The sequence below is a fragment of the Lepidothrix coronata genome, unplaced genomic scaffold (assembly GCF_001604755.1).
Source record: "Lepidothrix coronata isolate B3197 unplaced genomic scaffold, Lepidothrix_coronata-1.0 Scaffold42, whole genome shotgun sequence".
In the NCBI taxonomy this organism is placed as follows: Eukaryota; Metazoa; Chordata; class Aves; order Passeriformes; family Pipridae; genus Lepidothrix; species Lepidothrix coronata.
In genome coordinates, this window is record NW_016690222.1 from 4,628,873 (window position 1) to 4,773,051 (window position 144,179).

Below are 144,179 nucleotides of genomic sequence, written 5' to 3' on the forward strand. Positions count from 1 at the left end.
ACAACTTTCTACAGTAAACTTTACTCATGAGACAACACACTGAAAATGTTCTTTGCAAACCAGCAGCATATCACATTGATCAGATCTTTCCAATTTATTATTCAGAAAAATCAATTAGAACAAACCTACAAGGCACAATATGTGTCTTCAATGTTATGTAGTTAAATCTTTAATTGTGGAAGGCACTTTCTGCTGCGTAATAGACCAAAGCAATAGAAATGGGCAGGTAATTGTAAAAATAAATTACCAATCTTCACACTGAAATAAATGTGATAAATATTAGTCACTTCCAAATTATGCAATGTTTGAATGTTTGTAATTAGTTTCCCTTATGTAAATTTCTTTCTTTTTGATTATTTACTGGAATCCTACAGGCAGACACTGAGCACCATGCTTGAACACTGGTAGGCTGGGGATAAGCTTTAAAGAAAGTACAATCATACTAAAAGTGAAACTCCAAAAGTTTTATTAGGATTTCAACAGACATTGCAAAAAAATATTGCATAATGATTGAAAACATAATATTTTAAACAAAGTAGCAATGTGGTATCAAGTAAAAGAAAGACTGGAACAGCTGTCTATATATGCTGTATGGAAGATGTACCACGAAAGGGATACAACATTTTTAAAATTCAAGGGCAAATGTGAACAAGTCACATTTTGATAGACTGACTATACACCATAAATGTTTTACAAACTGCATAGCAGTGTAAAAAAAAAAAAAAAGGTTTTATCCTAACTATACTGTATTCCTGCATTTCGAGCAGTTTACAAGGCAGAGATGTTGTTTACAACAATGATATTTTAATAGCTCTGGATTCTCATTAAAAAATTAACTAATTTAACAAAAAAGCCTGTATCTACATTTGAAAATAAAAGTGCATGTACTGAGAAATAGTGTTATTTCTTAAGAAGAGTACTTAAAAAGTTCATTTGATTAGATCAACAACTGATGATACTTTAGATGCAGTTCTGCACTGTGCTACAAGCGAGGTTCTACCAACACTAACTGAACACCCTCTTTTCCATAAGTGACCAAGACATATGTCTGCCTACTGTACTTATCAGGGTTCTGGGTAGTTACAAAGAATTCAAGTACCAAAACCACCACATTGCTCACTAAAAAATACCAGTAACCCCCAGACAGATGTTTTAAAGTAGATTTAGCCATAAACACAAACATTATATCATTAACATTCAGGATCCTTCCAGTCACACAACTACTTTTAAAATACTGGAGAGCAGCAGCAAGGAGCCATTAGAGCTAAAAGAACAAGAACTGATGAAAGTCTGTCTCCTGCCTTGTACTGAAGAATTTGTGAGTAATGAACATTTCAATGCATTCACAGAACTAGACCAGGGGTGTAAAATCCCTACCTAAAACCCAGTTGGTATAGTCAGCTCTGTACATCAATCTAGATTCTCGTTTCCAGATAACTGGGGTAACAGCTAAGAATTACTGCAAATGTTGCTAACTTCTGTAGATGATTTACTCCTTTCTTCTCTTCAAACAAAAGGAAGATAAGTTGTTGGAACAAGAACATGTAGTTTGAAGATCCAGGCAGAACTTCTATTTGAGCTGTTATGATTTCAACTCATGGCACTGAAGAACTAGATTTATTTTTTTTTCTGGGCACCTGTAGCACTCTGAATAGAAAAAGGCAGTAAATGTTTAGCTGGACTGAACCCAGAATGGGAAATGCACAGATACCAAAGTTGTGAACTGCAGCCAGACTAGCCATAAACAAGTGTCCAGTACAGAAATTACAAGTAATAAATTTAGCCATTTTTGTAAACATCTCCTCCTTACTAATCTCTTATTTTTTTCCTATAATGGAAATACGTACTGTATTTCATTGTTCCAAGCTCTGGTCTGTTTCTGTTTTAGCTTTGTGGCACAGTTGCTAAGTGCAACAGGCTAGAGACACCAACATTATTACAAACAAGTTGGAAAGTCAATTCAAGTTATTACAGTTATGCTATACCAGGCCATTTTTCATAGCATGTATTCTATGTTCATAAATGCTTTGTAAGATCTTTTCTTATGGAAGACTGGAAGCAAATTGGAGTTGTTTAAAAAATGTGGTTGAACATACATTTCTGATATGCCTTATGCAATTAACAAATCATGTCTCATCTTATGAAGATGATACATTTGCTATACATACCAGTAATTTAAAATGCTGCTTAAAAAAGCAGCATTTTTATAGACAAATTAACAGAAAAGGAGACAATACATCTCACAATACCATAGAACAAGTAAAGCCCTTTCATTAGCTGCATTATAAATTCATAACTGTTCATCACATACTTAGAATTTCTGACTGCTCAAGCAATTTAACCCTCAGCCAACTGCAGGACAAGGAAAAATATTTTGAACATTTGATATCAATGTCATTGTAGGTGCAAGAGTAAAAACTAGTATTCCATGTTTTTAGCTCTTAAAGTTTTGCTCCCAGAAGTAAAATAACTGTTAAGAGTTCAGAAAAAAAATAGCAATTGTTGACATGTCAAAACAAAGTTGTGCTAAAAATTAAGCTGCTGTAAATCTAAGTTCACTTAGATCATTCCTAAAAAAAACCTTTTTTTAAAAAAAGCTGATCCTAGATCACCTGTTAACTAGGAAGAGCACTAGAACACCGATTTAATGAGAAAAGATGTGCTTAAAAGCTGTGTTTGAGACATCTATTATAAAGTTTTGAATTCTTCCTTATCTTTCAAATATTTGGATTATAATTTGTTAAAAAAAAAATAGACCAGATACAGAAAGGACATTTGGACAGGATTTTCTCTCACTACAATTCAGTGTTTCCTATCTAAATGTGCATATCATTTAGAGGCTATTTTTGAAATATTATCAGTCATCAGCAATATGGGCACCAGTGAATCAGAAAACACATCTTAGGATTCTGTTCTTAAATTATATAAGTTAGATAAAACTACCCTGTCCAGCAAGTTCCGAATTTTTCAAACGTTAAGGCAACTTTCATTACTTTCCAGCTAAACAGTATTATAAAAAATAAATGTCACTTCAAACCTTATATACACAGTGACAGAGAAGATTTAGCTAGAAAGTATCTTTAGTACATTAATAAAGTGTCATGTAATATTACCGAGGTTATATCAGGTGCTTGAGTGTATGTGCAATTGGAGTGGTTGCAATACTTAAAGTACTGGTTTCAAAACAGAGCGCAGTGAACGTCCTTCTTTAGTGAGTTCTCGTGTTACACACATACATGGCAGCGGAACAGCCTCCTCTCTTCTCTCTACAGCATTATAGCTACATTTCTTCAAGTGGTCAGCCATGCTTACGATGTCAGCAAACTTCCACTCTTTCACAGTACAGAAGGCTGTACTGAAGCGCCAAACCTAGAAAATAAGTTGCACTTAGGCTCAAAATGTTTTAAGATACCTGAACTCAGAGCAGAAAATTAAATACTTGTGCTATGAAACTTTCAGGCAATGTTGTGCATCTACTATAAATCATAATAAAAAACAACATAGCAAAAATATACAATGCTAAAATCTGTATGGTCAGTCCCAGGCTGACTCAGATTCCAAGACAACTCTGAACTGGGAAGAAACACAGGCAGTATTTTTTGCATCTACAAAATAGATGCAATCAGAAGTTAAATGACAAAGCATTGCAACACCAGTCATAATGATTTGGTTCTGAAATTATCAACTTCTGGAATTTCAAATAAGTGCTAGAGAAGCTCTTGGGGAGGATGGTGAAAACTGTACTACACAAAGGTCATCCAAAGGTTTTAAATTATTTCACTATTTAAGGCACTCAATATCATGGCAATAGATAGGATTTCAACAGGTTAGAAAAAATAATTGCTGTAAACACTATAAAGGCAAGAAAAGCAAACTCTGTAGCAGCTTTCCTACTTCTGTGGAATACTGATATCAAAGAAAATCATGAAGTAATCTTTTAATATTTTAAAATACTGGAAAAAACAGAAGTTAATTTACTTACATCCAGTGAAAACTAGACAGACTACTTCAACTTCTACTTCCAACTGTGAAGAAGATTGAGCCAACCTGCTAGCAATTTTCACTTGTTCTAGACAACAATCTCTTTCTTGAAGGGTTATTATACCAAAAGCAAGTAGTATCAGAGATAATGTTAAGAGTAAAAGCAGAGACAGGACCAATTTAATACTTTCCCTTTCACCTTCAAAATAAAAAAAAAACCCCTCACTTACCTTTTCTTTTACCTGCCAAGAACTTCCATCTGGGTACCTTTTCTTCTCCCACAGCAATATCACCATTCCACGTGCTTGAAGTAAGCTTCCACACACATCTCTCATTAAACGTGACACTCTTGAAAGCTGACATAAACTAAAGCCATCTAGAAAACTAGCAATATGCTGCAGCACCTCAAAAGGTAGGCTACTCAGATGGTCATTGTGCAGTCCAATTAAGCAGCTTTTTGCTGGTTCCACTAATACTGTGGATATACAAGGCTGAACTCCAAATGACCGTAAGTGGCGGTCATGAATAATTTTTGCCCCTTGTGTTGAAGGACAAAACCTTCGTTGAGAATATGTACACCCATAATATGCCAAAGGACACCTCTGCTCCATCCAGCCGTTAAGGCCAGCATGAATGTCTCCATGCACATTCTTAAAATGCGATGAAAATTCATTCCTTCTAAACAACTGTCCACAAACGAATGTAAACATTGAACGCTGTTTTGTTTGGTATCTAGCCACGTATTCCAACACCAAATCCAGTCCAAGGGTCTGGAATGGACTTGGATTTGAGAGCTGTGGGTTGGCATGATCACATGCAGAAGCTGAAGCTATTTCCCCCACCATTGTATTTGTGGCCAATATCGCAGATGGGAGAGAAAATGTCTGGGTCCCAAAGTCAACGTGAAACGCATCAACAGCACGACTTTCGGATATCCCCCTACCTCCGGGAGAGTCTCCTAGGCAAAACAACAGAGCTGCAGTGATTAGATCAATCCCCTGAAGACCCATAGGATCTTCTGTTACCTCCAAATCTGATGTATCGACAGCTTTGTCTTCTTTTGGTGTTGACCAATAGTGGTTAACAAGAAATCTGTATGATCGATGCCGCAAAAGTGAAAATGCATCTATGTTTCTCAATCTTTCTTGCTCCACTTGTTTCTCTAATATTTCTTCTTCATTAGCATTATGGGGAAGTAGTACATGATTAATATTGCCATTAACTAAGTGATCAGCTGATATTACTTCTTCTTTAAGTTGTGCTGTTACAGGGAAGGAGCTGCAAGACTGTAATGCTTCATCATCGTGAGATGCAGTACATTCACCATTTGCTACACTGGACGGTTTTGAATTAGATGCGCTAAGATCTTCATTCTGGTCCAACACCTTTGAACATTCATTTTCTACATGAAAGCCATTACACAAAAGTGGGGAGTTACTGAGGTTTAGATTTAAGTCATGATTTTGCACTACATCATAACAAATATCACTAGAACCATTTTGCTCCATTTGTGAATTTTGACTCAAGCTATCAAAGTTAATTCCCCCAACTGCTCCTACATTATCTTCATCTGGATATTCATGGTCAGACTTTTTATCCTGAATAATGCCACTAGAAGCTTGTTCTTTAATCTCAGTATCTTCTTTCCTTTCATGTGGTGAAATGCAGATGTTTGAACTTAACATATTAATGTCCCGTGTAGCAGTGTTCAGAATATCCAGAGCAGCAGCTAAACTCCTCGTTGTTTCAACAGTAGCTTGATAAAGTGCACCATAGGACTCTTCATCTACAGGCATCAAACCATTTGTATGCACTGTATCTGGGGCACTTGATTTGACAGATTTTTGCTCTCTGGATTCTGGTATTTGTTCACCTGCTTTTGACATCATAGTTGCTACTTTAAGGGATTCTAATAGCATGCGCTGGTCTTGAAGGGCTAAAGCCATATCTAGCTGCTCCACTTCATCAACATCTTTACTCAGGTTTTCATAAGATTTTCGGTCAGCGTAACTGACTGGCCATCTATTCCACTCCATGGTACAACATACCACACTTGCAGGACAAACTTCTAGATGATCAGCAATTTTATTTCGGGCTACTATGAAGGGACATCCAAAGCCACTATTCAAACAAGGCACTCTTTCAAGTGGACATAACATGCGATGTTCCTCAGCTTTACAGGAGTGAAAAACTGCACCACAAACCAAGGGGCAGCCAATCAAATCACAGGAAATGCCCGGCTCTGGTCTGGTCATACAACGACGGCTGACACAGTTCACACAGTGTATATGTTGCTGATGTTCCTCCATGATTGTAAATCCAATTCTGAGTAAAGAGAAAGGAGACAACAGCAGAGAATATTTACTCAATATTGTTAATATTTACTGACTATTATTTGCAATTTTGCATCCTTGGTCAGTAGCCATTTTAGGAAAACAAGTATGTAAGATCTTATTTCAAAGAAATGGTGCTTAAAAGTTTATCTGAAAATTAAAAATACACATTTGCATCAGAATCCAAAACATGGTCTATACATTTATTTACCAGCTCTACTATATGCAACTTAGGGAAAAATGTTGTATAATCCTTCCCTCTGGAATAGCCCTTTTTCCTTGCCCATTGCAAATAGATTATTCAATGAAAAACAAAGCATGATCATTGACTATATAGCCTACTACCTAAAATCATAAACCATACAACTGTACAGAGACAAAATAAAGGAAGCCAGATTCATCCTCATCTCCAGTTCTCTAAATTAAACAGAGGCAACATATTCCCCATATTCTGCCTGGCTACCACCTAAGATGCTGACACCCTCTTCATGCAGTTCTGTTTAACACACTCTGCAGCCTTCAGTGAGTATCTCAATTCCCTGTTGTGTCCCATTCTCGCCTTCAACTCCATGCACCTGACAGACTGCAGTCCTTTACAACAGCTCTTCACTCTTTTTCTTCATCTATAGCTTATAGCTCCTCCCTTATTTTTTATAGTAGTTGTTGTACAAGGGTAGCAATTACACTACACAGTTACACTGCACATTAAATAAGTCCTTTTATTTCATTGAAAACTTTTACATAAAACTTTAGTAGCCAACATGGTCCTACCTATACGTCCAGTTCAACCCACAAAATGTAAATTTTTAATGCATCCTACGGCAGTCCTGATTACAATACCAGCAGTTCAAAGTATAAGGGTATCACAATAACACTACATAAAAAGGCTAAACAACAATAAAAATGCAAATACATATACATCAATTGTGTAATCTATAATAACACACTGACACAAACAAAAAATTCAATTCTTTGTTGTGGCATGGAAAGAAAGGAAAAACGAAAAATGAAAGAAAGGAAAACAAAAGAAAGGAGAAAGGAAGGCAAAAGGGAGAAAGGAAGGCAAAAGGGAGAAAGGAAGGCAAAAGGGAGAAAGGAAGGCAAAAGGGAGAAAGGAAGGCAAAAGGGAGAAAGGAAAGAGAAAACTTTGCATCTTTGTACAATACTTTGAGAAACTCTGGAACAACTCATTTGCTGGAGTGCAGGCCCACACGAGTGATCAAGCTCTTCTCTATGCTCCAACAAACTCCCTCTCAGTAGTGATACCAGTAGGGATTAAAGTTCAGAAATATCAGAGAATGATTTCTGCAGAGCAGAATCTCAAAATACTGTTTCAAAAATCCATTGCTCAGTTTCATCTCTTCCTTACTCCCCCACCCTCTAGTAATTTTCTTGAGAAATAAAATGCTCAAATACTTTAAGATTGATAGAAATAGTTCCTTATTCTGCTAGCTAACAAATGCTCTCATGCATTGTCTTCAGACTGAATACTTCTATTTTAATGCATTAAGGCTTCTTACATTAAAATTACTCTAAACTGAAAAAATAAAACTGCTTAGTATTATTCCTTCTGTTCAAACTGATGGTAAAAAGAAACAAGTGCCTTTTAGACACTCCACTTTAAATAAAGCATTTAAATAGAAATCTATGTGACACTTCACTCACTTCTATTCTTTTATAATGCTTTGAAATTCATGCCAACTTTAAGTAGCAATCAGTCCTCACCCCCCATCCGTCGTAATTTGGATGACTTAAATATTTTAGCCACCCACTCTCCTGAACACTTCTAACAAAGAAGCATATGTGCTACACTTAGCAGGCAAAACACAGCTGAATTTCCCCCACTATACCTTAGCATTTATATACTGAGTAACAAGTGAGTTTCAAATAAATTGTCAAGTGCATCAGTCACTGGATTCAGTGACTGACTGACTTGCTAAACATTTTCGCAAACCTTTCTGGCACACAACCTGCTTTCAACATGCAAATTAAGTCAGATAGCATCTACTACAAAAGCTGAAACACGTTTAATAAAGAATGAAAAAGAGAAAATTATTTAACTTCTCTGAAGATATTTTTAGTTCTTCCAGCAAAGCCCTCTCTACCTTAATTCTTGCCAAATACAGCAGCCTATTGCTAGACTAAAGAAAATGTCAGAACTTTGCATCAGTACTGAAACCACACTGTAGCCTTCTTCAAGTCCACAGGTGAGCAGAGATCAAAATTAAGCTCTCAGGTTATGTGTGTATTTTAAAGTGCATAAGACAAAATGAAAACAGCATTGAAAAAGACAATTGCTAATTTATAATGCAGGAACCCCTAGAGACCCCAGCCCTTGTTTCATGTATGTAAACAGTCTTGCTCCCTTAAAGCAACAGCCTGGTAGTAGTAAAGCTTAATTTAATCAATTAGCCACAATTATGATTTAAAATAAAAAATTAAAAAATATATATTGTTTACATACTTTGCAAAAAGCTCTGCACCCTGCTCACAGAAGTGAGCCACTTGCAGAGGAGTGGGCAGGTGTGTTAGGTAGCACACACACTGCTGCAAAACCAGCACTATTCTACTGCTTCTAGGCCAAAGCTGGCCCACATGCAGCAGCTCAGAACCCAGTCAAACTGAGCTCCTATTTGCCTGCACCATTTCTGTAGACGTACCCTAAATTAGTCAACTACCATTAAATACTATCTTTAAATAGCCTATGTGAGCTTACACAGAACATTCTATTAAGACAGTAAAACATCCTCTTCCCCAGCACACTATCTTGGTTTTTTACAAGTCAGATTGTAAAACCCGAGTTGCAGGATGATACTGGCTTTTCTCAGGCTCCTGGACTCCTTCACACAAAAGCTAATATTCCTCAAAACTTAATGATTTCATACAAGCAAATGACAAGTGAAGTGTGCAAAAAGGAAACAAAATCTGGTGAAAACATGATGTATCAGTAACAGACGGGATATGGAAGCCAAAGCAGACACTAAAATATCAAGTCTTATCAATAGGTAGATGCTAACTTGTTCTATAACAGATGCTTCAGGTTGTTTTTATAAAGAGGCGGTTACAGACACAAATCAATTAAGTAGCTGAAGTGAACTATTCCCTCAGTTTCCATAAATAAGAATTTTACTGGTCACTAGGAAGTTTTATGTTGGTTGCCATTTATCTTAAAATTCAAATCCTTTGGTTCCTTATCTAAATACATAATTTAGAATCTCTTCAGACATCAGTAGACCATCAGCAGAACATTCACTAAAATTCTGTGTTCTGCTTATAAGCATTAACTCCACAGCACCTGGCGTAAAACTTCAATTTAGTCAGAATGTCACATTTTACTTAGAGGTTACTACAAAGTCTCTTTAAATGTCCTTTTATGCATTGGGCTTCACACTCAACAGCTGTTTTGGGCAGTCATGAGTTCCTGGACTGCTTAAACTAGTTAAGGCTTCTGATATAATTCAATTATCAAATTGCAAATTAAGTCCAAAGGCAAAAAAAAAAAAAACAACCCTATCAAACTGGTGAAGTAAATGGATAAGACCTCAAGAATTAGCACATTCATTAATCAGCAAATGGACATGACTCACTATTTTGTAAACTAACTTTGTGAACCACAGAACTTAGCACCTCTTTGATTCATAGATTAAGAGCATCCACATATGAATAATTTTCCTTTAAATAACCATAACCAATATATCATTAGTACTACACAGAGAACAAGAACCACCCTCTTCCCAAATACTGCCTTGTAAAGGAAAAAACTGTTGGGTAAAGGGGAGATAAAGAAAATTCTTGCTGGAGGTAACAAAGTCCTTTCATTTTCTCTAACAAAGCAAACTGAAAGGGCTAACAAAGAATGTAATTGCTGACCTAAAGAAAAATATGTTATTAAAACATGTACCAATAGTATTTACAGTGTCTATATCCCACTGTGTTCCTTGTCACAATATGGTGAGAAGACAGTGTCAGATCAATGACTACAGCAAGGAGGAACAGCTGTCCTTTTCTAATAGTGTAGTGTCAGCAACTAACTTCAGTTCAGTTCAGTGTGCTTAAGTACACACACTTGACTGTTACTAGCAGAGAAACCTAAAAATACATCCCGTTCCAGTGAGGTGACCACTGCTGTCAGAATTTGTGCAATCACTTGATGTTATTGTACATACTATACAGTCAGCTGACCAAATCAGCCGGAACATGCTTTGAAAATCTGTCATAATTAAAAGGATTAAAATTCCAGCTGCTACTGCCACATGATTTTCAGTTGCTGTTATAACACAAACATTAAAATAGCATAATAAAAGTTTCAGACACTACACAGTGCTTCAGCTGCAAGAGCTCTCACTTTCTTCTACACCACAAGAGCTGTACTCAGTATTATCAAACCCAAAGCCTGCTTGCATACTCTCCCCTACGTGAATTCTTCGGTGCCAATAAGGCAGGAAATCACACAACCATTATTGCTTTTGGAACCCTCCATTACTCAGCCACCTTTTATTCACCAACCTATAAAGCTCAGCTACCTATGAGACTCTTCTATCAAATTCAAGTAAATAGGCAAACAGGTTCTTAAATTACTGGTTCAAGGAAGTAGAAGCATAGAGACACATAAGCTGTACTACAAGTTTAAACTCCCAGAAGCATCCAAATCCACCCACAAGCAAATATATGCAAACCATGCTAAAAAGTTCCCTTTTCTTCTGGACACTGTAGAAGAGACTGCCGTACTTCTGAATCTTCCATCTTTTACCCAGGTTTCTCTCAGGAACTTCTCTTTCAGATGCCCAACTTCGACCTTACGAGATACTAATTGCCGCTCCTACCCCGGAGTTCATCAAGACAACCCTGATTTCTGTTACAAGTAGGGAGATCAGGGAAGTTAAAACTGTATTCAAAACAGTTGGACAGATGAGTGTTCACTGGATTCTCATACATAAATTCATCCCCAACAAAGAGGAGAGCATCTTCCCTGGCTGGTAGTGACTGCATATATTGAACATATTAGAATGAGTCTACATTACCTTTTTGTTAAACACTGAAAACATGAGAAGCTCCAATTACTAAAGCCCAAAATACTATATAAATAAGATGCTACTTGAACCATTATGATCGTAGTCTACACTCTAATTTATTACACCAAAGAGGCAGAAGAAGTTCATGCTCAAAACATGGCTTCTTATTGCAAGGAAAAAAATTCAGGGGGACACATACTTCTGGAAAGATGCAAGTTTTATCAGTGGTCTAGAATTGACAGAATATATACTAACTGCTTTTTTAAGCATAAATTAAAGTTACCTATCCCCCTCACAAACAAACCAGACCAAAACAAAAAGAAACCTCTAATTACAGCAAAAATAGTAACCATTAGAATTATAGGGAAATGCAACCTTTTTTATATCAATCTTATAAAGAAGAGCTTTTCTATGTCTGTCTATTTCTGCCCCAAATATCCTACTCTAGGAACCAAAATCTATTTTGCATTCTTTTGAGTAGCACTTCAGGAGTTCCTTTCTTCCTAGTGGCAAACCATCTTCCTACCATTCATAGATTTCGATTTCAGTGAGGTTATTTCCTCAAAAATCATTGCAGAAAAAAAAAAAGGTAGAATTGAAGGGGAAAATGACCCAAAGCAAAACACTGATTTGACTGAAGTGGACTTTCCACAGATGCCCTATGTGTCTGGCTTTGTTCCATTTTAGAATAGAAGCTCTGATGAAATGACAGAACACTCTCTTCTATCCCTGTTAAACTCAGTGAGTGTTAAAAATCAAAACCAAAACTACTAGGCTTTTCCTTTGAGTATTTTTGTGACAGATCTGCCATGCATTCTTGCTTCCTTGACACATTCCCCAGAGAGGAAACCCCAAGGCTTCAATGTGTCTTTGGCCATACACTGACACAGGACAACTGCATGAGGAGCAGCTATGCTTGCTGCATGGCTCAGGCACAGAAGCACTCTACCTTTTGAGATGGTGACAGGGCAGAATCAGCCAGAGAGTCAGTAGATTTCATGTGTAAAGCACTTCTGAACTTGAGCACAGTGTGACTCCTCAATTGCTGCAGACTCTGAAAGAAATGAGATCAGAAGTAAGATTTCATTTCAGGTGTAGAAATTGCTTTCCATATGTACAATCCCCTTGAAAGGTCATGTGCTTACACTACCTGGAGCTACAAATGCTGAAATTTTTTGCAGCCTTTATAGAAATATAAACAAGTTTTTAACAGACCTCCCAGGGGCAACCTAAGTTCTGTCATTTTAGCTTACTGATAGCTGTTAGTCACCTCATTACATTTAAGGCTATAAGAAATTATTCAAAGTTATTATTCTGACCTACCACACTTAATTCATTGCTCTGACCACTTCAGGAAAAAAACCAAACTCGAATGAAAGATTACAACAGCTGGAGAACTAAAATAAATAAATAAATAAATTTAAAGTTTGATTTTTTTACAAACTGCATTTTAGTCTAGTTATAATTCGTCCATCTTCAGTCTTCAAGTGAGAACTTATTAAGCAGTTGCTTACTATTAAAAAGCTTTTTACTGTAATAAGCTGCTTCTTCCTTGTGTTCATACCCAAGGATTATCACTAAAACTTAACAGAGATGGAACTGAGGTGATATGCCCAAAGGAACAACGATATTCTTATCCCCCAATTTCCTTCAGGAAAACAGGAAAGAAAACAAGCCATTTCTCAGAAATCAGAAACAGTACTACTGTAAAAAATAATGCATTCTGTATTGCAGGAGGTAGTTTTAACCACCCAAAACAAAAAATAAATTCTTCTTATGTAATATTTTAATTCATACATGCTGCCAAAGAATTCCTGACCTCTGCACATTTACAGAAATTGGGCCAAGAATGTCATTAATACACTGTTTCAGGTCTTTCTTCACAAGTTTAACCAGTTCCTATAGCAAAATAAGAAAAGAACTTTAAAGTAAATGGACCATGAATGCAACTTCTCTCCAACATACCAGACTGAAATGCAGATGTCATGTATTCTGTACATATAAAGTTATTTTTTCTATTAAAAATACATCCTTGTTAGTAGACAATGGCCTGACCAATATACAGCAACATAGACAGTACACAAAACAATTTAACAGACATCCATACACACATACCTCATCAGATTACACTAAAGTAGAAATGAGGGAGTTTGTCCCAAAATATTTTGAAAAATTCAAAATAGAAGAAGATTATGAGAACAAGAGAGACTGTTTTAACAACTTTAACCTATTCTATTTTTGGGTATTTCACTTTCTTATCAAATGAAAGACATTTTTTGCAGCAACTGTTAGGCTTTTCCCCCTTCCAAGCTACTTGGTTTTAAACACAAGAGAAACGGTAAAAAAATAGATAGTTTAAAAAAAACCCCACTACTGTCTAAACAAAACCTCACCTATCTCAAATAGTTGATGACAGAAAGCTGGGAATATATTTCATAATGAGCATGTTATACCAGCTCTTTCAATATGTTTCTAACATAAATGAAGAACTGGAAAACACAAACATCTTCACTACAAGTTTGTGCAGGGTTTTAGGACGTACAGTGAGTCATCAATTTATCTCTAATATAATTTAGACTGCATTTTCCAAATGCCAACAAGCTTGATGCTATTTCTTTTTCCCCAAAGACTCCAGCTGAACGTTCCTATCCAAACACATTCCTTATCTGATGACAATAGTGACTCAGCCAAAACAAAGTTTTGTAAAAGCATTACAGCTATGTCAGTAAAGCACACTCACATAAAGATCCTATTTGCAATGAATCTATCACTTCAACAAATTTCTCTGTCAAATAGGACTTTCGGAAAACTGCAATTTCTACTAGAGATGCTTCTAAATTGACAAATAAAAGCCCGAACTTCAACAAACAAAACACCACCCACCTTCCAGCATCTCCATAACCAAGTCTGAACCAGGTATCACAATCGGCCTGAACCACTACCTAAAGTTTTGTATGAAGAGCTGTAACTACACCACTTAAAACTTTACCTCACCATGCCTCTCGTTCTCATGACTTAAGTTTAAACCTATCATGCTTTCATCATGATTTCACATTAAGAGCTTAGATTAACATTGGGCATTTGGTAAGAAACAGCACAGTCTACTCAATTAGATGTTCTGCTGACTGTAAGGGTTTGCAGGGTACTGTAGTTTCAAGTAGCATTAACAGATTACAACAAAATTACAAGACATCAAGTGTCACCTCAGAAACTATGAAAAACGGTAGCCTGCAAAGTACATCAGAATCTAGAACTCCCCTGCCATTTTAACTCCCTTGGCCTGTTTCAGAGCAGTTTATATTACGAGATTTTTCAGCCTTTTTCCTTCATTCAATATTGAGACTAGATACTGGTCAGACACTTAGGACAGCTTACACAGATTTCTCTGTGACCTTCAATAATTTGAGGTCTTCTACTTCTTTATTTGAGGTCTGTTCAGGAATACTTAGCACCCCTTATACAATCTAACCATCTCACCAACAGATACATCATCTTTATTCTTATTATGCAGATAAGAAAACTGAAGGGAAATTGCCACCAGCATAATGATGAAAAATGATTCCCTGCTCCCATCTCTGTACCACTGGATCTCATTGCTAGGGGCAAAGAGCCTTTGACTCAGTTGAGACAGAGCTCACCAAAGAAACAGATCTATTGATATGAGGGAATTTTTGCTATTTTAGTTCAATTGGACTGAATACAAAGCATAGGTTTTTCACAGACCTGAAATCTACAGCAGCTAAAGGAACTCACTTGAAGACTGAGAGCCATATGCTTGCTTCTTCAGAAAGTTGTAGTCTACAAGAGACTCTCTTCAGGACCTAAAAACCTGGCTGTCCAAAAACATGCAGAACTCTTGTCCAGAAAGCTTCCAACCAGATATTGCTTGTTAAACTCAGCACTTATTTTGCCCATTAGACTTCTAACATCAAAGTAAAAGGCAAGGGAAATATAATCCAAATTTAAGAAGCTAATTGAATAAACGCAGAATTTAGTGCAGAAGAGTAAAAACACTGCTTTTGCATAACTTTTGCCCATTCTGCTGGGATTCTCCTGTTCTCTAACACCTTCTAACTTTGGAAGAAAACAAGGCAAGAGACCCAACAAAAAGTCTCAGCTTGCAATACAACCCCCATTCACCCTTTTAATCTACTTCTTCTCTGGATGAAATTTGACTGCTATGCAGAAATTACGCACAGATATTTACATGCATACAGAGTTGGACACAGGTAAAGTTACCAGTGTATTTTTCAGTCTTCCAGTACTCAACTTGCTTACCAAGCAAAGTTCTTCTAATAATATGTTTTGGACTTCTGGGAGAGGGGTACAGAGGGGAAGATCATAAATAAGCATAACTAACATTCTCATCAAAAGAGATGCATGAACCTTAACCATCCAAATCACAGCACAAGTTAAGGTGTATGACATCAATATGCAGCAGAAGGCAGCAGCTGACCAGGGAAAGGACTTAACCATCAAGTACTACACGCCAATTCTACAGAAAGCAGAGGAAGGCATCTTGCCTTAAGTACTAGCACAAGCAAGGTGATGCTGTTACTACATGAGCACAGGCCTCGGTTTGGACCAGTATGGTAACACACACTTATTTTGGCATATTAACAACACGGGAAACAAGGATTATGTAAAGCTCCTCAGCCAAATCCGAGTAGAGCTTTATAGAACAAAAGAAAGCCGTCTCTCCAGCCCACGGGTTGTTTCCCGTAAGAATTCTAAAGACCTGCTGCAAACAACAGCGGCGCTAGAACTTTTGGAAGTGAGGCCACACAACTGTTCCAACACGCGAGCCGTTCAACAAGCTGCTGTCATCTCCCTGTGTGCTTCTGATTGCCGATCCGTGGGGTTACGGGAGTGCAACCACGTAACGTTCTTTACCTTCATAAAGGAGGGAAACAAAGGTTCCACTGCACGTCAACAACAGCCGTAAAAAAAAAGGAATTTGGAGAAGAGTCAAAACACCACCTCCTGCATGGTCTGAGCACACCTACTCGAAATAACACGAACACGGGGCATTAGAGAAGATTTTCAGGAATACCTCTAGATCATCTGCTCTCTTCCCCTCTCCTTCCACGCAGAAAGGAGCCTCTCCGACTGCGGTCTCCACAGCACCAAGCAGCCCCCGGCCCTATCCCCTCCCCACGTGCTATCGCGACACCCCGACAGCGCTGGCAGCACTGGGGTCATAATAAGCAGCAGCAGCAGCGCTCGGTCCGACGCCGCCGCCCGTGAGCCCGGAGTGGGGCCGGCAAAGGGGCGGGGCGGCCGCGGCCACCCTACATGGCCCGGCCCGGCCCGGCCCCGGCGCTCCGGCCCGCGGGGATCGGGGGGCGGGCGGGGCGGAGGGGACCCGGCGAAGCCGCACACCGAGCCACCCGCGGCCCGCCCCGGCCGGAGCTGTCAGCGGCGGCGAGGGGCCGCCCCGGGCGCTCGAGCCCCCGCCGGGCCGCCATTTGTTTACGGCCCGGCTGCCGGGCAGCGGGGCGCGGCCCCGGGGGGGCGCAGGCCCCGGCTCGCCCCGCCGGACAGCAGCAGCAGCAGCGGCGGCTCACCCGTCCCCGTCGCTCGGCAGGCAGGCAGGAGGGCGCGGGAGCCTGCGCTGCGCCTCGCCCTTTTCCCCTGCGGGGCTCTGGCCGCCGCCGCCGCACTCTGTTCCCGTCGCTCCGCCTCTGCCGGCCCGGCTCGCTCTGCCCGCACCGCCGCGGGGCTCCCGGCGCGGCCCCGCTCCGGCCGCGCCCCCGCCGGCCGCGCGCGCGCGCGGCACAGCCAAGGCCAGCGGGTGCGCGGGGCGGGGCGGGGCCGGCGGGGGCGGGGCCGGGATGGGACTGGGCCGGAGTGCCCGGATGGCGCGTGTGGCCTCCGTGGCCCCTGCGCGTGCGCGGTAGCGGCGGCCGCCGCCGGGCTGTGGGGTTGCGTGGGCTGCGAGGGGGAGCGGTGGCTTCGGGGCTCCCTGGCGAGCCCTGCCCTTCCGGTCCGGGAGCCAGCGTGCCCTGGCCCTGGGGTTACCGCCTTTGCAGCTTTCCTGGGCCTCGGGGCTGCCGCTGCGGGCGGTGGTGTGGGCGGAGGGCTCAGCGAGCGCAGCTGCCGCGTCGGGTCCGAACGGACCCTCTCGGCTCGCCGGGCGCACCGGTGGGCACTGGGGCACTGTGACGACCCACCCTTGAAGCGAAGGGAAGCACCTAAGATTACTAAATGCGCGTTGGTCGAGACGAACGACAAAAGTCAGAGGGTCCGCAATCAATCAGGAAGTTTTATTAGTAAATTGTACGTTTGCCATGGAAATTGGTATATTAGTCCCTGACCTACTATATAAGGCACACGACACTGAGTTTCAGATAAAGTGGTAGGGAGAAAGGAAAGGGAAGAAAAAGGGGGGAAGGGAGACAAGGAGATCACCAGTCCTGGTTCCAGGGTCAGTCCAGCTGAGGGGATGCACCACTGCAATCTATCCTGTGACTTAAGTCGGCTTTTCTGGGCCTCTGCAAGCGCTGGGTCTTGCTAAAGCCCCCACCACATCAGCAACACCTTTCCAGCCAGCCAGCTCAGAACATGCCTTTTGGTGTTACTGGCAGTGCCTGTCTAACACCTTTCTGGGTGCATATTGGGCTTACACCCCACAACTTTATTCCCAGAAGCTTGGACTTGGTCCCAGAAGTGCAGTGTGTTGAGCCTTCCTTTGCAGGTCTTGCCCTTCAGTCCATGGAAACCTGCCCTTGTAACTAGGTAGGAATCACACAGGGTGTACAGCTGTAAGTGTCCTTATTCCTGATACACTTCATATTTTAAGGGGATACAGTGTGTCTTACAGTCCTGAGAAGAAAAGCAGTTTTACTTAGACCATACCCTTTTTTTTTTCAGAAGGAACATAATAAATGGAGACATATTTTGTGGCTGCAGAAGATACAGCTTGGGGAGATTAGTTTGTTAATTCACAAGAAAAGGTATTCTTCCTTTAAATTTCTAGGAAAACCTTGTTTTCTGCACCTAGTTTCTGAAGACCTTCTTTCCCTACCATCTGTGTAGATTTCTGTTTGAGAGAGGTTGTACATGTTTAAGATCAAGCTAAATAGATCCTCAATCTCTCAGCACCTAACCCGAGTTTGCTGGGGAGTAAGTAAAAGATGTGACTGTTACACGTTTGAACATTTAGCATCTTAGAAAATTCTTACCTTTTCTTACAAACAAGAGAGCATGAAGGACATAAGCCATCATTTTCACATTAGGTACGTAAGATAAAGCATAAGATGACCTTAATATTGAGGCATCATTGCCAGCACTTCCTATAATAAGCACTCTCAGGTTTGCCCCACCCTTATACTACAGCCTTGATCTTCCTTGATCCTGAGGACAGGCCCTTTTTATCCTTCATAGGTTTGATTATAGGATCAGGATATAATAATCGAGCCAAGTGAGTTCCAGAAGATGGTAGGGATTGGCACCATGACTCAGAGAAGCCAAGCAAAATCATTTCATCTGCTCAGCAGGCAATTATATAAATTACTGGGCAGAATCTGTGTAGACAGTCGTGGTTTTTGCAACTGCCTCGTACTGGCAGTGGGGCAGGTGGAGTTTACTGTGCTGCTTATTCTCACCACAGTGGAGTACACTTGCTGGCTGGCTGAGATCACTCTTCTGTAGAGGTATTAATTACACAGGGTGTTGCAGTGCTTCTGTCACTGACTGTGTTCTGGAATTGAGCTTCTACGACTGAAGCTGGGCTTTTTATTGCTTCTTTTGAGTGAGAAGAACGAATTTCTGTGGCTTGGACTTCCTTTCTCATACCTCAGCTGAGACTTCTCTGATCATGCAGTCATTCAGGGAACAATCTGCTGCTTCTCTAATGCTTTAGTGCATATACTTGTTTATGGTCCCACAGCTATTCCCTGGTGTCCCACCAGACAGTCATCATCATTCCCATGAACTGCTATTTAAGGTAATCAGGCAAGTTGTAATCACACAATTTGGCTTAGTACCATTGACCTACAAGCCAGAAGGTCTTTGAGGATTCAGTGGGTGAACAAGTGGAGAGGTTATTTTCTGCTGGCTTAAATCCAAAATGACTGAAACTTCATTCTGGCTATTCATAAATGGAAAATGAGTATCCATTTCTGGTCCAGTGTTGTTCCGTACATGACACTGTCACTGAAGTCAACAGAAGAGTGAAGTGTATATTGATTCTTGAGGTGGTATAACTGGTGTCTTTCCCCTGTACCAAATACCAAGGCAGTTGCTGAGGTGTGCGAACAATCTTCTGTAAGCCAGTAACTGTGAAATAAAACACATTTATTTCTAAGGTTGTGGAAAGTGCAATTTGTTTGCTGTCAGTGAATGTGAATTATTTAAGCACTTTCTAGTTTCAAATTCTAGCAATCACAGTCTTTTTTCCCCGATGGGTATTTTTGTCTGGAAATTCTTTCTACGTGGAGACATAGAGGGGGAAAAAAATTACTAATGTTTCCAAAATGCATTTGCAAGTAGATTGACTAATGCGTGAGTGTTCGTATTTAGCAGTGTGTAAAAATAAACAGCTGAGATCTGCCCACAAAGCCACATATGCAATCTGCACTGCAGGATGTTTCCAAACAACAGAGACCTCAAAAAAAGTTTTTTGCAACTCCTAAGTTTGTTTTCAACCTAGGACCATCAAGAGATCTGATACTTACCTTAATGCTTTTATGGTTATACCTTTTCAAGCAAAGTCTCTCCTCTTTAACGAGGTACTTCTTCTGTCATTTAAAAAAAAACCAGTAAATAGCCTAGAGACTTGAAGTAGCATAATAATCAGATTCTCTGATAGTAGTAACATTTGATATTTTAGAACATCTTGAACATGGATTATAAAAGAAGCTGCTAGATAAGATCATGAATTTGGGCATTTTGTGTTGTTTCTTCATGTTCTACCTTTAACATTAGAAGGTTTTTTTGGTAGGAAAATCTACCCTATGAGGTCAGATATCTCAGTGTCAGCATAATGGCACACCTACCTAGTTACAACCACTAAAGCTGAGGTGGGTGGTTGCCACATATGTTTTGTGGGAATTCTTGGTACTCTGATTCAGATACGGGGATGTAAATACCTTCAGAATCACAGAATGGTTGGGGTTGGAAAGGACCCCTGCACACCCTCTAGTCCAACCCCCTGCCAAAGCAGGTTAACGCAGAGCAAGTTACACAGGATTGCATCCAGGCAGGTTCTGAATATCTCCAGAGAAGAAGATTCCACAACCTAAAAAAGCAAATAAAATTTTAATCCTGCCAAATTGGACTCCCTTGGTTGGTTATAGACCTAGGAGGAAGAGTGTGATTGTTACAGGAGCTGAGCATCACAGTAATGATCTTCTGAACAAAAGATACCCAGAATGCTTGAGTGCCATACACATGTGCAGGATACAATTTTCTGGGATACAATGCTGCCTCTTCAACTCGGGAGTTGCCTTCATGGGGAGGAGTCTGTTTCCAGCCCTGTGGGTCTCATCTGTGCTTTCACAGAGGCTTCATTCTCCACGATCCAGCTGAGAGGATGGATCAGTCTCTAGCCTGAAGGGAAGATGCTCTACCATGTGGTTGCATCTTCCATTACCGGTGGCAGCTAGGCTAGACACCACTTTAGGACTGGATTCTTCCAAAAGTTGCCTAAGTTTTGTAATAGCACAGTCATAGGTAACCTGATGGAGCTGTGTCTGATTTGCAGTAGTAGAGGGAGGGAAGAGCTGAGCCCTCTGACACCACATTTGAGAGGAGCTGTGTGACTGGCTGGGTTTTACATGGCAGTACAAGGAAACCTCTCTGAGCTCACAGAAAGTTTGACTTGGAAGCTTCGGTGCTCAGGAGGATCATTGTACCTCCTGGGCTTAGTATCACAAAACTGGGTTTTAGTGAAGATGACGTTCCACATTAAACAAAATAACAATGACGTAACACCTTTATTGGATTTCATTCTTTTTGGCACTAACAAGTTCTTTGTATAGCAAAACTTCAGCAATTTTTATCTTTTAATATTATTATTTCTTCCATATGTTTGGACATATTCTTACTAGACAACCTTTGCATACTCTGTGACCTTTCTGGTTTTGGTGATTGCAAGCTACATAATTTGTTTTAGAAATAAAGATGCTATTTGAGAGCTATTGTACTTTAAAAGTAAAAAGCTAGCCAGCATTGACACAGATGATTGATTCAGAAGACTTAGTCAGCCACTAGTGCTTTTAATTTCTTTTCATTTTTCCTTTACAAAACTGAATTGGTGGTGTGATGAATGTCACTTTAGTGTTTTATCTGAGGGGGAAAGGAGCTGAAGGTCAAGTCATAGAATATGAAATGTTTGAACTTGGGAGTGCCATGCAGGGCTGCAGCGGGAAGCAAGGATCAAAATATCATATCTACACTACTGCCTGCTGCACAACACTGTAGCTTATTTCTGGCTTTGGCTGTATCATGATAGGCGAGAAGGAAAGTCAGGACTAACAGGAATGCACTTGGAGCTGGTTGATCCCCTGGTAAACTATCAACTATATCTGCCTCAAAACTTCTAGTTATAGTTTTTATCAACGCTTACTGACAGGAAGACATAGTAGCTCCCAGCCATTAGGACTGATCAGGGAGCTGTATATTCATTAGTCATATGGGAGCATCTGGTTGGGCTGTGAACACTTGTGCTAATCCAAAAGAGTACACTGGCAAGGAAATCAAGCCACATCATGACATGTGCATGAGTACATTTAAGTTTTTTTGGATTGAGGAGACTTCAGCTTTAATCTCAGGCAGTGATAAGAATTCAAAGCAGTGTCACATTTTTTACTTTAAAAACATGCTGGTGATTTGTTCTAGGCTACATGGAACTTTCTTGTTTCTGGTGAACCACTTTATGAATCACTTAGTTGCAGCTACTTCCCTGTTGATTGTTAGCTTTTGCTTAATGGGACCATAAGAGACCATGTGTGGGGAATGGAGTCAAATCTTTTATTGCTGGTCATTCTGCAATAATTAATACAAATCTGATTAAAGAAGGGGAAATTATCAGGACTGTACACACTTCTCTAAAATAAAAAGTCAATTAATGCTTGCTTAGAAACAAAAGCTCAACAAGTAGAGGAAGGAACATCTCTACCAGCTCTATGAGGCCCTGTATATGAGCTATCTTCTTTCAAGAGAGGGCTCTGACACCTATATATACAAACCAATACATCATGTACACCAAAGACACAAGACAACTTGTCCTGCAGCCAAAGCAGGACTATCTGCTACTTAGAGGACTTGTTGTGGAACACTAACGAACACTAACGTTTTTTGCAGAGAGGCTTGTTAGAAGTCATTTGAGGTCAAGTGGCCTGAACCTGCAGGCAAAGACCTGGAGCTACAGACAGCCCAGGGTAGCTTCCACAAGTGTAGCTCTACCAGAGTTCATTTTCTACTGCTGCAGGTCAACACAGTTCTTGGAAAAGTTGTGGGGTTTTTTTTGCAAGAGTATCACTCACAAACGGATATTAGCAGTCTGTCTGACAATTAACTCCTGATCACATGTGATTTTAGTCTTTCAAGGGATACACTCAGCAACAAGAACAATGAATGTAAGTTAGTGGGGTTTAAACTTGGACAATTTACTCTTATACCATGGGGGTTTTTGTCAATTCTCCCAGTTGTACTTATGTTTCAGAGCTGTTACTGGCAATGCTGGTCACATCCAAAATGGGAAAAGTTATTTGTACATATTAGTGTGAAACACTAGAATGGTAAAAGACATACTAGAAGACATGTTAGGAATTGATTCAGGTTTGAAAGATGCACTTTTATTTAGTGAGCTTGAAAGATTTCTGTTTCTCAGTCCCTAGTGTTTGCTTATATGACAAGAAGAAATATTCATATTTGCTTATTTAAACTTATATTTCTGTCTAATATATATATAGAGTAATATATCTTTACATATAATATCTTTATATATTATAATTCTATGGTATATAGAATTATATAGATTTTCCATATATTATATAGAAAGAGAACTATTTTCTTGTCAGAGCTTACTCTCATATAGAACAAATTTCCATATAAGCCAGAAAGGCTGAATAAAGTTTTGACGACTTGCAGATGCAAAGACAAGCAACTAAGGTGGCTGTTTCAAAGAATGGCTAATACACTGTTGCCTCATGGCAACATTGACAGATGTATCAAAAGCAGAAAAATCAGAGGCAGTTTTGGCATGACAATGAAAGACAGAGAGCTATCAATGTGATCCTGAAGAGAAGAAGTCTAGTAGGAAGAGGATTTAACCAGAAGAGCAATATTACAGTGAATGCTCAGATTAAGAAGGATATGGGTAAAATGATGCACTTTTTACTTTTAAGCTACTTGTAAAATTTGCCTTTTATATTAATGTCCTTGTTTCCACTCTTTTTCTTTTTTTTTTTCTGAGCAGGCTGATTCAACCAAGACTCACTGCAAAGAGAAGATAGGTTATTCCTTCATATTAATTGCTTGTGCCTTTAGTGACAGGTCAAATCTGGCATCCTGCACACTCCCTTTTTCCAAGGACAAAGCCTTCCCTCTCTCCAAGCCCTATATATAGACATCAAGTTCTTGCGAATGATGCTGGGGAACTCCAGTGAGCAACACTAGTGAATCTCTCAGCATCTTGGTTGGAATGGAGAAGGGGATTCCCCAAGTGCTCAATCATCTGGGGAAAGATCTTGATATGTGTGTCATTGTCTTGATTCAGTTCTGCAGAAATAGTGAATTCCAAAAGCAAGACTGAGAATTAAAGAAGAACTTTCACCATTCATAATAAAACAGATCAGGATTCAGAAATTCTACCCCTTTCACACCCTTGCGACATACCCAGAACTGAACATCCAGGTCAGCTGCAGAGACTAAAATAAAACCTTGCTTCACTGATTGGGCTCTCAGCCCATAACTCCCTCCAGTCACAGCTGTGCATGGAAGTTACTAGGACTATAGCTATCTCTTCTCCTTCAGAAACACGTGCTGGAGGTTTGTGAATGTCCCAGTTAAAGATATTTTGCAATACCAAAGAAAGAGGTCTGCATGAGGAGTCAATAGGTAGGACTTTATTTGTAGCCGTTAAAATTTTCTTATGGCAGTCCAATTTGTTGCCTAGAAGCAAGGGACTGAATCTTCTCTGGTTTATGGACCTGAGACATCGTAAGCGCTAACAATTTGCTGTATGATAGGCTAAGAACTCACTGTTGCTTTGTTCCAAAACCTAAAAAATCTGTGTGGCAAAAATATGCCTTACTCCAGAAAGGGAAAATGGAGTGAACTATGGCAAATAGGTGGTGGTGTTATTAGGCTGCACATTTTCAAGAAGATCTAAGGTCAGCAATGCATTTTTAAGGCTTTCTTATCCTCCTGCATCAGTTTTATTCATATGGAGTAGTAAATATAACACAGCTATAATTTATAATAATACACACAAAAGGAAATTCCAGTTCCTTTAAGACAAGCACAACAGATAACCCCCTGTGATCAAATCAAGACCTACTCTGCAGATACATCCTGAGGTGTCTTTGTTTCTCATATTAGCAATGGTCAGTATGGAATATGCCCTGCCCCTTATGGTGCCATGATCTTTTTTTCCTCAGCATTAGATGAGGCCAGGTTAGGTCCTGTTCGGAAAAATAAAATAAATCAGATGCAATGGTATATGACTTACTTATATGCCCTTCAGAAGTATTTTATGAATATGATGACATCAGGTTGCAAAGGTCTTGAATCACAAGGTAAACTAACCACTGATTTAGTAGGACCACATGTTGCTAAAGTTTTTGGGTTTTATCTTTTTAAGGAAGTCCATGCTGTTGTGTGGGCAACTTACATAACAAGGTCTGAGGCAATAACTGACATTTATACTTGGAAGCAGAAGTAAATCCTAGTACTGTTTTTCTCAGACTTTGTTTGTTGCATGCATTGGCAATCTTGTGACTTTCAGACCTAGCATCTGGTTTGGAGTCCATTTCCAAAATGTCACAGTGCCTTCTGCTTTGATTTCTTCTCTTGTTTAATGTCAATGTGGTGACTTTCAGATATATCTTTAAAGAAACAAACTGGTTCATAAAACCTTGTTGTCATGAGGCAGCTGCCATTAATGACTAAACCTTTACCACCTGAAACCTATCAAGTAGATATTGTATTTGTGTCATAAGTATGGAGAATATGATATAATACTTTCTCCCCTGATCTACAAAGTATTTCCCCTCTGGACTTTGAATAATAAATCTTCTTGCTATTATCATAGTGCTGTAGGATACCACAGCATAAAAGAATCTGTTTTTCTGGATGAAATATTATAGTGCTCCCATTAGAGAACTCCTATTTCAAGATCCCATAATTCATTAGCTGAATGCTTGTAAGTGTCACCTAGTTATAACTCCTCCAGGAGCAAGTAATACTGTGTGCTTTCTGGTGCTACATTACATTCTCTGATCAGAGAGAGACAGATTCTTTGCTGTTTGTTTTCCTTTGGGACTACAACTTTGTCATTTAAGCTGTAAACTACCATCAGTACAGAACTTTTTTTTTCTATGCACATCACTGTACAGGCTGCTCTAGAAATAATATAAAGTATTGGTCCAAACAATATAGATAAAACACACATTGATTTTGATGGAATTTTTGCCTCTTTAATAATGGCTAAATAATTGGCTATCTAGCTGTAAGAGTAAGACTAAAATAAAATCCTTTCCTGATTGCTCTTTAGTTTCATTTCTGCTAAGTCATTGCACAGGCTCACTGCCTTGTAAATGGGGGATGCTAAAACCCCATGGTTGAATACTTTGCTCTGGGCTAAGCATCAACTAAATTATGGCAGTTGGGATTCAGGAACTTCCATGTAAGAAATCTGCTCTCTTGGTCCAGCAGTAACATAACTACCTCTTTATCCTCACATCACACATGCAAAACTTAGGGGCTTGCAAACAGCTGCTGTGACAAATCTGAATTTTGCAGTGCAGAAAAATGCGATTGTAAGAGACACAAATCTGAACACCTGGATCCTAAACATTGCCTCAGCTCCTTCTCCATTTATCAGTGTAGAGAGGCTTTCATCCTTCGCAACTTGTGGGAAACTATATAAAATAAAAGCTATGATGCAGTTAGCTTCATAGATCACTAAACTTTTAGACTGTGGAAGTGGTTCAACGTTGAAGGCATGAAGACATTGAACAGATTTCACTAAACAGCAGGAACTGGTGACTAGACTTGATATTTGTGCATCCCACAAAATAATCAAATTTTGAACTGAAGGAAATAAAACGAGATTGAGAAAAGCAGAGGTGAGTGAGAATTTGCTAAATTTTAATAATAAAGTGGTTACTTATTAAGAAGACTCTGTAGAAAAAGATACTAACTCCACTAATTCACTATTAGAAGTGCCAATTCCCACTTCATTTTCAAATAATTTTAAATTTTCACATTCCTTTTAAAATATTTATAATTTTTCCAGACTTGCCAGAGGATAGAAAAAATGAAGGACTGCAAGGAAAAGTGATTATCTTTTGTCTGTTCTTTCTTATGTGAGAGTTAGAATAAAATTGAAAACCAAACCCACAAAATTCCTGGGGCAGGGTCACAAAATCTTTTAAAAAACAGGGAGGCATCTAAATAAATGCCAGCTCAGCCTCAGATAGAGGCAGGTGTACCTTTGTAAAGCCTGATGTGGAGGAATCGAAAGGAATGAACTTCTAGTGCTGTTGGTAGAAAGAATAGCCTAAGATAAATTAAGAAGTGGGGTAATAAATTAAGACACTGAGATGGGGAATAGCCAGATAAAAGATGTTTAGGGGAGGTGGCCTCTGTGGTGCAGCGTCCTTCTAACAGTATTGGCTGTCATGCTGGATGTCATACAATTACTTGTCTCAGGTGTGTTATTACATTTCTTGCCTCCCCTTCCCCACGCCTGTTGTTTGCCTGGTGTTCAGAGATCTCCCGCAGGACCCTGGCCCTCCCCTCAAGGCTGGGCAGCCAAGGGGGCTGCCACAGGGACTGGAGCAGATCATCTCCCTGGTGTCATTCCTGAGGCTGCTGTGCTGCTGAGGCATGAACAAAGACCTCAGAAGTATTTTAATGCTTGTTCACTTCTTAAAGTGAAGTGTTGAGTTCATTTCATCTGCAATCAGTCTTTGTGTCTGACTTGTTGCAAATACTTGACAATACTGATTCCTACTGGGAGGTGTAGATCCAGCACCCTATAAACTGGATACTCTGGACACATTACAGATTTTATGATATCTTCCATATTCAAAAAAAAAAAAGCATCTTTTCTATAGTGGAGAATTGGATCACAAAGTAAGTAAGCTGCAACTCCAGGGAACATGGTGCCATTCTGAATCAAAATGGTTTGGATTTGAGTTTTTAATGAGATATGGAAACAGAGAGTGTACTTGGAGAGGGGCAGGGAAGAGTGACTCTGTTATTGTAAATATATTTGCCTCAAAGAACAAGTTTTTTACTATCTGAAATCTTCAGTATCTCTTATTTCTTTTTATTTATTTCAAGCCTTTGCATGTGTTAGCTTTTCTGCAGACTGTAAAATTTAAAACTGTCCCTTAAAGTGAAATCTGTGATGATCATTTTATTGGAAGATTAAACTTGAGATTGCAAGACGGATCACCCTAAAATTACTGTCATGCCTGTTTCTGGATTAATTCCAGAAGCATTTGAGTGCTGCCACCAAAAATTACATGAAGGGTTATGCACATCCAGCTGCAAACCCTGAGGGAAAGGGCATACATTGTAAATAAATCTGTTGGTGGGGGCAGCTTCTGCTAACTTACCTATTTGAGTCATAGTCAGTAACCTACTTCTGCACAGTGGCCCAAATTCAAACACACTGCTATGTGAAATACTTGCTTCTCTTTGTAACGCAGAGCTCTCAGCTGAGCTGGTAAACCAGCAGAGATGAGAATTTGGTAAGGAAGACATGATGAGCAGCTGGGAGATAGCAGTTTAGCAATATCTTAACCTGGATCAAGAGCAGCTGATAGTTTGTCAGACGGCAGCCCACGTCCTTGTCTCTGCAATCTGCAGCACCAGATATTGCTCATCCCTGGCTTGTCATTCCACTCATTACCAGCAGATAACACATTAGCTTGGTGTTTCCACTCAAATTATCGTGAATGAAAAGGTAATATATTTAAATTATTGTCAGTCTTCATTTAGGTAATTCATAGAGATGAACTGCAAACTCCTTGCAGAAGTATGTTTTTTGTTCAGGTTTATGGAGGTATCACAATGCAAATCTGCATTTACTTAACATTGTTAGTTTTCTTTCCTGCCTGCACTAGCTAGTGACTATTTTAATGCTTTCTTGAATTCTGGAGTAAAATTACATGGGAACTTATAGCAATATAAAAATATGTATGGCTTCAAGGGCAGATTGTATGTATTGTTCAGCTAATGATGTTGCAATAGAGCTGGTCAATATAGAGAATTTATTCTCTGTGGAAGATTTCTACTTTGACTTTCCTTTTGTCCTGAATTGAAAGGAAAAGTTAATTTTTTTGTTCCCCAAGAAGCAAGTCAAGAAAATATTATTTGAAAGTTTCAAACAGCTCTTTTTCAAGTATTTCATCTCATAAAGTAAGGACATTTGTTTGGAATAGCTTCAGCCTCATTCATAGCCTATTAATTCCAAATGAAATACACTGAATTTCCTCAAAGCATTGATCCTTTCCATTATTTTCTTATAAAAATAAGAAAGAATATAATTTTTATAATATAATATAATTTCTTATAATTATGTAATTTCATATAATGTAATTTCTCATATTATTATATTAGTCAATATATTCCTGTGGAAAAATATTCAATTTCACTGCATATTTTCTCTAATAAAAATATGCTGTTCCGAAAAATTTCAGTGAACTCTAGATTCAGAATAATGTTGAATGTGCGATATAGGAATAAAATACTTTCTTCTGTAAAGGAGTACTGGACAGCATGGGAAGGCTCTTTTGTTGGTGTAGACCAGCAATTTTCAATGGGAATTGTTAAATGTCCTGGAACCTGAAGGGAATAGATATAATTTTGTGATGATTATAAAGACTTAGCTCGAAAAATAAAGCCATACTGTTTGTGCCTTCACCTAACTGATGCTTGTGACAAACTAAGAAGTGAGGATAGTTATTGCTGGGTGAAAATTTTTGTAGTATTAATATATAATATATATATATATATATATGTGTGATAGCTCTTTGTAATAAATTCCCTTCAAATTCAATGTGGAAGGAGGCTGAACCTAACACATTTCAGTTAAGCAACTAGTTTTGTCTAAAAGTGAGAAAGGACTTTGCTGAAATATTTTTCCAACATTTTTTCCGACAGTTATAACACAAGAAGTGCCAACTCTCACATTTAAAATAATATTCTTTTTAGAAATTTAAATGTCACTGAAAGTTAGAAATGGTTTAATAAAGTGAAACTAACTAAAATGTTTTCATTTGAAGAAGATTTTTGTTTAGTTTTTTGTTGGTTTTCTTTGTTTGGTTGTTGTTGTTGTTTTCCAGTGGTTTCATCTTACACTGAGAAAAGGAAATCCACCAAAATGAATTGACGTTTTAAAGCTGAATGCCACAGGTACTGTGGCTGGAGACAGGTTGCTGGGCACAGAAAAGCCATGGGAGTGTGGGGGCAATGTTGGCAACCCATATCCAGGGAGAGTAGATGAGTGGACCAAAGAAAATACACAATGAGAAAGTAACAGGTATAGACATAGGAGAGCAAAACTGAGGTCTTCTCTGTTGGGAACATCTCTTTCTCAAAAGCAGGAAAGCCAGGCAGAAAGCTGCAGAGACAAGAGAAAAGACAATTAAGGAGAAAATGGACCACAAAAGTAGTGAAGATACTGTTTGGCCTGACTCTGCTACTGACTCACTGCAGCCAGGATGCCTTCTCCATTGGTCAGCTGTGGCAGGTTTGTCAGATGAGGCTCCTGTGTTTCTCAAGCCTCCCATTCTCTGTGATCTCCTCCCTTTACCAAAAGCCATGAATTATGTACCAGCTAGGTGAGGATACAACCTTTCTAGTGGTATCCTTTGTGTGTAACACCTCTTAAATGCATTTTTCTTGTGAGTTGTTTACTCTTCATCTTGATTTTCATCTGACTGCCCCCATCATTATGGGGACACAACAAAGGGTGGCTTAAAATCTGATGCAAGCTGCATCACTCCATCACTCATTATGCCAATCTAAAGCGTGATCTAACTGTGTAATGGATCTTTCCTATGAAAAGAGAAAACTGTAGGAACCAAATGAATAGGGAAGCAGGAACAGGAGTTGAGAGAAGGACCTGGGGCTGACATCTCAGGGTAGTCATAGTGGTGGTCGTCACTGCAACAGAAAGAGTACAGAACTCCATGATAAAACTTTGTGAGTCATATTCTTCTCTTCTATCTCACTGCCATTTCAGCTTTCTGGCCTCTCAGGAAACATGGTTGTCATTGTCCTTCAAAAGTTTTTTATCTAACTCACTCTTAATGAGCATATTTATATAAAAAACCCCTGTGCCTAACTGAAATTATTCCTTTGTTACATCATTAAGTTTCTTCCCTTGATTAAATATTGATGTTTACTGAGTATCAGTGAGAGCTCTCTTTTGTTCCCAGTTGGACTTAATGATCTTAAAGGTCTTTTCCAACTTAAATGATTCCATGATTCTGTGATTGTGAAGCATAAAAACATGGTGGTGGTAGTTTTTTTTGGCATCGGTGTCTGTCTGCCAACCTTTGTCTCAGAAGTATCTGGAAAAAAAAATAATTATTGTGGTGGATTGACCCTGACTGGACACTAGGTGCCCAACAAAGCCACTCCATCACTCCCTTCCTCAGCTGAACAGGTGAGAGAAAATATAACAAAAGGTTCATGGGTTCAGATAAGAACAGGGAGAGATCACTCACTAATTACCATCACAGGAAAAACAAACTCAACTTGGGGGAAATTAATTGAATTTATTACCAATCAAAATCAGAGTAGGATAATGAGAAATAAAACCAAATCTTCAAGTCACCTTTCTCCCACCCCTCCCTTCTTTCCATGTTCAACTTCACTTCCGATTTCTCTACCTCGTCCTCATCAGTGGTGCAGGGAGATGTGGAGTGGGGTTTATGGTCAGTTCATCACGTTATCTCTGCTGCTCTTTCCTCCTCATGGTAAGGACTCCTCACACTCTTCCCCTACTTCAGTGTGAGATCACTCCCATGAGAGATAGTCCTCCACAAACTTCTCCAAGTCCTTCCCATGGGCTGCAGTTCTTCACAAACCGTTCCAGTGTGGGCTCCTATCTCTCTCCACAGGGCCACTGAAGAGCCACAAGCCACAAGCACAGGCTTCCTGTGGGGTCATGGCCTCCTTTGGACATCCACCTGCTCTGGCATGGGGCTCCTCTGTGGGCTGCAGGTGGATCTCTGCTCCGCTGTGGACCTCCGTGGGGCAGCCTGCCTCACCATGGTCTGCACGGGGAACCTGTTACGGCACCTGGAGCACCTCCTCCCTCTCTTTCTTCACTGACCTTGGGGTCTGCAGAGATGTTCCTCTCACATATTTGTATCCCTCTCTGCAGGTGCTGCTTGGCAGCAGGGTTTTTTCCCTCTTTCTTAAATACATGATCCCAGAGGTGCTGCTACTGTCACCGATGGGTTTGGCCTTGGCCGATGGTGGATCTGTCCTGGAGCTGGCTGGTATTGGATCTAGCAGGGGAAGCTTCTAGCACCTTCTCACAGAAGCCACCACTGTAGCCCCGCCCCAAACTAAAATCCAGTATAAGCATATAACACACCAAATTTATTTTAACAAAAATGCTGTCCTTCAGAGTTAAAATGCTATAACCTGGGTGTTCATACACCCTCAAACTTGCACTAAGACAAATTCCTATCTTCTGTATTTAAAATAATTGTTCTGTGAATGATTCAGATCAACCACATTGTTACAGTCAGACAGTCCATGAACAGTTGGCATGACTGAAAAATCACTGCTTTACAGCTATCCATATTTTGGTGCTTTCAATTTTGAATTGCCTTCTTGTGTCTTTGAAGAGTTTCTTATTTTAAGAAAGAAAACTACTGCTTTTAAAATCACATGAGCCAGCATATTTTCTAAACTATGATGGTGCCAGACACAATGTGCTTCCGATGCCACCATTAGCCAGATGATAGATGAAAGCAAGTTCAGCAAAGCCAGAAACTAAAACTCAAAAACTACTCAGGTTACTAGGACACAGGCATATTAACTGCAGCATGAGCTGAGTGCTCTGCTGAATTGGGACCTGTGGCATGAAAGGCTATGCTGAACTTTTCACAGAAATACTGAAGTTGGCTCAGATCTGCCCACACTGTCAGATCAAACATGGTACAGCCAGTGTATCCTGCTGCCCCTGTATCACTGCTCTGTTCAGGCACTCTAAGGTGGTTGGGTTCAATGTTTCCAAAGCCCTTGGTCCATGCAAGCACATGTATGCTCCACATTGTTGGCACAGGATAGGTGTGACACCACGTTGTACATGGGCTGACAGTGTGTTCATCCTCATTCAGTGGCCATTAGCCCAGTGCATGACCCAGAAATTCCCCACTCAAAACCATGGGGCACTAGATTCCCACAGAAAGGACAAGTCCTGTGAGTCTTCTCCCCACCCAGAGGAGAAGCTGTTTGTAGGTGTTCGTCACAATCCCTGTGGCAAACGAAGGCATTAGCTCAAGAGCTTTCTGACTGCGAGACTTTGATCTACAGGATGCCAGTAAGTGTACTGAAAATATGCAGGGCTTTTTGGCCTGGAGAGAGGCCACAACTGAAGCTAAACCCTCACTGCAGTTTGGCATCATATGTATGTAAATTAATGATGAGATCTTACAGTTTGAAGCAGACCAAAGCAAATTCTGCCAGCCTTATTCTTTATTACAGAGGCCATGTGAAAAGGCACTCTTTTAAGGCAAGGAACACCCCTAGACTGGTTCTCTTAGCAGATCTTAAAACAGAACATTTTATTAGCTCCACTTAGGAGGAAAAATAGCATTACCTGATGTCAACACCGATTTTATTCTCCCTGTCAGGCCATGGTGCCATGCAACTAATAGAGTGGGTATTGGCAAGTAAATGCAATATTGATAAAGGTTCTTGCAGTTATACTGGAGAAGTTGCTCTATATTGTGTTCATGAAGACAATATGTGAATCAACAGAAGTCTGAAAGTTAATGAAGAAATATTAGGAGACAAGGAAACTTGTCAGCAGCTGATGTTTGTACAAATCCTCATAAGGGGATCCTTTCTATTTTTATGTACCACACGTCTCCATTAAAAAGCAATCAGCATTAATAACAATTATGTTTATTTTGTTAGCACTGAGATGTGAAGCAACCTCTCCTCTCCTGAGCCAGGCACCGCACCAGCAGCAGGCAGCCCCCTCTACTCCATAGTCTGGCTTTTGGAAGGGGGTGATTTGATGGGAGCCTTAGGCACGTGCTCCAGGCTTGCTTCTCTCACCCTAGTACCTTTGAGGGAGCACTTCAATACATTGCAGCAAGGCACCCAGAGGCAGGAGTTGCAGGGAGTTAGTTGAAGCACCACACCATCTGTTTGCCAGCACAGTCCTGACAGCTTTTGAGCCCACAGCCCACGCTCAGCCACGTGGTAGAGGTGTAGTTCCCAGGGACAGTAAGATTTCACACATGTCGCATGTAAAGCAACACTCAGATGGAGAAGAGAAACTTTGTCAGTGCTGAGAGGAAGAAGGGCCACATCTCCCCTTTCCTCCCTGGAAATGGGCTACCAGCAGCCCCACAGGCACGTTGGCCAACAAACATGTGGCTCGCCACCCCAGGCTGCTTCCCACACAGCCACAGACCATGGTGGGGTGGGTTGTGTAACCTTGGAGGTGCTGTGAAGGACCAAAACGGAGAGCTAGGGGTATTACTGTGGAAGTGTCTAGGGGAAGGAAACTCCAGGCTTGGGCTGATGAGGTCCTGGATGAACACCAGCTTTGAACAGAAGCTGGGACCACATGGTCTTCAGGGTCCCTTCCAGCCCAGGGGCTCTGGAGCAGATTCTCTGAATTCTTGGCAGAAGGTAGATGCTTTAGAAAACTTGAAAGGAAACAAAACTTTGTGGTGGAAGGGTTGACAGAAGTTGGTGCCATGGCAGCTGTGTGGAGGTAGGAGGTGACATACAAATTTGTAAGGAGTCAGGCTTTGTTACCTCTCAAAGCAGAGCAGCTTAAGAGGAGAAAATGAGCACTCATTAATGTAATTTCAAACAGCTGGTGCCAGACATGATTAAACTTAGCCTCTACCTTACCTGCATAAAGTAGTGAAGCCAAAAGTATACATCACCTTTTTGGTAATAGGTGCTTAAAACCTAAAACTCGGGCAGTCTCACTCACATATCCCTTCCTTCCACAGCCCCTGGCTTCTGGGAAACTGTTTTTCTTCTTTTTTTTCCCAATGTGCACATCTATTTATCATGTTTTTTGCATATTTTATTAATTCACATTGCAAATTACAATTACAGCTATTAATCCAAGGAATTTACTTGGAGAAAGCTGCTGTGCCTTGTTTTATTTTTTTGCTCTTAAGTTACACCTATGGTAAATATTCTGAATTTGACCTTTTTTATAGCTGTAAGATTCTTTCTTACGTGTATATTCTGAAACTGCACATATAGTAAGTTTTTGTTCTTGTCTATGCAAAGATCTATTCCCATGGACTTTGAGCAACATCAGCTTCTTGCTTAGTGTCTGTCAGTTTTTTAAAGAAAATTTACCGTTTTGCAGAATAGGCGTAGTTGCTTTCATTGTCCAACACTAATAACATCTTACTAATGATATTAGTTATTTGAATGGTGCATTAAGTTTATGAAAATTCTTCATGTTCATAAAATTTTCTAGAAACATCAGCAGGCCTCACAGATGTGAGTGAATGATAAGAAACTAGTACAAGGCAGTGGTGTCAATAAAAGACAGAGAAAACATAGAGCCATGTGCTTAATCCTCAAACACGAGTGCTATTCGGCAGTTTAAGCCATCTCATCTGCAGCACCAGAAGAAATAAACATGGTCTTTAGGGGAAAAAAGGTTCCTTTTCAACAGCAGACCGTGGTGCGCATTACCACTCTTCTTTCTCAGTAGGTCAAATTGTTTTTACTGCTGAAAACAAACATTTGCCTTTTCAATACTATTGCATTTGGGGTCCTTCAGGTGTAATCTGGATCTGGAATGAAATTTTCATTTCAGCAGTTTTTAATGTATTAGTATTAGCTCATTTTGTAGCTAGATATTCATTACCTTATATACACATATTCCAGGCTCTGAACCATAATATTTAATTTCTAAAGAATAAAATAATCATGGAGCTCTTAATTGTAGCTATGCACTACAGCAGAAAGAACATGGATTCAAATATCAAAATGGAGGCTTGAGTCTTTTCTTAGAATCAAATTTTCAGCCATGGAGTGGAGAATTCTGGCTTGCAGATCCTCAGGGTGCACAGTTAATATCTAGGAGCTACACTGATGGAGGATGCTAAGTTGCAGGAGATTTATATCTTCATTTACCCAGAGTTTCTTTGGTAGCTGAGTAGAGCTCTCATTTTGGCTCTGTACACAGCTCTGGAGTAATGCAGGCTTAAGCACCAGGACTTTTACTTGAAGAGTTTTGCTGTTAAATTGTGAGGGGCCAATTGGCTGGGGTAGGGTTAATTTTCTTCACAGTAGCTGGGATGGGGCTGTGGTTTGGATCTGTGCTGTAAATGATGTTGATAATACAGAGATGTTTTCATTATTTCTGATCAGTGCTTCCACAGCAGCAAGGCCTTTTCTGCTTCTCACCCCACCCCATCAGCAAGTTGGCTGGGGGTGCACAAGGAGTTGGGAGGGGACACAGCCAGGACAGCTGACCCCAACTGACACAAGGGATATTCCAGACCATATGGCACCATGCTTAGCATATAAAGCTGAGGGAAGAAGCAGGAAGGGGGAGACGTTTAGAGTGATGGTGTTTGTCTTCTGAAGTAATTGTCACATGTGATGGAGCCCTGCTTTCCTGAGGAAGGCTGAACACCTGCCTGCCCATGGGAAGCAGTGAATTAATTCCTTGTTCTGTTTTGCTTGTGTGTGTGGCTTTTGCTTTCCCATTCAATTGTCTTTATCTCAACCCACAAGTTCTCTCCTTTTTCTGATGTTCCTCCCCAACCCACCAGGGAGGAGGAAGTGAGCGTCTGTGTGGGGCTCAGTTGGTGGCTGAGGTTAAACCATACACTTACATAATAGATGACATTTCCAATAACTTAAATCTAAACATGTTTAGACAAATAGAGGTTTTTTTGAATCCACTGCCAAACTTAAGAAAGAAAACAACAACAAATTGCCTGGGTGGAAATTAAATGGATTTTTATCTATCATAAAACAAGTAGACCAAGAAACAGGAACATTTTGAATCAATTCAAATGTTCAGTTTTTATGCAGGTTAATTGCAAAATGAGAAATGTAATTTTAAAGCCAAATAACAAATTTCTTTCTGAAGGCATTGAAGTAATATTTTTTACTTTTCCAACATGAAACAATTAATTAAAATATCAAATATTTCAATATTTTTATAATTTTGTTCTCCTTGGTTTAATTGGAGCACATCGCAAAATTCAACTTCAAATTGTGTGTTTGTGCCGCCTCCCTCCACACACCCCCTCCCTTCACACACCCCCTCCCTTCTTACCACACAAAAATTAATTTTTCAGCTACGTCTGGTTAATGGACTGAGAGAATAACAAATTGCTCAGCATTATGTAAGAGGTCAAAGTACAGCAGTAAACACCATGTAGGTAGGTGTTCCCTATCCAGTTTCAGCAAAATGCATGCAAAGAATAGTTGGATTTTATTGTATTTATGTTATTGTCCACATTATCTCTTCATGCACCCTGAAATACAAGTCACTGTACACCGTTGACTGCCTACAGTCAACAAATGGGAACACGTCTCTTGCAACTCAGCAAAATACATAGTAAAGTGAGAAAATAGAAGCGTTTTACCCACCAACACATTTTCATTTGACTCAAGTAGACAGGACAAAAAAAAGATTTTTACATGACAAACTGAGCTGGATGTAATATTATCTCACTTGTGATAAAAGATGTAAAGGTTGTTATCTACTTACGTGAAAGTAAGAGAAAAGAGACAGATGAAATATTCAAATATGAGAATTGCAAAGCAAACCTTTACTCTTGTAGAAATATTAATAGAACTATGATAGGACCAGAGTTTCATTGCAAGCTTTCTTGTATTTAAGAACTCATGATGTTTTTTTAACATGCTCTGCATCAAAATTCACAGTGAGAGAGGCAAGATTCCCAGCTACTGCTGGAGGGGACAGTGACAAAGGTCTGATAGTTCCTTGTCAATGCTTCATAAACTGATGAGTGAATGACAGGAAAAACCTCTCATCATCAATTCAGGAAAGAGCCTTTAGGGAAGATCTTCCTCATCTGATTTCTCTGGGCCTCTGCTGATTTATGCCAGATGGGAAACAGGCCTTGTGTGATCAGACAACATTCAGCTGAAGAAGTTTGCAGCTGAACTCAGGAAACGGGTGGGATAGATGCTGTGAAGTAAAGAAATTGGCCCCTGGGATATGTGGGACATTTAGACTATCACTCTCAAAGGAAAATGACTCAGCAAAAACTTTTACAGAAACTGGGCATTGTATTTAAAGTATATTTTGCCTAGAAATCCCAGGTTAGCAGAGTAACATCTGCAGCAGAATAACAACTCTGCTCTCTACTTACTGGTAATGCTTTATGAGCCCCTAATTATGTGTGGTGCTGTCTATAGCACAGAACTAGTGTGGCTTATAATATAGATTTTATTTTTAGGAAAACATTTCTTCTCTTTGGATCATGTTTGGATCAGCCTCTTACCCCAAGTGTGGACTTTCATGAAGCACTCTGTACTGTTCTGCATAGGAAAAAGGTAAAAATCTGTGTGTGTGCCCTGCTCTCAGCAACAGTGTAACATGCACACCTTGAGGAAAGCAGTCAGCAGTTCCTAGGAATGTTTCCTTGGGTCTGTTTTGCCAGCCTCTTGGTAGCTCTTTCCGTTCGGAAATTAATGCTGTGGATACAGACATCTTGGGGGACAAAGCTTGGTTGGGAAGCTCTTGTCCCTGGTTGGTTGAGTGGGTGACTCAGACCTTCTTCATGAAATCTGATCATGCTCTAATCTAATTTAGCAGTTCCCTGACTCAGAGATCACTGGAACAATATGTCAGAAAACCAGTAACTACTGCCCCACACCTTGTCACACAGGCTGGTTAATGATCACTAAAATTAGGAACCAGCCCAGCACCTTTTCTGCCGGTAGCAATAGAGATACAATAAATCTTTTATACATGATAGCAAACAGTTTCCATAATTTAGACAATTCTGTTACTCTTTTTTTTTTCCCTTTTACATAGGCTAATTTTTCAGTTGTGAAATACAGAGTGATCTTGAAAAACTTCCTTTGAGAAATAATTTAAGCAACTATTTGGGCCTGATGCCTTCTTTTTCCTTACCCAAGCCACCCACAACTTCCTTAACAAATGACATCACATTAAGTAGTAGCAATGGAAACCTTTTCAATGCCAATCTCTTCTTGACAAGAGCAAAAAAAGTCTTCTGAATGAAGCTTGAACAAGAAACCAAGCCTACACAGAGCAAGAAACCAAGCCTACACTGTGCTCCGGTGTTAGTAAAACCACAGGTTCCTCTCTCTGAGCTTTACCAAGGGGTCTCACAGGCCACAGCACAGAGTTAAGGTTGACATCAGCAGCTGACCAAGGCATGGCTCAGCTGTCATGTGGCCCTGGAATTCAAATGAGGGAACCAGTGCAGCAACCTAGAAAATGGTTAAAGGAAAAAGAAGAGACCATCCATCTGTTAAATGTAGGTGTTTATTTTCATTTTCATTACTGGTGCTAACTATAGATTCTAGGGAACTGGAAATTGGCTGGTGGAGATCCAGAATGTCTTGTGTGCAACAGTTGAAGCACCTCTTCTCTCACATCTGTCCCTAGCACACAGTGTCCCCAGAAAAAAAAAAACAGACAGGATTGGAAAGGAACATCCTTTATTTTTCCTGTCAGATGCAGGACCTTTCTTCTCAGATTTCAGCAATAGGTGCAAGGAAGAAATTCTAATGGGGCATTTGTGTAGCTTGTTTTTCATGTTCTTGCTTGTAATGACCCTCTTGGTGGTGAAGGCAGCATGCGTCACACAGCAGCCATTTCCACTGCAAAGTCTGACTTGGGTACATGCATAGACACTAGAAAGCTGGAACGTACTGACACCTTTGGATGGGATAGGGGAATGTTTATTATTGGCTGTGGTACTGTGGTGGTTTGGATCTGATACAGGAAGGTCCTGCTGTGTCTTTCCCTTCTTTTAATATATGTATGAAGTCTCTAGGAAGAGTAGAAAGGAAATATTGAATATTGTATTAGTGATAGACAGCTGATATTCAGCTTCACATTGCTGTAACAGCAAATCTAGTCGGTGATGTGGAAGAGATGATCTCCAGCCACACAAGATGTTTACTTGAATGTGACTCATTCTCTGAGGCTCAGCTCCTGACCAAGCGAAATCATGCTGGTAGGGTTGCTGAAAACATCATCAGAAAGTAGTACTGAACTTCCCCCTCTGGTAAATGAGGGACAGAACTCCAGCAACATCTTTGGTTCAAGGCTGGTGCTAAGATCCCAAGAAGGCAATCCTATCAGGGAACATTTTAATTATATTGGCCAGGCTGAGGAAAACCTGGTGTTTTCTATCTGACCTTTGCAATTATTTATATAACCTCTGGTACTTTGCAAAAGGGAAGATTATTTCTTGTGTTTGCAGAGTTTGTGCAGGGAGAGCCCCAGCTCTCTGTTTACCACTGCGTCACCAGCTTAGCATCAACTTGATCAATCCACGTAAGCTGTAGCCAGTTAATTCCACCTCCGCAGCAGCAGTTCCCTCTCATTGCCAGCTAACCTCTGGCACAGAGCGCTGCAAATGCTCTTGCCATACTGCAGACAGAAAGTCCCTGCTGGTTTATGACCAGTTCTTACTGTAACTGAAGCAGCTTATGAAGGTTTTTATGTACTAATTGTCATCCAAATTGTCACACTGACTGTTCGTTTTTACTTTACATGCTGGAGTGGATTGTGAGCTGCAGGAGGTAGAAAAATAGGCCAAATCAGTTTCTGCTTTGAATGGATGATTCGTATTTAATTGAAATGCAACCACATGTTAAATCTAACTCAGAAAGTCTCCAAAATTTAGGCTCGGGTACAAGGGAAGTGTATCTAAAATACAGCTCTCCCTTTCTAAATATTCATCATCTTCATCCTCAATTTTCATAGTAGTTCACTTACTGGTTTCTTTGAACAGAGTCCGAGCATTTAATTATCAAAGGATGCATGCCCTGGCCCAGGGTAGAGTGAGGCTGGAACTCCCAAGGGATGAAAGACAGCTGCTCAGCACTCACTAGTTTCACTAACAGTTATGAGAATTAGTGCAATTAGCAATTGTAAGATAGAGGAGATTCTCAAGCTGACAGTTTTATCCAGGGAGGCTAATTTTAATCTTCCTGAATGTAGGTTTTCCTGCAGAACAGAATACTGGGAGCAGATGCTGCCCTAGAGAGCTCAGATATTTTTCTTGGAAGAAACCCTATGCTCCTGTGAAATAGTTAGCAGGGGTCTGATTTGTCTCTCATTTCTGTAAACACCCTAGTGTTTACAGCAACATCACAATGTTAAGTATTACTGTACCACATCCAGATGTCCCAACTCATGAAAAACTTTATGAAGTCAACAGGAATTCTTCTGTGGATAAGGCAAGCTGTAGCTTGCTCTAGATGGATGTAACCAGAGACAAGGTTTACTCTTAGTTGCACTGGCAGGAGCACAAAAAAAACTCCATAAAGCTCCAGATTTACAGTGGACTGACTGACAGCGAAACATGTCCCCAGATACTGAAACATACCCAAAGGAAAAACTTGTTTAAACATCTCATTGGAAATGTCCAGTAGCACACCTTAACTTTTGACCTTTCCCTTCGGCTGTGACTTCTGTTTAGCTTTTAACTGTCAGAAGTCCAAATTTTCCCTTTTCCTTTGCCATATGAATGCTTAACAACTTTTGTTCTATTAACACACCATCTTCCTCATTCAGGATACCACGGATAGCTAAGCAATGGAAAACTAGGTGTAACAATAATTTCTTACTTGTGTGTGCACGTGTGTTAGAAAGAAAAAGTTGCTCCCTTCAGGCATTACCTATGCACTCCCACTTCTCTTACTGCAGTTCTACTTCACACACTCCTGTTTTCCACCTCCCTGGATGAGGATTACAGGTCCTAGTCATCACCAGCATGCACACAGTTCCTCAAGCTCACTGCATGGGTACTGACACAAGGGAGCATACTTTGCACTATCAGCCAGGAGGGAGTCAGGAGCCAAGGTTCCGACTCAGCCTTCAGTCATGTGTTTATAGGCAGTGCATCCTCACCTACCCAAAGCCTGGCTGGCAAGGCTGTCAAAGCCAGAGGGGGCTCCTGACTCCTTCACAGAGAAACCTCAATATGAAATGGATGTTTTCAGGGTGATTCCATTGAGATCCTACCATTCATTTCTCACCACATACATTATATTACAGTATTTAAAACTAAAGATATTTCTGTCTGGCAAGCTGTAAGTGTGCTTTGTTAGTGCAAGTGCTAGTACAAGGTGATATCATAAGGTAGTGCCATCATAACACATCTTAATGAAAGCCTGCATGTGGCTTGCACCAGCTATTTTCCTTTTGATTCAATGAGACCCCACTGTGGACTTTGTATGTAACTATCTTTTAATAACTGGACCCCAAAGAGCCTTAGTGCCTTCCTCTTACATACTTAACACTTTGCTACTTGTTTGTTCCAGAGTATAAAAGATCTATAAAAGCCTTGATCAATGTGTGCAGCATTTTCAATTGGGGTACTGCCTTTCTGATAGGAAAACTTCATCTCCTGCTTATTTAGACCATAAATATTTCAGCATATCAGGCCATAAAATGCTCTGGTCTGTTAATAGTTGTGGTGTTTTCCCCAATGTCAGACTTTATTCCACATTATTCCAGAACTGACATCTCTTGAGGAAGACTGCCTGGCTGCTCAGCACAGGATGGCTGTTGAAAACTGTCATTTGAGCATGGGGGACATGGAAGACAATCTTGCTCTGCCTGCACACAACACTGGGTAGCAGAGAGCATTACAGGGAACCAGGCAAGTCAGAGGAGCCTTTGTGGAGCTGCATCAATATACAATAAATACCACAGTAAGAGCAGGAACAGGATCCCGTTGTGTGCCAGCAGGCACCGTGCGCGACAGCTTGTGCTGAATGGCTCCAGCTCTTGCCGTGCCAGCAGCTCTGTGCGAGGCAGCATCCCAAGACAAGCGCTGTTGCCAGTGCTGGCTGCTTGTGGGCTCAGGTGGGCGAGCCTGGTCCCCGCCTTGGCACTCGGGAGGCTGGGGCTCCATCTCCACTTTGCTTTGGGCAAGTCCCCTTCGCCACCCTCACATCCTTTGCAGCTTCTGTGCACTTTGGTTGCAGGTTCTCTCTCCCTGTATAATTCTCCACAGACCATTTAACTCAATGGAAAATCTCCCGGTTTGGATTTGGACTTTGTATTATAACCAAAGTATTTGTCAAGTGCCCAGAAAAACAAGGCTCTGCTGGAGTGCTGACTTAAAGCTCAGTTAAGATGCCTTCTTTTCAATATAATTTCTCATGCTTTACCAAGAAGTTTGGTTTTATGAAATGTATCAGCTATTTTCTTTATTCTTTAGGGCCTATCTAGGTATAACCAAGTGCACATTTTTTTATATTTTATTAAATTTTGAAAATGTTAAAAGGAATTATAAACACTAACACATGAACTGTAATAAACCAGTGGGCAAAGGAGGTCTCCTAATTATACCACACTCTTAAAAATAGTTTGTGTATATTGGGATTGACCAGGCCTGATTTACAATTCTAGGAAAGAAAATATGATACAACTGATCCAACAGATAACTTTATCGAGGAGATGTCACAGGCCCAGTCTCCATGGAGCAGGAGAATGTAGTGAAGAACTGCCATAGGGAAGTGTGAGCTGTTTCCAGAAATCAGCAGTTTTGGAGCTGGGTGCAACCAACCACACTGGAAAGAATAATTATGGATTGACCCCTGGGCTTCTACATGTACTGTAATTTTCGTTTTGAATAACAATTATTTACACATGCAGAGCATTCCTATTAAAGGATACTACTTAACAGGTAACATCTATCAGACAATTCAGTTACATACTGAGGAATAGGAACGCAAATGATTAAGCACTGTCTCTCAGAAGAGGCACCAGCTATTTTTCTAAAACCAGAAAGATGGAAAGAAAACGTTATTTAATGAATGTTACATCAGTCAGTGTTTTTCAGTAGCAGGAAAATGTAAGACAAAAATTTGTGTTCACAAAGGCTTTGAAACAGCTGCAAACCTCAAGAGATACTATGATGTAATTCTGAAAGTAAACCGTGAGTACAAAAGAAAGGCTATTGATAGGAATGTTGTTACTCAGAGACCATGGGAACATTAAGTTGTATGTTTATTCATACTTAATAATTTTCAAATAAATATTTAGTTTTGCTGCTTTCTAAATAAATTATTTCATTGAAATTACATTATCTGTATAATGCAAAGAAACAGCAGCTAATAAAAATACTTGTTTCCTAGCTTATCTGGAATTTCAGTTTTGGAACACAATTGAAAACTGCTCTTTTCTCTCCTGTGCATTGCTTTCTAAAAGTCATTAACTTGCTGTTGCAAAAACTGATTAGTTTTACTTTCTATTACTAAAATAATTAAATTACTCTGTTTCCACACTGAAATCTAGAATTAAATTACAGGCCATCAAATTTCTTGCAAATGCCTGACACAGTATTTGTTAATATTCATTTATATCAAAGAAAACATTTTCTATCAGAAAGTGTGTAATTTATAGACTTAAGTCCAGGATTGTGGTTTTGGGCTTTAAAACCTCTCCACAGAATCAAGTGCCTCAACAAATGATCAAATAGTGTCCTGGGCCCAACAATAGAATTCCTGAAGTGTGGAGACCAATGTTACTCAGAAAACCTTTTCTATCTATTTTAGAATTGATTCCCCCAGGATAGGACTGGATACCTCCTCTACCATTCCCCAACTCACATCTGTCTCCACTGCCACAGCAGCAGCAGTGTGTCCTTTACTAGGCAGAAGTAGAACCTCCCTCACTTCATTCACTTTGTCTATCCCTTTGGTGTTTCATGTCCTTCAATTCTATTTTAGAGGCTTTTAACAAGAGCTGTTAATGATTCAGGGGCACCCAACTTTCTGAAGAACAAGTAACAAAAAAGAAATACATGGTCCACAAGGAAAAGAGAAAAACTCCACTGAACAGTGATAGCTTGCTGATGAAGAAAGTGTCTGTTAAGAATTGTGGAAACTTTACAGAAAATCTATGCTTATGAGATGCTAGAAGATTGAGGTACACAAAAGAAGAGGTTCCCCAGAAATATCTATGACACGTCCCTCATTTAACATAGCAGGCTCAAGCTTCTGGCCAGACTTCTCAGCACTCCATTCCCCTGCACAATGGAACTGGGCTGGGCTTTCTGCCTTTCATCCCCACTGCAGACATGAATGTTCAAGAGGTGCAACATTTCCCAAGAGGCAATTACAAAGTCCACTGCCTTGCCTCTTCAGAGACACTTGTTCATTTACAGCAGAAGTGATTAATTACCTTTCCTTTATTAAGTAAAACTTGCCTGTTTGGTTCAGGGAGGTCAATCTGTAATGTGTAAGTTTGAACTGTCATCCTTCACAAATCCACAGCATACATTTGGTTGTATGACTTAGGTGCACATTAAAACATGTATCACAGGGGACAAAATTTTTCAATATTCACATTTGTTCAACCACTGCAAAGCCCTGTATGCTCACATTGCAACAGTCAGTAAGAAAGTGACTAATATGTCAAATTAGGAACACAAAAATGTGCCACTGCATTTAGATGAACATTAAGCTCCAATGAATAGGCTACACTTACAATCTTTCACCCTTTGTTTATTCATTGCTCATATCAGTGACTCATTCCACCCACAGAAAAATCATCAGAAGGGCACTCAGAGGAACATTTTACAAATGTTCCTCATTTTTTCTCTCCAAACTCCTCCCCTCTCCTCCAGCTCCATCTAGTGCAGATTCTACCTCCACTGCAGCATGTGCAAGAACAGCAGATATGAATGGATCACTGGGACTTGGAGATATTCCCTCCATCTCTTTTCTGGCTGCTGGTGAAATGCTCTGGGCTTTGTACATCTGTTACAGAAATTATAGGATAGAATCAGCTGCTTTTAAGACCTAACCATGGCACAAGCAGTTAGCAAAGTGTAATCATTTCCACAACTCCTACATTGCTTTACTAAGATTTTATAGAAGATTGAAAGAGAAACAACATATGTGTGTGCCTTCCAATTGTACCTGGTATAATCTGTATAATTTTTCCAGGAACTGAGGTTAGACTAACAAGTCTGTAGTTCCCTGGGTCTTCCTTTATGTCCATCTTGTAAACTGGAACAACATTAGCTAGCTTCCAGTCAGCAGGAACCCTCCCAGATGTTTGGTAGATGATCAAGAGGAGTTCTTCCAAACCATACGCCAACTCCTTCAGAATGCTGGGATGAATCCCATCAGGCCACATGGACTTGTGAACATTCAGCCAATACAGCTCGTCTCCTAAAGTTTCAGCATCCATAAAAGGAATGTCACTGTCCCCACATTTGTGGTCCTCTGTTTCAGGAGACTCCAAGACTAACTCCATCATGATAAACAAGGAAGGCAGTCTAGATTTTCTTCCTTAACCAAATGACATAGTCAAGAGTAAGTCTGACCAATGATGAGAACCTGTTAGCATAAGGAGGGGACAATTCACAGCAATACAGAATGAATTTTACTAGCTCACTAACCCCCATAGGTAGGATGGAAGGAAAAGTGGCATAAAAATCTCCACAACTACCTAGGCCAGCCCACACCAACAATGTACATTTTGAGACACCCTGTAAGCAGTCAGACCTTTCACTTGGTAGAATTTGAAAAGGTAATTTCTAGCTGATGTGAAGGCTGCCATCAAACCAAGACATGTTACATCACGGAAAACTGACACCTGTTCCTAAACTGATAAAATTTGATATGTGTCCAGTTGAATTAATTGGGCTGGGCACTCACTTGTGTCAGCTCTATAAATACAAGAAACAAAGGAACTTGGAAGTTAAGCCCTGGAAGGCTGACATCTCATACAAAGAAGGAAACCGAGCCAGAGCATGGAGCCAAGCCAGAGGTTTACAGATATCTCACAATTCAATTGTCTAAGGAGAGTTATTCTAGTACTTGGAAACCCTACATCATTTACTTCTGCCCCATATGACTTAATTCCTTACTGACACTTGAAAGCTATGAGTTCAACTGTCCTCTTTACACAGTGTATGGCTGTAGAATATGTGGAGTGACTACTTGGGACTTGGGACACTGAATCAGTAGTTACCTCTTCCCTCCTCCTCCTCTAAAGAGGAGAAGACAGTGGATGCACCATGATTTGTGACAATGGTTCAGGTGCACTTTATGAATCCCAAACCTATAGACTTGGCTAGTAAAAACTTGTAAGCCTCACTGATTACTCAGTAATTAGATTACTGCATCCTTTTTATATGTCAGATGTATAATATAAAACTAGAAATATAAAAGTTAATAGACTAAAATTCAACATCTGCTTCTACAGTGGTGAATAAAAGTGGTAAATGAAAATATTACAGATATAAAAAAGAATTTATACTAGGCTAAAATTCCCTTTACCTCAGACACTTTTCCTGTGATACAGTAAACTAGTTTTTACTCTAGCTATTTCACTCTACTGCCACTGACTAACACAAATATTCTTTGTAACAAACTGAGAGAGATGGGGGTGGGTGGAGGGTGTGACAAGATGACTGACACAGAAAAATGGAAACACACAGAGAGGGAGAGGTAGAGATGTCTTGAACCTTATTTTTTCTCCGTTCTGAAATTCCTTTAATCTACATTTATAGCATATAATCTTGTAAAGACCTCACTTGTTTCAAGCAATCAAAAAAGGAAGAAAAATCACAGGCACAGTGGCTTTGTAAGTAGCCTTTCAGTGTATAGAAAAGCTTAAAATACAGATTTCAAGCACTAAGTCTTTAGATTAAGCTTCAGAAACAGGCTTTATTTACATCTAGAAAAAACCCCAAGTTTTCTAAAGGTTTTCCTTTAGAAACTCATCTAATTGCTTACCTTGAGAGAGCTATAAATTTCAAGGTTAATTTTTTCTTACGTTGGTCACAAGATTGACCAATACTGACCTTTTTCTCTCCAATTTAACTGAAACACAGTTCTAACCAAACAAATAATTCTGACTCCTAAAAAAGTTAACGCAGTCATAAGGACTGCAAAAGATAGTGGCAAAGAGCTGTTAACTTGTATTCAGCTACTAATCCAGACAGAATCTTACAAGAGGATGTATGTCTAATTATGGTTTTAACTGGAAACAACTATGGACTTTTTATCTACGTAGGACCCCACTCACAGACAACTCTAATACATCTACAGATATTGGCAGACATGTGGTTTGGAAGGCCTATCTCATAAAAAGCATCAACTCTTATGTCCACTCCTTAGTATACAACTTGGAATATGCAAGAGAAGACTGAGGTAATATTCTTTTGTAGTATCTGACCTACATGAAAACGGTAGTGTGCTGGACTTTGATTAGTATGCTGAAAAGTTACCTAACAGGTCAAGATGAAAACCTTTTCCTGGCATAGCCTGATTTAGAGAACAAGGAGGATCTTAACTTACAAATTTATTTAAAGATCCACACTGAAATTCACAGAACTCAATTTACACCGCAAGTTTAACACCTTAGTTTCCAACACGATGATATTGCATTGTTCAAGGAAGTTTACTATTTGCAGACAGCTCTGTTTTACAAAGCACTGAACTAAACAGGGAGAAAACCTGTCCTAAAACCCTCATCAACTACAGTCAAGAAAACTTTCAACATTTTTTGTCATAGAACTGAAAGAGATGAAAGGTCAACACCGAGGTCTTCGTAATCAGCTGAAGCCTCATTTTTAAAGGACTGACTTCACTAGATAAATACTGGCACCTCAGATCATGTTTACATGTTTTAGCAGGAGAACACATGAGAATCTGGTACGTGACTCTTGGGTATGTCCACACAAATGTTATTTTAAACACTGCAGTCAGTATTTATAGATTTCTGTCTTCTGTGAGTATGTTGGAAGCATTACAACAGGGCAAACTGTTCTCAGCTAAGATACTGTCTTTTTAAAGAGTGTTCTGATAGAGAAAAAAACCCATGACAGCACTGTGAAATCAAGCTTACTGTGCTTTGATAAGAGAAAAGCACTGCAGATGTACAAGCTGCACCCTTAGCAGGAAAGGAAAAAAAAAGAATTCATCTCATGACAAGTCTTGTAAGAAGTCTGAAAGAAAAACCTTTGTCAAAGAAACTGAATGTTGGAAAGAATGGCAAAAAGCATTTAGTCTCTTTATTTAGCATTATGTGAAACTTGAAGAATCTGTTTTACTGCTGATACTGGCTATATGCTCCAACAGTTCAACATTCCAGTTTCAATAGGTGCTTTGACATGACTTTGTACACACTTTAATGTAATACTTCCAGAGCTCTAGGTCCTGGTGCTCCAGGGCAGTCAGGAGAGCACCTACAACCAGATCTCTGGCATTCCACGCTGTTATATGAGTATAGAAAAAGATAAGCCAGCACTTAAGACTCACACATCTTTATATATATAACCATTGTCTTTATATAAATAAGTCAAAAACTTGAAGAGCTTGGGAAGCAGATATTTTTCAGTTTGCCTCTCTTTCTTCACGTTCACTGACAACTATTCTTCTCACATGTAGTTAATTAAAGTGGGAGCTATGAATGTAAACACTATGTGCTTCCACAGCTTTTAACACAGATATATAATTTCTCAGAGTGAACAGCAGCTTCTTGTGCAATCACATTGTCATACAATATCAAAATTATCTGAAGACGATGAGGAAACTGGAATATTGCTGCTCTCAGAGTTCCTGGAATGTCTGTACAGCAAGATCTCCAGTACACTGTAAAATAATTTAGGCTGGAAGGGATCCCTGGAGGTCATCTGGTCCAACACACCACTCATAGCAGGACCAACTTCGAAGGTGGATCAGGTTACTCAGGGTTATTTGAGTTCCCCGTATGTTCAAGGATGTAGATGTCCCAGTTTCTGTGTACACTGTTTAATCAATCTCATCTAAAGAAAGTCTACTATCTATTCTATTTGCCTTGCTGCGAACTGTAATCTGCAAAAAAAAAATCAACAACCTACAAAACAAAATGTACATACAGAATTGTAGTGTGGTTTGGCTTGGAAGGGACCTTAAAGATCATGTAGTTCCAACCCCACTGCCATGGGCAGAGACACTTTCCACTAGACCAAAGTCCCATCTAATCTGGCCTTGAACACTTCCAAAGATGGGGAGTCCTTGACCTCCTTCAGCAAACTGTTCCAGTGCCTGACCACCCTCAAAGTAAAGAATTTTTTCCTAATATTCAGTATAAACCCGTCCTCCTTCAGCCATTCCCCCTTGTTCTATCACTACATGCCCCTGTCAAAAGTCTGTCTCCAGCTCTTTTGCAGGCCCCCTTTGAGTACTGGAAGGCTGCTCTAGGGTTACCCAAGAACCTCTCTTCTCCAGGCTGAACAATCCAAACTCTTTCAGCCTGCCTTCATAGGAGAGGTGCTCAAGCCATGTAATCAACTTAGTGGCCCTCCTCTGGACTGGCTCCAACAGGCCCATGTCCTTTGTCTGCTGGGGGTCCCAGAACCGGATGCAGAACTCCAGGAGGGGTCTCATCGAAGCAGAGTAGAGGGGCAGAATCGCCTCCCTCGACCTGCTGGACACGCTTCTTTTGATGCAGCCCAGGATGCGGTTGGCTTTCTGGGCTAAGCCCACTAGCACATATTACAAATATGGGAAACAGATACATTGTCTGTAAAGTTACTCAAATAGTCTTTAGAAAAAAGTATCCAATTGGTCCAGAAGGCCAACAGAATATAAATGCCAGAAAACCCACTTCTTGCTACAGTATTATTCTTGCAAATTCTATTCACCTCTGTTGTCAGAAGCAGAAAACTTGCCTGTCGTGGATAGGCTTAATACCTGACTGTGCAGCTCAAATGCTGTATGGCTGAAAACAAAACTCAAGAAGCTCAATAACTATAGAAATCTATGACGAATCAGCTGACATGATTAAAAATTCTACAATGAGATTTCTTACAGGACTAATTTTAATTTCCATCTTAAGTAAGATTTTTAAAATATACAAAATACATTGCCTACTGAAACAGTAAATATTGTAATGTGAGAGACATAGCCTGTTGCTTATGCTCACTCTCTAAACACAAACTTGTGTTTAACATCAACTGTGTAACTGAGCTTGCTTCTGTAACACCTTCAGAAACAAATGTTATATAAGTGTGAATTCATAACCTATGTCAAAAGGCTTAAAATTTATCTTGCCTACTTTTAGCAGTCTAAAAGTTAGCCTGGATTTGTTTTCCAAACTATCTACTGTTAACAGAGATAGTGTAGAGTGATCTCGCATATCAGGACGAAGCTTCACAAAGTTCCATGTCTCTCCACTGTTTATCTAACTTAGACCAGGCACCTAAGAATTAGACTGCCTACCTTAATTTCATCTATTTTGTATGTTTAAATTGCTGTATCTTTAAGGGGGAGAACTAGACAAAAATATCATAGTGAGAAAATGCACACAAGCACACCATATGATTCCAAAGTGATCAGCAGCTTAACCAATTAATTTTTTGAAAATTCTGTAACAAATGCCTTTTTTTTAAACAGAGCACTGAATTAGTCACGGCTTCAAGTGAAAACATGTACAGCAAGTTCAAGTCTTTAACTGATCACCAGACCAACATATATACAAAAAGCATAATTTAATTATCATCTTTTTGCAATAAGTAAGCATTAACAATGAAATATTTAACGGTCACAAGTCTTTATGAATATCTAAAAGCCTAATACAAATATCCAAATTATTATTAAAGATTAGTCATTTGAAGTTTTAACAATAAGACATTTAGTAACTCTGCATTAAATCTAACAAGCCCTTTCTAGAAGAATATTAATTTACAGTCATTCTTTCTAAGAACTCTTTGTACAGTAAAAAAAATTATATTTGTATTTTTCTGCTTTCCTTTCCCACCCAACCACCCACATAGTTTTGCTCTCAGACAGAGCTACTAGCCAATCAAACCTGATGGTAAAAATCCTCTCAACCAAGGGTCCAAGATCTCAGTTTTAGCATCCAGCTCAAATGCTCTTTGGGAATAAAATCCATGTTTTTGTATAATGTGCAAAGTGCAACTTTTCTCCAGTGCCATCAGAAGTGTGTGCTGCTATGAGCTTCACCAAAGAATAAAACAGTAACAATTAAGACTTTTCAATTTCCAATCACTCTGTAACAAATGTTAAATGATGTTTACAGGAACGATAGATCAAGTGGATTATATCCTGGTGCTTATTAGGTCAGGTACTTTCTGATTTCATTAGGACAAACCAATGTTTTTACTCAAGTTCTTCAGTTTCCTCTGTAAAAAGGTCAGCCAAATCTGCCACTGTCAACACTGAGGCTTCTGACTGTTTCATGGAAGAGCTGGTGTGACTGTGGGAAAAAAATTGCATGCAGGCATCAGAGAAAGAATCAATGTCAGTAACAAGCTGTGTGCACTGGAGACAGACCACACAGCTCAGAGTCAATAACTGCTCAGCTTTGAAACTCATCAGGAAAACCACGTACACTGATCAGCTACTGCTCTTGTACATTCTAAGTAAGATACAAAGTCCATCTACGGTCCTTAACAGTAGTCAACACCAAACACTGCAAACCCAGCAAAAGCAGAACATGGGATAATCTGCTGTGCCCTTTTAACATTTAAGGGACTGTCTTCAGTTTCCATACATAACGTTTAATACTACTTTCAAAACATTAGTTCTCATGGGATCATTCAACCACTGTACATTTATCCAAATTTTATATGTAAAATAGTGCTACTTCACAGATATGGAAACCGAATAAATCATTCTTCCAAAGCTAAAACTGAAATCTTTCATAAGTACAACCAAAGATGTGCACATCCATTTTTAGTTTCATAATCTCTAACCAGCAAAACTTCCCTAAACTAAGGCCTCCTCCTAGATTTATCATGCGTATAAAATATATAAAAGGTACAAACCTCTTACACTTTCTGCATAAAGAACACCCTTTTTAGTCCAGGCCCAGTCCGTCATTGCTTATAGATTTTGTAAGGATAAACACAGTGAAAACTACTTCTGTGTCTACACAGCAGCCTGATCTATAAGCTAGCATCTGGGCAGTGCCTGCACAGACTGCAAAACCAACCAGTGTGACAGAGCACCGTTGGACTAACTTGGTAGAACTTAAAGGTAATGAAAGGAAGAATCCATGGCCTGTATTAGAGCTCACCACACGTGCCGTTGCTCCAGTGGCAGGCTTAGTATTACTCCATCAGTTGCAGTGTTTTTATACTCACGGAAATACGTACAGTGAAAAGACGAATCATAACACATAATTTATTAATTGGGCTTTTATAAGATAAAACGTTACCAAAACACTTTCCAGAGAATTAAAATACCTCAAGGTTCAAGTTACTGGAACCAGGTTAAAATTTTTCAAGTCTTAAAACTTTTTTGCCAATCACAGCAATTTGAAGGAGAACAGCTGAGTTTTATATACAAAGGTATGCATGCCTAACTATAATAAAAGTATGGTTGAGAATCACCTTTTCATTTTCAGTGTAATAATGATGTTTTAAAAAATTCAACACATACCTTCTATCTACAGTTTTCAACATAGTCTGCATTCTCTCTTCTATTGTTGCTTTTATCAGGAACCTGTGAACAATGGTAGATCTGAATGTGTTTAAAAAAAGAAAACAGGACCATAAGTGAGCAGAAGTTATACTGTTATTGATGAAGTTCATAACCATATTTTGTCTCACACTAATTCTTGTAAGAATGTTGAAAAAATGCCTCTATTTTAAGAAAGAAATCTTAAAGGTGATTAACAACTTCCACTGACATTTCAGGGTGTTTAGTGCCTCCCTGAGCACACACTCACTTGGCTGACCACATACTAAATGAATATAAGCTGTATTACCTAAAATCCTAATGCAGATGCTGGGCAAAGTTCTGCTTTCTGTGTCCTTACTACAAATAAACCCTCCTCAAGAGCCTAAAGAAATTACTTTGGCCCACTGGTGATATACAATGTTCATCCTGCATTGCCACAAGTTGTTCCAAGAGACAAGAGCTCAGTGTGATGGATTATTAAAGTTGATTTCCAGAGTTTTAACAATATTATTTTTGAAGACAGTAAAATATTATAATTTTTTTTAAAAAAGTCAGTAATTGTAGTCAGTAAACACGGAACTGTAAACACTGGTAAAACAAAACCAAAAATGTCAATAAACATAACACAAAATGACAACTCCATTTATGAAATAAAACTTCAGAAAGAAAGCAGTAATAAGAAAAACCTGCCAGGCACAAGAAAGTGAAATGGAAAAGACTCAGCTCCAAAGATAAAACTGAAAAATCATCCCAGGCTCCCCAGCATAAACATTTTTTGAGACAAGAGCCCTTGAAAGTGCTTAGACAGTTTTCATATCTTCAGTTGAAACTTTGGCAGGTAACATTTCACAGAAGAATGCAGGGGGAATACTTTGGGATTCATAGGCAAAGGTCTACCCCAAAAAAAGAGAAGTAAATAAGAACTCAACTGAAGTGGTAATAGTTGCATACAGGAGTATTCCCTTATGCTCACTGTACTTAGAACACAGCCCTTTTTCAAATAAGCCTTCCTGAAGTCTTAATTCTTAAAAGGTACAGTACCTTCTTGCTGCTTTTATTGCAAAGCTTTTGCCAGACCTTTTGTGCCAGCATCATGTAAAATTACAATCCAGGCTGTTGCAATCAATCTTCCCTATGCCCTCACAGTTAATTCAAAATCTTTACCAACACACACAAATATCCACCTGTTCATAAACATTCTTTCACATACATGTTTCTTCGTGTCCTCTCTTTGCCTTTATTTCCAGAACACAAACCCCACTATTATTCTAGAATATTATTATTCCAGAATTAACTCCAGCTATTTTTCTCCTTGATGTTCCAGGTTTTAATTTTTTTTTCAAGTGACATGAGACCTAATGAAAAACATACACATCTTATATGTTCAGGACAAACGTTCCAAAACCTTTGTTAAGTCTTCACTACTACACGTGTAAAATCAACAACATTGAAACAAACAAGAGATATGCAAACTCATTAACATCTTCAAAGAGATCTAGATGGGGATGAGGGCAGAACTGTGACTCAAAAAACTAATCAGTTGTAAAGTGAGTGTGCTATAAAGTTCTTTTTGGAAAAAAAACCAACCAAACATCCCCCCAAAACAAGCAAACAGAAAACCCCCAACAATTTACTTGGCTCCTAATCTGGAGCTGAGAATGACCAGTTAGAAGGACCCTCTCAAGGAAACTCAGGCCATGCCTGAACTTATCCTCATAACATAAAGGATGAGTTGCCTGGAGATGCAAAGCTGAGATATTTCTGGACATGTTTGCAAGCAGAACTTCAAAGTTAAAAACTAAGGCATCAATGGCACACATAAAACAGGGCACCAGCTGAACAAGGTTTTTCAGAATTTCAGACTCAAGAGCTTACACTCTTCCTAAATGGTCCAAATGCAATTTGTTTCTGCATCTTACCCCTGCAGCACAAAACTCCCTAAAATACACAGTGAATTTTCAGCAAACATGTTTTAATTTAATCTTTCTGTCCCTTTTATGATTATCTTTAAAACAAGGGTTCCTATGAATAACCCCATCTCCAAAATTGAGAAGTTCGGTGAACTAGATTTATTCTGATTACAGTATGCAGATCTATTCTGGACCATATCTAAACCATTCAACATAATTTTAAATCTTACTTTGTTTGGCCAATACGATGTACTCTGCCAATAGCCTGTAGTTCATGTGCTGGATTCAGAATGGGTTCCACAAGCAGAACGTGAGTTGCTTCGATGATGTTTAGTCCATTGGAACCAGTGTGAAGAGGCAGCAGCAAAATATTGATGTTGGGATCATATTTAAATGCAGAAAGATTTTCCTAAAAGGCAAACATCACAGCAGTGGGACAAAAGTTCCTCAATGAAGAGTGTGGAGGATATGACTATATTTTCTAGAAATTATAGCAGCTAATACAGGCTCCAGAGAAATAATGTTCATCCCAGAACAGATACTCAACAGATATCAGGAAGGCATGAATTTCTCGCAACACTGATCAGTGTGTCTCATCCTTAACAGACAGGCCAATGCTTCTTTCTCAAAAGTCAATGTACAGTTTAGCTTCAAAAGCTTTAAACTGGGGCTTTTTGTGATTATGATTTTTAGAATTAATGAGCTAGAGATCCAAGCTTTTGCCAAATAAATTTGCTGCTCTTTTAGTTTCTCAAATGAAGCAATGAAGTAAAAGGATCAAATTAACTTCTATGAACTATGATTTTCCCACTGAAAATAATAAAAATATCCTTTATGTACCTGAAATTTACTAATTCCATTGATCTGAGAAAAAATCATGTTGTTGTCATACAAAGCTTTTGAAATTATATCCAATACATCTTGCCACTGTAAAAAAAAACAACGAAACAAAAACACACAACAATAAAAGTAACTCAACATTACAAACAGCAATGACAACTAAAAAATACTAATTAACTTCCCTAAGAGAGAATAGATTAAAAACCTTTTCAAAATACTAGCATTTGCAATTAAAAAAAAAAGAAATAAATATTTTGGTGCTAGGAACCAAATCTTTCATAAAACTAAGTAAGACGTAATTAAAAAGATCAGCTTGAATAAAAGAAATTGGCAGCCATCATAAAAACAGTTTTACAATGTATCAAAAATATCTGCACATTACATTTAAAAATATCTAGAATTTCTAACACTTCCATACGAAACTGAGTGTTTGCTCTTTAAAGAAACAAGTTTTTACATCTGCTGACTATGATCGTTGCTCATGTCCCAGTTACATGACTTGCCCCACAAATTCTCAAAACAATCAAGTGGCTGTAGAGAGTGATTCAATGTTTTAGTAGCTAAACTAATTCCTGTAAATATTATGAATACTTTAAACTCACACACACAAAGACAAGACAGAAAATGATGATTAATACCGTTGAGAAAACTAAGGATTTAGCCCCTGGATCTTTAAATTGAATTCTCTTCAGTGTTCGGACCACAGCTTCCACTTTGGTGGAGTGACTTCCCTTTGAAAAGTGAAAGAAGAGCGTTAGAAAAGTAGGATAGTAAACAACTTCCATATTCATGGCTTTATTAAATGATGTTATATTAGGTGTCTTACATATCCTACTCAAATTTAAAAACTTTAAAGGAGGAAGGGCAGGTTAAGTAGCACTGAACTCTTTTTATCTCTCCCTTATAATGCACTGCTATAGGATCAGCAGTGTATTACAGCATGTGCAGCACACTGAACAGTGAAGCTATGTGAGGCAGAACAGAAGTTGCACCAAACATGCTCATTAGGCCTCCTGCGTCTTAACTTAGTGGCACAGTCTTTAGAGAATCTTCCAAATGCACATTTAAATTTCCCTACCTTCACACTTCTTGAAAACTGACTATGAAAAAAATCTACCCCAATGTTTTTTCTGTTGCTTTTGTTTCTCATTCTGGCAACACCAAACTTACGTTCAGTACTATGAAGCTTGTTAATTATACTTAAAATAATAAGAAAAGTCTAAATATAAATAATTTTTGAAGAATTGTGCGCTGCAATGAAAACATCTTCATATTCTGCATTCAGAAGTATTTCAGTGCTTAATTATTCCAATATTATATTCTATTTCTTGTCCACTTTGATTTATGTACTCTTCCCCTTAGCCTATAATTTCTTGCTAGTTCCTACATGCATAGTAATTTCAAGCTGTTCTAGATTCAGCTGGACAAATACTGTTTTATTTCTGTCTGCACCTGTCTTTTGAACATTGAATTAACTATGTTGGCTTGCAACAATGACAGATCAAATTTACTGAAGTCACGCTGCTTGCAGAATTGGCTGGGAAGGATGTCAGCAGTCTAGGCACAAGCTGGGAACCAAGGCTGGGTTGCTTGATCATTCACACATTAGGCAGACAAATGAATGCTCCAGAAATACATGTAAAAGACTTTCTGCAGACTGTTGTACCATAGGCTGCAATAAGCAGTACCATTTTATTTCCCAGGGTCTTCCATAGGGATTCCAGACATAGAAATAATGGAAATGTCTATGTCACAGACATAAAAATAAGCCAGCTTTCTTCCATGTAATTTCTGTTGCACCTGATAGACATTAACACTGTTTCCAAAGTCAGATGGACAATTAATGTCGGGAGGTGTTATGATCTGAAAGGATGACACATTTGCAGCCCTATGGCAGCTGCCTGCCAATCATAAATACCTATAGTTAGGAGAGAGTTAGAGACTAACTTTTGGTACTTCCTGTATAATTCTAGGGTCATTTATGTGCTTTTCCGATACCATTCATCTCTGATTCAGATGACAGTTCTGGCTAATCTGCTCTGTCTTTTCCTCAGAGACTGGTTTTAGATCTTATCACAGGTCCTATTTTTCCCTGCTTAACAGATAGCTTTAGCCACTGTTGTTCATTTTTCCACCCTTCAGATTCCTGTGACTCAGGTGTCGCTCAGGTGACTTTGTACCAGATCCGTAAGAGGAACCATGGCAAAGAAAAGAACAGCACAATGATCAAAGTGGTCACAGTCTTTTTGCTTTAGTTTTTAAACAGGAGAACTAAGTGTGCAAAGTTCTTTGTTCCTTTGCTTACATTATATTAGACAAACTATATTAGACTTATTGAACTAACAGTTGACTAAAGCTTTGGTTCACAACACACAAAAATTTCAATTTTGTTCTCAATTTTCATGGAGAGATGAAACTGACAAAAGTACCCTTGCTGTTATAAGCCCTTAGTTTTCAGTCTCTCTTAAAAAAAGTTATCCCGCTCATTACCCCTATACAATCAGTGTCTTTTTGATGAATATCAAGATGAATATTTATAAAGAAATTAGTTATGAGTTATGGAACAACACACATTAGAACCAAAACTCCCCTCTAACAAAGGGTCTCAGATGACAGGCTAGCAATATCCACTGTAATACTGACCAGACACAGGAAACTTTCACAGAACCAAAACACGCAGAGATGTCAGTAATCTCTCAGTATAAAATGCTCCCATTTACAGTAGTCCTTTCACATTTAAGGCATTAACTTAAGATGGTTAGTATTGGTACAATAAACAGTAAGATGCAAAGAAAGAGACAGTGAATACTGAAAGAGACTGGAGGGATTAAGAAAGCTTAGATTAAAATAAAAACACTGAATAAATCACACACTTTTCATATAAATACTGAAAGTTATTGATCTTAACCTCGGTATTCTATAGAAACCATACTAAGTTATTCTTTGTTAACTGTTCCTAAAGGAATATGAGGTAGAAATTTTTATTTTTAACAAAGCTACTTGTTTTGATAGTACATGAAGCTACAGCATAAATTTCTAATTTTGCATGAACTAAGAATGATCCTTATCATGTGAATTCACTAAGAATTCATATTTTTGCTTTATTTTTGCTTTTTTTCGAAGTTTTTGATGCAGAAATACTTCAAGAAAACATTACAACCCTGTATGCAGGACAGCAGATGACAGGTTCCTTCTGTGTTCTATTTATGAAATTTTGTTATTCCAGTTATTTTATTTTTTAATGTAATTTATGAAACATATTTGGAATTTTGTTAGAAACAGAGTGATATCTCTAAACTCAGAGGAAATAACATGTAAAAAGCCTTGCATGAAGTGAGGTTCTAAGCAGCAGCACTTCAAAAATACAGCCTATTTACTCCCCCTGGTGCTACATACTGTCAACTACTTCAAATCTAATCATTTTAGTTAGGAAGCATCTACTCATAAAATGGAATTCCATTTGTTCCGAGTGGCTGAAATTACTAGTGTGAATGTGGTAGCAACTGTCTTCAATACAGGCCAGTGACCCTAGAAAACCTGCAAGATTTGAAGAAACTTGCACAGATACCACGGAAGTCTGTCAGCACAACTAGTTATTACTTTTAACTACTCTAATCAGATTAGACTGGTATATCCAGCTGTATTATAATCATATTTTAATTAAAGACAGCAGTATCATTTAAACCAAAATATTACCAATATGTCATTTACCTTTAATTTTAGTCCACAATCTTCTATTTTTTCCACAACTGCAATAACCACAGGGGTTTTTTTGTTTAACACGATTCTATAACATACTCATGCAAAGCAAAAATGTACCTATGCACTATGTCAGTATTGCTAAAGATTCATGGAGATGCTGCCTCTTCCTCCACCCCTGCCTTTAACACAACGAAAACCCCCTGTTAACAAGAAAAGTAGATAAAACAGCGCAATCAGGACTGAATTCCTACACATTTGTGTCTAGAAGTTTTGTCATTACACATCCTATGTATAAAACTATCCAGTACACTTGTCTGCCTAAGTGCAGGATGCAAAAAAAGGAAACAAATATGCACTGCTGAAAGTTTGGACCACACAGCTCCTATAAACAACGCACCTTTACAGGAATATCATCCTCCTGATTTGCAGCTTCTGCAGTAAAGACATATGATATTTCCTTATGGGATGTTGTCTGCCTGCAGATGGCACACTTAATTGAGCTCCGGCGGGTGCCAACGCTGTACTGTTGGATGATGATGGCTATACACTCGTTACAAAAGCAATGTCCACATGTCAGCACTGCCCACTATGTAGGAAATGATAAAAAAAACCCAACACAACACAGTATCAGTTTTGGATCAATTCAAAAGAAAACTAGTGTACTAATATATGATAAATTACATTTTCATAGAGAAATTGCTTTATTTTTATGACATTCATCAGATTAAAATTGAAGAATTTTAGAATTTTTAGCATCCCAGCTGCTAAAAAGCCTAAATTTCCAAGTTTTTCAGCACAGAAAGATTCATGATCCACAGAAATTTTCTGCATTTATTGTTCATTTTTTGCATTTTCTCAGTTTTGAACTTCAGTGAAGACATTACAGTCTTTCATTTCTATGAATGATGATTCTTAATGCCCAGGTTAAGCATGCAGATTAAATATTTATACAATTTTTAAAAAATTACAAAAATGTTAGCATTGGCCTCCTGTAAAAGTCTTTACCTATGCATTCATATTAGGCTGGTCTTTATTAAGTAAGTTGTAAATAAAGTGCTTTAATTTTTCCCTACTGTTAAATCCTAGACAACATCTTTTGAACAGAGTGGCTTAATCTCTTTTAGACAGAATGCATTTTAAACAACAGATTGCATTGCAGAAGCTGTTCTCCTTTGTGAGCCTAGAACATCTACATGTCAGCTATGACATTCTGTAACAGAGAAGCAATTTGTAGACCAGTGGTTTTGCACCCAGAAATAGTATCTTACACTGTACTAGTCTGCTCGATAGGCCATTCTAAGAGGAAAAAGAAAACAGATTTCGCTGGACCAAGTAGCAGAGGGAATTGACTAAACAACTGATTATCAAGCAGAAGGTCTTTTAAGCTTTGTAAAGTTCTTTTAATCATGCAGAAACAGGACACAAAGTATTTTAAAAGTTCCTTGCAAGATGAAGGTTGCTACTATCTACAGCAGTCTCGCTATTAAGAAAAGATAAAGAAAGTTAAAAGAAAAGACTATTTTCCCTTTCAGTGAGCTCATCCAGCTCCAAGATAAAGCATAATGGCAGTGAACAGGACAAATAGCTGTTCTCTGTAAAAACCTGTACTACCCTTGGAAGAAAAGCACAGAGGGGATTTTGGAAACACAGTAGGACACCAGTTCATGCTTACAGATATCTATAAAGTAGACAGAAGCTAAACCACCTTAAAATAGTTACCTAAAAAAAAGAGACAATTTAGTTTGACTGTACAGGAGTCCTTTCATGTTTTTACCTAATGCATGGTAAGTCAAGTTTAAACTATAGTTTTGTATTTTATGACGTTGATTAAGTCCCACTTAAATTTCAACTCTCACAGTTCAGCATGTAAGTGGTGGGGAAAGAAATACAGATTGCCAGTCTTTAACCTATTGGGTTTTACTACTGTTTAAGTAGGTAATATCCATTTATTTAGAAATAAAAAATACTGTCAATAAGAGCAGTTACAGTAAAATAGAACAGTATACTACAAAAAGCTTATCTATTTCTTCAATCTATTGGTTTCTAAATGGCAAACAAATGTTTCTGACAAAAGTATAACTTCAGGGTTATAAAACAATCAGGAACTCACATTTTTGGAACAGTTAAGCACCGATGTCAAAAGCTAAAGGCAGTAGTGGTGCTTGCATCTGAGCAAGACATTATGTCAGCGGGAGAGTCTGGTTGGTACATTACAGGAAAGGGCTTATTTCCCCTGTTTCAATATAATGTTAATTTTAAATCAGATGCTAAAAATTTGCTGATTCAGCTGTAGGTAAAGATGTTCTAAAGTTAAAACCTGCTGACAAAGTATCTTACCTGTCTTCCCAGTTGACGAGCACAGATTGGACACGGTTCTGGGTTAACTCCCCCAGTAGTTTTATCCTGAGACTATAAAGTAGAAGAAAAATATCAACTTTGTGTTTCAACAAAAAAGAAGTTATTCTATGTTTAAAACAAGCTTCTACAAAAAAATGAATAATGAAGTCCTTAAAAAGAAACCCTACTGTGTGAACAAATTAAAAATATATTAATGAATAAAGTACATCTTGAGAAGTTAAAAAAATATGCAACTGATGGTAAGTAAAAGGAGCACTTTTCATTTTGCAGTCCCTCATATAGCAGCTGCAGCTCTACAACAACTCTGAAAAATCCCAGTAAAATACAAGTTTCAAATAAGAAATTCCTCATATTTTCTATCAGCTTTACATGTTGTAGAAACAATTAAATCCTTGCTTAATCTGTGTTACTTAAACATAATTGTACTTGAACACTATGACTAAAATAACATATAATACATGGGGTTTGTCTGATTTTTTTTACACTTATTTAACCTCCAGACATGATTGTTCTGTTTAAGAAGGTAACCTCTTGGTAAAATAGCAAAGGTAAGCGGAAAGTTAAATCATTTTATAAAGCCTCTACTAAACATGGCCCATTAATTTTAATGAAAATTTTAAGCATCTCAAATGAGTTCATAGTTTTTTCAGTGTGTAATAGCAAATAAGCAAAATATATAATGGAATAAATAATTTTATGACTACACAGTAACACAAAGAACAACACACTGAATTTCAATATGCAATAAATCTTCACAGAAAATACAATTTCTTTAAGATGGAAGTTTTAAATAAAAATAATGGTAGGTTTCTTCCACTGGGTAAACAGAGTACATCGTTTGGGTAAAGACCATGGAATCATTAATCTTACTTTCTCCAGATTAGTGAGATATAGAAGTTGTCCCAATTTCTTCTGAAGTTGTGATTTGGCAACTGCCTTGTCATTCAGAAGTTTCACTCGATTTTGCTCTACCTATGAAAACAGTATTAAACACGTATTAACAAAGGAAAAAAAAATAGTAAAGTTTTAGAATAAGGCTTAAATTAATTTTTTGGTGAAATTCAACTGAATAATTTACTGGGGACAGACAGAAGAACAGCTCATGGTGTAAATTTAAGATGTGCTTCTCCCCAAGCAAAAATTATTATCTATTCCTTTCCTGCACTCAGTATGAACACAGCACTGTGAATGGGCTGAGACCCACGCAGTACAGAAAAATGTTTTTTATCGTTTTATTTGCATTATCGTTTCTTTACAGAGACAAAATCAAATTAAAAGCACTTATTTTTTATAAGTTTCTTTTGAATTGATCATCTATCTTCTTACAGCCATATATATCCTAGACTCAACTGCTCATTCCAAAAACAATGTGTAAGAAAAAATTATTTTCTTTATACTTCTCAGAAGTTTACACTTTTCATTTAACCTATACAAAGACACAAACATAAAACTGACTTCTTTTTAGATTAATTACAGCTGATAGTGGAGTAGTTATTAATACTGCAGAAGAGGGAGGCAACTGAAGGGTGAAAGCCAAAGCAATGGGTGTTTCTTTTGTGACTGCATATACATACATAACTCTTAAAACTTTGTTACATATTTGTTAAGCAAAGTGCTCTGTTTTAAAAATCGTTTCAACACACAGATGAAATATCTAGTTCCTTACAGAAAGAAGTACTTTTATCTAACATTCAATCTCACTGAAACAAAATACAAAATGTTTTTAGTGAGAACATTTTTCTTTTTGTGCAAAAAAAATAAATTAAGAGTTTAAATCAACCCAGCATTTTCTCTATCATCATGAACAGAAAGTCTCTCAGATGTAGCTCAGAAATTCCTGAGCATACTGAAATACTGACAAAAAGATTTGTCTTCTAGGTGTTCACTGCTGTTTTACAGGTCCTTGTGGAAAGTAGCAATATGGGTAAGGAATCAGGTCAATCTAATTTTCCATCAGCTTGGAAAATTGGACAATTGTACTGAAAGGTACCAGAGTTATTTACCTGCTGCTTGAAGGACAGCAGGCTTTTGGAAAAATGCCACTCTGTCAGAAGGCCAACAAAAATATATCAAAATAAGAGTTACAAGCTCAAAAATGTCCATATACTGATATAGGACCTGTATACTCCACCAACCCTTTCTGAAATTGAACGAGAGGTATATATTATAGACCTTGTACATAGATCAAGATACAGATTTTATTTTTGTAGGAGGTAGGTTCTTTCAGAAAAAACACATTCTTTCCTGCACAGTACTTCACCTCATGTGGTTCTATGATGTGGAGAACTGGTGGATTTGGTTTTGGCTCATCAGGATGACGCACTCTCAGTCTTTCTGTAGCCATTGCCAGTTCATCAATAGCAGACACATGATCCCTAAGTACCATCCAATATTCATGAAGTAACTGTAAGAAAACCCCAAACAAATCAACAGCAGAACTGAGTTGAGTTCCTCTTATGTGATTTTGCCATACAATGGAAAATGTGAGAATTTTTTTGGAGGAAGGGGTAATATTTCTTTGCATTATTCACCCACCACAACAACAAACCACGAAGGAAAACAAACAGTATAGACATCATCCTGTCGGTTTTCTTTTCCAACCCCTTTGTATAAACAACTATAAATAGCTGTCTCTCATTTCTTCTACAACTATTAGTATTACAATAACTAATGCAACTTAACAGTCAGAAACAAATCTCTTGCAAGACTAAACAAATGTTGAATAAAATAAGGCTTATTTCACAGAGTATCATCCTTGTAGCTCAATGTAGATTACAGTAGTACAGACCATTGAATCAGCATTTCCAAGTATATTACAGATGGAATCATAATGACACTATTTTATTCTCATCGGCATATTAGTCCCATCTTTTTTTCCCTCATGTAAAGGCACATGAAGGGACTGTGTCCTTTCTTGCAGCAGAAAATTTCCAACACATAGCAATGCCTTGGTAACTAGTTATTTTATGTCCTCCTCCTTTTGTCAACTCTTACAAGCCGAGGACACAAAAAACGAAACATGGGAACAGTCATGAGAATGGTCATTATTCTCCAATCAGCATTTTGGTACCATAAGCAAGTGACCTAACCTTGTGAGAGCAGCACAACCCTATTAGGCATTTAATAACTTTAACTACCAGACACCTAAATGCTGATTGAGACATCATTTTGTTTATAAAGCTTTTGCACTGTATTACACTGTAAACTAGCAATTTTTTGAGGCAGATCCAGATTAAGTTTTACTCCTAATGAGCACTACCAATTTGAGGAAGTAGGTGATCCATAACCAAGTTTGTTGAAAAACAAAGACAGACCGAATATCATTTGTTAATCTAAGATACAAAAAATAAATCACTCCATAGAGTATCTTCTCCTTCTCTTCTATAGATTAAAGCTAATAACAAATGCTTAAATTCTTGGATAGTAATAAGCATCTTTGCTTTTTCAAAACCTCCTAGGAAAAAGCAAGTTAGGTAACTTGTTGATTTCCTAGAATCATGAAACAGCAGGCCTGGGAGATAGATCACATGGACATAAACTCACCAAGGAACAGGAATTTACGCTGATGTCAGACCACACAAAAATCCACAAATAAAAAAAACCCAAAACGCCAACATTCCAGAAGAAAGTACAAAAGAATCGATAAACCTGGCACTAGTGTACCAAGTGTGTTCTACTGAACCTGATGTCCGTGTTAATTGAAAATGAGAAGGAGAAACGTTCAAGAGAAAACGTTTGATTACACCTAAGCTATAAGACAGGATGAGAGCCTTGTGTGTAATAGCTCTTCCCCCATCTCCATCACCAGTATGTATTCAAAGCAAGGAAACACAGAAACACAGGGATATATAAAGAAAGGCACTTCTGTAGTTCTCTCTGATCCAAACAGGAAAGTAATTATTTCAGGTTACACTGTGTAGTAAACAAGATCCAGGAAATAAAGCAATAGTGAAAGTACATCTGTAGCTAGCACAAGACTGAAGATAAACTGAATTACAGAATGGAATAACATTGGATTTGCTGAGTCTTGCTACATTCTGACTTAAGTAAACAGATGAACACAATTATATCTGTATACTGTCTTAATAGGTGCAATTATATTGCTTAGTAATTTGATTAGTTGCCGGTATAGCTTTTAGAAACTCAAATCATATATAAACCATTTTGAATCAAATCCTGTAATAAGCACTGTGGAAAAGCTTGGTGTAGGCAAAGCCTAATTTCAGGCATACAATTTAGATGTGTTAATATTCAGCTTCAACTTGTTTATAATAAATTAAATGACAACTGGTTTGTCACCATCTCATTTACTGTACCTTATATTCCTTTTTCCATGCTTCAAAGAGTTCCAGGAATACGCTCCCTTCTTCAGTTAGCCTAACATCCATTCGGTGAGCTTTGGCAAAGGAGAGAAGAGCTTTCAAGGCACGTTCAGTTTCACTGGTTGCCCACAGTCCTCTACTTGTAGTGGGCAAACGGTCATCAACAAGCCCCTCTTGGTCTTCTATCATCTCCTCGAATATTGCCATTTGGCCTTTAACACTTAAAAACAAACCCAGTACAGCACTTATCACTGATTTTGTACTTACACGTTCATTTCTACTTATTCATCATCTATTTCAGCCTTCTAGTAGTTGATTAAAGGATAATGCAAACCAAACAAGGATAAACAGTTGTTTGACTACCCAATGCCTCAAAAGCTTGCTTTGAACAGTGACCTCAGTATCAGCAACGAAACCACTATAAGACCATTTTTGTCAGCTCAAAATCATCCCCAGCTTTTGTAAAGGCTTAAACATCTAAATTATCTTTCAGGAGTTATTCATGTCATATTCATTTAAGGAAAAAAAAAATCAATTCTGGCCTTTTATACAAGCGAGACCTGCAGTTAAACTCTGACACAAAATTTGCTGTGTATTGCACTATTTAAGAACATTACAGCTTCCCATTTCACTCCTTGACAAATAATGCTGATTTAGAAACACGCTGATGTTTCCTGATTCCAGCAATCATGAGGTAACAGAGCTCCCACTAGTAAAGACTTTTCAAAATGTTTTCTCATTGACCTCAAGACTTTTGAATCCAGTTTTGACATTGTGAGGAATATGAGAGACAAAAGTAAAAGAGAAAGCATGCAAAGGACTGTAATCTATGCCTCTCAATACTGTCCACCATGCATACTTCTCACACCATGTGCTGGTGTCACCCTTCTTTCAGCTGCATTCCTGTCTGAGATCTCCTTTCTCATTGTAACATTGAATGAGGATGGTATTATACCACTTGCAACTGGACTGCAAATAAATATTTCCACACAGAAGAATATGTATTTGTCATAGTTTGAGACTGCTCCCCCTGGAAGCCGGGGGGCCCAGAGGTGATTGGGTGCCAGGGCAGTCTTCCCTGGAGGGCCAATCACTGTTCGTCTTGTTTGCTCCTGCTGAAAAATCATATATACACGACCGGCAGAAGTGGTTGGCAATCAGTCTGTGTCTGCTGCTGTATGTGGGTGTAGAAGGCCAGGGGTGGCAGGGCCTCCTTCTTCCCCCTTTGTGGGGAGGGAGGGGGGCCCTGCAGCCCCACAACTCTGCCTAAGCCAGGGTTGGAGGCAGCATTGAAGTGAGCGTGTGTTGTGAAGGAAGGGATTCACAACACCTGAAGGTAAGAGGGAGAGAGAGGCAAACTCCTTGCGAGGAGGCCAGGCCCTCTTTTCCCCCCCTTTCCAGCCAGACTGCAGAGCTCAGGACAGTTCATAACTGGACCGAACGCCTGTAGCAAAAGCTGAGCAGGAACTTTTTCCCCTCTCACTGTTAAGTGGGAGTGGATGCGAGGCTTAGTATTCTGAAGCTGAGCCAAAAGAGACGGGCTGATAACAAAAGCAGCTCAGTGCCAGGGGGAGAAAAAACCCCATGCGGAATTGGAGATGGACCAGAGGCAGGCCCGGAGGATGTCCTGCTGTGATTTAAATGCAGGACAATCGAAAACACAGAGGAGGAATGAAATTCCAGGACACGTACATTTGATAAGCTGACTACACTACAGCACCCTACAAACTAAGGTATGAGAGTGAAAGAGAGAATGACACAGCAGAGACTGACAGGGAACCAAGGAGGACGGACTCAGAGCTATCTTCCTGGACTTCGTGAGGAAGAAAGGACTTCAGAAAATAGCTGGAGGTTGGTGGTGGGAGCATTTAGGTTCCCCGAACACTCCATGAGAGAGAGAGACTGGGTACCTATCAGCCTAATGGCTTTTCCTGGACTAAATTTAAAGGGAGAGGCTTGAAGGGACTGATAGAAGTGTATAATAATATATATATAGTTACTTTTAGCTTGTATAGTATTTATCTGTGTAAAATAAATGTATATATACTTCCCCTTTCCCCCATAGAGATGTGTGCCTGAAAATTTCTCTTCGGTGTTGAGATAAAATATTGGGAAGGGGTGGGGGAAGCCTGGAAATTGGATTTTGGATTTTTGTAGTGGTCCCAAACCACCACAGTATTAAATTAGCATACTTGTATTTATACACACACTTTCTGAACACTTCAACACTTCATTCAAATGTATGGCCATATTACAGCAGCTTGATAGAAAGTGACATAAATCCCTTCCTTGTACACAGCTTGTTCAAATGACATTTACACAGAAAATTAAACCTAATAAAACCTTTATCAAGGCCATTAGCAAGAAGTTGCTGTAACTAGTTCATAAAGTTATTTCAGAAAACTTCAAGAAGAAAACATAAAGCAATCCAACTTTCACTTTTCTAAGTGATAAATTTGTAAAGCTATGAACTTACCTATGCATAAAGAGCTTCGACTCATATTCTGTGAACAATTCGTCAGCCTTACAAAAGACACAGCTGCAATACAGAAAATTGAAAATGGATGCACTCAGAATTTCATTGGAAACCAACGTAATTACCATATATCTATTCCAACATACAAAACCACACAAAATCCTTAAAAAAGAACAAATTAACTGTCATATGTACACTCAATAAAATAACTGACAGGAAAAGATTTTCGAGGAATAAAACCAAAGGTCATGATTCTAACAAATGGATCTGTGATATCTGTGTGCATACAACCCCTGATTACATAATCAAGACTTCAACGTGTTATTTGAAATAAAGGAAAATTTAATAATCCACTTCTAAAGTATATTTTCCATTTTCAAGACATACTTGTTGAGTGGAAGTCTAACAGGTCGCAAATGGCAGATAGTGGCAGCCTCAATAACCTGCTTAGAAGGAGGCCCTTCTAAGTTTTTCACTGCTTCTCTTACAATCTTTTGGAATTTCTTCACTTCATCCAGCTGGGTTGTGAGCAGGTATTGAAGGCCTCTGCAGTCACGGAATCTGATTTAAAGACAAAGGGAAATAACTGTACACCGAGTCACCAAATCCAAACTTAATTAAATGTTTTAAAGTGGAAGAAAAATAGCTAAATAGCAATCTAGGACAACATATGAAGTTCATATCATAAGCAAATGCTTATTATTACTGCATGTAATGCTGTCAGAAATCACTCCATAGTATGCCCAGAGATGATGGTATTTGTAGAATAGAAAGATTCTTCCCAAGACTTGAGAGATGGGACCAAATATTAGTAGTGAACACCAACCCGCAACATTCTGGTCCACAATGCAAATCTACTAAAGGTAAACAACTGCACATACTCATAGTCTTACTTGTGTCTGTTGGCCAACAAAATGATTTGCAATGCACCTGTGCAATTCACAGTAGACAAATGCACCCATCACAAAAATATACTTCATTCTGCAAGTTAGGTTTCAAAGTTAAAATTATTAAATGGACATAACAGGAAACTATTTTCCTAAAACCTAGGTGTCTTTTGCAATTGGAGTGGAAACACGAAAACAAGTTAAGCACTTCCCATGTTGTGTTTTTCCTGTGAGCAGAGGTCTCTTGCTGAAAGTGCACAGTTCCTACAAGGTCTGACATTCATGGACAAGACTGTAGTTCTAGACCACAAGGAAAGTTTGATCCAAAACATTTGTTTTGTAAAGTGTGGAGATCAAAGCACAGGTTTAACACCACCACTAAAGCCTGGAATTTAATATGACCTACTTAAGTAATATCATTTTTAAGTAACATAGACAAATCTGCCTAACGAGGTAGCCTGAAAATACATGTAAATTGCAATCACGAGTCTGCTGTTAATACCATCAGTTGCCAAATAATACCAGCTTTATAAAAATCTCCCACATTATACCATGGATTAATCATGTCTTATATTCAGTTAGAGTACTTGCTGCTTTCACCACTGACCAGTAACACTTGATAAGACACTGTTTTTTAAGATGCCATCTCATATCCTAAAATAAATTGAAAAGGAATTAAATTTTATCCCTACTTTATAAAATAAACATTTGAGTTGCAGATAGCTTTTCCAAAGTTATACAACCTATAAGCAGCAACAATTTAAGAAGATACTGTTTAAATACCTAATTTCAACTGAGGAAAAAAAAAAATCAGTATGACACTGGCAAACATACAGATAGATGCATATGCATACAAATTCTGCATGAACATACAAACAATGCTGTCCTCTTATTTATTTTGACCAGAATGTGATGCTATCATTCTCAAATGAAAACTCAAACAGGAAATGTTTATATCCAGACTCACAGACTGGCTGAGATCGGAAGGGGCTTCTGGGTGTTGTCCAACTGCTCTCCTCAAGCAGGGTCACCTAGAGCTGGTTGCCCAGGACCATGCCCAGACAGCTTTTGAGTATCTCCAAGGATGGATACCCCACGACCTCTCTGGGCTACCTTTGCCAGTACCCAATCACCCTCACAGTAAAAGAGCATTTCCTGATGTTCACAGGGAACATCTTGTGTTTCAGTTCGTGCCCATTGCCTCTTGTGCCAAAAAAAAAAGAGCTATATGTATCATTATTTAGATTATTCAATAGAATTACGTTAAGTATTGAAAAGTAAAGGGTACGTTTACCTGCAGCAAGGGCAAGAAATTGTGACCTTTGGGGATCATGACAGCAGAATAATCATAGTGGAGGATACATCTTTATGTACTGAATGTGCATATCTTAAGTATTTAAACTTGTACACACATACACATTTTATAAGCACATTAGATATTTGTATACATATGTATATGCATTTATATACATCTATTTATATATAATAAATGTAATACAAATGTATTTAACTAAAAACATCATTCAGAAAGACTGTATTTAAGAGCCTAAGTTCATGTCTCTGAGAAAATTGCCTGAAGTTAAACTACGAGAGCACTGTCCTTCCTATGTCTCCCTTTTCTGTGATAAACTTACAGAGCTTCAGCACAGAACATATGACAGGAGGCTGGGAGAAAAGGGTCTATTCAACCTTAAACTGAGAATGCTCACTTGTTGCTTTCTACATTTATCTCACTGGAAGGTACAGAGAAGACTGAGCCAAATATTTCTCAAAGGCATCTGGTGAAAGGACAAGAGACTGCACACAAGATGCAACACAGGAAATATTAACTAGATAAAAGGATTTTAATGTTTCTTTATTTCCAACAAGTGGATCATATACCAGAAACAGACTTCACATAGAGGCTATTGAATCTCCTTCTTGGAGATAAGCTAAACTTAACAGGGTAAATCCCTGTGCAACCTGATTGGGTTGAATGAGCATAGGCCTGGACCTATAAGCTGGGGGTTGGCCTAGTGATCTCCAGATGTCCCTTCTGAATCCATTGTTCTGTAATTGAACCCAAAAAACAGTGGTACTGTTGTCTCTAACAGGAAACCAACCCAAAATTCTTTGCTCAGAAAGAGAGTGATGTTATCTTATGGTGCTACATAAGGATTTTCTGATATTGTCTGCCTACTTTCCATTTACGCAAGTCAATTTCTTTTATAGGTTAAATGCAATAAACTTTGAATCTTTCTTGATCAGCAGTTGCATGAGTACAGAAGACTGTAAAACCATAGTTCATAATACAGAAAATTATTTCAAAGAATGCTCATCTAAGAGAAAATGGTAATTCTCCTACTTTTCTTTCCAAGTCTTCTATATAGCCAGCTTTTTCAGGGACAGGTTTTGAAACATAATTGCAGTCCAGATGCTCTGAAGCAAAAATGGCTGCTATTTAATTGCAACTGTTAGCGCAAACTGATAAGAAGACTCGAACAGACTTAATTGTATTCATTAGCCTATTTTAGTTACTCTCTTACTTCTCTGCCATGGAGAGTTTATTAGTCTGCTGTTTGTAGTTGCAGGTTATTTCGTTTTGTACACGTTGAACAAGCTCCTCATCAATGGCATACTGTATTGCTGTCTGGATGACATCCAACCACCAAGGAGAACCAGAATGTATCTGTATGAAAAAGAATAGATTTATCCTTGAACATTCAACAAAGAAACAATTTAATCATTGCAGCAGAGGCGTAATGACTGTTTAGGCCTAACTGCTCTTTAGGCCACAGCCAAACAGATTGGTTAATTCCCTGAAAGTGGAGGATTAAGAGCATGATTAAAACATAGCCCCTCTTCTGCTGAAGTGTAAGCACATGATTAAGAAACTTTCTACATTCTCATCTATTTCTACACCTTCAAAATGCTTCAGTAGAGTTAGATTCACCAAGACTATCTACAGACAACAGCCACATAAAGATATTTTGATCTCAAAGTTTCCTTCTTCTCTCTCTCTCTCAGAAGGAGACGAAAAGATCATTTAATGAGAGAAAGCAAAGCTCTCTCTGAAATTAACAGAGCAAGAACAGTGACCTTATAATTTTAACAGGTGAAAGAAGATGCGTAAGTTTACTTCCTCATGTGCTATTTGTCCTCATTTCTTTATTATTTATTTACTATTATGCGAATGACAACCACCCTTTTAATTCAGGTGTTCATCAATTCATTAAGGGTTTGCACCTTTCTCTGAAATCTGAACTGTCATATTGACTCAACACAATTAAGCCTTAAGCACCATGACTAAATGCATGCCAAAAATCAGTTCCCTTGAAAGCAACTGAAATACCATCTGATACACCACAAAAATGTTCCAAGGCCCAAATCTATACCTTATTTTCCTAAATTATGGGTGAAGCACAGTTAATTTAAAAATCAAGAATGGTGTTAAACTTTACTAGAATCATCCCCCACCATGTACTTCTGTTTGAAGTCATCTGTTCATCAAGTACTGTTTGCCTCATTATATGGGGAACACAGAGTATGTTTTGGGTCTGTGGTAAGCGTGAAGTAAGCCTGTGGGAAGTCCCATTCCAAATAGGCCTTCAAAAAACTGTTAGAAATAATAAACAGCTGGAGTTCTGCATATATAGATGAAAACAGTATTTTTTAAAAATCTCAAAATTCAGAGACAAAATATTTAAGAGGTGCCTGCCTTTCTCTGGAGCTCCCGAATGGTTTGAAGAACTGGCTGTAAGGCCTGATGGGCTTCTGCAACTTCTGCATTGGATTTACTCATATAATGTTGTCGAAGTTGTTCTGCCTGTATGGAAATAAGAGCTTAAATTATAGACAAATCATATTTAGGAGGAATAATGGAAAATGTAAAAAATCCCCAGCTACCAAAATGTTTTAAAATGGTTAGCTACCTATGTGCTACCCACTTTCATTTGTAATATTTGGCAGTATTTTTTTTCCTCTAGAATCTAGCATTTATTAGTAAGCCCAAAAACCATTTGAGAAGACAAATTGGTTCAAAGATGCTAACTATGAAACTTCACTTTTGGACAAGCCCAAAGAACACAACAGACAAGCCCAAAGAACACACTGCATTACAAAAGGGAAGTGGAATTTAACTCACTATTCTTACTTATCTGTACAATAAATGTATTGTGCTGAATAAGCAAACAATAAAAAGATCTCAGAACAATCTGAGAACAGGAAAATTGAACTTGTCTACATATAAAACTTAGTCATGAAATAACAAGAAAGGCTTAAATTTCATTATTTTTAGGTGCATCAAATTATGTAGAAATTACTTCTGACAGTGAAAACCCCTCTTAGTATACAAATGCCTCCACCATGCAACCAGTATCAGTTTATTTCATATTTTAAAAACTGATGAACAAACAACTTACAAGTAACATTTATCTTTCATAATTTCATACTGATTTCACTAGGTACCTTAATTTAGTGCATTTTAGTGTGTGTTTAAGTCTTTCTTCTTTTTGTTTGCTACTATTAAGATAATTATACTGTTGTTACAGAGCCCAGTTTGCCTGGAGTGGACAGGACTCTTGGGGATTTAGATGAGCTACTGGCAAATGATAGCTATGAAAAAACACCTCTGCTTCACATTTATAAAAAAAATACAAATTTTCCAATCCCCTTTTTTATAACAATGCCAGGAGAAGGTGACATTTTGAAAATTTCTAGAATTACAGATCAATAAAAAACAGGCAATATTTCTATATTGTTTCTATAAAGGTGGGTAGAAACTTTAAATAGTTAAGAGAACAAGTCTCATTAAAACAAAAAAAAATGTTACCCATACCTACAATTTGTGTAAAAATGATAAAATACCATAAGATATCCAAATAACAAGACAGATACTGATCACTACTGCAAAACAGGAGAGGTTGTAAGAACTGGGCCTGTGCAGCTTCAAGGAGAGAGGCTTAGAGGGTACTAAAGAACAGCCTTGCAGCAGCCAGAAGGAAACCACCTAGATTGGCAGGTATTTTACTGAAGTACATGGTAAGTGAACAAGGTACAGCTGCTATTTGGAAAGGAATATTAGGCAAGCATGGTGTTGGAAAGGAATATTAGATTAGGCAAGCATGGTGTTGGAAACTGCAACGATAATGGTCGACTTCGGCTAGAATTCTGTGCGGAGCAACATTCCCAAATCTTCGTTCGCAAAGCCTAGCCACGATGATGATAACTGGGATGTTCTGTGTGAATTTTTTTCCCTACTATGAGAATTATGAAGTACTGAACAGGTTACTCAGCTAAGTTGTGATATCTCTTTCCTTGGAGATTTTAATGGCCCAACTGGATAAAGCCCTGAGATACCTGGTCAGAAATCAATGTTGACCCTACTCTGAGAGGGAGATTCAGCTAGTGACATCCCAAGTCCCTTTCAACCCAAATAATGCCACAATAATGACATTCCTTTCCAAATGTGGTCCATATTTCCACTACAAGTAACCAGTCGGGAAGAGTAATCCCACTATTTTGCTGGATATTTCCCAGTTAAGATTAAGGATATAGTCAAACAGGCTGATGAACACAGGAAATGATACACAGTGATTTGCTCATCTGGCCTAAGAAAAATAAAAAACTTCACCTAGAGAAAACTCTGACTATTTGCAGTTAAAAATGAGGAAAGCTAAAGAAAGTGTGAGGAAATAAAGGACTCAGAGGAATTCAGGATGATACATAGATGTTAATGATAAAGAATGTAAGTGATTTTCATAGGAACATTGTGGGGACAGGGAAGCAATATTTTAGAGAGAAAAATTATTAAAAGCTCCGTAAAACATACAACATAACAGAGGCCACTAAGCATTCGGAACAGCAGTATTTTACTGGACATTTCTGCTCTCATCTCACACTCTAAACAACTCATGAATTTACCAAGTTGAAGGGAAATGTACATAGTTAACTTTAAAGCCATTTAATGTTATTTCCTTAGTTAGAGAAAATAGAACAAAAAATAAAAATGTGCTCCTCAAAATGTATTTATATAAAAACAAACTCTGCTTACCTCTTCTGCAAGTCGGCTATCACGCAAAGTTGGGGGAATTCCTGGGTGCTTTGCCAACAATTCCATCAAATTATGTGTAGAATGAAGTCTCTAAATATACACAAAGTCAACAGCAATCATGAAAAAAATCCATTGCAACATCTGTGACAGGAAAAGCTTGAACAGCAATGAAAGCTTACAGCAAGAAATTAGCATGCATTTAAAATTAGATTTATTTTTTCTCTGTTAATCTGGAAGCACCTTATAAAGAAAAGAAACATACTTTTCCTCATTTTACTCAGACAGGAAACAATAAGAAATGAAAGACTTTCAACATCTCAAAAGTAAATCAGCAGCAAGTTTGATACCAGGTCATCAAATACTCACCCTACTAATTAAAACAGCCCTTGACTATTATGGAAGACAAATTATTTATTTCAGAGCACATTCTTTTGTAAATGTCTTTTAGAATATTCTAAGGAAACAATTAATTTAGCCCATCTACAGCAAAATAAAGTTTAAGGAAAATACCAGATCCCAAGAGCCTCATTTTCACTATTCTGAAATAAAAGATGACTGAATAAAACATGACTTTTTTGTTTATTTTTAGGAAAAATAAACTTGATCATTAATACGAGGCAACTCTGTTCCTCTTCCCTAGGTTCACCCTGTGTATCCCAAACCAGACCTCTACCTGCACAGACCTCTACCAGCTCCCACAGACTCATATTAATAACCTCCACTATATTTGAACTTGTACCCCTCTCACCTCCTGGATTGACTCTATCTTTGTCCTATTACTATCTTAGCCACTGAAGAGGAATGGCCAGCAGTGGTTTGCCGTTATCCTTAAGAGCTAAACCTACACGACTGAGAAGCATTCAACAGAAGTTAAGTTTTATTACCAAAGCAATTATTAGGCAGCATGTATTTTGAGGGGGGGGGGGAAAGCTTTATTGGATTGCATAATCCAGTAAAACAGTTTAATTAACAACCCTGTTGTGAGTATTTTAACAAGTTTACGCTACTATGGCTATGATAAGAGAAAAAAGCCACCAGGAAGTCACAAAAGAGAAGGAAAAATCAAAGAAGCGTAACAGAGACATCAGATGGCCACATGCAAGATAATCAAACAATAATTTATTTAGCAAAGCAAGCAAAGAGACAACTGATCACTTCTTATTTATCTATCATTAACATTTTAAATATCTGGTTATGCTGAGGAGAATCTTGGCCAATTTAGAACTAATATTTCTTCAAGAAGTCTGAAGATGTTACTTAGATAACCACTGCTTTTTTTACCAATAAAATATGTTCATATTTTTAATATACTATTCAAAATACATGAAGACAAATGTCTGAAGAGAAAATTCACTTTGATTCTTTTTCATGTTTTGATGCCTTTTTATCTTCTGCAGTGCAACAATTTTATTATTCTCTTTCATTTGGCACATTAATATCACTCTCAGAGCAAACCCAGCATCCTGTATTTGCAGGATGCAATGTAGCAACATTAATGCGAGCAGTCACAGTCACATGCACATGTCTAGGAATTCAGCTTGTTAAGTTTATTGCAGAACAGCAGGTGGAGATCACACACTGCTTCAAGGACATCATGAAGACTCACAAGCAAGTGTTTAGAAATATAGCATCTTTCTTCCTTTAAAAAAAAAAAAGGAAACATGAAGGTCACTGGACCAATTCCTACCTAAATCACTGGACAGATTCCTGCCTAAATCACTGGACAGATTCCTATCTAAATCACTGGACAGATTCCTATCTAAATCACTGGACAGATTCCTATCTAAAGACTGTGATCATGACAGCACGCTGAAATGATAATTCAGCACACCACTGTGAAGAAAAAAAGACTGACCTGTTAAGTTAAATCTAAAGCATTCCAGTTCTTAACTACATCTTTTTACATTTCAGTGCTCACTCACTTGCAAGGAATCTGTTTTGAGCTTTTCTTTGTGCTCTTCAGATGATCTTAATACTTCTCTGTATAGCTCCGCAGCCAATGCATATTCTCCTGATTAAAAAAAGAGTAACAAAAACATACACATATTGTGTTGGTTTTTAAATATACAAGCAGCCATGACTGACCTTGATGTAACAAGAGTTACATCACTTGAAACATACTATGTTTACAGAGAGTCTGTATAACAAGTGCTTGTCTTCAAGAAAATCTTTTCTATTCCACACCCCTCCCACCACCCAAAAAAAATGGTAAAAGACAGAGTATTATAGTTTACAAAAACTATGCAATTTCCAAATTAAATATCTTTTGTGACTGCAAGATCTGTAGACCTCTTAATCTTAAAATATGTATTTGTGGTTGCATAAGTCCAAAAAATCTCATGTTTACTAAAAAAAAACATCATCTACAACTCACTGCAGTGATGCATTGCTAAATTTGCACTGCAAATACATTATTCACTGTTCCAGTGAAAACAATGAAAGTTGTATCACGCTTCAGAAATGCAGAAATGATTAGGTACATGCAGGGAGCATAACTACTGATGTAAGCTACCAGCATCACAATCACTTCTCAGAAAATAGATTATATAAATTAAAAACGAAAAACAAAATTGAAACTGCATATGGAAAAGCAGGAAAAAAAAATTTAATTTTCCTTTCTCAATTGATGAAAATTTACTTAGCAGTAATAGTCTTAGAGACTCCTAAAACACGGCAAAGGACAGGGACAAGAAATGTATAAAGACACATAACAGAGTAAAAAAACCATCATCTTCCTCCATATCTGGAAGTGTAAAAATCTTATGTCAACAAAATTTGTTGCTTGAAAATATTGCCAGTTGTAAGGGTGTAGTCCTGCAGTATAGAATTGTCCTTACCAGTAACAGGCCAAAAGCTATGTGCTGAATTTGCAAGGCCTCAAGCTTGAAGCTTGTCAGGCCTCCTTTGAATTTTGATTCACCCGGACCTTTTACTTGGCCTAGCTGGGATAGCAATTTCTGCCATTCGGTAGGTGTCTATGGCTAATTTTTGATTTTTTTTTTAACTTTTGTTTATCTCTGTGTGGTACAAACCCAGTTTTACATAGATAGCAGTAACAAGCAGTTATTCCATGTAGAATGAGATATTTACAACTAACACAATGATGTAGTGTAAGGAAATACAGGCCTAGTAACAATTGGAGAGGCCTTGAGAAGTAAAGATATAGGATGCAGTGTAGGGTACAGCCATGGGATGCTAAGAGATGGTGCACAGGCTTGGCAGTGAATAAGAAAGCCATGGCTATAAACAACTCACCCACAGTCAAAGAAATGCAGGCTTAGAGCTGGACAAAACTGGTTTTAGGGGCAACAAAGAGAACAAAGAAAGAGTATGTAAAATTCATAAAAGGCATTATGTACACTAAATTTGGTGTTTTCACGGAGCTGCAGACCAGTGAAGAAAGAGAAAGATGCAAACATGTGCTAGCAAACATAAAAATGATCCTTGTGTGAGGAAGAAACCGTCAACACAAACATCTTATTCCTCCTGATGAAGGTAGTGACAACTAGTGATAGCACTGCCACCACCTCTATGAAACTACTGACTTCAGGACCTAGAAGGGCCTAAGTAGAAAGGTGAGCATAAAAGCAGGACAAGCAGTATAAACACGTAAGTGCGATTGTTACTCTTTTTTTGCCTGTAAGAATTAGATCTGGACTAATAACAGTTAGACCTATAAGATTTCAACTATAGGAAGAATAAATTTGTGGCTTCATGTATGTGTAAGGTGTGCTTCCTTCTAACTGATAAAGAAGACTGAGTGTAATACTAACACTGGGGAGGGAGTTGCAGACCAGAACTCTGCCTCAGTCCTGCTTTTGTTTCTCACCAGATGAAATTTTCATCAATCTGCTTCTCAAAATAAGCCAAGCTTAATTTTTGCTTCTAGTGTAATTTAGAAGTGTTTCATCTATATATAAATCTTTTTAAGCACTTAATTCTATCTGAAACACTTATCTATATTCTGCAATCATAATGAAGTATTTCAAACCTAATAATTACTAACTACAGATTAGAGAATCTGAATGTAGTCTTTCTGTAAGGTAAGTAACAGAAAAAGTAGTTTGTGGGTTTTCCTCTCTGAAGGAAGATTTTAACATGAGCTGGAAAATTTCAAACAGCTTGTCAACTTTAGAAGAACTTGGAAAAGAGGCATTTTTTCACATTCATAACTAAGTAATTTCAATTTATTTTCATTTTGTTTAATGACACTCAAGATTAATGCAGTTATTTTTGCTTCCCATTCAAAAGTTTTTTTCCTCATAATTCAGACAAAATCTACATTGACAGAGCTGTAGAGCAGGCAGCAGGGAAGAGATTCCACAGCCATCATAGCAGTTTGCATGGCAGGGGGCACAAAGTAAGCCCAGAAAGCAGTACTGATAAAACAAAAGCAGGTTAAGTACAAATACACAAGTATAGCTTCTTTTATCCTCCCAGTACACACAGATGCACTACAGTCATCCAATCTTACCTTTAATGATATGGATACCAGCTAAGCCATTAAGAGCACACACTAGCTGTCGGTGAGCTTCTTCACACTCCGTTCGACATTTCTTTTGCAGAGATGCTAACAGTTCCTCCATGGTCATGGTGCTGAAAAGGAGAACAAATGGCTCAAATCTGAAACAAAATCACAATACTAGAGAAATAAAACTGTCATGCTGTGCAGCATTAAAGATGGTTACATGCATCCAACATACTGTACAATGGTTTTTTTTATATTTATTTACTTATTAAAAAAAACCCTAGCTGTCAGCCTTGTTTTCTGCTAGAGCTTTCCCCTAACTTCACTGTGTTGAGAGGTTGACATCCCCTAAGAGCAGAAAGAAATAAGCAAGAAGAAAATTAGAACTAGGTAAAACAATCTTTCACAAGGAAAAATATTTTGCTCTTTCTGTTACAGTATGAACTAGAAACACGAGAAATCAGACCTCATTTTGCCAAAAGCTGTTCAGATGAAAACAGCTATGAGAGACTACATTTCTACCCTCTGCTACCAATCTAAACATGGAACGCACATGACGTATCAATGCAAAGAAGAAAAATGTGTGAAATGAAAACAGGGAAAATTAGCAAAAATAATTTTAAACTTCTTTTTCTACTTTTGTCATTTTTATAAATTAGGAAAGGAATTTAGTCAGAAGAAAATTAACTTAATATAAAAATACAGGAAATGGAGAGGGAAGAGAGCGAAGCAGGAACAGAAATGAAAAAGAAGCAAGAAGGAAGCAAGAAGGATAGGTTGGAGTAAGGCCACAGGACAAAGAATCTAAGCAGAAAGAGGACTGATACAGACAGGAGAGTGAACAGCAGCAACAGCCTACAACAGCTGACCTGAGGCTGCTTCTATGACCAACTACTGCTGTTAGACCAGACGCTACCCTTCTCCCCTGAAACACTGCTCCTCAGCCTCATTCACCTTTAGAGAAGCATTTACTATTTGGCATTTAGCACTGTGGAACAGAGTTAAGAGGTGATGTAACTCCTGCGAAGACTGTGCCCAAATTATGCTGGAAGGATACACTTTCCTAGGCCTTTATTTTACCCCTTTGCAACATAGTTCCAGTTGCAGCAACTGATTTTTGGCTTTATGCTACAGTGTTATACCAGAGCAGGCTTTAAATCAATATAATCACTATTTGTGTATTCTGCAGAGGTAATGGCAAATACACATAGCACCTGCATACACTGATAATTCCACCATTGCTACTTACCTTTTATTTTCAGAACCATCAGCAGTTTCAAGAAAAATTAAAAAAGCAGAAGGATGTAAATATAAAATACGCAATTTGATACACAGCCTGAGACTACCAATTAAGACAAAAAGAAGAGCTTTTTTTACTCAGTTAAACTAGGAGAGCCCTAGCAGTGAATTTCTTCATTATTTTCATACATATAACCAAAGCCAGGAGTCAAATCTTCTCTCTGATCTGGGAATGTCTACTGCTGCAGTCAAGTTTGGTACACAAAAAAGATATGGAAATAGTGCTTTCTTTGTACATGTGATTTTAAGAAAGATTTAATTCTCATTGCTGATTTTTCCACCACAGTTACTATGCAGCTGTCACTGTGCAACCATTCTACCAAAATCAACACAGGACTAAGAAGTGCCCAGCATATTCTGCTCAGTTTATACATTTCATTTATACTACACTAGCTCATTTTAATGCAAATAATCTTGTATGGGTGGAAATATCGATTTCTCCTATGTTTGAGTCCTTGTTTCCACACTAGCAGACTGTTCAACAGAAAGTGCTACAAGCACAACATCTAACTATTCATCTCTGCTGAAGCAGGTGCAAAGCCAGTTTCAGGTGCTTAGGCACCACAGATGCCCTGTATGAGAAGAGGGAAGGAGTAAGACACAAAACTTCATAAAGCATAGAAAGAGATGGAATAGAATGGATGAACAAGACTAGGACACAGTAGAAATAACACTGGCAGTGCTAAAAGTTTAAGTTCTTCTCTGCCTGTAGGTTAAAAAAAACAGTCAGTGCTCTCAGAGTCTGGAATGGAAACAGCCTGTTCTTTCACAGCCTCCCTCTAATTGATTGAAAATGTAGCAGCTACATTTTGCAATAGGGCTAGCAACATGCTTTTGGTCTAACAAATGCTGAGACCAAACTGATACTCGGAGGGCACTTGTGAAGATGATGATCTTGAAAGCATGCAAAAAAAAAAAAAAGGAAAAAAGCATTTGTACAACTTTCAAGTTTGGATCTACATTTAAAAATTCTGCAACCTCACATTAACATTTTCTCCGAACTAAATAATTATTCTATTCTGTTGATTCATTTTGTTCATTTTTCTCATTTATGAACATGAGTTTTGTAAGAGACAAAAGAAAATCAGTGGGCTTATTTGAAACTGAAGAAGAATCTGGTTTGTTTCACACTTTATCTCTCACCTGGAACACCCCAGTATCCATCAACATCGCAAGGTTAAAATGCTACTGGAAAATCAAATTGCCTCTCAGTACTATGTTCTTTAACACAAGAATTACACTAACAACCCTACTGCACCCATTCATCTTCTGAGGTCAGATTAGCTTGGTGTACCATATTTGCACATTTAATTAAAGAAGCCTAAAATTAGTCTTGAGATGAGTACTGTGCAAGATCTTGCACTGTTGGGGGCAATCAGTTTTTCTCTGGATAAAGCAGGTCATTTAAGAAATGACAGAAATTCACCTTTTCTGTAATGGCAAGAACTCTCCCCGAACAGCTTGTGGATGACAGCAGGCCTGCCTCAGCCGTAGCAATGGGTATAGTATGGAAGTCACAGTCCTTCTATCTAGGCTGCTAAGCTTAAGAGTCCAGTCTGAAATCTTCCTGAGTTTTGCCAATGCATCCTGGCAGCACACCTCATGCTGGCGATGATAGAAGTGTCTCTCCACAGGAGAGAAGTGAAGCCAGTGTATATTTTCTGTCTGAGGGGGTATTTGAATCTGCAATTAAAGAAGAAAATAAGTAATTTTACAAATAAAACTTGATAAATGATGTTCAGGAATTTTAAAACTCAAAACTCTTACTTACTTGGTCAATCACATCCTTCTTTGCTGATCTCCACATTATCTTCGCAATTAGACTGTAAAGAGGCCGGGGATTTTTCCTACAATAAGGTCGATATAAAAGTTGGTCCCACCAATGTTTGACCCAGTAAGGATCAACTCCAAGAAAAAGGACTAATCCATACAGATCTGCCAAGAAAAGAAAGTGTTTTAGTACAGTGTTTGTGTTTCAACACTTCACAATATGCCTTCAAAAAATTAACTTTCATACAAAGGCTACCAGGCATAATGACCTTCTGGTCATTATCTTCTGCACTTCTTTTCCAGTCATTTTCTCATCAAAATATTTAATTTTAGGCAAGGGACTGGGTAGGGGAAGGTGGGGGTTCTCTCCTTTAGCTAGCTGTTGATTTCCACACAACTTGCAAGAATATAGCTATTTGTGAGACACTTTCCCAATTTCAAGTTTAGCAGAAAAAAGCGACAAATTTAAACCTATTCAGAGCAGAGGCAAGAGGCAGAAATTACATGACTGCATATGGTTAACAGGGCCTGCCAGGATTTTCTAAAACAACACTGCTCAGTATCATTACTTCACAGCCTGCTGTGCACCAACTGTTTGCTGCCCACCACCTAGAAGGAGCTGCAATTCAGAAGACTTTCACTTTTCTGCTAAGACATAAAGAAGTAACAAAAGACACTTTGTTTTCTTGCTAACTGAGAAAATACAATTTAATTACTAATTCTGCCTAATTCAGAAATCCATCACTTTTTGGAATGAAATTTAAGGACATTCTGACTTTAAACTTGTGCCTAAATCTCAACAGAAAAATACAGAAGCACACATTTAAATGCTGCAAGTGGACAGTGCCAAAACAGAGATATGTGATGGTACCTTGTAGTTCCTAAAGATCTGGTGGCTACATTCCTTTTTCTGTTAGGTTTATAGTAATTTTGTATTCAGCTGAAAGCATCACGACATTCACCAAATACATCATAGACCAGGGGAAGAAAAATCCTGGGAATCATTTCTATGCAAGAAGCAATTGTTTACCAAGAAGTCCTATCCAACTGTATTACAGCAGCAGTGTCACAGATTGAAATGAGTCAGCAGCTTTCATCCCCTAAGTGAATGGAGGCTGCCTTAACATAGCCTGAGAGACTGTCAATACATATTATGCACAATACGACATTTCAGATATTTATTAAATCAAGACTATCACACATAAGGACTTGAAGAAATTAACCATGACAATAAAATCTATCAGTTCCTTCTACAGGGTTTGACTTATTAACTACATATTCTCATAACTACAGTGCGTACTTATAAATTTAATTCACAATTCCATAATGAATTAATCTACAATATTGACTTTAGTAATTTGGTATCCATATAACAGTCCACAAATGCTTACACTGATTTATCCACTTTAAAACTCACTGTCTCAGTGTGTACTATATATTCCTAAATCAATCAGAGAACAGGGAGACAGAGAAGTCAATCAGTTCCCTTTCTTTTTTCTATCTCTCTGAAGCCTGTCTACAGAAACTGAGTACCTCACAAAAATGACAAAATAAATGACACCTGCTAACATACAGCTACCTACTTCACACATCTCAATTCATTAAGTCCTTACATAAGGCCTTAAGACAGTTTCATAAGCTTTAGCATGATTTCCAGAATTTATATTCATGGCAGTTGATGCCCACAGTAGTTCATACGGGGCTATGCAAAAAGCAAATACAGCTTTGCTTGCTGTATCTGACAGCTTAAAGGATTCTGTAACCAGAGCAGACTACCTATAGCTGCAATAGAGAAGGGTTAATATTTACCCACTCTAAGTGAAAACTGAAGAACAGACTTGAATCAGCTGTTGGACATACAGCTTCTCTGCTGTCCAAAGTATCTGTCTAACTAAGGGAGACAAAAAGATCCCAGCTCTGCAATTTTTATATTGATAAAAGTATTGATGGCTTTATTACATGCTTGAAGTTTATGGCTTACCAAATCAGAGTACCTAATCAATTCAAAGCAAAACAAGCAGATGTTTTAACTGCTTCAAAGCACTACCTAATTATCAGCATAGGGAAATCCCACAGATGACACTGCTACATAAAATCTCACCTTCTAATCCTCGCTGCACAGGAGTACCACTGACACACCAGCGATTGATTCCACTTAAACGGAGTGCCATTTCAGCAGCCTAGTAAAAGGAAATAGAGCCAATGGTAGGAAATGGAAAACAAAGATAAACACAGAGTAGAACACAGTCTGACAACATGTGGACCTTATTTTTGAGAAGTCTGAACATCTTTTCAGTATGTAACATTAGCAGATTAGAAGCAGCATCAGTACAACATATTATGAAAATGTATATAAAATTTTGGAGCTTTTCTGAAGGTAACTGAGAACTGATAAAAGCCATGTCCTCTTCTGAGTAATCAAGTGCAATTAAGAGTTCACAGAAGCCAAACAGATAGCAAAAGAAAAGGTATGTTAAAAAAAAATATATTAAAGCCCATAAGCCATTATGGAAGTAGCATTTTTATCTTTCTGTCTTGGGCAAAAAGATCGGACAGACACTAATTAAAATAATCTCCCCCTGCAGACTGTATCTCTTGAGTTTGCAGACAGACTGCTGACTATTTTAGCTTCTAGACCCAAAGGACATGTCTATGCCTCTGAATCATACCACTGAACAGGCTAGTGTCTTGTTTGCAGCTATCAAACACTGTACACAACACGATGATCTAGTTCTTTAAACTGTCAGTATAGATTATATGTTAAGTATTTTTTGAGCTGGATAAACTTCACAGTCTGCCAAAATTCCAACAGGAGAACCATTTAATAGTAAGTATCTCCAACAGAAAATTCACTTCTACAGAACAAGTGACAAGGACAAATTACTTGAGTGCACTGAACATTAAGAGGGGGAGAGGAAATCTACTGTATTATTTACAGTAAACTTGTCAAAACCTTTTCAAGTTAAATAAACACACGACCAGGAATGTCATACCTTTGCAGTAGTGCATTCAACCATTTGTGCTTCATCGAGGCAGATCCTCCACCACTCCACTGCTACTAAGGGGCTTGGGATGGCCATGTACCGCTTCTGGTTCCTGAAGCGGCGCCCGTCTTCGCTGTTGCTGTGGGGGATGTCCACATAGTTCAGTTCAGTGCGCAGGACATCATACGTGGTGATAACCACCTCCTGCTCCGCCAGCATGTGTGGCTGCAAAAAGCCATGCTTCTTCACACCTTGATACACCTACGTAGATTTATATTCAATAGCACAATAGCAAAGAAGAAAACATCAGAGATACTTTAATAAAAATGCCAAAATATCAGTACAACTTAGTATATGCATGCTTCTAGCATGAAACCATTCATAAAATCTGTACTCCTACACTAGCATGGTGGGAAATACATCTAAGTAGCATAATAATAAATACAATACAGTCACTGATGCAAAATTTTTATGTATAATTATTTATAACATTGCAAAACATTTTTTTCTCCTTTAAAGAAGAGAAGACTTTGTTATTTTCTTCAACAGTTATTTGTTGTAATTTGTTGTTATTTGTTTGAAGATTAAGTATTCTGTAATGCTGTATGGCACAACATTATGTAAGTTACGTGTCTAGCCTTCTTTTCTCCTTTACTGTAGATGCATTACCTTTCTTCCCATTGCCACAAAAATTTAATGGATGATTAGGCAAAGACAGAGAGATGCATCAAAATATATAATAACTAGAAATGATACTCTGAGTAAAGTTTTATCTGCAAAAGGATTTCTGTGGAGACTTACGAGATGAAAAGAATACCCTAGTAAGAAACAATCTGTGTGCACCAAGAGAATATTTTTATAAACCTTTCATACTAACATTTGTTCTATTATCAGAAGTACTTTTCTTATCTCCCTCACAATTTTAAGCCAAAACCTTTCAGAAGCATACAAAAAATAAAATAACTGCTCTTTACCCCTTAATGATCAGCACATGACTTCACTGTTAATCATACCTTTTCTTCCAGTAATTATCTTTCTCTACATTTGTGCATAAGGCAATGGTGTTTCTGTCAATTGAAAGAAACACCTGCAGAGAAGTTCCTTCTTTTCAGCCCCAGAGTGGAACAACAAAGCATGTGCAACCAGGTCATTGCACATGAAAAAAAAAGAGAGAGAAGGGAGGGTGGGAGGGGAAGAAAAAAGAAACAAACAAACCAAAAGGAGCATGCTCACTGAAGCAAACAAGAAGAAATAAATAGCTGTCAAAGTCTAATGATTTCTTCAAGTATTTATTAACAGATTTTCTGGAGGTTTATAACTTGGCCAAGGTTTGGTTGTTTTCACAGCAGCAGGAAAAGACAACCTGCCACAAAGCAAGACCTACTGATGAATTTTAATTTCTTGTTTATTACATAAAACCATTAGAATTTCCCACGGGTTGTAGGCAGTTGGAAGAGTAAAAAGCCCACTTCACATGCAATGCAAAAGCTGTTAACATGGGAAACTGGTTCTTTTAAGCATCTCCACATTTTTAAACACCTCCACTACCTTCGTTTTACCTCTACAGAAAATAACTCCCCAAATTTTCATTTTGAAGCAACACTGAAAACAAGTCTTGCTTACAGTTGGCAGTTAAAGGAAAATGAAAACAATCACCTAGAATCGAAGGTGTCACACAGTTTCAAGTAGTGACAGTCAGTATTTAAACTATTTTACTGTTACCATGTAAATCTATTTCTGACAATTTTCATCCAAGCTGGTATAAAATTTGGACTGGGCCCTAGAAAAACCATGTGAGTTTTACACATTTATGCACTAAATCTAATAAGACTGATCACACATATGGCACTGGAGGCCTAGAATTCACTTATACATTGGGTATCTATGCATAACAGCTAAAGGTACAAGATATATCCCTGAAGACAAAATTATATCAATCTACTACTACTGTTATTTTATTCAAAATATATGGGATTTATGGTTTTCAAAGCACTAGATCATTACAAAGGTTCTTGACTACTAAAAATATGAAGGACAAAACTTGACTACATTGGTAGTAAAAGACAATGGCTATCCTTGAATACTGTGATAACTATATATTAAAAAATCCTGTATAGCCTTATTTACTGTAAGTATAATAAGGTTTATTTTAGTGACAGGGCTATTAGAAATAAAGTAAAAGGATAATACATGGTCTCCAAATAAGCAACATCCAAATAAATATACAGATGTTATAGAGGCAATGCCCAAGTTGTAAGGGTGTTGTTTTCAGTAAACACCAAGACACAAGACTTCTTTCATAAAGCCCAAGAATCAGAAATGCAAAACTACACTCTTTACCTACTGAAACAGCTTTTAGCTAGAACAAAACAAGAAGCAACAGAGAGCTGCTTAGTTGCAAGTGTACAGTGAGACAACACTCAAAACACCTAACAGTCAGGCCTTTTTAAGTTCCTTGGTAGTCTTTCAAACAGCCTTCCCTCTCAGAAATCACCTGTTGTTGCAACTGCTCAAAATTTGCTTCCATTTTCTATAGATACCTAGTCCACTGAATTATCTCCCAGTGACCAACTAAAAAAGAAAAAAGTTAAAAACTAATTGCAGACAGTCTTTCTGGGACACCAATGAACCATGTGATGCCAAAGCATAGATCTACAGCAGGAAATGGAGAATTCTAACAGAGGACAAAGAGACCTCTGAACTTCCAAGTAACGCAGAATGTCTGACAGGAAGCCCTGAGCTTTGATAAAATAACTCTCCAGAACATGAAGCTATATAATCTTACCAGAACGCGAAGAGAAGATGATCTTACATGTCTATTGATCTCATCTACCCACTGATGACAAATAGAACTTGGAGAAATTATCAGAGTCGCTCCTGTGGGAACTGGTTTCATTGCCACAAGGCAATGGGGACAGTAGAAGGGCCTGCTCTTCAGGTTTTCCTCTTTGTAGTTTACACATTCTGCATGCTGCCATAAGTAGCATTTCAGGCACTGCACACGAGCTTTGTAGTCAGCCAATCCAAGCTCACCACAGATGCATTCAAAACGATATTCAGAGGTATTAAATGGAAATACAGAACTGGTATGTTGTACACTACTGTCAGCATGTTCTTGGGAATGTGAGGATGGGACCTTTGGGATTTCCTGCTGGACATCAGCTGTAGTTTTAGAAACATCAAAATCAGGATGACTACTCATGTCACTGGACACAAGGAGGCTGCCACGCAAATCAGGAGATTCTGGGATGACAGTTTCCTGCTTAACATTATTCTCTTTTACAGAGTTCTCATGATCTGGTTCAGATTTCTTGTTATTTTTGCTAGGTGTACAATAATCATGTTCTTCCATGGCAATATCCACCTGTGAAGCAGTTTTACAGACGTGTTCAGATGTGATACCACTATTTTTTGATTCTTTGGTTTGAGTTTTAGCATCAGTCAGCTGCTTCTTCTGAGTATTTTCTGAAGTCTTTGCTACCTACAAAGTAAAATTAACCAAGAATGTCAGACTTTACATACAAAATTGTCCAGTGCTGTTTAATGTCTACCAGTGCTATTTAATATTTCCATTAATGACACAGACAAAGGGATCTAGTGCACCCTCAGCAAACATGCAGATGACACCATGCTGAGTGGTGCAGTTGGCACACCTGAAGGGCAGGATGCCATCTGGAGGGACCTGGACAAGTTCGAGAAGTGGACCCATGGGAACCTCATGAGGGTTACCAAGATGAAGTGCAAGTTACTGCACGTGGGTTGGGATAATCCCCGGTATCAATACAGGCTGGGGGACGAACAGATTGAGAGTAGCCTGAGGCAGAAGGACTTGCAGGTGCTGGTGGATGAGAGGCTGGACATGAGCTGGCAACATGCACCCACAGCCCAGAAAGCCAAACGTATCCTGGGCTGAGTCAAAAGCAGTATGACCAGCAGGGTGAGGGAGGTGAATCTGCCCCTCCACTCCACTCAAGTGAGACCCCACATGGAGTACTACATCCAGCTTTGGGAACCCCAACATAAGAAGGGTTTTGGTTAATGTTTACCAGTGTTTAAAAAACATCTTCACAGTAGGAAGAATGCAACTTCCAGTGCCACTATTTTACAAGATTTATAACAGATGTAGTTAACACTTTGGCACCAAATTTGATCTATGTATGACTTCTGCTTCTTTACTCATGAATGTCAAAGCAAATGCTGCCGTTTTCTTCATTTTTACCAATAAGTTAGCATCACTGAACTAGTGCACACACACAACAAAGCTCCAAGTAGCATGCAATCAGTAGAAAAAAGATCTGTCTTTGCAACATTGACGTAACTGTGGCAGCACATTTTACCTGCTCTTTGGTTCTTTCTCGCTTCTTCTGTTCCTTGTAATTCTTTCCCAGCTTGAAAGACCCAGCCAGACCATGTCCTTTGACTTGCTCTACTACATGTTCTGCAATTAGCTTTTCTAGAGTTCTTTTGAGAAGCCGTCTATTTCTCTGTGTGTCATACCTATAAATAGCACTGATGTACTTAAATATTGCAACGATGGATGCTCCTTTCTTCACATTCATTTCTTTTACAGCTGTTAATATCATCACTCGTAAGCCTGTATGTAGAATCAAAGCAAAACAACTTACAGCTCAGATAAAATGAAAGTTACCTCAGAGAATGCATATTAAGGGAACTCTAAACATAGTGTTCATCTAAAAAAATGCAAAACAAAGACAGATAGCAGTTTTGACAATGCTTGACTTGAGACAGCTCTGCAAATTGCTGTTTTGCAGTGAATCCAAGGCAATATTTGACAGTAATAGAAATAAGTCACTCCATTTTCTTACTGAGGCGTAAAAAAGATAGTGTATTTCAGTTAAATGCATAAACTCTTTTACAAAGACCTTTAGTTATATGGAGCTCTGTAGCTCAGAGTTCTGAGTTGCTAACTTACTTTTAACTGTGAATCACTTGTTTGTAGCATGCAATCCCACATGACAGTGCCCAGCAAAAGAATCATTTCATTCTGAAGAAGTGAAGAGTAACCTTGAGCTCATAGTCAGTGGCCAATATAAGACTTAATGCCAAAAACAAAATGCATTTTAAAAGTCATCAGAAATACTTACTGGGATATTGTATTTTTTCCTTCAATTTAGGCTCCATTTCCTTTGGTTTTTTCTTTTTATTTCCTTCTAAAGGTTGAGGTGGAACAAAGAAGTTCACAAGCTTACCCTAATGCAGAGAACATTAAATAGTTATTAGCTCACGTCTCTTCACAGTCACTCTGACCTTCGTTAATGTTTTCACATTTGAAAATAAGCATGAGCTGCTGCAGATACATGTTCTGATCTCACCAATTTGCTTAGATAGCTCATTTTTAATGTACAGAATGACACCTCATTCAGTTCAGTTTCTTGGCAAATGGTGTTCAGCACCTACAGTGAGAACAGAAAGAGCAGCCCTGCAAGCCTTTTGGGGTCCTTTACTGCTTCGGAATTAAGTTGCATTAATCTATAGCTGTTAAGTGATCTAGGTTACTGATGAGGGAGGAAAATATATATTTAATATATAGCAAGAAACAAAAAAAGAGGTAAACAATACCTAGGAGGAAAAGCCCTAGTTAGTTGTACAAAAAGTATGTTTTTCTTTTTAGAGTTGTCCTCCTCAATTTTACTCTATTATGAGTGATGCAGGAATAGTGAGTCAATCCAAGGAAATGTATACTCAAAAACTGGCATATAAAGAAGAATCTCAAAGCTGGGAAAAAACACAGTGCCAATATTTCTATTATTGTTTTATAGCTATATCCATTGACACTTCACTCTGCCCTGTCCAATTAGTTGCTCTGTAGGATTCTTAAAAAGTAACTGCAATGAAATTCCAGATACTGTTTGAACCCTACAGAGAGTTGAAATAATTGGAGTAACTCTACCATTGGTTTACACAACCCAGGAGTCATCCAAAAAGTCTCTAGTGGAATAAAGCACTTCTAGTTTTACTTTTGTTTGGGTTTTTTTTAGGACATCATACAAAGACATTTTATATTTGAAGACAAGAAAAATACAAATGACAAGAGGCCTTCTGGATTAATGGAATACTACCTTTCAACCACAGGCAATGTCATACAATTTTGCTTATAAAGGTCCCAAAATATTAGCTAAGATGTCTGTCCCAACTATTTGTATCATGAAACAGTTACACTAACTCCAGCTTTCCAAAAGTTATGGTTTCTAGTTATTGTTGTCAGTTGATGTCCACGTGCATTAGTGCTTATACTCCCCTCTTCACACTCCTCAGTGCTGACTCTCTTATACATTTAAGAATCACTCTCTCAGAGAACTGAGTACTTTTAACTGATAAAATTACAAGCAGGCAGGAGATCATTATGAATAGACGTAAAATGAAACAGGCTGCCATGAATTCAAAGGTATGGAACCCATGAAGTGGTAAGAGTTTACTTAAGAATAACAGTCCTTTTCCTTCAGAAAGAATTTTTGGTTTCAGTGAATGTGCTAAGTTTTTACAGTATGAGTGATGAGGAAAGTGAAAAGATGGAAAATTGTTGCTAAATAAGCCCATTTATTATATGAAATAGAGAGAGCAGAAATCTTTATTTACTGAGTGTAAATTGTCTCTATTTTAGCATAGAAAGTATGTCTAAGGGATGTTTGATACTCATCAATACAAAGAAGTGAAGGAGAGAATGACATCCAACATAGTAAACTGACATATTTATAGACTCCTGAAGCCTGTGTAAACTATATAAGCAGTGCAGTTGCCTGACAACACCCTTGAACAATGGCAAACTATCAACTGCTTCTCATGCAAACTATTCCACCATTTATGCCACCAAGTATCATGTCCTACAAAGGAAAAACTGTCCTTGCAATACAGCTTTAAATACAGAGTTCTACAAACCAGAAAGCACTAAACTCAAGAGAAGTGCATTTGCATTAATTCTGAAAAGCACTTTCTTCATAATAACTTTCATCCTGGTTTTCTTACCTCAGGTAATGTCAGATCATCTTGTTTAATATCTGGTCCAGTATGATTCAGAATAAGAGCCAACACTTCTACTGTTTTTCCAAGACCCATCTCATCTGCCAAAATGCCTCCAGGCCACTGGGGTCCAGCAATTGGGTATTCACGGATAATACTAAAATTCAAGTGCATTCCCAAATGAAAGTCAATAACTACAGAATGGTGTGACAGAAGCACATGTTCAGGAACATGCAGCACAGCTTTAGCAAGGCAAAGTTTGTAGGGTGGGGCATTATCTTTGTTTAGTTTAGATGAGATTAAGAAATGTTAAAAAGCTTTTTGGATGTATAAACCTGAAAAAGACAAATACGTATGCCAGAATTTTTAGAATTGTTTCACCTCCTAATAGGCCTTGCCCTGCTAACCTTGGCATATCATAATATTAGTCTCAAAAAATTGAAATAGTTTTATATTCACATATCAGAGATCTGACAGTTATATAGGGAAAAACATAATGTAAACTAGCAATCAAAAGGTTCTATTCTAACCAAATTAACAAGAAAAAAAGAAATAGATTTAGTAATGCAATACCCGGCTTTAATAAAAAGCATTATACTGCCCCCTTCCTTTAGACTTTAAACACAGTGGATAAGAAGGTCAAAGTCTCCAGTGCCCTAATGTTAACATTAAACCACAAATTTATTGAAATTTAAAAAAAAAAATTACGTCTTCAACTTGAGATTTACATATTTACCTGTGCACTATATATTCCAATTTGTCCTTTTTTTTCAAAATAAAGATATCACTGTTCTAATTCTTTAGTTGCTAACTGAAACACAAGATATGGATTATCTTCCATCCTTCGGGATAAAGTTACCAATGAGGATTTCACAAAGTACAACCTTGAGGCGTTCTCAGAAAGAGTAACTATAAAAACATACCAGCCAGTGAATGGATTATAGTAGATTTTTACTCCATCCAGAGTGATCACCTCCCGCCATAAGAAGTGCAGTGCATTTTCTATGAAGAAAGTGTTCATGTTACTATTGTGAGGTTTCTCTATAAACAGCACACTGCTTAGAATTGTTCAGCTTTATTGTGACATTTAGAGACAAAAAGCTGAAGTCTACCTCCACAGAGCTTCATGACCAACAAGGTACATCAGCTGCTGTTCAGCAAGACCTAGCTTATCATTTAGTGTACTAACCAAACAACAGCTTTTATGGAAATAGTAAAGAAATAATTAGCAAAACTTCTAATCAAACAGCAAGAAAACATTACTGCTGACAATTACACTTCCCTCAATTATGCAAGTTTTCCAGATCCATATACTTGCCACTGCTTGGAGCATTTGTGTGGTTCTCTCGGTGAAGCATCCAATTCACAGCCTCACTTTGGTATGGCCTCAGAATGGGAATTAATGCAGGATGCTGCACATCCTTTCTAAGTAACTGGATATCCTGCTGATGGGTGTGTCTTACAAAGTCATAAAGCTCTTCAATATTTTGTCGCTCTAGTTCCATGTCAGATTCTTCTTCATCTTCCTCCAGCTCATCTGCATACACCAAATAATTCAAGATGCTCATTATCAATCAAATTGGGACAACATCTCAGTAAATTTTGCTGCAACATATTTAGTTAATGGATGAAAGCAAGCAAAGCAAAATGACATTTAAACATATGTCATGACTGCACCTAACTCAGCTAGCAGCAGTAGTAAACAATGAGCACTGCTTTACAGATTAATAACTGAAATAAAGTAAAACTATGTAAAAAACAACAGTAATAATAGTAATAGCAATGAAAAAGAGAGAGATTAACAAAACCCAAGAAACACAAGTGATGCACAATACAATTGCTCGCTACCCACTGACTGATGCCCAGCCCATCCCCAAGTGGTGACTGGTGGTTCCCAGCCAACTCTCACCAGTTTATAAACTGAGCATGATGTTCTATGGTATGGAATATCCCTTCGGCCAGTTCAGGTCAGCTGTCCTGGCCAAGCTCCCTCCTGGAGTCTTTTGCATCTCCTCACTGGAAGAGCAAGGACTGAAACTGCGGAAAAAGTCCTTGACCTGGGGTAACCATTACTCAGCAACAAGTAACACATAATTGTGTTACAAACATTATTCTCACACTGAACCCAAACACACAGCACTGTACCTGCTACTAGGAGCAAAACTAACTCTATCTCAGCTGAAACCAGGACAGCTGAAAGTTAATCGTAGGGTGCTATGGCGATCACAGATGTATACATAATCAGAAAAGCTCTTTCTTTAGAATTTAGGTATAGAATGACCAGATCTTATTTATTTGATAAAGACCTTCCACTAAACATTTTCAACTAGTACAGAATCACAAATATCTCACATTTCACATTTAAATATTAATATGGGTCAATGACCTTACAGAAAGGAGAAAACCATAGTGAGTTGTCAAGCATTTGTCATTCATTTTTTATGAAATAAAGTCTTTCTTTATAAAATAACACATTTTAAAAAGCAATACAGGAGATTCCCTTCAGAGAGCTTTCATGTTAAACTTAAGTTATCCATCTGGATAAGAAAATTGTAGCAGTAGGACAACACTTAATTCCCACTACTTGCATCATTGCAAAAATTCAGACAAGGCATACTTTGGAAATTAAAAACCCACTTCAAGAGAAGTATGCACCCTTCAAGACAGAAGGCCTACCCGTTTTTTCTACCCTCTAGGAAAGAAGACTTTGTGTTTATGTATTTTTCACAAAATTTGGATATATGGGCATACAAAGAACTTAAGCACTGCAGACCAAAAATTCATGAAAAATTCAAGGGTCAGCATTCTAGGAAACTGACATAAAGTGAGAGAACAAAAAGACTTAGAGGACAAGTTTTTACAGTGTTTTAGTTCTCAAATTAAAAACACTGGCACCAAAAAAATACAGAAAGATACTAACCCTAGCTAGCACTGGAGACAGTCACCTTGCAAAATTTTTCTAAAAAAAAAAAAAAAATTGGAAGCAAGTCAGAGCCATCATTTCCAGCATAAAGTGACCTTAAAGTGACCTTAAAAACTCTAAAACAGCTAATGACAGGCACAATTAAATGAAATTATAATTCCTGTGTCTTGGGCTAGCAAAGAAGAGAGGTACCTGGCACAAACACTAGAGAACTTAATACTAAAATAAGGTTTGGGAGCTGCTAATAGGCTCTTTCATGAAAAAAAAAAAGCACCCTTTCATTCAAATGGATGGTGAAGGTGAAGAACAAAATGGTGTGCCTAAGTATGGCAGCCATCAGTGCTTTCCCCTAATCCTTTTAAATCAAAGAAACAATTCCAGTGCTTCACAAGGGAAAAGAGAATTCTGAAAGACATTGAGTTTATATATAGTCATGAAAACTATATACATATAAGACTTCCAGTGTAAGCCAGGCAATCAGAGTACACATGTGGGGTTATTAATATTATGGCCAAATGAAAAGCACCAAGCAAAGCACTCAGCTTTATATATTAAAGAAACCATTCAAAGGCATCCTCTAACACACATCCTTCATTTTAGGAAAATAGCAGAAAATTAGAATGACTGCAAAGTATAACTTCAATCAATGAATTCAATCTACAGTGACACCTATCATTATACTTGCTAAAATCACATTTTTCAAATCTCACAGTTTTAAGCATAATAAATTGATTTCTATATAAACTAAGTCGATCCAGAATTTTACAGGGGAGCAAAGACTACAATATACTTTAGAGCAATTTTTTTTCATACAATTGGGTATTTTTTGTCCACACCTTTCTTGTTTTGTTCATTCTTTCAAAGATTTTTTTTTCCCTGATTAAATGGTTCTATGTACCACAGGGATTTTTTAAAGGATGCTAGGGAAGTTTACCCTTCTCTCAGTTACTTATTTAACAGTGAATATTTAACTATGCTTTCAATCATTTCAAAATGTAATTCAAAGACACAGGTTTCATCTTAGTCTTTTTTACATTTGAGAAACAGATGTATTGTACTATTTAAAAATTCAGTTTCTCTGACACTTTTCAAGTACTCAATTCCTTCAACGACTGAATTCCTTCAAGGACAGTTCTGCTATTGCACCTGAAGAAGGATCTTTCCATTTCCAGATGGCTGTACCTGCATCAATGAAAACATAATCTTTTTCCCCATTATTCTAGATTAATAGAAAACTTGTTGCTTTGCATTTGGTAGTAATAACATATACAAATACCACAACCATCTTTATACAAAGAATTTATTCTTCTTAAGAAAACTGAAGGCAAATGTTATGTAATATGACATTGCCAGCTACTATAGCTCCATGACACTGTAAACACTGGGAAAACAAAACCCAAACCATTTACCATTCACTAGAACAAACAGCAATTAAACAGACATTTTAGTCTCCTTTTTTTTTATTTTAATTACAAAGACTATGGTTTTTTTCATATTAAGAAAGCAGCTTGCTGGATCTTTAAGTAATTTATGTCTCTGTGTTCACTGAAGCTACAAGCAGCATGCAATATTATATGGTAGATATGGGATACAAGCTATTATAAAACCAGCTATTTATTAAAGCAAACAAAATAAATCTCTGCAAACAATTTCCTAAAAAAAGTATTTAACTCTACTAATTAATTCTGCTAACTCATGAAGCTTCTCCATATTCTGTACAGTGAGTGAACCATCTAGGGAAGATGTCCTGCTGGATGCATTGTTCATGAACAAAGAAGGGCTGGCAGGTGATGTGATGACTGGAGGCTGTCTTGGGCACGGTGATCATGAAATGACAGGTTTTGGTTCTTGGAGAAGTAAGGAGGGGCGCCAGCAGAACTGCTACCTTGGACTTCAAGAGGGCAGACTTTGGCCTGTTTAGGGGTGTGGTTAACAGAGTCCCTCAGGAGGCAGTCCTGAAAGGTAAAGGGGCTGGACATTCTTAAAGAATGAAATCTTAAGGTACAGGAGCAGGCTGTCCCCCCGTGCCAAAAGATAAGGTAGCAGGGAAGACCAGCCTGGCTGAACAGGGAGCTTTGGCTGGAACTCAGGGAAAAAAGAGAGGTTATGACTCTTGGAACAAGCAGCTGGCAACTCCAGAGGACTACAAGGATGTGGTGAGGTTACTGCATTCAATTTTGGGTCCCTCACTACAAGAAAGATACAGAGATGCTGGAGCATGTCCAGAGTAGGGCAATAAATCTGGTGAAGAGTCTGGAGCACAAGTCTTATGAGAAGTGGTTGAGTTAGTTGAGATTGTTTAGTCTGGAGAAAAGGCAGACAAGGGGGGGTCACAGTATTCTCTACAATTACCTGAAAGGACAGTGTAGTGAGGTGGGGGTCAGTCTCTTCTCCCAAGTAACTGAACAAGAGGAAATGGCTTCAAGTTGCACCAGGGGAGGGTTAGATCAGATATCAGGAAAAATTTCTTCACCAAAAGGGTTGTCAAGCTTTGGAACAGGCTGTGCACGGAAATGGTTTAGTAACTATCCCTGGAAGTATTTAAAGAGGCACAGTATTGGTCAATAGGATGCACTGAGATTCTGGAGATATCCCTGGAGGTATTTAAAAGATATGTGGATGAGGCACTTAGGGACATGGTTTAGTGATGGACTTGGCTGTGCTGGGTTATAGGTTGGACTCAATGATCTTAAAGTTCTTTTCCAACCTAAGTGATTCAATGATTCTATGATTCCATATTAAATATTTTGTCACTTTTTTTTTTTTTTAGATTCCTTACTGCATCTATGCTATGCTTGCCATAACTTGAGATGTAATGCCTACCACAAAATCTCAAAACAATGTCTAGAAGGATATTAACGGAATGAGTACATAGAGGAAAACAAATATATAAAAATAATATGTAGGGATTCAGAGGTCATGTCTCTTATTTGTGTAAAACTTTGTGCACAACTCCATCAACACAAGAATTTGCTTATCAGTGGGAAAAACAAGAAACCTCATCTTGGAATGTTGCTGCATAGAGTTCACTTTAGATGGATACTGACAAGTGTTCAAATACATAAGTACAAGCAATTAAAAAAAATCAACTATTTCTGTTAAACAGGTGGATTTTAAACATGATTAAGTTGCTAGAAGTGCTTAAAAGGAATACATTCATCAGCATCCAATCAAGGCTATATTATTTAATGCTACATCAATAAGGAGGTGCTTAAAAACTGTTAGAAAATGAAACTAGTTTCACAGTGTGTAATCACCTGGGGTCTTCCCCCACAAATATTGTTCATTTGTGTGACACACCTTTTCTGAATTCAGAGCACAGCATAAAGCACACTGTGGACTTACATAGTGGTTTAACGATCCTGTTTTGTTCTCTAATACTTCCAGGATAACTGTTTACCTTTGATTTGGTTTGACTAGCACTGAACACTAAGGTGATACATTTACTGAGCTCTACACCTACCTACTCAACTACAACCCAAGTTGCAACAATTAGCAAAGAGGCCATAATTTTTTTCTTCTGCATTGCTCTGTATTTATCTATTGAATTTCTACTGAAGCTGCACTGCCTAATCTGCTTGCAAGCTTTTAGTTGTTGTTCATCTCTGTTATGCTGAATAATATATTTAAACTTTGTTGATAGCATTTCACCAATTGCTCTTTTTCTCAAAGCATACATTAAGCTGCACATGGCTTTGTAGGACTTGACTGGTGATTGCCAATAATTTATTTCTACTCTCCACAACAGCTATTTTACTTAGCCATTTAAACAGCATTCATCAGCATAAAATCAAGACTCTCTTGTTATTTTATGCTACACCAAAACGTACATGGTGAAAAACGGTCAGAATATTTACCATTTGGCAACACAGCTGCTTTATGAACCTGAGCTGGTTACATGGCTTCTGAAAAGTTAAGACATAGCAACTAGCAACCCAATCACTCACATCCACATTCTTGCTCCAGTAACTTTGAGGCTCATGTCTTCCCTTCCAGCAAATGCCTTTTCACTTGTAAGCAGCACTGAACCATGTAGTCCATAAAAATATATCCTTTAGAGTAGTGAAGACAGATGCCTCAGATTCCAGCAAAAATTTATTCTGGATCTCAGAATAAGTCACTGGTCATTTTCTTTGCAAACAATCTCTTTCCCCAACTCTTCCTCAATGAGAAGATATGCAGAGAAGAAAAATGTGCTTTCTGCTATAGCATTACTTTATTTCAGCATTCTATCATATGCCTTAGTCATCTCAAGTCTATGAATTCTCTGGTAAATATTCTGCTTCTAATGCATGTATGATGCATTTCTCCTAATACATTTAAAACCATTACTATTCATTTCTATACCTTAAACTATTTATACTTCAGACCTCTTGGATCTGCTTTATTGTGCTTTTAAACTTACACTGACATGTCTGTGTCAGATTACTTCAGTTTTGGGAAGGATGACTTCTTATGTGCAATATCTTCCCTTCCCCACATACTTAGCTATACTGGCCCATCCCTTGGTACACCTCAAGTCTCTTCTTACAGTTCCATGTTTGTTCTTCGCAGCAAGTAAGGATGTTCAGATTTTATTCTGTTAGCATTCATTTTAAGCTTCTCTTTAGCAAGTTGTCTAATTTTTTACACAATTCTGCCTTTTTAAATTAAGTACAATTGTATGGGGGTGCTAGGCTTCTCTTGCTTCTGCAAGAACCCTCAAACTCAGAATACTACAGTCACTGTTATTGAGTCAGTCTTCAGCTCAAATTTTGAATCAATACTACACTCAGGAACAAGACTGGTTTTATTCACAAGTTTCCTAAGCCATCATTTATCACTCTATAAATCTGTATTGCTACTGACTCTATTCTCGCAAACATATCTTCAATTCCAAAATGACAACAAGGCTCAAAGTTGTAAATCTTTAGTGGTATATTTTCAGAACTGTCATAAAGCTGCATTTTGTAGTGGTTTACATTATAACTGTTGTACAATATAAAACACACAGAAATCTATTCCATAGTTTTGTGATAGGCACCAACCTGGGAACAAAACTTTTCCAAATTTAATTCCTAGTTTTTTTTGAATAGTTCCTGTGTAACTCGGAGAAGCTACTGTAGATCTGTTCAACCAACCCACAAGAATCAGTGAAAACTGTATTTACCCCCAAAAAGGTAAGGACTCAAACATCTCTGTGTTTCAGTGCCTTAGCTGTACAGAAGAAATATTATCACCTCTAATTTCAGCATAAACTAATTAGCATATGATTAATGGTCAGATAATAATATTGACATACCTAATAACATTACCTTGAAAGTAAAAGTCAGTCTAGATGGTAGGAATAATTACCATTTTTCCTTATATTTAAAACTACCACACAAGACACACTTTAATAACAAAAACTGTTTGTCAACAATCAGCTTTTTTGCATTACCTGGAATTAAAAAACTGTAGAACTTTTCCATGAGTTTTTGAATCAACTGATTGGCTTTTTTGGGCCTTCCACCTCCATCACTGAGAAACTCTGGTTTACTCAGCCCAGCTTCAAGAAGGTAAATTCCAACCTGTGAAAGGGTTAATAATTTAATTAGCTGTTAAAATTACAAGAATATTATAAACAGAAGAAGAACATGAAAATAACACCAGTGCTTTGAAAATCAGCAAGTATAGACAGATATAATAAATCTACTAAAAATACCATATAGAGGAATTGTAACTAAAAGCTTCTGTGATTCCTTTGGGTAATGCATTGCTAATAGTGAAAAAGTAAAAAGTGATTTTCAGAAAAAAACACACTGAAAACATTACAAAAGCATGTAGAAACTATACATTTTCATCACATTATAAAATATATGGCAGCTGCCAGACTTTGTTGTTCAGAGGTTTCTATTTTACATTTCAAACAGGAAAACTTTCAAAATGTATACAAATGCATACCTTTAAAGTCTGAGCCTCTCCAGGTCTTTGATAAAGTCCAATTATCTTTTTCTTTTGCAACCATCTCAAGCCTTCCAATATTTCACCACTTAAAGTTGGTTCCACCAAAATACGTTGTTCATAAGCACCCAGGTATTCTTTAGTTTCATTACTATACTCTTCTTCACTTCTTTCATGAACACAGACCTGCAGCTGATCGTCAGAGTCTCCTCTCATTATAGTAAAGCTTCTTTCATGGAATTCGTCAGCTAGAATTTGTTCAGAAGGAAGATGTAGAGCAAATTCTCCCAACAAAACCTTCCAGGACCCATCTGCACGGTATGGCAAGACTATAATATTTAGCTGTACAGACACAGGAGTCAAGATGGAATAAGAGTCTTCTTCATCATTAACTGTCAAAAACTTAACAGATTTTGAGCCACTGCCTTCTTTTTGTACAAGATCTTCATCAGTGCTATCATCATTTATAACAATGAAGGATGCAGAAGTGCTTGGAACTGGAACATGGTCCTCATTAGTCACTTCATCATCTAATGTTACTATCTCATTTCTCCGGTCTTCATGCATGTTCCAGCAGAGCTTTTTCTTCTTCTCCTCATCTACTTTCGATGGAGGTGCGCGTTTTCGTCGACTACTCATTTTGTTGTTTTCTCAACAGTACTTTCAGTCCCTGCAAAATGAAGTAAATCAGTCAGCAATAAGCATTATAAAATCAAATGCCCACACTAAAATTTTACCATGCAACAGTAGCTAAACTTGCAAAATGTTCAGACACAAATATATGCAGTAAAAACTCTAATTGTTCAAAAGTATTAGTTTTACAGAGCCTCTCCTATTCCTGTGCCATCACACAAAACTGGACATGAAGCATTGCCTTGTGCTAGATCTTATAATTTTGCCAGACAGCGACAGACAGAGATCAACAAGAATGTTTCATTTCACAGCTGTTACTCAGACTCTGTGGGACAGATATAAACCAAGAAGCAAAGGAATCCTCAAAGATGGGGGTGGAGGGAGACAGCAAAAGAAACTCCACGAACAAAAGTGCAGGAAGTACAGGAGATCTGGGGGCGGGTGTGGGGAAAATACACAAAAAATTCCTCTTTCCTTTCAAAGCCTACATAGGCATGAAATTTTAAGCAAACTTGACACAGGGCTAGTCTGAAGCTGCCATTACATAAAATATTGTTTAGAGCCTAAGGTATCAAGCTCTGTCCTTCAAAGTCCCCAGTGACCTTCCTACTAGTATTCAATACTTTATTTTCCCAGAAAACTGTGCATCCTGGGACCTGAATACACAAACTGCTTACAGAAGAGCCTTTAGTTATTCTACTGCATTTCAGTGGGACCAATCATCAAACTAAATGGATAGTCTTATTGATTTTGACTAACTGCAAAGTCAAGTCAAGATGCACATCCAAATTCTTGACTAAACCTGGGCATAGAACAAATTTTGTGGATAAAATACCAGAAAATAAAGTACACATGCTAAACAATACATAGGAGGAAGCAGATTATGGAATATTAGACCCATCTGAGAAACTAATAACTACATACTCAAAACTACATGCTCATAATTAAATACTAGAATAAGTAACTTTCTTTTTAAAAAGAGACTTTTTATAAGGAGCCTGAAACCAATAGATCTATGACCTCATTTTATACTCTGTCAGTAAAGACGGGAAAATATTTAGATATCCGTGTCAATTCAGCTTCTGCATAAAACTTATAAAGGAATGTAGGAAGATGAGAGGAAAGTATTCCAAGCTACTAAATCCAGTATACCACATCCTAATGTTAAAGGCATTTCTGCTGGAACTCTTATAACTCTGAATAATTTTAGAAGGGTCTTGAGGAAAAAAAAAAACAACCAAAACCAAAACAATAAACAAACACTATTTGATGATTTATGAAAGCCAAAGGAAACATCCTGGAATATAGAAATCTTGCCTGTTTGAATTTCAAACACAGAATCACAGAATCAATTAGGTTGGAAAAGACCTCAGAGATCATAGAGTCCAACCTATGACCGAGCACCACCATGACAAGTAGACCGTGGCACTAAGTGCCACATCCAGACCTTCCTTAAACACCTCCAGGGACGGTGACTCCACCACCTCTCTGAGCAGTCCATTCCAGTGTCTAATCACTCTTTCTGCGAAGAAATTCTTCCTAATGTTCAATCTAAACCTCCCCTGGCATAGCTTGAGGCCATGTCCTCTCGTCCTGTCGCTGGCTGCCTGGGAGAAGAGGCCGATCCCCACCTTGCCACAACATCCTTTCAGGTAGTTACAGACAACAGAATTGAGGGAAGGCGAGTTTTTCAAAGTAATGCCCATGCACACGAAGCGATGCTGACAGTAATCGGAGTCAACCCTGACGGGAGCAAACACCGCACTTAACCCAGAGGCAGAGGGATCCCTAGGGCATACCGGAATGCACGTGGACGCCAGCCTGGGCACCGCACTCTGACGAGCAAAGCCGGAGAACCGCTCTGTGTGAGTGAGAGGCGTTTAAAACTCCCGCGACCTGGAGACGACCGTGCCCACACCCCGCAGCAGCAGCACCCCTGCACAGCGGGGCCCGTGAGGCGACCTGGGGCTGAACGCTGCACCGAGCGCCCCAGAACCCCGGGCCAGGGGCCTCCCCCCCCGCGCCCCACCGCCGGAACGCGGGCACAGCTCGTTGTCTCGAGCGAGGAAAGTGACTTGAAGGCTGGGAAGGCGAGGCCAGAGGGATGAGACACTTCGCGACAGCCCCTGGAGGGGTCCACGCGGCCGCGGTGACCCGGCCCCGCCGCACCCCCGGTCACCGCGCAGCTGGCCCGCGGCACCCACTGCTCCCCGCACAGGCGACTCGCCCAGGCCAGGGGTCGCCCAGCCCCGCCGCCCGCGGCACGGCCGCTCACCGCCCGGGTGGCGACCCCTCGGAGCCGCGAGGGTGATGGGCGAGGAGAGCGGGGCTCGGAGCCCCGGACGTACCGAAGCGGTGACGCTGCGGCCCCGGCGGCCGTGGCTGCTCCCGGCTCGGGCGGGGGCCCCCCGCGCGGTGGCGGCGGCAGCGGCGGCGACGGGGGGGGGGCGGGGCGGGGGGGGGGCGGGGGGAGGGGGGCGGTGCGGGGGTCGCGACCCTTCGGCCCCGGGCGGTGCCCGACGGAGCCCCCGGCGGGGAGCGGAGGGCGGGGTCAGTGGGGAGGGGGCGGGCACGAGAGTGCGCGCGCACCCGCGCCGGCCGGCCGGCAGCCAATGGGCTCCGGGGACAGTGACATTTGCTCCGCCCACCCCGCGCGCCGGCGGAAGAAAGCAACAGGAAGAGTGGAGTGCAGCGCAGGCGCAGTGGGTGCACCCGGGTGAGGGGGCGGGGAAAACGCCCTTGCCCTCAGTGGGGCGGGGCGGGCGGGGCACGGGCTGTGACATCACAGGCGGTGGGCGGGTGCGGTGCTGGGAGGTGGATCCTCAGGGAGGAGTGGAGGTGAGAAATCGTGTGTGATCCAAGTAGTGCACGGGAAGTTTCTCTTGAACGTGAGGAAGAACTGTACTGTGCGGATGACCGAACGCTGGAACAGGTTGCCCAAAGAGACTGTGGAGTCTCCCTCACTGGAGGTACTCAAGAACCATCTGGATGCAATCCTGTGCCGTCTGGTGTGGGATGACCGTGTTTGAGCAGGGGGATTGGAGCAGATGACCCACTGTGGTCCCTTCTGACCTCACCCATTTTGTGATTCTGTGGGTGAAACACCTGGGAGGAGAGAGGACACACTAAGGGCTGTTAAGACTGTGTGAGAAGAGCAATGTAAAGAGTGAGTTTCTGGTCTGTCAGCACTGCGGAAAGGCAAAATCAGGTCAACCAATTTTTAATGATAAATACCACTTCAGTAAAACCTGTGAAAATATTTAATCCTCTCATGAAGCAGCTGAAGGACTGCCAAGCCAGTGGTTTAGAGTTCCCTTAGGAGGCTTTCTGTCTCCCTCCTAAAAGAAGATCTTGATAAAAGACCCTAAATTTTTATTTTGTTTTTTAAATGGAGTTCTTTCATTTCTGGATGTGCCTTTTGGGATTTAGCTATTATGGAATCAGAATCAATAGGTTGGAAAAGACCTCAGAGATCATCGAGTCCAACCTATAACGGAACACCACCATGTCAAGTAGACCATGGCACTAAGTGCCACATCCAGTCTTTCCTTAAACACCTCCAGGACAGTGACTGTCCTGGAGCAGTCCATTCCAGTGTCTAATCATCCCTTTTGTGAAGAAATTTTTCCTAATGTTCAACCTGAACCTCCCCTGGCACAGCTTGAGACTGTGTTCTCTCATCCTGTTCCTAGTTGCCTGCCAGAAGAAGCCACCCCCCACCTGGCTACAACCTCGTTTCAGGTAGTTGTAGAGTGATAAGGTCACCCCTGAGCCTCCTCCTCTCCAGGCTAAACAAGACCAGCTTCCTCAGTTGCTCCTCATATGACTTATGCTCCAGTCCCCTCAGCAGCTTTGTTGCCTTTCTCTGCCCTTGTTCCAGCACTTCCATGTCCTTCCTGAAGTGAGGGGCCCAGAACTGGACACAGTACTCATGGGGTGGCCTCACCAGTGCCAAGTACAGGGGGAGATCCCTTCCCTGATCCTGCTGGCCACATTATTTCTCATACAGGCCAGGATGCCTATTGATTCAATCCATAAGATAGTGAGCGGAAGAAGTTATGTACTTCTCTAGGAAGTGATGAAGCAACCTTGTTTCACTCCCTCATGGTATGCAGCCATGTGCCTGGGTAGGTAGCTCCATCTAAAGGTAGGACATCCAGGTTTATGTTGCAAGATGTGAACATCAAATCTTCTCATCCTGAACTTGATGACAGGAGTCAGGACGGGCAGAGGACAGCAACTGCCATCATGGCTACTGAGGCAAAGGGTCATGAAAGTGCCATGCTGTCAGTCCCCCTACATGGGACCTCAAAGGTGTGACTCCTCATGCAAGTGTCCTGCACCTGCTGTTGATGACCTGATGCTGTGAGAAAGTCCCACAAGTGACTGCTGCTCACTCTCCTCCACTTAATGAAGTCTGGACTCAACCAACAATGGGAAACGAGAGAAAATCACACACTTCTAGAATCCTTATAGAAATAGCAGACAACAATTCATGATTCAGTGACCTCCATTCGCAGGCTTATTCACAAGGCTCTTCACAGGGCTGTGAATCTCTAGTATATTAGCCCTTGTCCTTTAGTTAGCTTTTCTATTTCTATGCCTTCTATTAAAGATTTTCTCTCCCAGGTTAGGATTTCTGTTTCTTTGGTAGTAATGGTGGCTTTTAGAGACTTTTAATGTAAAGCACTTGTGAAACTGAACTTTTCTCATGTGTATGTCATAAAAACTGGTAAGCAAGAAATGAACCTTTCTGCTTTCAGAAGAGGGGGAAGACACACTGGCATCAAGAGAGTTCCTGTTCTGCATGATGGTATGTCTCTAAGCCTCTCTTTTTCTTTCACCCCCATTCAGTACAATGTATTTTTCTTAGTTCTCAGAATAAACAACCTTGTCATGATCCTCTCACCAAGGGAAGGAGGAGATAACAACTTCAAATGGGGTAGCAGTCGAGAGCTGACAGTTCCCAGGTAGCCATTGTCTTGGCACTGCTCAAACCTCTCCTGCCTTAAAGCTGAGAAGTCACTTCCCAGATCTCCCTGCCCACTGATCAGGTCAAGACTTGGTATCTCTTATTACTTTTCAACACAGAAAGAGGAGGAAAGTGACTCAGATTTGAAAATACCCTTGGCTAGTGGTCCAGTGAAACAACACTAGAGGTCCTTTAACAAGTAACACTTTTATTTGAAAGAAAATTCACATTTGTTAATTGAATGATAAAGGCACATGGGTAGCAAAAGACTATGTTGGTAAACCTTGCAATATCATATGAGAAAGAGAATGGTGGAAGACAAAGAGATAGAAAAGAAAAAGAGGGAGGGAGGAAGAGAAATCACTGGTCACAGAGCCAGTATTGGACCAGTCAACATGGCTCTTGGGTGTGTAAGGAGCGCTCATCCTGAAGCTCTTGGGTATACTCTGACAGAGTAGGAGGCGCACATCTTACCACAGGTGTCCCTGCTTGGGGGAGGAGAGAGTAGCAAGTCCATTGATTTGTCTTTAAGGTAGTTGTATTCTCAGCCATGTAGGATTTCAAATGCCAGTTTAGACTTTTGGAAGAAATGGATGGTGAGACTGTACTGCCGTCATAAATAGAGGTGGGGGCGCCAATTTATATATAAATGAGGGATCTCTAGAGTAACAGAAGGATTACAAAGACTGTGGGTCTAGTGAAGGGGCAGAACAGAACCATAACACCTTACCATCACTCCCTATTCCACTTGACTTACTGCAGTGATAAGGGTCATAGTCCTCCCCTCAGCACACCATTCACACTTCTCATGGAAATCTCTTAGCTACTTATGTCATGGAAATCCCTTCACCGTGTATCTCATGGCATATCTCATGGAACACCTGACTGTTATCTTGCCTGTTGTGGCTCCAATTGCCTCATTTATGAGTATTTGAGATATTTGTTGGAAGAATTCAGAGGGGTCTCCACTCCTTGTGTCCATTCTTTGTCTCGAGGAGTTTGCTTTTTTGTCTAGTGGATTGCAAACCTGTAGTTTGAGATAAAGGTCTAGACCAAGTGGAAAAATGTCCATTTCTATCCAGTAGTTAATGACTAAGGATCGTAGTGATTAGTACCTAGTAATTTCCCTCCTGTTCTGAAGAACTTCAATGCAGGAAAGAAGATAATTGCCATTTAATCTAACAAAATAAAAAGGAACAGTATAAAGAAAAGAGAATATGATGTTGTCCTATTTAGAACAGCTGAGCCCAGTTCATCACTGGATGGGTGTAACCCAAAACTGTGTATTCTCTAGCCTTCCATGTCATTTCCCAGAAACTGTTATCAATAGACTATTCACATCCTCTGCCCAGAGCAGCCTGACTCATCAGGCTACAAACTAGGTGCTAAGAGGCCTGCAAGATAGAAGGGTGTTTTTGTCCTCATGCCCATTGAGGAATCCCCCCGCCCTGAGAGAAGTACTGAGCATTCCTGCCTGAACTGGAGAATATATAATCTTGGAGTCTTGGAACTTTTTTAACCACTCGTGGGATCCAGAGGAAGACTGCAGATCACCGCTCTCAACTGCAGACCACCGCTCTCAACCAAACTGCGGACCACCACTCTCAACTGGACTGCAACCACTACTTTTCAACCAGACTGTAACCACCACTCTAGACTGGACTGCAGTCACCACTCTTGACCAGACTGCAACAGCACTCTCACCAACAGGTTTTCCCCTCTCCTTTTACTTTGGACTCAAGGGGGCCAAAGAACACCACTCTGTTCATACCCCAGGGTACTGGGTTATATATTTGGGTTTTGTGGGTTAAAACCAATTGTTTGTCTGTATAATCGTACTTACTGTATTATTTTATTAAATTGTTATTCTGACTTATAATCTCTCTTTTGAGTTGAGTTCATTTCCCCTGCTGGTTTACCTTTAAACCAGCACAGATGTAAAATGAGACCATGTGATTTTTTTTTTTGACTGCACTTGAGAACATAGCCTCCCTTGCCTATGAATAAAAATTCCCGTATGTTCTCAGTGGCAACTCTTAAATTCCAGAAAAAGTAATCAAATAACATCAGGAGACATGTTACTTAGCAAAGGGTTTCTTTTTTGAGGGACGATGGAGAAAACAGCATGTTAGTAATTTTGGTATTTTAGGGTCCTTTTCACCAATATTTTAGTTGCAAAGGCAAGCAGAAGTTTTCTAAAGAAAGTAAAAATCGCATTTATCTCCAGATCGTTTCTGGCAGAAAATGTGAATGCTTATAGTAAGCGAATAGAACTGAGGGCAGACAGGCTACATTCCCTGCACTACAATGATTGTACGTTATGCTGAAGAGCTAACTGTGCCATACTTTGAGCTCTATTGATAAAAATCACCATGTGATGGAAATGGAAAGATGGACACCAGTGGAGCCATAATATCATTCCAGTCTATTCCAGATTAATAAAATTGTAATCAGTATTCTATGCCCTGGTAGGAAATTATTTCTGTAAGTTCAGCTCTATCCAACTTCCGTAGTGTTTGGTGTTTTAATATAGCTATCATAGTGAAACTTTGAAAATGTTATCATAAAATTGCTACCATCCACAGCGCATAATAGTGCTTTGGGCAAAAGAGTAGAGGATTTAAATATTTTTTGGAGAGCTACAAAGAGTATTATTGTGTGCCAGAAGCAATCATGTAAGCCAGTAAACTAACTCTCTAGCATGCAAATAATACCATGAAGCCACAGGATGGTAAGCCTCCCTTTGTTCTTCAAGTCTTCAGTTCTGTTTCTTCAAAACAGAGAAGTTCAACACACCACTTGTGCCCTTCTGCCTCTTATCACAGCATCTCCTGGGGAAATCTATCTGCTCCCCACAGAATAACACTCTTCAGGCCATCTGTCTCGGCTCATGTGTATGCATACTTCTTGTACACCCTTGTCCATCTGCTGCTCAGCTGAGCTACATGCTGGTTTTCTGAAAACCAGGTGATACACCTGACCTCAGGACTGACAGTAGCAGCTGATCAGTCACTGGTGGGAGTTAAGCCCATCTCCCGTTTTCCAAGAGAAAAGGACAGTTAAAAAGACTATCTAAATATAGAGCAGAAAAAAAATAACCATGTCATTGCATCTAGGACATCGTCTAGAGTTACTATGCAGGATATGGAATCCAGTTCTTGGAGTTATTTAAATATATACCTAAATAAGGTGTTTTCATCACTTTAATATTCCTTTTATAAGCAAAATGGCATAAAGGAAAAGTTTGCAGTTCCTGAGAAAAAACAAGCCCTCTAATAAAACTGGAATTAAGTAAATAAAATGTTTATAGTAAAATCGGTAAAAGTATTTGGAAATTTAGGCTCAAAGTACAAATGTTGCTAACATAATACATGGCACACTGGTTTGGAGGAGAGCTGGAGGATGCTCACAATAAAGATATTTCAGACATTGTCTATGAGAGATATATTTCTTGTCAGTGAAAAATCTTGGTTTTCACACTCTGGCAAGAGAAGATTTGAATTCATACCTGACTCTAATATAAAAATTAAGGAAATCAAAACTTCTTGCATAATTCTTATCTGTGTTCTGTATTATGGATAAAAAGGGAAATAAAATTGAACAAAAAATAAAACCTGAAACAAAATTGTGCAGTCTTCTGGAACAATTTTATTTTGACCACTTTCCTCATAAAGAAGTGAGAAGTAGTCTTGGTATTTTCTGTTGAAGAAAATACAAACTTCACCAGGGATGTAATTTCTTTGATTATAAAATTAGAAGTACATAAAGATCTACAGTACTCAAGCCACACAGCAATGTATTTTTTAACACAGATGAAAATCTGCCTCCACAGATGTTTTCTTCAAGTTTAACAAAGTTCAATGTTAAAATTAGTTTATGAAGATTGATGTAGCTTCGTGGCAGAAGGTTAATAATCATTCTCTTTATAGGGTGTTATATTTAATTATCTGTCCAAAATTCACCTTCGAGCCCACTTAGATTATTACCTGACTCAGAAAAAGCAGCAGGTTTCACAGGAGGTAGGCTGTGTAGTCCACACTACCCAGCATTTGCTCCGGTTCTGGGCTACAGGAGCAGGCAGTGCTGAATCATGGACTGCATAGGGCATAAAACATCCGAGGAGATACCACAAAGCTGTCAGCAAATTGCGGAGTGCTTCAGCGTAGTTACACCTTATCTGGATGTTGTTAGCGCCAGACAGCATTTCTGATAGAGGACATTTCTATCTGCAGTATATGAGAGATACTATGTGACACTATGCCAGGAGGGAATTACAGCGAGGCAGGTCTCAGCTGGGCAGCAGAGCTGGCTGCTTTCTGCTACTGGTGGAATCTGGTCCCTTATAACTATTCTCTGAAAGGCACAGTAAATCTGGAACAGAAGAGGCCCAAGTGTGGTAGTACAAGGGTGATGCTGCTGTTCACAGAGAAATGTTAAGACTCTCTTAGAAGCCCCTAAACCCTTCCCATGTGGGTCACTGTGGGTCCCTGTAGCAAGCCTGTAGTAGAGAGGTGCCTGAATCATCCCCGAGCTGACATTATACTTTGGCCTGGGGCATTAACTCACTAAGGCAGCAACCTTAACTGATGAGAGAGAATGTTTTCTCTGGATATGTCATTGTATTTCCAATATTACGTACATGTAGGCTTATTAATCAAACTATGTTTGTGCATGTCTTTGGCCTAAAATTTAGAAATGCAATGAGCAGTGAACAATGAGAAGTTAGTTTGGGGTTCCAAATGCATGTTTGATTTTGTTCTATTGCATGGTACTACAGCAAGCCCAGCCTAGTGGGGGCTGCTGGAATGGCCCATGTAAATGAGCAGCTCTGGTTCATGGTTTATAACTAGCACAAGTAGTGCAAGCAATTTAAGTATTTTGATAGTCACTTCTTCCAGTTACAGAAATTTGTAATTGAATTTTAATATTTTTTCTTTAATCTCCAGTATCTGTAGATATTCTCTTGTCATTACTCTCTACTTTGCTTTTCCCCATCCAGCTGTACGGATTGTGTTCTAGCTTTAAAACAATAAAAAAAACTAATTCCATCTATACTGTGCTCTCAATAGGGTAGGTGCATAATCTCTTAAATTGCATTATGGTTCCAAAGTTTGTACACAAATTTCAATAGTAAACCATGCTTCAGCCCAATATCTTTTGTGCTTTCAGTGCTCTGAGGGTTTGTTTGGGGTTTTTTTGGCTTGTTTTGTTCTAAAGCATTTTCCTACATGGTGTCCCATCTGTGTACCACAGGATTGTTCGTGCTTCTTAGCCGGGCTTCATAGAATCCACATTCTCTGATTGGGGAAATGAGTCAGCAGAAATGACTGTGCATCACTGAACACAGTCTCGGGGAAAATAAAATCCACCTCGTCACACAGTAGAACAATGAAATATTACATCTCACAACCCTGCTTGAATAAAAATAAACCTTTTTATTTGAGGAGGTAATTGGAAGCTTCAGAGAAATGAGAGAATAAGCTTTTATTTGAAAAATAATTGTGAGAGAAAGTAACGGGGTCAGAGCAAAATAAATGTTTTCCTTATTTTTTGCAACAAAGGATTACTTTTTATTAACTTCAGTTTGTTTCTTTAGGCAATAGGAACAGAATACAAAAATGTGCAAAAAATATTCTCCTGGGGTGTTCACAGACCTGCAGATGCTCCTAACTGATGAAGTCCTGGCTCTGCAGCACAGATGGAAAGTGATAAATGATTAAGGTGTTAGAGGATATGAATAACAATACTACAATATTGTGTGTAGAGATATCAGCAAAACAAGGAATGCTTATCTTCTGGCTTGACAAGCATCTTGTTTATGGCTTAGCAATTTTACAACAGTTCTGGCTCCTGACCAAAGCACAAGTTAGTGTGTTTATGACAGGGCCCTGGGACCACCACAAGCCCTGACTCTGCCTTCCTGGTCACTCTCTCAGGGCTGGGGAGATGGGATAGGCCCTGCCTGCCAGTCTATGGGAATCCCCCGCCACCCCCACATCCAGGGAGCCCTATAGTGTCTAGTCTGCAAGGAGAGTGATGAGTGTGCTTCTACCACAGGCCAAGGATGGTTTTTCCCTTCACTTGTACTTGGAAACTGCAATTGAAGCTTTCCACAAAAGATTAACCTGGTGGGAAATATTCATATTATCTGATTTTAACTCAAACTACTAGAAAAGTGGCAGTGCTTTGTGCAGTTGCTTGTGGGGTCTTATGAAAAGAGTCAGGTGAGCACCTTGCACTTGATGCTGCCCTGGGGTAGGTCCAGTTCTGGGTACCGGTCAGTGCATTGTTAATGAGTGTGATGTCAGAAGACCTGAAGACAGACATCACTGGTCATGCAAGGATATTTGCAGAGAACCAGCCACTTACCATTATTTATAAATTATCCACCAAAAATAACCCTGGATACCAAGTTTTATTTTGCTTTGCTACCCTGGTAATTCCAGAAGAATTATCTGCAGCTGCTGATGTTGCTTCAAAATGTTGTTCCTTGTTCTTAAGTCAGATAAACAGCATCATTTGAGAAGGGAAATAGAGTTAGCATCTACGCCAAGCAAACCCTTACAGATGTTTTGCCCCAGCTTCTTGTAACCAGAGTGCTTTTCTAGGAGGGTCTTGCCCAGTTTTGCCTAACTGGACTCAGCCAATATTGTTCCAGCTTTGGTTTGGTTTGCCCAATGAGAGTTTGGTGTGGTTTGACTTTTTAGTGCCACCTTTCACAGACAATAGGCCACTTTCACATCTGCTACTGCACAGACAAGGTGGTTCCCTGGGAGGCAAACTGATTCTTCCCCATTCATGTCTTACATTTCTTAGGGATTCTGGTGAAGTTAGCAAGATAACTTTAAGTGATCTTTAAGATATGTGTAATGTGAAGTAACATAAGGACAATCTGCTCTCAAGCAGTCCTTATTGTTTGTTTTTCAACTGCAAACACTTCCCTATCTCATAGCCCCAAAGTATAATATGCTAAACAAACGGCTTTCTCCTGAATAACCAACTTCCAATACACAATTGCCATCATTTTCTTAGGTATTGTATGCTTCTGTCCACAGAGTAAGAACTGCATCTAACCAAAGTTATCCCATAAACTGTATAAAGACTTGATACTCTTTAACAGCATTGAATGCAGATTGACTTCAAAGTAAAGGTTTCTGAATACATTATCTATGCTATGAAATTAAAAACAGCATCCAACTGAATAATAGCTTACTCTCACCCACATATCATATCTTCAACCAAGGTAGTTAAAATGGGCAAAGAGATAAGACAGTTTAATCTCAGCATCTTAAAAGTACAATTTACAACTGTGAAATGTACTTTTTAACAACCCTTAAAGCTCTTTTACGCTCTCTCATGTAACCTGCAACCTCAATGAATCACTGTGGACTCTGGCCTTACAGCATCAGATCTTCTTTTCAGCAACAAATAGGCCAGTATTTCTGTCTCTTCAGCTGCGAAGGTCTTGAACTAGAAAGTATGTACACAGGTAGAAAGCATAGCTGTGATGCATGGAAAATGTGTGGTCCTTGCTTCATAGAGTAGTGGTTCCTCTGAATGTTTATAGGGCAGGCTTTTTCTTTATTTTACTTTAATTTTTATTTTTACTGTATTAGAAATTAATAAACAAAATTAAAATTGAACTATACAATCGAAGCTGAAGGCAGTCTTTTCATCACATATCCCTGAATTCCTCTCCTTACCTTCCTCCTCAATTTCTAAAAAGGAAAATGAGGGCACAAACTTAATAGCTGTGTTAAATGAGAGTGGAGTTAAGGATACATCCAAATATTCTTTGGGATTAAGTTCTATATGTAAATTCATCATTCTATTTACAAGTAGCCACAAAATGAAAGCAAACGGGGAAGACTTTTCATGTAGATTTAGGCTGAAGAATCAAATTTTAGTATGATGCAGAAAATAGGTTGAAAATGTTGTATAAGTTATTATACAACATACTAAGTTGTCTGGTAAACGAGAATAAGAAGAAAGAATGATGTGCAGATTTGCATTCCCTGTTGACAGTGGCTGGAATTTAGAGAAAAATAAAAGCCAGATAAAAAGTGATAAACTAAGTGCAGGTGCCATTTAGAAATCAGAAACACAATAGGCATTAAGATGTTGATATGCAGCACTATTGAGCTTCAGTTGAATTTAAATAAAGATGTGGAAATCAATAGCTGTCTATTACTGTAGTGACAGCAGCTGCCAAATCAGTTGAGCTGGTTTGGGTTAATTTATTGGGGACTTGCAGTTTGCAGCTAAATAAAAAAGGTAGTGATGATGAAAACAGTCTTTTTAGAAGCTGTTGCTAAAAACAAGGAAAACAGAAACAAGCATATGCTGTAAAAACAGGCACGTACTATAGTTACCGAGAAAGTATTCTCTAGAATAAAAGTAAAGGCTATGCCATGAAATTAGTATGTGCTTGCATAACAGACTTTTACATAATAGATAATTTGAAACCCACAAAGACATACAGTTTTCAGAGAATTGTCGTAAATATATGGAGATTCTCTAAACAATACAACTAATCGCTATTTAGAAGTTTTCCCTTTAGTGAATTCTCTTAATTTAGTGAAGGAAATCTTGATTGCCTATGCCCATTATTTACAGTATGACAATGCAGCACCTCAGCCATGTATTCTTCCCGTCCCTTCATCTATTCATTGCTGACCAAGTTTCAAGAATCGCCATCTATACACATGATTTACATACATGAGGAAAATAGTGGCTCCATGAGGATCCCACTTTCCTACACCAACCTAGTAATCAGCCTGCTTAATGACTGCTCCATGCTCCACCTCTGAAATTCACCTTTCTTGAGTACTCAGTTTTACCTCCCCAGGGCAGAGGCACCCCATTCTCCAGCTGGCCTAGAGCTGTGCTGACTGGGCACCTGTTTGCAACTGCTGGTGATTTCACAGAATCATAGAATGGTTTGGGTTGGCAGAGACTTTAAAGACCATCTAGTTCCAAGACCCTTGCCCTAGGCAGACACATCTTCCACTAGACTAAGATGCTCAAAGCCCCATCCAACCTGGTGTTGAACGCTTCCAGGGATGGGGCATCTGCAGCTTCTCTGGACAACCTGTTCCAGTGCCTCATCATCCTCATAGTGAAGAATTTCAACTGTTTCTTTCCCAATGGGGGTATTTATGTCAGCCTACTTGTTCTAGTCAACTACTGACCTTCAAAAACTTGACACATGTATTTATCTTCAAGACTTTTTCAAATTTCACTGATTTTTTTCCCCCCTCAGCCACATACTCAATTATTTTGGGCATTTTGTGAGGAAGCGCTGTGGCACAGTTAGCACGCTGGCCTTATTTCCTTAGACAAAGAAGATAAAAGTGTTCTTTATTGAGTGGGATTCTTCTCTTTGAGTTTTCTTCATTGCTTCTGGCCTTCCTTTTTGATCATTTTCAATTCAGCCCCATGACTACAGATAGTAAGTAAGATTTTCTAAAAAGAAACTAATGGGTTTAGGCACTTTCTTAATCTCCAATTCAAAGCATAAGAGGGTCTGGTATTTCAGAACATTGTTACTTCATTGTTTATAGAAAATCAGGATCTGCTAGTGCCTTGTAACTATGCTTTGCTCAGCAAGAGCCAAAAAATTTTAATAGCATGAGAGGAAGATATGCAGGAGATCACACATCCAAGTATGATATTGGAAGCTGTGTTATCCAATGCCTGAACCAAAAGGCAAATAGCTAATAGAAATGTGAGATAGAAAGCATTGGGATGTACTTACTGAGGACAGGCATTCACAGTTAATGAATTCAAGCTGCTGGATCAGCTGGACCTCAGCCATTTTATTGCAGATGGTGGTGTTACACTTGATGTTTGTTTTCCTGCCTTAATAAATGCAGTTCTTATGATAAATCCAGTGTTAAGTCAAACACAGTTGCATTGGTGGACAAGATGGAGAAAGTCTGCTTCTGGAGGAACTGGGATACTGGGATTTGAAACACCCTAAAGAACAACCAGTTGTAGCAAGTAGCTGAGGAGCCAGGAACCCCAGTGAGGATCAAGGTCTTGACATCCCTAAGTGGCAAGTGGCCAGTGAGGCAGTGCAGCCACTTCACCAGAAGGAAATCACAGAGAAAAAGCAATTAATATGTCATCAAAGACACAGCAGCATACTGTCAGGGAAGTGAGAGGAAAAAGAGTTACAACAATGATTCTAATAGATCCCGAAGTAATGAAATGCTTCCAGAAATGCATTGCTTGAATAGAAACTTAAAACAATAGAAGTCTGTGTGCGAATTCTGTTATCAAGGCTATTCCTCATGACAACTATAAATAAGTACTTAAAAGAAATGTATGTACTGTGATACTGTTTTTGTTTTTATTATAGTACAAAAGATGTCAGAAGATGGTTGAACACTTAGTGAGAACTATTTTTTACAGCACACTGAGCTATCTTCACATTTTGTAGGTGCTGTGCTTTTCTGAATAAACTTTTTGAACAAATACATGAAGTAATTTGCAAATAGTTGGAGGAGCAAAGTTTGTGAGCCATATCCTCATGCCGTTTCTGGGTATCGGATTCTTATTTTCCATGTCTTGCTTTAAGTAATAACTATGTTCTACAAATAAATACAATATTACCTAGTATTTTGTGTCATGTTTCCTTGACTGAACTATTGAGTTCAGACCATGAAAAGTGTTTAAACTGCACAGATATAAAGATGTAAGCAGTGCTATAAAAATACATCTCTGTTCCCTTTTCCCTTTTCAGTGTGGAGTCTTTTTCTATAGCTGTTTGCAGGAATCAGAGCATTGCCAATACCTCTTTACCTCTCGTTCAGCATAATATGAATCTAAACCAGGTTTCCTTCCGTTTATGCACCCATTAACTCACTTTGCTCACTCCATAGTGATTATAAACTATATAAACCAGGTAAAACCAATGCAATCTGAAAGAGGGCAAAGCCATCGCACCTCAATCCCTTTGAATTCATTCATGCACGTCTATGCAGCTCCATGTATCTCAAACCACAGATCAATTTGGAGATATATCTTTTCTTTAAAGCCCCTTTAAAGCATGCACCTTTGTAATGGTTTGACCACAGCTGGCAACTGAGCTCTACACAGCTCTTTGCTCACCCATGGTGAGATAAGGCAGAAAATTGAAGAGTAAAAATGAGAAAACTGATGGGTTGAGATAAAGGCAGTTTCACAGGGAAAGCAAAAGCCATGCACACAAGCAAAGCGAATGAATGAATTCCTCCATTCGCTGCTTCCCGCGGGCAGGCAGGTGGGAAGCAATCTTCCTCAGGAAAGCAGGGCTCCATCACATGTAATAATGACTTCGGAGGACAAATCCTGTCACTCTGAATGTCACCCCTTCCTCCTTCTTTCCCCAGCTCTATATGTTGAATATGATGCCATACAGTATGGAAAATCCCTTTGTTCAGTTGGGGTCAGCTGTCCTGACTGTGTCCCCTCCCAAATCATTGTGCACCCCCAGCCTCCTTGCTGGTGGGGTGGGGTGAGAGGCAGAAAAGGCCTTGGCTTGTGTAAGACCAGCTCAGCAATAACAAAAACATCCCTGTATTATCAGCACTGTTTTCAGCACATATGAAAAACACAGCTCCATCCCAGCTGCTGTGAAGATAACTAACTCCGCTCCAGCCAAAAACTGTGCAGATTTACATTATTTTTTTGAGTAACTATGCAATGATGTGCTATTCTGTCACATTACCTACATTTGGAAAAGTAATGAAAATAATAATTGTGAAACTAGAGCAACAGGCCTTGAAGTTCCACTAGTTGACAACTCTGAGTTCATTTACAACCAGGTACAGTAAGAATAAAGTGAATAAAAGCCAACTAGTCTGCTGGCAGTGATTTTACAGAATCCTTTCCATCAGTCCTGAACAATTGCAAACACATAAAGAAGGTGCAGGGTAGAAAATGAAATCATTTCAGTTAAAGGTCACCACAAAATCCTACTAATATTTAAGATAATCGATTACTCCATTCTTTATTTGCTATTGCAGGCTTCAAAAATAGGTATTTCTGGAAACTGATAAAGTATCTTGTATAGCATGTTGCATAAACAGCAATAGACTGTAAATGGGAAAATTAACATTGAGAGGTATTCAGCATGTTACACTTCAGATCTGTTAATTTGGTACTTTTAAATTTATTATTTTTTTAGCATTGGAAAGGTTCTCTAAAGTATGTCAGGTATTTGTTACATGTGGTTTGATTGCTAAACTGATATTTTTAAAACTTCCTTTCATTCTTTAGTCATGTGTAAAAGATTCCCATTTTGGAAAGACTGCTAGCCTTTTTCATCTATGATATTTGTGATTTTTAATATGGCTTTGTTTTACAAAGCATCTAGAAGGGCTACATGTGGAGAAATGAAGGATACAAGTAACAGCCAGTAAATACAGAGCTGTTTTCTTCAGTGCTAACTGTAGTTATTGGTCAAATTTCAGAAATTACTAGGTACATGTAGGTTTCTTTCTGAGCAGCGCAGAGATATGTGGTTACCTTGTACAGTCTGAGTAAACTTTCAAGCTTCACAAGTTATTTGGTCCTTTTGTAACTGCAATCTGCAGCATAAGGTCTTTCAGACCCACAGCTCCAGCCTGAAAGCTGAGATAACAGGAGGGAGCAGGAACATCTTTCCCTCATCTACACAGCAAGGACTTCTTTCCATACGTAGGTGTTACCAGTTTTCTGTGGTACCAGACTGAATTCCTGCAGATGGCTTTACACAGAGTTGTCCTTGAAAATCAGTAGTAAATTTGGCTAGTGGATGCTTCAGATGCTCTATTTCCCATGAAGTACCAAATCTGTCTTCGTAAGGTATGGGGACTTCTTGTTAAATTCCTTGTCCTGTTAGTTACAATACAATTAAATAGACCTGTCTTCTTAATCTGTATTAAATCCCATATATCCAAGACACTGTCTTTCTCTTCACACATACATGAGCCTCTGTCTGGTGAGTTCAGCCAGAGTGATTCAGTCTGACATTGCCAAATTAAATTAGAACTCTGTTTGGATTTTAAATTGAGAGTCTGAAGCTCAGGAATTATGGACCTTTAACTTTGAAATGAACTTTTTTTTTTTGCCTGGTGCAGCATAAGGTTGTTGGTATGCAAGTCCCAGCACAGATTCATCTATTTACTCAGGTTGTTTCTTAGGGGATGATTTCAGGGAAATCAGGGGATTTCACGGCGAGGGAGTTTTATCAAAATTAATCAAGCTGGATACAATTGGTGGGTGTAGGAGGGTGTTATAAATATTGTGTAGCATTTTGGCCTAGAGGGCACCCTAAGTACACTTTTGCAGTTAAGATATAAATATAGGAATGATTTGAAACATTATCCAGTGCTGAACAGTCACGTTGTTTAGCAAAGACATTCAGCTTACTTCTCATTCACTCTTCAGGAGCCTTTCCATTGCCGTCAGATCACCAGATTTTGTCATTGGGCTTCAGAAGAGCAGGTGCCCAGGAAACATCCAAGCTTTGATACATGTGCCCTCTCTATAAGGAGTGGAAACCAGGTGCTTTCGGCTACTGTATGTCACTGCTTTGAGGTTTTTGGCAAAAAAACATTTGTGAGATGAGTTGCCCTTGAGGAGAGACCAGGTCCTGTGTCTTCTGCATCATGTACTTCCAATCTCTCCTCGTAGCAGTGATCAAGAAGCATTTCCGCTTCTTTAATATTGAGTTATAAAAGCAATCAGTTACTTATTTTTAAAAGTAGAAAGAATTAATCTTAGCTTATTAAGAGCTTTGTTAGCCAGAGATGTAAACTGCTGAATGTCTGAATAAATCTGGTCTACTCATCTCTTCATGGAGTCTATAATCCTTAGAGAGTGTAAAAAATTTACAAGACATCTCTGAATGCTGAATTTTGCATTGATTTAGATATTACATTTGTTTGAAAGACATTTCAAATCATAACCAGGCAGATGCTTTTCTCCTCATTAAATCTTAGAGGAGAAATTCTGTTTATTTTAAAAGGATGTAAAATCACCTAAGTCTGTAATATATGCTCAAGACAGGGGACCAGAGGGTGTTTGATGACTAGCAAAAGAAGCCTTCAAATTTCTGGGGATCCTTGTGTGTCTATGTCTGTCAAGAAAAAAAAAAGTGAAGAGGAGAGTAACTCCATATAATCATAGGTGTGTGTAGAAGCTAGTTTCTAAGTATCTCAGATGCGAGGCCTAAATTTCATGGGTTAATCTTATTTAATCTTAATGGATCTACTAGTAGAAGGAACAGCTGAGCAATCAGATCTTTATGAAGCTCCGTATATACTGACATCGATCCATTAATGTTCATTTCCTAGCAGTTGCAGCAAATAAATGTAAGTAATCAAAATTGTTAAAAATGTTGTTGTTTTGTTTCTTACAGTTAGGGTAAGTTACAAGCTTAAATATAAGAAAAGGGGTAAAAACAATGCTGTAGCTGTGTTTTAAACAAGAACCTATGAGAAATGTTTACTTTGATAAGAGAAGAGGAGAAAATATAATGAATATATTAGTGAGACTAAAATCCCTGTTCTGTCTGAACGGGCCTGCTAGATGATGATGTTGATGATGAATCTAAATCTTTGTTCATGAGCGAATAGTTCGGTATCTACTACAGAGGACTACCTATGCATGTTTTGCATGCCCACTCTTTGTATATAGCAGGTGGCTTTTGTAAATCATGACAGGAAAGCATCTGAGTGAGCAGAATAAAAAGGACTGTAAACAATTTATGAAATAGCTGGTATATATTTCAACCTAATTCAGACAGGAACATATGAGCTTTCCAGTTTTTTCCAAAGAAGAATAAAAGCATATAATTTTAGCAGCATTGATGCTTGCAGGATAGCTTTAAATCTGCCCAATAATTTAGCTGGAGAGTCTGCACAAGTTGACAGTCAAACTGACTTGTGTCTCTTGGTAGGAAGTAGAGAAGGGAGGAGCTGTATTTGGGAAACCAAAAATGAAGTTTCAACAGACCAGGTTTCCAAACTTCATCTATTGCTACTCCAAAACCCTCCCCTTTCAAACTGTTTTCTACAATACACTGACCTTTCTCTTTACAGCTGACCAGAACTTTTCAAGTAGAAAATTTTGTATTGAAAGAGGTAATTTTGATGAAACAGGAGCAGAAAAAAATTATTTAAGGAATACTGGAATAGAACTTCCATTTTAAGTCAATGATCATTTTATCTGAAGTAAAAACCGTTCTGCACTGTATAAAATGTTTAAAAAGAAAACAGAACAAACCACTTTGGTTCCCATCAAAACAGTATTTAAATCAACCTCCAAGTGATTTTTAAATTATGTTACATGGGAGTATGAAAATTGTTCACTTTTCCTCCATTTCGCAAAGGAAAAATATTCAAAATCAGGTAATTTCCCATGACAAGCAAACACTGCTTACAAGCCAGCTCCAGCCTTGCTCTGTTTTTGACCTGATTCCCTGCTTGTCTGATGGCAGCTCATATCTCTGAAAAAAATGCAGTCCCGTGTAGTGCCTTCAAGTTTGTTTACCATATGATAAAGGTACTGTATGTTAAGAAATTTGAGAAGGTGTTAAGATCGGGGACATGGGCTGTTTCTGAGGGGAGAAATGTTAGATCTGTGGGCCACAGCAGGATCAGAACATAGGGATCAGGGACAAAAGTCAGTGGGATGACTCTGGCCTCTCTGGGGGGACAAAGGCGGCAGGGCCACTTGGTGCTACTTCCTAATGGGGAAAGCCTTTGTTTCTCCCATAATGGTCGGGGAAGATCAAAGCCACTGAAATCCTAGTGCTCTTTCCCTAGCCTTTCCTAAAGCCTTTTGATATCCCCGGCGTCTTCTTACGAGCCCCAGATTTCTGCCAGTTCCCATCTACTCCCACCTGCTGTTGCTGGGGTTGGAGAGACAGCATTTGCAGCCACATGACAGGGTATCAGGACCTGGTGACCTACTCTCCAGTCTTAGCAAAACTCAGACCATTGCTGCTCTGTGCAGCAGCCATGCATGAGCCTCAGCAGGAAGACCTGTTGTCTTTGTGAATGCCAGGTTAGAGAGGAAGAAGACTACAGGGTGTTATATGTTGGGAAGAACCAACAGCAGCATTTGCAAATGCTTTCCCTGCCAAAGCCAGAGGAGCAAACCAAAGCTCAAACACTGTAATGATATGCTAGCATGCTGCAGGTTCATTGTGTCAAGGGCAGAGATTAATCATTAAAGCATGGATGAAGGGGAATTTTCTCCCCTTTTTGTTCATATCTGAATGTCCCTTTAGGCCTGGTTCTGGCAGAACTGTCCTAGGCTGGCCCTGGGGAAGCTTCATGCCCAGAGGCAGAGGACAGGCAACCCCTCTGGCCCTGGTTCTCTCCTTGAATGACCTGCAGGGAAAGGGGGCACCAGTAAACCCCTGGGCTGGATTCTCCATAATGAACATACCTCATGGATAAACACACAGGCAAATTACTAGCTGTGTGACAGTAAAAAAAGAGCAGATATTGACACAGGGAGAGGACACTCCTGAGGCAGCATTTACTGCAAACCCTTCTCTGAACGAGCAATAGTTAAATGTTTGTCCTTGCTTCTTTCTTTCAAAAGTAGGGCAAATATCTATAGAGTTCCCAGTGGGGAGGTAATCTAACTTTAACTTTCATACAGTCAAGTAAAACACCCGAGACCTGTGTTAGGGATGCAAGCAGGTCGTCTGAATTATGATTATTCAATCTGGTATTATTTTAATCTGGCATGCCTCTCATGTGCTTCATTTAGGTTCATCTTGACCTGAAAACTGCAATCTCAATGCCTTTATGCCTTTATCCTTACAGGTGATTTATCTTGTTGCGGTATCTTTTTCTTTTCCTTTTTTTTTTTCCCCCCCTCACTATAAATATTTATTTTAATAGCGAAACCCTGCCCTTGAGGCAGATCGGCACATTTCACTGTCTCGGGTCTCCCGAGCGTGATCTGGGTCCCCTTCGAGCAGGAGCCTCTTGGTTTAACTCTCGCTCTAGCTAATTGAGGCAAGAAGATAATGAATTAAGAGCCGCGGGAGGTGAGAGCCAATACCCCCTCAGCATCCGCAGCGTGCTCCAGGTGATGCTTCCTTACTCGTTTACAAGACAATAGCCGACGAAATTAAGGAGGGGGAGAAAATGACTGATCCTTCTGTATGAGATAATGGATGAGCCCGGGATGACCTGTTTTTTTCCTTGCGGTAGAGCGGTGCTGAAGACAGAGGGCACCCGCGCCCAGCCCACAGCCGTCGCCCCGCCGCCAGCGCGCCAGCTCGGGGCGGCCGGAGAGCCGCCAATGCCCGCTCCCAGCAGGCAGGGAGCCACTGCCTCACCCGGCCAGGTACGTCTCAGGGGTGACCCTCCAAACGGACCGGGGGCTCAGCCGAGGGGCTGCCTGTGCGGCAGGCGGGGCAGGCGAGATGCACCGGGGAGCCGGTGGAGCTGCCCGTGGAAGCCGGCTTCAGGCGGCTCTGCCTGTCTGCGGGTGCGGACACACAGCCAGGACGGCGGCTCCCCTCGGAGCATCGCCTTCCTCGGGACCATCTCCAACCTCCCGCGCCTGCCGCCGGCCTCGGCACTCCTGCCGTGCGCCGGGGAGGGACGGGGAGAGGCGGCCAGCCCGTGGCGGTGCGTGCCGCGGCGGGTCGCCGCGCCTCGGGGGGTGTGTGCGAGCCAGTGTGCGTGTGAGCGAGTGTGTGTGTGAGCGACGGTGTGTGCGGGTGGGCATGCGGGGACACCGCGGCGGCAGCGCAGGGCGGGGGGCAGAAGTTTTGGGGAACCGCCATGCGGTGCTGGCGGGCGGCCGAGCCAGCGGTGGCGGGACCGGGACAGCGGGACACTGGGACATCGGAGCACTGAGACAGCAGGGTGCCGGGTCTTCGGGACAGGGGGCCAGCGGGGCGGGAGACTCGGGACAGGAAGACAGCGGGACAGGGGCCCAGTGGGGCCGGAGCCCACGGTCCCGCAGCTGCCCCAGGTGCCGGGCTCTGTCCCGGGTGCTGACGGCTCGTCGTGCAACAGGGACATGGCCCGGCCGCGCTCCCTGCTCTCGGGCGGCGACGGTGGCATCCTCCCTCTCCGTCACGGCATTTCGAGCCACCAAGCCCTGCCGCCGGACTCGCCGCCGCTCCCTGCCCCAAGCCTGTCTGCACGGCAGGCGTGCCCGTAAGGCACATCAGGACTTTGCTCGCAGTTGCCTTAGTAACAAAAATGTATTTTCACCTGCTTTCATGTGTGTCCCTGGCTGAACTACAGTTTTGCCCCCTGCACATGGAAAAGTTAATCTAAACTGTAAAGTGGTTCCTTTCTTCCTCCCTTCGCTGACCTTTAAATGACATTTCCCGTGGCTGGCAGAGCAGTCTGTTCGCTTTCTCTTTTTACCCACATTATGTATTAAGAAAGGAAATTTCTAAATTGAGAAAGATGCCTTCAGGTAGTCAGAAAGAGAAGGGAGAAGAGCTTGTCACCCCGCTTTTAGGGGTAGGGCCGCTAGGGCTGGGCTGGGGCTCTTCCCCAAAGAACTGCCTGCCTCCTGAAACTTTCAAAACTTCCCGGGGGCGGAGGGTGGGGAGTGTGTGCTTTCTGGAGGTGCAGGAAGTAGCCTCCTTTTCTTGAAAAGCAGGTGCAAAAAGAATTGTAGAAATTCAACATATGCGAGTATGCATGATAATATATCAAGGCCAATAAATATATATTTTAATCCTTCTTGAAACTTCCTTTTCAGAGGCTTACCGAAGCAAATTGCCCTGGGTGTTTGTGAAAGTGGTCATCTCAAACTGTGAGGGGTTGCTTTGTCGAGCTCTGGTTTGACATCAATTTCCCAGTTAGCCCATTTTATCCCTTATTTCTATGCCACCAGGTTAAAAATCACTAGGACGACGGTTGTCTTGGCACCTTCGAGAGTGATACTGTGAGGCTTTGCTGTGATGGTATTTGGAGCAACTTGGGCGTCGTTGGGGAGAAGCAGATGCCATTTCCTACATGTCCTTAAAACATGTGCAGGCAAGAGGAGCCCATGAAATTCGTAACCTGGGTCTGGATGACATCGTGCAACAAAATGTTTGGCGTGCTGCTGGTCTTTTTCCCTGCTCTGCTCCTGGAGATGGACGTGCTGCCCAGGAGTGCCGGGAGGAAGGTGCTTCTCTCTGCAGCCTCCTCACAGAGGTCGGTGGCTCGGATGGACGGCGATGTCATCATCGGGGCCCTCTTCTCTGTCCATCATCAGCCGCCAGCTGAGAAAGTGCCCGAGAGGAAGTGCGGGGAAATCCGAGAGCAATACGGCATCCAGAGAGTCGAAGCCATGTTTCACACTTTGGATAAAATTAACGCCGACCCCGTCCTGCTACCTAACATCACCCTGGGCAGCGAGATCCGAGACTCCTGCTGGCACTCCTCCGTAGCCCTGGAGCAGAGCATTGAGTTCATACGAGACTCCCTCATCTCCATCAGAGACGACAAGGACGGAGGCACCCGCTGCATTTCCGAGTCGCAGCCCCAGCCTCAGACCAGAGTGAAAAAGCCCATCGCGGGGGTCATTGGCCCAGGCTCCAGCTCAGTTGCTATCCAGGTCCAAAATCTGCTCCAGCTCTTCGACATCCCCCAGATTGCTTACTCCGCCACCAGCATCGACCTGAGCGACAAAACGCTGTACAAGTACTTCCTCAGGGTGGTCCCCTCCGACACGCTGCAAGCCAGGGCCATGCTTGACATCGTCAAGCGTTACAACTGGACCTACGTCTCCGCCGTCCACACAGAAGGTGGGTATGGGGCAACCCCTCCCCGCCCCGGGCCGGCCCCAGGGCGCTGCGCCCTCCGCAGCGGCTCCGCAAGGACCCGCCGGGGATGGGTCACTCGCCGGGACCCCGCGAGGGGAGGCTCCTCCCCGACACTGCGCCGGGCGCTGCCACCCGCGGAGACCGTGAGGGGAACGGGGAGAAGTGTGTGGGTGCGGGGGTGCAGTCCGGCGACGCAGGAAAGCCCTCAAGAGATCGGGCATCTCCCCGGCGGTTCCGTCCCCGTCCCCTATCCGATTCACACAGAGTGGTTCGCGTGTTTCTAAATAAAAGTTAACAGACGTGAGCAGCCGGATCTGGGGCGGACAGCCGCGGCGGGACCGGGGGCTGTTCCTGGGGCTGGTGAGTCTGTGGGGCTGACACGTTCGGCCGCTACCATGGCGGGAATTTTGGCAAAACGGAGTCAGGGCTCAGCAGGGACTCCTGGACTAGGTGCTGGCTTTGCTGCGTGGAACTGATTTCCTGGGACTGCTAACACTGAGGGGAGAAACCTGAAATCCCTCCGCAGTCCAGGTAGCCCCTGCAAAATCAGGACCCGTGGGAAAAGGCGGGCAGCCTGTCAGGAAGTCCGGGCAAGAATGTTTACGTGCGGGCTGAGCAATAGTAAAAAATATTGCTCTGTACAATATATTCATAGTCAACAGGTTTTCTTAATTTTAAATATCAAAAGAAAAATATCAATAGTAAAGGTATTTTAAAAAGGAGCTGTTGGTGTATAGCCAGGCTAGGTGGGCCAGCATAAATTGCAGAAGAAATTGCATTTGATAGAAAAGGATCTCTTGTGATATATTATCATGATATTTTTGTGGTCCAGTTGTGGCCCTCAAAATGGGATTTTTAAGTATACAAAATTGCAAACTTGATCACATTATTGCTGTAGCTTTGCAACTATTCTGTTTAACTGAGTGTATCTCTTGTATGGATTTGATTTATGATTCCCTCTGGTTACTGAGCTGACTCCACACCTTTCATTCTCACAGAGATGACTAAGTGAAAAGAGATAGGAAAACATATAGTGATGAATAAATAAAAGAATCTCCAGGAAGAGTTGCATATTTACAACATTCAAAGGGAAATTGGATTGATCTGAAGACATAAACCAGAAAGTGCTGCAGTTTGAGGGGGGATGGGGGAGAAGAGCTGAAGCAATGACCTGACATTTGGAGTTCATTTATGCCCTGTTCAGAGGAGAAAACGAACCGTTAGCAAGTGTCGGAAATGAGCTATCAAGATCCTCTATTGTTGACAGATAGGATTAGTTCTTGTGGATGACAAATAAACATGAAACGGGTAAATTCTTGGTTGATGTAAATAGCCATTTCTCCCTTCAAGGCACTTCGGGAAGCTATGCTGTGCCTGAGGAGCTGCCTCAAGGGGCCGGCTCCCTCTCTCTCCTACTCTCCTTAAAATTTATGGGCCTTACCTCTTCTGGAAAAGACAACACCTTCTGAAGGTTCATTTTAAAAAAAGATTATTATAAGTAGCAATTTCAATCATTGCTTCTGAGAAATTTTAATGAGATCCCTATTTTTATGAATGTTACTGACTGATGAAAAATAGTTGTTGCAAGATATTTTTAGACTTTGAAGTGATACTTTCGAAAATAGGCATAGCCCACAAGCTAACACTCTCCTTTTAGGAAAGGTCACAAAGATTTTGCAGATAATGAAACTTAGATTAATATTTGCTATTATTATTATTAATCTGTATCTTCCATTCCTTTGTTGTTAGAGTCAAGCTACAACTTTCACTAGAAATATGTAGCAAACTTCAACTTCTGCTTTTCTTTCCAGACAGACAAGTTATTAAACCCCACCCAAATGCTGTTGGGTAGATTCCAAAGTCTTTTTTTTTTTTTTCTATTTAAAGTGAGATTAGTATTCATGAAAGTCAGTGTAAATTGTTACATTTCTGTTGTTTCAAATCCCATGCATTCACTGTGAGAGATCTGCTTGCTGGTTTGTTAAAGGTGAGATCATTCTTTGCAGACAACACAAAGCTACTTTGAATAATAGTCTCTGTGAAGAGGAATTGCTCCATCCATGCTATGTTTGGAAATACAGGGATAAAGTGTAGTCAGAAACATTCCTCCTCCACAATTACTCATAGGCCTCTACACTGTCTTTATAGTGGGCTGCAAAATGTGCTGGGAGGAATTCTAGGGTATCACAGGTTGGAGAAGCTGTTCAGTGGGGACTGTGAGAAAGGGGCATGTTTCTAGGAAATGCATAGGGTAACACTGTGGAGAAGTTAATTCTTTTGCCCTCTGGATACTCCAGATCCAATCTGGTCCCCTCTCCAGAGCAGCAAAGCTGCTTAGTTCCCACCCAACCTCTGGTTCTCATGGGGATGGACAGTGCTCGGTTCTTGTAAGGCCCAGCCACAAGGGGATGCAATGAGACCACTGAGCTGACTGATCGCCTCTGTCATCGAGCCATGGTCCTCAGTCCTCACTGACCCGGAGCAGGGTCAGGGAAACAGTCCAGAGAGATGAGCCCTTTCCCAGGCTGAACCATCCAACTCCTTGTTTACCCTTCCTCTACTCCTATAGTCTAGCTGAAGTTATTTGAATGCCCAGAACAATACCAGTGTACACAATTACAGCTTTAATTATAATCAGAAATAAATACCACAATTTTTGAGCCATGTTAACATGAAGCCTACACATGCCATGGTGATGGACATGAAGAATTCACCCATGTAGGATGATGTCTTTAAGTAGTTTGCATTTGACATGAAGATTTATTCTTCATGTGCTAATAATCATTAATAATTCATTAATTAGTAGTGGTGACTTTTAACTACATTCAGTCTTTATACTCTAGTACATGAAGTTGCATAAAGATGTGCCAGACCTGTTGGGGCTTTTTGCACAGTGGTTTCTTTATTAAGAAGTATAAACACTATACTTGGGTAAAAACTTCTGAGCTAGTGAATAAAATCTGAAAAAGGCCCACATTGCTCCTTTTAGATTAAAAGTGACACATACAACTCCACATTAAAGAACAAAGAAAGGGGGTTTACTAAGTTTGATTATTTTATTATGTATCTCAGTTGTGCACAGTTGCCCATCATGAGACTGAATTTTTTCCAGAGTGGGCAGCAGTCATTAAGTGATGTAAGAAATCTGTGCATCTGCTGGTGGAAGGCTGTTGACTGTATAGTAGCTGCAAGGCATTTTCGAGGCTATTATATTTTAAGTTTTCTTCAAAGTTAACTCAGTGTTGGAGTTCTTGGCGTGTCTACATCTCAGCTCTTAGGCTTGGGAGTCATTCTTATCTTGAAATACACTTAAATGGATACTTAACTCTGAGCCAAAGCTTCTTGTGGAAATCAAAGGCATCAAAAAGCGTGTGTGCTAAATTGGACACAATCCTGATCATGATAAGGGAAGAAGGAGCTACACTTGCTAAGGGTTACTTTTCAAGTGAGATATTCTGGTCTTCATCGAAATAACCTCAGAGTCAGGGATTATTCTCAACTTAATCAGGCAGCCATTGGTTATTTGGTAACTGAAGAATTACAGGGAACACTTTTTTCCTCGCCTGGAGAAGAGCCCTTGGGCTGCCTCAGGAACATGGCAAGAGATAGTGGGCACTACTGCTGTGCTGCTTTCATGCTGAAGGTGCAGAAGTTAATAGGGTTGCCACCAGAAAATGCAGAACGGTTGTGAGATTACTGTCGGTTACGCTGACTTTCAAAACCCAAAAGACACCTGCACCCTGGCTAGTGATCAACAAGAAGTCTGCACCAAATCCCTCATGTTTAAATGTTCCCCTTATGCATGGAGCCTGAGAGATAATGGTGTAAGAAGTCTTTTTGTCATCTTCTAAGTACATCTTCTGAGTGATGTACTTAGAAGTGCTGAATAAGCAAATAGAAGTACTTAGTGCCTGTGCCTGGCTTTTCATTTAAACCATTATATGTCAGTTAGCCTTATAAAATGTATGTGAGATTTTTGATTCTGTGAAAACAAAATCTAAACCTGCAGAATAGATGTTTGAGTGCTCTTTACAATTTATGGACCATGCTTACACTTCAGTGTAAAAATACTTCAATATAAATGGAATTTCCCTTCCAACAGATTATCATGCAGACTTTGCAGAAGCAACTATGGAAATTGAATAGTTAAGTTAATTGCACCAAATTTGGATTGTTTAGAAATTAATTAGAGAACAGTGAGATGTTTCTGGTCTTGATAAAATTTTCTCAGATTTGTATTGCCAGGCTGTTTCTTTTTCTTGAGTGTAAGGTTTAAAATGAACTATGATGAAGCAGATGGCACAACATTCAGATCAAAGTAGATGGTAAGTACATTATCTTCACAATGATTTTTGATAACCTGACTGCTGCACACTGCCTATTGTAGTAACGTACAGGAAACTCTTAAACATGGTTATATATGTTGGAAAGAGGATGGAAGGGAGCGAGTCCTGCACTTTACCAAAATTTCACTGGAAGTAAATTCATTCAGTAGAACCCACTGAAGCAGCTTTAGACATTCTAGAAGATAATACTTCTGTTTAGGGTATGTGGGGCTATATTCATCAAAGAGCTCAAAGTAATAATTTCCATACAATAGTGTTTAATTTCTCACAAGGTATTTCTAACTATGTTCTATTATTAATTCTAAGGTGTCACTCAATGATTAATACTTTTTGATAAAATTATTGTCAGACAACAAAGAACAGGAATTCCAGCTCAAATGTTTGAAATTTCAAAGTGTACAGTATTTCTATAGGTACCAACAATTACCAAAATGCTCTTAAAGGTTAACCTGATGAAGTGGTATGAATTGTGCTGAGATGTGTGTTCACAAGTGCATACTTCTGTCTGTTTTTTCTGCATTTAACTAGTTTCACTAACCATCTTTAGAGGCTTTGTGACATGAAAAAAAAAAAAAAGGAAAGGTATATGTCCCAAGGGGAACAGAAATTAGTTTCAAAACAAGTGAAAACTAGAATATTCCCTTCACTGGATGCATAAATTGTATTAATTAGAAGGTGCTGGAAGAATCATTTACATAGATTGACATTGACAAAATTATTTCTGGTGACAAACACTGTAGAGACCAAAAGAAATTCCTGCTTGAAAATACATTGTTTCTCAGTACCCCTAAATTCACAAAGACTGTAGTTTTTCAGCTACAGCTGTGTGAGTTAAACAATCTCAAAAGACTCATCGAACTCCTGTGCCTGCCTTCTCAGCAATACTGCTGGAGTTGATATTTATCAGTCAGCATCATGGGTTCATTTGTGCTTTACTTCTATTTTTTTCAGCATTATGCTCTTGCTCTCAGATTTTTACACCCCAAAATTCTACTTGAGTCCTGTAAGTTTCTTTTAAGAATATTAAACAAACCTGACTTTCTCAAAAAGCTATGTGAAAATGCCTCTAAAGTATTCCTTTGAACATATGGTTCATAACATGATGGTGCTTGTAGTGAGGTTTCTCAGATAGAAAACAAAGAGCTATATGGAGTAAAATCATGTAACTAGAAATAGTGTCACCCATTGAGAAAGATGTTTCAGGGGTCTGATGCATCAGTGAGCTGGTAACTGTAGAGGGAGACCAGAAGCATTGCACCTGCCACATGCAGCCCAGAAAAATACTGATCAAAGTCATTACTACTTTGCTGACCCATGCGAAATGAGGTGGGAATTTCAATGTGTCTTCATGTGTGTCTGCAGAATAAGCCGCTGTCACAGATGGCAGTAATTAGCAGCAATGCTGGCAGCCTGAACTGGAGGGTCAGGAACTGATTGGACATGAGCTACAATTGCATTGCATCTGAAGAAACTGTCCCTTCCCCTGTGGATAGCTAAGGAATGCTAAGGGATATCATCAGAGATGGTTGGAGCAAGGTGTGCAAGGGACAAATGCCACCCAGTGGGTAACCAGCTCAGGTTTGCTGGTGAATTTTTCAGACTATATCTTTTCTTAAACACTAATATTGCTATTATTACTATTAATGAGCATCTTAAAGAACAATTTCTAGGTCTGATTTTCCAGTGCAAAGTTGGTTGTTCAGAGGAGTGGCAGGAGTCTTGTGATCCTTGAAGCCATTGTAGCCATTACTGTCTGTTGGGCTGTGGTCCCAGTTCCTGTCCAGTCCAAAGGAGTGCCCACAAGCAGCTATTCGTGGGCCCTAGAGTACCATAAAGTCACTGAAGTCAACTGAGTTTATGTCAGTCTTAGTTCTTTGCCAGGGAAGAAACACTCAGAGGAAAAGGTCCATTTGTTAAAATCTTGTCCCAATTAGAATAGGTCACAGAGTAGATAAATGGCATGTAAGAAATACCTTGATCATTGTTTTGTACTTCTAATTCCAATATGAAATGTGGGCAAACAGAGCAATATTCAGTCTTCAGGATAGGGGTACACCATGGTTAAACTCACTTGTGAAATAACTATTTCAGTATTAGCCTCAGAGCTTTCCTGATAAACTTCCAGTAGTCCATTACCTTTTTAGTTACCACCATGCATTAAATGGCTGTCATCAGAAAATACATTAAAATTACCACAAAACTTCTCCTTAAATGGTAAGGCTTGTTTCTGAGGCCGTTACACACAGGGTTTTCCTCCTCTGTTATACTTTTAATTTATTGACACAAAATTTATTTTCTACACTTTGGCTTCTATCCATTAGCCAATTAGTAATCCAGGACCTTCTGTCATATCCCATATTACCTCTATTTCTATCAGAGCTTTTAACAAGGACCCTCATCAAAAGCTTTGTTAAATTCTAAGTACTCTATAGTGATTGTATCATTCATATAGTTACCTGTTCAAACAAAGAAGTCTAATTAGCTTCTGAGGTATGTATTTTCTCAGAAAAGATATTTTTGTTTTTCCTTGATATGGCATATTTATTTATTTGTGTCTTACTACTGTTTTGTTATTGTTTCTACCAGTTAGCTTTGTGCAGGAATATCCAAAGTCTGCAGAAGTATCATGTCTGTTCTTCACTGGATTACCCGCTATGCCTCTGTACTCTGCCTCTGTACTCTCTATAAATTCAGTTAAAAATGAAAACTGATATGTGAAAATATAAAATTACTTTTTTGCACTTTATGGCTTGTTTTAATGCAAAGGACATTTTACCTGGTGCATGCCACAACAGAAAATTAGCTGGTATTGCCAATTTGTTAAATTCCACCTTATGAATTTGTTTTAAAATGCATTGTACTGATACTCTGAGACAACGGTTCAGTTCTATCCAACATAAGGAATGACCTTTGTATGAGAACCTTCACAGGCTGTGCAGACTGAGAGAATTAATTTAACTTTTTTGTTGTGGTTTTATCTTCCCTGAGTGCTCTTTTTATATAATTGGTTATCACTGAATATCAGGCAAGTTTCCCATTTCTTGAATATTTGAAGAGTGGTGGGTTATTAGATTCTATGCCTTTATGTCTCAGAATTGTTTCATATTGTTTTATTGTGGTTTTATATTTCAATCTTCAAGGTATGCTCTGTTCTCTTTCCCTCATTAGAACACAACTTGTATTTTTTAAAGTATTCATTTTGTTTTTATTTATTTTACTTTTTAAAAAAATGTTAATAGCATTAGGAAATTTACATTTCTACTTTATCGTTCCAGCTTTTTTGATCCTTTTGGAACTTTGGCTCTTGGACTCTCATATATTTCTGCTTAGTCTCCATGTGATTTGTTAGTATTTCACTCTTTTGGCTGCACTTTTTAATGTCCTTGAAATGAACTTTCTCATTTTTATATAATTTATTTTACTTTAAATTAAATATTACTGTTAGTGTTTTTTTATTTCACATGCAACTTTTTTCCATCCAAGTATCACCAAAGTACAGTCACAATTAAAGACTACTTTTTGGATAGTTAGGTCTTAACACTGTATATGGCTCAAGACTAAATCAAGAGTTCCTTCTTTTGTAAGTTTAACAAGCAAATGAGTAACACATATGAAAAAGAAATCAATACACAATATTTAAGATTTCCCTTAATTTTCCATTATCTACCCTATAGTCTACTGTACAACATACAGAGCCAGGCTGTGTTAATAGCATTTTGTGACACATGGGGTGCCTTTTAATGAAAAGTACTGTGCATTGCAAGCTGTCCTTTCCTCTTGTGCTGAGCCATTGCCTAGGTGGCTTACGTCTGTCAAAAAACAGTGAGACAGATATTTCACTTTACTGAAAAGTCATATTGTTTGTTATAAAATGCCATGGTCCTTTGTTCGAATTTTCATTCATAATCTCTCTGGAATATTTTATAAAAAAAAAAAAAACTTCTTAAAGGATATTTGAATTATGCTAGCAGCCATCAATGATTTATAGGTCCCTTCAAAATTTGATAGTGATGTTGTAAGGGTAGGCGTTTGGTAGTTCTGGCAGACAAAACAGAGAAATTCATGTCCCATGCTGGTGCAGTGGGCAAGTATATCTGTAAGGTTCTTGATCCAATGCTCACTGAAGTTAGTTGGTGGTCCAGTGGATCCTGAATGGGGCTCAGCGTGGCTATCAGGTGTTGTCTTTTCAGGTTACGGAGCTGACATTCTTCGGTAAGCTGTAAAAGTCCACAGGAGTTGTGAATGCCACAGCTAGGTGTATCTCATAGTCGAAAGTAGTGTGAAAGTCTGTGAGAGCAAACTGTGTTTTCGTTGGATTTGCATAGATATTAGAGGATGTTCAGATACATAATTTTTTTTTCCAACTAGAAGAAGGCTGAATGTAGTTCTTCTCATACAAGTTTCCCACTGAATTTAACACTTGTTTCTCTTTGAGGACAGTTTGAGAAGCAAACCTTCATTTTCTAAAATTCAGTCAGTTTTTTGACCAGCAACTTTCATCCTTATTCATCTGTGGGTACAGATGGATTTGCTCAAGGTAGTAATTTCCCAAACATTTATTTAAACAAACTTCATCCTGGCAAACTGCAATAAGAACCAGGCATGTATATTGCTGAAGTGACAGCTATTTGAAATCTGAATAAGTGTTCATAAATACTTACCTAAAATGTCTGGCCAGGTTACATTGAACATTGGATGTCTTTTCCTATGTGGAATAGAATATAAAAGATAAATTTGTAATTAATTTTCAGGAAGTGAGAAAATCTTTCAAGCATATTTATATAAGCCTTTCTTACCCACCTGGTGTTGTGAAGAGGCTTTAGCAAATGGAAATCGGACACGTAGAAGTTCATGCTGGGTATTGGAAATTAGTGATACTCCTAATGAGAATGTATTTCTCTGACTGCAAGGTCCACAAGCGTAAATCTCAGTATCTCTTGCCAACCAGCAAATATGTGAAACTGAATATTGATAGTACTGTTAACAAATGCGGTATTATGAGCACTGGAAAACTGTGCAATGATTTGAGAGCCTGGAGAGTAAAAATACACTTCTGTTGAACTTTCAGAATGGGTTTTAGTAGTGGGTCAAAAACACTCCTTAGGAGGATGCCATTATTTGCCAGGCCATATTTCCCTGGAAGGATAATCTCATTCAGGATCAGATTACAAACTACAACTCTCAGCTATATGAAGCAAAGTGCTGAGCTATGGCAGTTACTCCACTGGAACAAAGATGTACAAGATTTTAAGAAGAGTGAATATTCCAGGCAACAGCCCTGGCAGCAGCCCTGGCAGCCTGGGTATCACTTTGTCCTTTTTGTTCCCTTCTACCCTCTAGGCACTACAATTATGGTCCTCAGGTGTCCCTGCATTCCCTTGTAAATAGGCTTAGCCTTCCTCTTTCGGGTGGAACATTCTTTGTTCCCTGTCGGGTTTGATCAGGACACCAATATCTGGCAGCTCAATCTGGACATACCAAGTGACACAGTGGCAGTGTCAGGCACTCAGAGCCAGAATTCCTTCTCCTTTCCACACAGTGCCAACCTGAAAGTGAATTTGCAACAATAACAGGAAGGTTTTCCAGAATTTCCTTATGGATTTGTCACTGACCTCAGAAAGAGATGAACAATACTCTACTAAACACGTGACCCTAACCATGCCTTGCTGTTGTTCTCCAATGTTGGCATCCTGCAAAGGGCAGGATAAGGGTATAGGAAAATGTGCAAAACTGATGTTGCGAAGTTGAATGAGGCAATATCAATTTATTATGAAACAGCCAAAAATGGAGAGTCCTGAGTTATGTAAAAGACAAATGAGCTATGCCAGACAGCTCTGACTACCAAGACAGCAATCCCCAGAAAAATAATAAGATGGTGATTCAGACTTCAGCTGACAAAAAATTGTAATTAAGTTAAAACCAATCAGTATGACTCTATGAAAAATAGGTCTTCTCAAACAAGCCTGATTTTATTCCTTGATGAAAATGCAAACTTGGTAGCTACAGATAACAGTTCAGATGAAATATCTTAGATTCCTCTTATGGCACTGAATTAATATCACAGAATATTTGTATTACAAATGGACTGTCCAATGTCAGAAAAACAGATGTCCCATAGATTTAAAATCAGTACACTGATCTCAGCAAGTAAAGTTTGACCATCAAATAAGATTATGCACAGAGCTTGACAAAGGGTCTAATGCGTCACTGTGTTTATCAATGACATAAAAGCATAATTGCTGACAAGAGAAGCAGATTTGTGAAATTGGGAGAAAAGGGGAGATTCAGATCTCCTGGTAAGCTAGGCACAGTCTAAGAAAATACATGCCAATACAGTCAAATATCAACCACAAATACAAGAATAAAGCACATGTGCAACTTACATATTGTGTGTGAAGATTGTGTTGTGAGAATTGTGTCCCTGAAAGAAGTCCTAAATATGCTGTATGGTTATAGATGAACTGCATCAAAAATCCCGACCCAAAATACAAAAAGCTAATGTCAGCCTTGAGAGACTGGAAACTTCACCTCAATCTAAGGATTATTAGTATTAAGTTTGCTGTTCTTTGTTCGATTCTGATTCAACATTTAAAAAATAATATTAAAATCTTGAACAGAGATAGGGATAAAACTCTAAATGATTTGAGGTCTGAAAAAGGTGCCCGTTAGCAGGAATCTAAACCTGCTTAATCTGTCTTTTTCAAAAAGAGATACAGCTTGATTTATCAAAAAATATCAAAAAAATCCATTTCCTTCAAGGACACAAAGACACTGGGAACTACAGGGCTATGTATCCTAATGGTTAAATGCACAACAAGCACTGATTGCTGGTAAACCAACAAATTCCAATTAGAAAAAAGACAAACATTTTTACTCGTGACAGTGATTAACCACTGGGACAAATGACTGAGGGAAGCGACATGTTTTCAGACTTTTGATGTTGTCTAATCAAAATCAGCTGCAGATGTTCCAGATAGTTTTATTTGAAGTGAATCTCACTGGACACAACACAGTGGAATCTGGAGTGGATGGAACTATACCAGTGTCAGATAGCAAGAGTTGTCATTAAATCTTGGTTTTTTTATGGATAGTTTTGATTATGTAAGGAGGCAAGAAAAATGTTTAATTGAAAGAGTAGCTTAATACTATTGTACTTGTTCAGCTGTCCAGGAACATCCAAAGTATCCTGTGGTGTGGATACTGATTGTACAGGAAGAGAAACTCAGGACAGAATAATCCCCTCAGTCAAATTCAGCCCCCTGTTGCAGTTTACATGCAGTATTTTAAGTCAGTATTTGTCCTCTCACCAGCAGATGATGCCTGTAATGCATTTTACCCTTAGATTGCAGAGCCCCTTATTTCCTACTGGTTTTGTTTGCTTTTCAGTTTCATGTGAATTTTATACTGCACTTATTCTCTTTCTTGTGACATAGATGTTGGCCCCTGTGACTGAAGAAAACAGCAAATTTTCTAAAAGGATGTTGTGACATTTTCCAGTTGTCTCCTTAATTAGAATACCACTTTGTACCTAAAATGATTTAATTCATGTGACAACCCATGCAAAATAAATAAATAAATAAACATTATGGAAGAAAAGAAGCTGATAGCTAGGTTAATTAACATTTTTTCCCAGAAATTTTTCTAGAAATTAATTCAGTGGTGAATTTTGGAGTATCTGTTTTAATTTTAACAGAGAAAATATGAACATCAGTATTTTCTGATTGTTTCAGAAACCAACCAGCATGTTATAATTGTATTCCTTCATGCAATGAATATCTTAATGTCCTTTTACAAGGCAATTTAGAGTATAGCCATGTTTGAAAACTCATTGTCCTTGTCACACTTGCTTGTGACTTTTCTACTGAGTCAAAATATATGTGAAATAATGCATTACACTTTTGTTATAGCTGTGTTGTTGTCTGTGAAGTGTGAAGCAGAAATGTGCTGGTACCACAAATACACAGTCAAATCACTGCTTTTTATAGTAAGTATCCTGAGAACATATGGATAATAAAATTCTCTTTGAAATTCAGTAATAGATCTCTATTAAGAACCATGATTTAGCTTTAATGAAGTCAATAGGAGCTATTGACTGAAATTTAGCCATATACCTGACTCTGTGGGATGATCTTGTAAGGTGCAGAATACTCTTGCTTGGTCCCAAAAAGCATGTGAACATTAACTTAACTTTAAGCACTTGAATTATGGAGGTCAAGAACTAGCCACACACTTAGACAGTACAGTTTCTGGAAATAGTTCGCATCACAGCAGTGCCCAGTGCCTTGCAAGATGAGGCATGATGTGCTTATCTCACAATAAAGACAGGCTTTCTACTGATAAGGCAGACATTTATGAACCTTGTAAAGGTCTGTGGAGTGGGTTAGGCTAGGGGGAAGCTAAAGAGCCTTAGAACTGTAGATATCAAGGGATTATGAAAACTGATGAGTGGGTTAAACAAAGACAGGCTGCAGCCCACTGGAAAAAAAGGGCAGAAGTTTGGATGTGGTACTTTAAAATGACGGGTAAAAGTCAGTTGTCAGTCTCTTTCTTAAATTAACTCGAGTGCTGAAATACCTGATTAGCTTGGCTTTCTAATTTGTAATTATTTTCTAATTTTATGAGTAGAAGGTAAAGGTAAGTTGACAGTTAACTGATTGTTGAAACTTCATTGTATTTCTCTGTGTAAGAATTAGGATTTATTTTAAAGTATTTTATTTGTTTTGCTTTAATTACTCATTTGCTCTACTGGATTACACTACGGTAAATGTCACCTGGATTTTTTTCCTCTCTCTTTTATAATGAATAATTTTAGAGTGCTGATTTTTATGTGCTTTGGTTTACAAGCTCAGACAGCTCTTTTATCATAATACATGCAGGAAAATAACAATCAATGCAGAAAAAGAAAGCAACTATTTCTGTGTCTCCATCACACAAAGACTTCTGATGTAAAGGGCTACTGGCTTTTTGGTGTTTTCAGCCTCCTTATGCTAGTACAAACTAATTCTGAAGGATGCTATCTTAAATTTCCTAGCCTATAACAAATGCTAACTTAAAATTCAGAATACACAATATTTTCTGAAACAAAAATTAAAAAAAAAGATTATAGATCATATTTAGAATAAACACTATGTGTGCTTCCCTTCTTGGTAGGCAGGTTTCGTTTTGTAGCCAGAGCATGCAGGTGGTTGGGAACTGTCATGAAACAGAATTGGGCTGCCTTGTTTTGGGGAGAAATTTGAATTTTCATTCATTGAAACAAAAAGATTTTTATAAAATCATTTGCTTTCACTGAATTAACACTTTCCAAAGAGAGAAATATCCTATAGGAATCTTCTAACTGGGTCTGTCTCTGATTCCAGATCTCATCATCCCATACCGTAACGATCACAGCCTGTACCTTTCTGTACATAGGCTTCGACTCTTTCCTACGATCCCCTCCCCCATGCCTATATCTCAGAATCTAGATTTATACTTGGAAGAGTTTCTGTTGGCTATTCATTATTTTCAGAAGGTAGTGCTTTCTGGAAAAGCACACATGTATTGCCAAATCACTTCAGTAGTGTTCTTTTCATGTATTTAACATAATCCACTGCATTTTGGTAATTTGAACAACTAAGTGTAAGCAACTCTGAACCATACAGAATTGGTGATCCTGCCCTCAGTCACTGAGAAGTGCATTTTCTTCAGATTAAAAAAAATTAAATGTCTGAGCTGACCAGGCAAAGAATTTGAAAAAGGCTTTGTAGTCATTGCAATTAGATCATAATTGGCCTTTTAGTATTCTAGGTTTTAAAGTACGAATAAAATTCACTTCCAACCTGATTCCACTGATGACAATTGAATATTTGCCACTGATTTCTCTAGGAAGAAGTTTTGGTTATAATTATTACACGATTGCAGTGCAAATGTACATGTATATGAGGAGCAAAATGTACATGTATATGAGGAAAGAGGCTTATAAAACTGGTAACCTGAGGAAAAGCCTGTACATCTTATTAATAGATTAATATTTCTTCAGTTTGCCTTATTTTTATGTAGAAGGATTTCAGGGATACATTCTAAAAATGTAAAAATTTTGTAGAGAATTACTTCATGGTAATGCATATTTGAATCTTAGTCTCAAGGAAACTTGGCTTTATGCTGTTAGTATCTTTGTCGTGACAAGGACCATTGTTACTTAGAATGGGAAAAGGATATTCTCCATACTGTAATCAGGAGCAGCAATAGGCAAAAGTACACATCTTAAAGAACAAGATGTGTACAAGAAGTACAGGTGTTTTCCCCTTGATTTCTGCAACTTTGATTTTTTTTCAGAGCATTTAAGTTCTGTATGTAGCAAGAAGTTCTGCTCCTCTGCTAATTAGGAGAAGAGGGATACAAATATGTGTCAGAGTTAAATGAAGGAAACAAAACAAAACATTTTAACTTAATCCTAACTCATTTTGAAATGGTGATTGACTGCACCTCAACTGTAGAGATAGGTGATTCATTCACGTATTTATTATGGAAAAGTGCTTTAGACAACTGAAAGGAAATTATTTCAACATTAAAAATGTTTTGTCTTGGGGCACTCTTACTATGAGCCAAGGAGGGAAACGTGGCAGTGGTTCTTATTTTACATGGTATCACCGATCACACTAACTGAAGAGATAGATTCTGGATCAACTTTTCCTCTGAGAAAATGAGAATACATTTTTTTAAAAAGAACTGTCAAATGCTGTATTTTGAAAGAACTTTTTATATGTTTGTTGTGGCCAACCACCCACACAGCTACTTGCTCACTCCTCCCCACTCTGCACCAATGGAACCAGGAGAGAAAAAAGAAAGAAAAGCAAATCCAAATTAGCTGCAAATCCAAGGCACAGCCCCATACAGGCTGCTATTAAAAAAGTTCACTCCAATGCAGCCAGATCCAGTAGAGTCCAGCTCAGGAAACACTGTATTCAGTGACTAAGTCACTCTCCTGTGTGTGTGTAAGATGTATTTTCTTACCCTCTCATGTTGAAATTGATGCTGTAATGCCCACTTCTCTGATAAGTGCTCCAAACGCTGATCTGCTTGATTTGAACTTTTATGTCTGCAGAGGCCTCATTGAGTTTGTAACATCATACTGAGGCTTTCACAACTAATACCTTAGAGATAGCACCATTAGCATTTCAAACTGCAGCCAGTCAAGGACTTGGAAGTGTAAAATTACTTAGTCTAGATTTATAGCCTAGAGCATTCTAATGGACAGATCCTAGGTGGCACGCTTTGTGCTTAAGTAGTATGAGTATCTATGTGACTGACTGTGCTGACAAGATATAAGAACTTGTTACAGATAAATGAAATTTCATACCATTTTGAAAGTTTATCCATTTTTTAAGATATTCCCAAGTGTTGTAGAAGCCGTGGTGTCATGAGAACTTCATTTGTTTTGAAATAGGAGATATATTTTAGGAATACAGAGTAGAGACAGAAGTCCAGTTTTAGTGCCACTTGAGCAGAAGTTTCTCAACACAGTCCAAGTCAAAATCACATGATTCTTCAAGCATCTCCACAGCATTACCTTCAGTGCTTATCCATTATAATTACCAAGTCAGTAATTGCAACCCATGATGGATTCCAAGATCCTATATATGCAGCATTTTTAGTTCCTGAGAGTTTAAATTCATGTGTGTGTTTAACTGCATTTTTTGTTGTCTGTGTCAAGTTTACTGATTTGCCTAGATCAGGATGCATTAGTAACTTGTCTCCCAAACTTTTGTTCATTTGCAAATGTTATTGGTAATGCTTTTGTATTTTTTTTTTTCAGGTCACTGATTAATGTTAACTAGTAAAATCTAAGAACAGATCCTTGTGGGAGACAATAAAGAGACACCCATTAAATTAGTGCTCCTTTACTACAAGTATATGTTGAAGCCTACCAACCAGACTTTAATCTATTTTATGTATGCAACACAGATTCTTATAATTCCAGGTTCATAGTCAAAATGTCATGTAAAATGAAGGTAGATGGCCTTTGGAAATCTAGCTGTACTGCATTGATATTATTACTTTTTATAACCAAGCTTGTAAATCCAATGATAAAAGATGTTCTGGATAATTGGAAAGTTCTAATTTCCACATACACATAATGATTGGCAACTCTTACATTGTCCCACTCTCTTAATTTTTTTCCTACACAAGTTCCATGTCAGCTTCTGAGTTGTTTTGTCCAAAATGGAT

At 39.1% G+C, this 144,179-nt stretch overlaps 3 protein-coding genes across 17 annotated transcripts in view; 1 reads left to right on the top strand and 2 right to left on the bottom strand.

Annotated features, from left to right (window-relative positions):
- Window positions 1-443: 443 nt before the first annotated feature.
- On the bottom strand, window positions 444-17,022 carry FBXO30 (F-box protein 30). 8 transcript variants are annotated; one of them, XM_017813687.1, is made up of 6 exons: window positions 16,065-16,203; window positions 15,605-15,639; window positions 15,080-15,159; window positions 12,276-12,380; window positions 4,212-6,306; window positions 444-3,369 (listed from the first exon to the last, which is right to left on the bottom strand). In XM_017813687.1, exons 5-6 carry the CDS (start codon window positions 6,288-6,290, stop codon window positions 3,166-3,168), a joined length of 2,283 nt encoding a protein of 760 aa, XP_017669176.1. In that variant the 5' UTR covers window positions 6,291-6,306; window positions 12,276-12,380; window positions 15,080-15,159; window positions 15,605-15,639; window positions 16,065-16,203; the 3' UTR covers window positions 444-3,165. The 8 variants fall into 8 exon arrangements, with proteins under 8 accessions (XP_017669176.1, XP_017669179.1, XP_017669174.1 ...); XM_017813690.1 differs by lacking the exons at window positions 15,080-15,159; window positions 15,605-15,639; window positions 16,065-16,203 and adding exons at window positions 16,220-16,328; window positions 16,894-17,022; XM_017813685.1 differs by lacking the exon at window positions 15,605-15,639.
- A 26,374-nt stretch (window positions 17,023-43,396) lies between these two features.
- On the bottom strand, window positions 43,397-105,288 carry SHPRH (SNF2 histone linker PHD RING helicase). 4 transcript variants are annotated; one of them, XM_017813737.1, is made up of 30 exons: window positions 105,229-105,288; window positions 102,248-102,917; window positions 101,745-101,874; window positions 94,721-94,939; window positions 94,326-94,404; window positions 93,409-93,559; window positions 91,530-91,635; window positions 90,762-91,018; window positions 89,210-89,905; window positions 86,434-86,685; window positions 85,542-85,620; window positions 83,442-83,605; window positions 83,097-83,353; window positions 80,378-80,499; window positions 77,826-77,914; window positions 75,904-75,993; window positions 73,570-73,677; window positions 72,398-72,540; window positions 69,373-69,546; window positions 68,986-69,048; window positions 66,504-66,729; window positions 64,448-64,591; window positions 63,058-63,159; window positions 62,167-62,238; window positions 60,227-60,415; window positions 56,766-56,858; window positions 56,128-56,214; window positions 55,518-55,696; window positions 53,357-53,419; window positions 43,397-52,169 (listed from the first exon to the last, which is right to left on the bottom strand). In XM_017813737.1, exons 2-30 carry the CDS (start codon window positions 102,884-102,886, stop codon window positions 52,073-52,075), a joined length of 5,070 nt encoding a protein of 1,689 aa, XP_017669226.1. In that variant the 5' UTR covers window positions 102,887-102,917; window positions 105,229-105,288; the 3' UTR covers window positions 43,397-52,072. The 4 variants fall into 4 exon arrangements, with proteins under 4 accessions (XP_017669226.1, XP_017669224.1, XP_017669225.1 ...); XM_017813735.1 differs by having other exon boundaries at window positions 53,357-53,437; XM_017813736.1 differs by lacking the exon at window positions 105,229-105,288 and adding an exon at window positions 104,680-104,753 and having other exon boundaries at window positions 53,357-53,437.
- A 19,812-nt stretch (window positions 105,289-125,100) lies between these two features.
- GRM1 (glutamate metabotropic receptor 1) overlaps window positions 125,101-144,179 on the top strand; it is a 185,117-nt gene continuing 166,038 nt past the window's right edge. For all 5 annotated transcript variants that reach the window (XM_017813758.1, XM_017813759.1, XM_017813761.1 and 2 more), the window contains exons 1-2: window positions 125,101-125,192; window positions 126,711-127,608. In XM_017813758.1, the coding sequence (XP_017669247.1) occupies window positions 126,846-127,608 (763 nt within the window). In that variant the 5' untranslated portion in view covers window positions 125,101-125,192; window positions 126,711-126,845. The remainder of the gene's footprint in view (window positions 125,193-126,710; window positions 127,609-144,179) is intronic.

Coding starts and splice junctions, on each gene's coding strand:
- SHPRH (XM_017813735.1), bottom strand. CDS start 102,886: ATGAGTAGTCGACGAAAACGCGCACCTCCATCGAAAGTAGATGAGGAG. Junction 66,730..68,985: donor TCGAAGCTCTTTATGCATAG/GTAAGTTCATAG, acceptor TTTGTTTTTAAG/TGTTAAAGGCCAAATGGCAA. Junction 55,697..56,127: donor ATGGAATTAGTAAATTTCAG/GTACATAAAGGA, acceptor TTTGCCTTTTAG/GAAAATCTTTCTGCATTTAA.
- FBXO30 (XM_017813688.1), bottom strand. CDS start 6,290: ATGGAGGAACATCAGCAACATATACACTGTGTGAACTGTGTCAGCCGT. Junction 3,370..4,211: donor CTTGGCAGGTAAAAGAAAAG/GTAAGTGAGGGG, acceptor CTTATTTTCTAG/GTTTGGCGCTTCAGTACAGC.